The sequence below is a fragment of the Hevea brasiliensis genome, chromosome 8 (genome assembly GCF_030052815.1).
Source record: "Hevea brasiliensis isolate MT/VB/25A 57/8 chromosome 8, ASM3005281v1, whole genome shotgun sequence".
Classification (NCBI taxonomy): domain Eukaryota; kingdom Viridiplantae; phylum Streptophyta; class Magnoliopsida; order Malpighiales; family Euphorbiaceae; genus Hevea; species Hevea brasiliensis.
The window spans coordinates 7013644-7157822 of record NC_079500.1 but is presented as its reverse complement, the minus strand read 5'-3'; the positions used below and the strand labels follow the sequence as shown (position 1 = coordinate 7157822).

Genomic DNA, 144179 nt, shown 5'->3' with positions numbered 1-144179 from the left:
TATTGGTCTATGGTATGGAGGCGATGTGCCATTGAAGTTGAAATCCTTCCTAAGAATCTGAAGGAGTCGGAATTGATGAGTCGAATGGATTCACCAAGGTTGGATCGATTAAACTTGCTTGATGAGAAAAGGTTAGCGGCATGTCACGGGCAATTATATCGAGGAGAATAGCTAGGGCATTTGATAAAGCGTTCGCCCACGCGAATTCCAACCCGGGGACTTAGTTCTGAAGAAAGTGCTGTCGAACCAAAACGATCCACGGGGCAAATGGTCACCAACATACGAGGGACCCTATGTGGTTAAAAGGGCATTTTCCGGAGGAGCCTTGATCTTGACCCAAATGGACGGCGAAGAGTTTCAGAGACCTGTGAATGCCGACACTGTCAAGAGGTATTATGCATAAACGAGTGAAGGATGAAAACCCGAAAGGGCGTCCAAAAAAAAAAAAAAAAAAAAAAAAACTTGGGGTGAAAACCCGAAAGGGCATCCCAAGAACCAAAACGGAGAAATAAGGAAGGGGGTATGAAACCAAGGATGGAGACCGTTACGACAGGAGGCTTCAGAGAACTTGAAATAATGGCAGTTAAAAGACTTCAAAACCAACTATAAGGATTATGTGAAATCTATCCTTGTACCTTCCCTTTCAAAGTCTATCCATGTTTCTCTTGAAGCCATAATAAAGTCATACTTTATTCCTTCTGCTTTTGTTTTCCTGTTTACTCACCTTTTAATACTATCCTTTATCTTTGTTTAATGTGCTATTAATTAGTTAAATTTTTGCCATAAGATTTGAATTCGAAAATTGATAACCTCACGTACTTTATTATGAGATTTGCAGGGAATGGCCGTTAAAAAAAAAAAAAAAAAAAAAAAACTAGAGGTGAAAACCCGAAAGGGCGCTTCTGGTTAAATGGACGAAAAGAAAGTGAAAACCCGCGAGGGCGCTTTCCATAGAATAAGTAGAAAATCGGGTACAGAAGAGGGGCATTTGAAGAAATGGGGTTATAGGTCAAGTCTTGCAACTTCTTTTCCGTTAATCATCGGCCTTCGGTATCTTGTTAAGTACACTTCGTCAGGGAAAGAACTTCATGTGTCAGGGTTAGACTTGCTTTGTAAGTTGATTTTAATTTCCAGCAATTTAAATTTCCTGTCATCAACCTCTGGTTCCTTGATCTAAGTTGATTTTAATTTCATGCAATTTAAATTTTCTGCCATCAACCTCTGGTTCCTTGATCTAAGTTGATTTTAATTTCATGCAATTTAAATTTTCTGTCATCAACCTCTGGTTCCTTGATCTAAGTTGATTTTAATTTCCTGCAATTCACATTTCCACCATTAACCTCTGGTTCCTTGATCTAAGTTGATTTTAATTTCATGCAATTTAAATTTTCTGTCATCAACCTCTGGTTCCTTGATCTAAGTTGATTTTAATTTCTTGCAATTTACATTTCCACCATCAACCTCTGGTTCCTTGATCTAAGTTGATTTTAATTTCCTGCAATTCACATTTCCACCATCAACCTCTGGTTCCTTGATCTAAGTTGATTTTAATTTCATGCAATTTAAATTTTCTGTCATCAACCTCTGGTTCCTTGATCTAAGTTGATTTTAATTTCTTGCAATTTAAATTTCCACCATCAACCTCTGGTTCCTTGATCTAAGTTGATTTTAATTTCCTGCAATTTACATTTCTGCTATCAACCTCTGGTTCCTTGATCTAAGTTGATTTTAATTTCCTGCAATTCACATTTCCACCATCAACCTCTGGTTCCTTGATCTAAGTTGATTTTAATTTCATGCAATTTAAATTTTCTGTCATCAACCTCTGGTTCCTTGATCTAAGTTGATTTTAATTTCTTGCAATTTACATTTCCACCATCAACCTCTGGTTCCTTGATCTAAGTTGATTTTAATTTCCTGCAATTTACATTTCTGCTATCAACCTCTGGTTCCTTGATCTAAGTTGATTTTAATTTCCTGCAATTTACATTTCTGCTATCAACCTCTGGTTCCTTGATCTAAGTTGATTTTAATTTCCTGCAACTTACATTTCTGCTATCAACCTCTGGTTCCTTGATCTAAGTTGATTTTAATTTTCTGCAATTTACATTTCTGTCATCAACCTCTGGTTCCTTGATCTAAGTTGATTTTAATTTCCTGCAACTTACATTTCTGCTATCAACCTCTGGTTCATTGATCTAAGTTGATTTTAATTTTTTGCAATTTACATTTCTGTCATCAACCTCTGGTTCCTTGATCTAAGTTGATTTTAATTTTCTGAAATTTACATTTCCTGCTATCAACCTCTGGTTCCTTGATCTAAGTTGATTTTAATTTCATGCAATCTACATTATCTGGTTTTAATTTCATGCAATTTACATTTCCTGCTATCAACCTCTGGTTCCTTGATCTAAGTTGATTTTAATTTAAGTTTCCTGTTATCAACCTCTGGTTCCTTGATCTAAGTTGATTTTAATTTTCTGGTACGTCAACCTCTGTTAACAATTTCTAGGTCATTAGTTCCCTAATTTCAAACACTTAACCGTCCAAAATCTTTACATAATTCCTACACGGAAATTTCTTTCCTTTAATAGAAATTATGTAAAGAGGGGCAGCTGTCGACACCATATTTTGGCCGATCCCCAAAATCAACAAGACTTTGAAACCGATCCCCAGCACTAGGTCTCCTGGGCGACCAATGACATTTCCGACTTCTCTTCATTTTTCTTTACGGATGACCATATTTCGAACTCTCCTTAAAAGGAATTGAATCAATGCTAAGTCCTAACATTCGTTAAAGCCTGCCGATCTCTCAAATCATTTACCGATCTCTCGGTATATCCACGATCTCTGTTGATAAATGAAGTGAACTAGCATTAGATCTTTTCTTACGGTTTAGTGCCGATCTCCTTTTGGAAGATTAAGAGCTAAGGTTTTGGTCGGTTTAATAAGGGTTCCGATCTTAAGTTTTCAAGTTAAATTTTCAATTTTAATCAAGTCCCGTTCAGCATTTCTTCCCCCACCGATCTAATGTTTATTGTGCTTTCCGATCTCTTATACTTAGATTAATAATTGCATTTTTGTCTTGCTGTGCTCATACAATCAAATACTCAGACAAACAATGGTTTAAAATTTTCCGATCACAACCCTTCATTGAACAAAGAGGCATTCCATTTCATTTCATAATTTGTACAAGTTATTCGGCTGGGGGATCACCCCCAGCCTGATTTACATTCTGCTCACTCTCTCTCTCACCTTCGGCTTCCTCCCCACTGTCCTCATCGTCGCCCTCAGGAGCCAGGTCGGCCATCCAGGAGAAGTCCTCTTCAGGGTAGCGCTTAGGTTTGGCCAAGAGGTCCTTGTGAGCATTCACATAGGCTCGGCTATCCCTGTCACCATCTCTTCATCCTTCTCTTTAAGCTCCTCATCCTTCGCCTTAAGCTCCTCGTCTTTCTCCTTAAGCTCCTCGATGAGTTGGGCGACCTGAGCAGCTTCGTTGGCGTGAAGCGCCTGGACTTCCCCAAGAGCTCGGTCCCTCTCAGCCAAAATCTGATTCTGTTCGGCCAGCCTGTCTTCATGGAACTTCGCCCGTCCCTCGACTTGAGATATATAATCCCGAGCGGATGAGAGTTGGGATCGGAGGGAAGCCAATTCCTGATTTTTCTTCCCGATCTCCTTACCTGCACTGGACCTTTTCCCAAACCATGGTCCGATTCACGGGCACTCCACATTCAGACTCATGGAGTGAGTCAAGATGTCATCAAGGCTGCTCGAGGATAGCCTGTCCCGATCCTCCCGAAGAAAGATGGAAGACCCCAAGACTTGGGCAAAACCGGGGTTCTCCCGTACAGTCCGGTTATTCTTCAAAGACTCCATTAACTTCTGGGCGCCACGAGAGGAGGTCCTCCCAGAAGATTGAGAAGGCCCCCTTTTCGTGCTTGGGACAACTGAAAGAGTCGGAGGCTGCTCTTCCGTTCTAGGAGGAGATCGGACGACTCGAGGTCGGACCAGAAGGTTGAGGCGGGTCTCTTTGTATCTCCCGTGCTCATGACCGGTGTTTGAAGTCGTTCAACGCTTCATCTCCTTTATCTTCAGGAGATCTCTCTTTCCTTCTTGACTTCCTAGAACCCTCACCACCCGCCATACCGCACAAAGAAAAGGTTAGTGAGATCGCTAAGGTCGTGAGAACCGAGATATAGAAAATGCCAATGCCGAGGTCGAGAGCGGAAGTTCGCGGTCTTGGCGATGAGCAATTGAATAGTCCAATGGTGCGGCTCGGCGATCCACCGCATCCAAACAAGAATACTTTTGAGTGGCGGCGACTCTTCAGATCCATCACTATTAAACTTTCCTCGACTCGGGGTAATGTGCCTCGGGCGAGGGCCCCGGTACCACCACTCACGAGGAAGTCCTCAAAGCGGCTTCGGATCTTTGCTCCTCGAGAATGAAGAAAGCGGTTCTTCCAATTCTTAAGGGATGAGGGCAAATCGGAAAAGAGCTCGCAATTAGGCTTCGCTGAAAGAACCAGTGTTCGTCATCCTTTGGCGAGTTAGTGCATGCGGCTCGGCGAACACCTTAGCCGTAGGACTGATTCCCTTAGCACGGCATAGACCTCGGAAGGCTACCAAGATCCGCCACGAGTTGGGGTGAATTTGAACAATGCATGCTCGGTGAAGTTTTAAGACCTCCTTGTAGAAATCGTCTAGAGGGAACCTCAGACCGGCCTTTAACTGTTCCTCGTACACCATAACCATGTCATTCTCTTCAAAGGAGTGATCGACACGAAGATCGCCGTGGCACTTGATTAGCTCGTACGAATCAGGCCGAATATTATATTCTTGGCTGAACGATTGCAGATCGGATTCTCGAAGAACCGACGGTAGCTCGTCTATAGGGAGAGTCTCTCTCCCTGAAGAAGGTGCGAGCCTCGATGGTATGACCCGCCCCCGAGTTGGAGCGGAGGCCCTGGGAGGTTCTTGTTGAACGCTTGGCCCGACTGCCTCTTCTTCATCAGACGATGACCACGAGAACTGAATCGAAGGAGGGCTCGCCGCTCTCTGACCTTCGGCACCGTTCATTTTCAAAAGAAACAAAGAATTTAAATTAAAAAGAGGATCAAAGCCCTTACCGGAGTCTGATCGGCGTCGGAAGAACTTGAGAAAACGAGAGAACTTCGAAGTTGTGAGCGAGGATTGAAAATGGAATGAGAGAACAACTGGCTAACCCTCCCACCCCTATTTATACTAGTCCGAGCATTTAATGCTCGCGAGGTTCTAGGCAGCGCATCGATTGGTGGAACTCGACAGCTGTTCTGACACTTCTCTCAAATATCCGAATGTTCAGGGATGGGTTAATTGGAGATCGGCATAATAAGTTAAATATTTTGAATAAAGGATCAGTTAAGTATCATTCAGGTAAAGAACCAGATCGGATAACCACATTAGAGATCGGAAAAATAGTCAATAAGATGATAACCGATAAAATAAAGTCTTTATTTTCAAAAGATCGGATTACATCATTTGGGCGATCTCTAGGGATCAGATTACACTAACATTGGATCACATCATTTCTGTGATCTCTAGAGATCGGATTGCATTGAAAATAAAATACATCATTTGGGCGATCTCTAGGGATCGGACTACAATAAAGGTCTAACTACATCATTTGGGCGATCTCTAGAGATCTGATTACATTTTAGGATTACATCATTTGGGCGATCTCTAGAGACCGGTGGAACATCCTATCTAAAGGACCTATGTCAAAGCCCAGTCTTGTGGTGAATCAAAAGATGTGTTTGACCAGGAGGCCACTGTTGGCATCGGATAGATGTGCGGCTCGGATGGGGTGACTATGACTCCCATGAAGATGAGAGACATCGTCACCGATGTTACCACCGAAACCGACCTGCCGGAACACCCAATGTGGAGGAAAACCGCCGGAACACTCAATGTGATGAGAAACCGAATGAACTCGGTTGAGCGACTCGAGATCGCTACAACCAAGGTCCGCATAATCTGGTCGGTCAAATCCGGTCCTCTCACCATCGTCGATTAAGGTCATTCGATCAAGGATCGTAAATTTTGATCGGTGAGTAAAGAAGTTCATCGAAAAAGATCAAAGCCACGATTATAGCGAACTTCCACCGAGCGGCTAGAAACAGGGAAAGTAAGAAAGGAAGAGAGGAAAATCGGATGAAAGAAATGTCTCATCGACGGTATATATAGGGAAAATGAGCATTTATTGTCGAAGCGAAACGGCTTAACGCCGAATCGAGGACAATTAATACTTTGACCAGGACTGAAGAAGGAAAAGATCGGAATAATAGATCGGAAGGTGGGAGACCAGCATGAAAGGTCGGAAAGAACATGTGAAGGAGATCGAGAAAGAGGAGGATCGGTAGGCAAAAGAATAAGACAAATTCCAATAACGTCGTCGAGAATCGAGCCGAGGTAGTTAAGGCGTTGCAGCGAGATCTCCACCGCACGCCTAAGAATCGCCCGCAATGTTGACAGTGCGGGGTATGTCATGTGATCCTGTACATCCCAATCTCCACCGTTGATCCCACTTGTAAGGACAAACCGGAACCCTTAGATCAAGAGAGAAGACGACAATACGGCGTCTTTCGCTCTTAGCCCTCGGATCATTCGGACAAGGAAATTTGGGACCGTCGGATGGAAAGAAGAAAAGGACAAATATTATGAAGAGTGATCTCAACCATTCATTTTGATTCTCTTTAATTCTGAACCTCCGATCATGTCCTTCGGAATCTCGACCCTCCATCTCCCTCAAATAAATCCTGACCCTTCACGAAGAGCACCCGATTCCTATAAATACCTGCATAAAAACTGTTCAAGGGACGGGCAAGAAAAATAGACAAGAGGCTGTTATTATAGCAGAGGAACTCTGAAATTTCATTTAGTTTACTACTCTGCTACTTAGAAGTGTCAATCAAAAGACTTTTGAAACAAGTTTTCAAGTGTTTTTCTTGAAAAGATCGAATCTGGAACTCTACATTTCCGGTTTGTTCATTATCTGGTCACACTCTCACTTTCGCCTTTTATCATTTCTGTCCAAGCTCAACTTCATTCCATTCGGTTCTTTTCATCTTGATCTGATCGCATTTTAGCTAATCACCCTCCAGTTCACGAGGAACACCACCCCTCAGGCCAATCAATCCTTGCCTTATCACTATTTGGCACCCCATAGTTATTTTAGTAGCTTTGGCTCCTCACGGTAAGAGCTCATACTCTTGTTTTATTAAATGCTTACATTTACTTTACGCATTTTCTTTGTTCTTCTCACATCTGTGACTTTCTACGTTTGCACAAACGATCCCCAAAGAATGTTCTTGTAAGAGCTCATATCACTGTTTTATCAGTGTCTACATTTACTTTCTGCATTTTCTTTGTTCTTCTCACATCTGTGACTTTCTACGTTTGCACAAACGATCCCCAAAGAATGACACTCTCAAATCATCTATTTAGTGATCAGTTCATTTTTATTAATCTTCATCCTTTTTGAAAGTAAGTTTTCTAACTCCTAGTAGTATGTAAGTGGTTGGGTAAACGTAGGTAATCGCAACTTAGGGTCTCTTTTAAAGAGAGAACATGAATAACACGTCGGGAAGATAGCCAAACTATTAGGTGGCGTAAGCGACAATTCGGCAAGATGTCATAAAGCGAAATAGAACCAAAGTAAACATAACAGAATAGATCGGATGTTAATAGATATTGGTAAAATGACTACATGAAAAGGTCAGTGAATCAAGTCTAGTGTTCCCCGTTCAGCCACAGGGTATCCAGAAACCTTATCCCCAGCATTTTTGAATGCCAGAATTCTTAGTTTTAGGTTCTTAGGACCCGTAGCTGTGGTTAAATTTTTAAAGGTCGGAAAAGTCTTTGTCCGAGTCCCGTCAAAATAGAAGAGGTCGGAAGGGTCCTTATCCTATCCTTGCCTAAAAGTTTTAAATCAACTCTTAAAGGAGATCGGAGGAGGGTTCTTATCCGGTCTCCCTTCAAAATTTTGATAAACATTAAATAGGGATCGGAGGAGAGTTCTTATCCGGTCTCAACTCAAAACATTAATAAATAACTCTAAAAGAGATCGGAGGAGGGTTCTTATCCGGTCTCCCTTCAAAATTTTGATAAACATTAAATAGGGATCGGAGGAGAGTTCTTATCCGGTCTCAACTCAAAACATTAATAAATAACTCTAAAAGAGATCGGAGGATGGGTCTTATCCGGTCTCCATTCAAAATATTAATAAACATAAAATAGGGATCGGAGGAGAGTTCTTATCCGGTCTCAACTCAAAACATTAATAAATAACTCTAAAAGAGATCGGAGGAGGGTTCTTATCCGGTCTCCCCTCAAAATTTTAATAAATAACTTAAAAGAGATCGGAGGAGAGTTCTTATCCGATTCTCACACCCGTTCACTGAGGTTGTCTCATTTACTTATGTATCTGGGTAATCCAAATTTAGTGAAAAATCAAATATTCCTTCTACCAAAAGGATTAACATTGCCGCCTAAGCCCTCCTAACTAATTTATAAAGGGCGCAGAATTAAATCTACTTACCCTTATTAAGGGACGAGGTGGGGTGCCTAATACCTTCCCCACCCGTTTACGGACCCCAAACTTAGAATCTCTGTTTTGAAGTGGTTTCATTTTTAATTTAACTTCTCAAATGGTTTTCTTTAGTTTCCCTCAAAACTAAGGTGGCGACTCCTCACTTTTTCCCACTTCGGTGAGTGATCGTCCAGGCGACCGCAAAATCTATTGCGACAAGCAGTACTAATGTTCAACTGTGTGCCAAGTGCCTCATGTAACTTCCTCCAAAATCGAGAAGTGAACTGGGGCCCTTTGTCAGATATTATGGAAGCCGGAACTCCATGCAATCTGACGATTTCTCGAATATAGAGTTGGGCGTACTGTGCAACAGAATATGTAGTCTTCACAGGTAAGAAGTGAGCTGATTTGGTTAGGCGGTCTACAATTACCCATATCGAATCATATCCTCGCGTGGTACGAGGCAACCCAGTCACAAAATCTATAGTAATCATTTCCCACTTCCATTCTGGGATAGGGAGCTCTTGCAGCTTCCCTGACGGTCTCTGATGTTCAAACTTCACCTTTTGACAATTCAAGCACTTGGACACAAAGTCTGCTATGTCTCTCTTCATGCCATTCCACCAATAGCTATCCTTCACATCATGGTACATCTTGGTGGAGCCTGGGTGGACATTGTACAGTGTATAGTGTGCCTCTCGCATGATTTCATTCCTGAGATTGTCCACATCGGGCACACATATCCTAGAACCTTGCACTAGGGCGCTATCATTGGCAAATCCAAACTCACCACCTTCACCTTGCTGTACTCTTTCTATGATCTTCATTAATTATTGGTCTCTGTGCTGGAAAACTCTAACTCTGTCTTGCAAGTCTAGCCTCACTGAAAAATGAGCCAACAATACCCCCTCATCTGAAAGATCTAGGATTAAACCTTGATCCATCAACTCATGTATTTCCTGAATCAACGGTATTTTCTCTGCTGAAATGTGCGCCAAACTGCTAGAAGATTTTCTGCTCAAAGCATCTACTACTACATTGGCCTTCCCAGGGTGGTACTGAATGGTGAAATCATAGTCCTTTAGAAGTTCCATCCATCTCCTCTGTCTCAAGTTTAAATCCCTCTGGTGGAAGATGTACTTCAAACTCTTGTGGTCAGTGTATATCTCGCACACTTCACCATACAGGTAGTGTCTTCAGATTTTTAGTGCAAAGATTACAGCTGTCATTTCCAAATCATGGATGGGGTAGTTCTGCTCATGCCTCTTCAGCTGCCTTGAAGCATAAGCAACTACCTTTCCATTCTGCATCAAAATACACCCTAAGCCAACTTTGGAGGCGTCACAATACACGGTGTATCCTTCACCACTCATAGGTAGTGTCAACATAGGGGTGGTGGTTAGACACTCCTTAAGCTTCTGGAAACTCTTCTCACAGTCATCTGTCCAAATGAATGGAACATTTTTCCGAGTCAACTTAGTTAGGGGAGCTGCTATCCTAGAAAAGTCCTGCACAAAACGCCTATAGTAGCCAGCTAGGCCCAGAAAACTTCGCACCTCAGTGACTGTTGTAGGCCTAAGCCAATCAGTTACAGCTTTAATTTTCTTGGGATCTACTTGAATGCCTTCACTAGAAACCACGTGTCCCAAGAATGAGATGCTTTCTAGCCAAAATTCACATTTGGAAAATTTGGCATATAGCTGGTGCTCCCTCAAAGTCTGCAACACCATTCTCAAGTGCCACACGTGTTCCTCCTCGGTCCGAGAGTATATCAAAATGTCATCTATGAATATGATGATGAAACGGTCCAAAAATGGCATGAACACCCTGTTCATCAAGTCCATGAAGGCTGCTGGTGCATTAGTGAGTCCAAAAGACATCACCAAGAACTCATAATGATCATATCTTGTCCTGAATGCCGTTTTGGACATGTCCTCATTCTTGATTCTCAACTGATGGTAGCCTGATCGTAGGTCTATCTTGGAAAAGAATCTAGCCCCTTGAAGCTGATCAAACAGATCGTCGATCCGAGGAAGTGGATACTTGTTCTTCACAGTCACCTTGTTCAGCTGTCTGTAGTCGATACACAACCTCAATGACCCATCCTTCTTTCTCAGAAATAGAACAGGAGCACCCCAGGGTGAAGTGCTCGGACGTATAAAACCCTTGTCCAAAAGCTCCTGTAGTTGCTCCTTTAGCTCTTTCAATTCTGCTGGTGCCATCCTGTAAGGTGGCATGGATATGGGATTTGTACCTTGAACAACATCAATGCAGAACTCTATTTCCCTTTTTGGTGGCAACCCTAGAAGCTCCTCAGGGAAAACATCCATGAATTCTCTAACAACAGGAATATTTTCCATATTGACACCCTCTACAGATGTATCTCTTACCAATGCTAAATACCCTTGACATCCGCGCCTCAACATTTTTCTAGCACTAATTACTGACACCAAATTATATGGAGCCACGCTCCTGTCACCATCAAAACTAAACTCTTCCACACCAGGTATGTGAAAATACACCTTTTTGTTCCTGCAGTCTAAAGTGGCATAATGAGTTGCCAGCCAATCCATCCCCAAGATTACATCGAAATCCATCACTGGTAGAGGAACCAAGTCTGCTGGGAGGATTTTTCCATCCACTACTACTGGGCTACTCGGAAAAACCATGTTTACATCTATATTGTCACTAAGTGGGGTAGCTACAGACAAAGGGTATTCTAAAGTGGTAGGGTTTCTACCCAATCTCATGGCAAACACAGGGGAGAGAAATGAGTGCGTAGCACCCGGATCTATCAAAACACGAGCGTCATAGGAATAGACTAGAAGAATACCTGCCACAACTGCATTGGAAGCCTGAGCATCCTGGTGGGTCAGGGTGAAAACCCGAGCTTGACCCCTACTCTGAGTGGCAGAACCCTGATACTGACTTCTACCTCCTGATCCGCCTCCAAATCTAGGTCCCCCTTGTCCTCGACCTTGTTGGCCACTGAACTGACTGCCTGCCATGCTGGAAGCACTCGGATACAACTGACGAGGAACATTTGCAACAGAATCCTGTGACCCCATCTGTGGCTCACTGAACACGGGGCATTCCCTAGCAAAGTGACCTGGTTGGCCACACCTGAAGCATACTCCTGAACCCATCATACAAGGTCCTGAATGTCCTCTTCCACACTGTGCACAAGGTGCCAAGGAGGATCCTGAACCAGACCCAGAACTGCTGTACCTTGAACTGTGACCACTGCTGGATCTGTACCCTGGTCTGAACCCTCGGGATTTGTGTCTAAAACCACTCTTCTTGTTCCTACTTCTTCCTCTGTAATTACTCTGGCCACCATTATCCGGAGTACCCATGTGGGGCAACACCTGAAGAACCCTCTGCTCTGTTTTTCTTTGCTCTTCCGCTGTCATCCACAGCATAGCTAATCTTTATCTGTCTGGCTCGATCAACTACCACATCAAAAGACTGATCGGACATCATGGCCAGATTTGCATACCTCCTGTCCAGCCCCTTTAAGAACCTCTTCACCTTCATAGTTTCTGTAGCTACTGCTGTAGGGGCATACCTGCTCAATTCCAGAAATTCTGTAACATATTCATCTACAGACCTGCCATTCTGTCTTAAGACCTCAAAGGCCCACTGCTTTTAGTCTCTGAAACTTTCTGGCACAAACCGATTAATGAACAGTTCCACAAACTGAGTCCACGATAAACCCTCCATCCGAGGTGATATGTAGTCATTCAACCATTGTCTAGGCATAGGCCCCATGACATGCTGCATACACTCTATAAGTCTTCTATCAGTCAACTGCAATTCTGTTCCTGCCCGTCTACAGGAATCCAAAAACCGATATGCGTCGTCTGACACATCATAAGTACCAGGCACAAGCTTCTTAAAATTGATGATCTATTTGTAAGGTTCCCCTCTTGGTGCGGTGGACTGCTGCTGTTGTGGAGGGTGGACCATATACTGCCATCATGTCGATGGTTCTCTGCAACCCAGCTAGAGTAGCTGCCATGGGGTCCATGGGACCCTGTGCCATAAACGATCGATCTGACCGATGGCATTGCTCTTCTTGAGCGACTCTAGGCCTCCTACCCGCCTCCTCGGGCGGCGCCTCATCTGTCTCGACACCTCGTCAGCACATCCAGTTACAGTGCGATGGCAGCTCTCCCGCTTCTACGCATTTTCCTGAAATTCAGCAGCATTAGCCCACAAAATTCAAAACTGCACATTACATAGCTCTATAGACTCATGTTTACACACAATATATAAAGCAGAAACTAGAAGCAAAGATGACAATGCAAGACGAATGTGGACCCTATTTTCCACATGTGACTCCTAATAGACTCTTCCCAACACTTTAGACAATGAATCCCTAAGAATCTGGAGCCTAAGCTCTGATACCACATTTGTCACGACCCAACCTATGGGCCGGACCGGCACTAGGACCTGGGCCAGCTTAAAGCCCCCGAGGCCCGTAGTAAGCCTAACTAGTCATTAACCCAACTCTAAGGCCCATTTGGGCCCAATTTCAAGAATTCAACTTGACAGAGTCCGGCCATAAAATGGACCTTTCAATGGGGAGTTTTTGACTCACCCGACCTGTAAACACAATATATATCAATTGGGGAGCTCAGCTCACCCTCCACATACTCATAACAACATAAAATAAAATGAGAGCTCTGCTCCCTCATCCAGTCCATCAACATGCATAGAATAATAAGTTTACAGGTCCAAAATAGCAATTTATAGTACAGACCCAATTCACATTAATATTTCTCAGAGAGTAAAATATCAATTTTAATCATAATCTCTATAACTATCTAAAACTAATGCATCCTGTAGAGTGACATGCAACATCAGCAACAAATTCACATCATAACAGCAAAAAGGTAATTTGGAGCACTCACACACCCAGTAATATCAATCATAATATATGGGAGCTGATCCCCTATACAGCTCTCTTAAATCCAACCTGGTGCCAGCGAAGAACTCAAGCCGAACTTTCGCTTAATAAACCAAATCGGGGTCCCAGCGAAGAACTCAAGCCGTGACTACCCCCGAAGGATCGGGTCCCAGCGAAGATCTCAAGCCGTGACTACCCGTCTTATCCATAGTACACACCACATCACACGCACGCCAACGCACACACACTGCTCCAAATTACCACAACAACATCCATGGCACTTTAACAGTTATGAATGCAACATAAAACGTGCCTAGAGTTTAACTACATAGATACATACATATAAGTGATGCATGGGCATGCTTAACATATAATAATATCGAAATTACAATTAAAATTAATATTTTACTCACAGACTTGACAGCGATCACTGTAGCGGCTGGACAGAGGAAGAAGGCTGTCCCGACTCACCTGACAATTATATTATAATTATTTAATACAATTGACTCAATACAATTCAATAAAAGACTAAATTCGTCCTAAGTCGTGCCGAAAATCCGGCAGAGTCTCCCCTATACCTAGAACCTACCCAACCTACAAAAGGGCTCAAAACACACTTCTATATTCACAATCCATATATCCACAACTCAATCACATCACACAGCCCCTCCTAGGCCCATCAAATCAGTCATCCATCACAATATGTAAAATTTCAATTTAGTCCTTATAATTAATCTTTTTTGCAAAAACTGCCCAAACAAGCTCTAAAAATTCTAAAACTTTTCCCCGCGGTCCTTAGCAATATTACTAGGCTATTGCAAAAAGAATCATAATTTTCTGAACTACCACGAATATTTTATGGATTTTTAATCCTATTTAAGCACTAGAAAATTACGAAAAAGCAAGGTTCGGGTTTACCTTTGCCGATTCCGACTCCGGGACGCGCTCGGGATGTCTAACAATGGTGGGGTAGCCAAAACCTCGATTCAATTCGGAGACTTTTTCCAGAGTGGCCTGTTCGCCGGAAATTCCTGCACTTGGACAATCATAAATTTTTGCGAATTGAAAATACCTACACGAAGCCCACAACATGGGGGTTAGTACATAAATTTTACGGAATTTTCTAAGCTCATTAAATGCTCGGAAAAATACTGCGAAATTCCGTGGGACCCATCGAAAAACGGTGTCGGAAAAATTTGAAATTTATATCACCGCGAAGCTCTCGACGAGTGGAGCACTCTGGTACTCTCGGTTTTCTAGTGGGGTTCACGGTTTGCGAGAAATTTAGCTCAAAAATCAAAATGGGCTAAAACTTCCTGGGCAAAAATTGGACAAACCGCTCGATGGATTTCGATGTTCTTGGTGTCTATGGAAAGCTCTCGACGAGTAGATGGATTTAGACACAAGACCCGATCCGATTGGTGGCCGAATTTTGGCCTGGAAGACGAAAAGTCGCACGCGCGTAAGGGGCGTTCGCGCGCGTTTTCCGACCGCCTGGGGCGTCGGCCGGCCGTGGGGATGGGGCGGCGCGCTGGCGAGCTGGGGTGGCTAGGGAGGCGGCAGCATGGCAAGGGGAGGAGGGAGGAGAGAGAAAACGGGAGAGGAAGAGAAGAGGAGAAACGCGCGCGTGAGAGGAAGAAAAAGGAAGAAGAAGGCCTGTCCGATTCGACCGGTCAGATCAGTCCGGTTCGATTCGGCCGGTTCGATTCAGTATACAAAATTTTAAATTTTTACTCTGCCTTGGGACCGAAAACGAGGTCCAAAAATTCCGAAAAAATTTCAGAGAACTCAGAAAAATTCGTAGACTCCAAATATATTTTTAGTTTTACCACGTGGTCTTTAAATTAATTTTTAAAAATCATCAAAGTTTATATTTTCAGAAAATCGAACCCGATTTTTAAAATCCAAAAAATCTCAAATAATTTTCTTAAAATTTAAATAAAATTAAAATATCAATATCACTTATAAAATAATAAATTTAAAATTTTTGGGTGTTACAAAAGAGATGAAACATGGTAATTAAAATAGGCTTAGCTGGTATGATATTTTTAAATATTAGAGCAATTACGAGAATATTCACATATAAATTACAAAAATCATAAATTTCAAATTTTATTTCTAAAAGAATTATTATTGGATTGAATACGGAAATGAGAATCCAATTACAATAATATTTCCAAGAAATGTCAAACAGATCAAAGCAAAACCCTTAACATAGTAATTAAAATAGGCTTAGTCAGTACGACATTTCTGGATACTTGAGCAGCCACGAGAATATTCATTTACTGCTTCATGCATACTGTTATGGATCCCTGGAATTGGCTTTCCGTATCTTACGAAAGATTCATCAGTACTTTTGATTGTAAAAGAAGAATCATTAGCCTCTGCTAGAGTTATCGCTGCGTTGAAACTTATGAGAGCCAAACACAACAAGCACAACTTCATCTTGTATAGATCCATGGCTGTACTTGTTGTGTATGAATGTAATGATTTTGATGAGTAATTACTGATGATGATAGAATAATATTTTTGTGGTGTTTATATACTTATAAAAATGCTTCTAATTTTGGAATTTGCTTAAAATAGTTTTGGCTATTGTTTGAATGAATAACAGAAAATTCAAGTCAAAGCAACACTTCTTAGCATTATAGGGTTATGAGGAAATTATAATTGGGGAATGTTTCAATAAACACAAACTCACACTTACTGTTTTTAATTTTACTATTAATATGTGATTTATAGTTAGATATGAATTTATTGACATTAATTATGAATTCGCTCAAAAAAATCTTTAATGCAAGTAAATTAAATATTTTGTGATGTTAATATTGAGTTCAATTCTTGTTTGTGATATCAATAATTTATCAATTGCAGTTCCGTGTAAGCGTATTATTTGAAAACCTATTAAAATATTATACCAGACATATAAATTTAAGACTTATACACAATTTTATAATTACACAATATAAAAAAAAATATAAGATTTATGTGGTTCGACTGTAAGATCTACGTCCACGAGTAAGACGAGAAAACAAAGTTTTACTGTGATAAAAAAGAGTAAGATACAATTACTCAGAATTTTTAAATTTTAACCCAAGTGTGTTTTTCAAAAATATTATAATATTTATACTGATCTATACCGCGAAAGTGTTGTCCCATCACTCCCCAACGAGATAGTGGTAAGCTACGGGTCTGGGTCATCGATTTGTGCCCTCTACTGCTACCACATACTTCACTTTTTATTTTAATCAGGCTGCAGCGCGAAGCTTTCGAGTTGGATCACAATTCAGGTCTATGAAAATATATTCAAAATTCAAGATACATAAAAATATCATAAAATTAAAATTTAGAAATGAAATTATCTTAGTTTTCGTCGTAATGAAAATTTTTGCTTATATTTTATTCATAAATTAAATTTTACTGTTTATCCACATAACTCTTTTATATTCACATTTTTTTTATATTATGATAATATGCTCATTAAATTTGAAAATAGCAATATTTTAAAAAAATATATACGAATTATTACAACATAATTTATCACATCTACTGATAAGTTTTGACTATTTGACTAATAATACTGGAATTGTCTCCAAATTGCAAGATGTTAAATTTGAGCAGCAATCAAAGCCAATTGTATTAAAAAAAAAATGGTCATCTTCACTGTTATAAAGATAATGAAAATGCTAATGAAGTTTGAGCTGCAATCAAAGCCAATTGGGTGAACAATGCTGGTTTCCACATTTTGCTCTTTTATTTTGCTGAGATTTAAACTTTGATGTTAAAGTGGGTTCTTATGGCTGGTTTTGTAATCTTAAGGCTTCAATCAATTCTTGGAAATTGTCCACATGAATCAGAGTTTTGATCACTGCTTATTGTTGCTTTCTTGAGAGTTGATTGTGTTGCGGGTGTCCTATATTTTTGGTCCTGTTATTGCTATGTTCTTAGCACGAACGAGGATGCTCTATTTTGTAGCTTTCTAGTAAAGGGCTCTCTCTTATGTTTGTTGGCTTTAGTTGGCGTGGAAATTGCATGAGGGTGGGGTTTATTGATCATGCTAATCTTTTTTGTTCTCTTTTTTCTTTAATAAATTTTATTTTTGTCAATAATATATATATATATATATATATATATATATATATATATATATATATATATATATATATATATGATTTATCGCTTAGCTTAGTTTAATTTAATAGTTGAAGGCATAGTACTTACTTAGTAGATTAAAATTTAAATTTTCATTCCTTTAATTATTCTACTAAAAAAATAATTAATTTAATTTATCTCATAAAAAAGTTAAGTTTGTATAGGAAAATTCATTTAATTATGCATGATTATGCATGAAAAAAGGATTAAGTTAGAGATTAAATTTTCTTTTCAAATAGATCAAGTGAATAAAACTTTCAATAAAATTAGAATAATTAAAAGTTTATTACATATAAGAATTAAATTAGCTAGAAATAAACCTTACGGTTTCAATTAATGGTCTTCTTCTCATGGCATAGTAATTACATTTTTTTTTTAATAAAGGGAAACCTTAAATTATAGAGTCTGTTTAGGGCTATTACTTTAATTTTTATTTAAAACAAATTTTAATTTAATATATTTTAATTATAAAAAATTTTAAAAATCGTATTTTTATCATTATAATTATTATTATTTTTTAATTATACATAATTTTGAAGTTTTTTGTAACCTGTAATTAAAATTGGGGATGAGTAACAATTAAATACTGTCACATTAATTTATTTAATTCAATTTTAACATCGAAGTGGAACAAATAAAATCAGATTAAATTATTAAAAATAAAAATAGAAAGATATGAATTTTTAACCATTCACTATAATGTAAATGAATAGAGGGTCCAATTCAATGATTAATTTAATGGGGAAAATTACTATTTAATTTTTGGATCTTAACCAAAGTAATCACTTAATTTTTTTTATTTTTAAAAATACATTATTTAGCCATTCTACTTTTAGTTCGTATCTGTTTAGTCTCTCTTGTTAACTTTTTTATTAGTAAAAAAAGATAAAAATACTTATAGACCGTGATTAAATTTTAATAAATTTAAAATTAAATATACTAAATAATTATATCTTTCAAATTTAGGCATTAAAAAGTTGAGTTAAAAAAATAATTTTAAAATAACAGAAGGGGCTAAATAATGGATTAACAAATAGAGGGATTTAATATAATATTTTTTTTTTGCAAAATAGAAGACTATAAATAGTGACTATCAAACTAAGCAAGATTTTATGTTAAATATAAGTCAATTTCTTTATTTTTTAGCAAATTATAACCATAATACTTAAACTAATCACTCAATTTTATTATCATAAAAATTAATCTATTATAAAAATATTAAATTTTAATTAGATTTAATTAAAAATTACAATTAATCAATCAATGTAAATTTGTTATGAACATTTTATCTTATTTTCTTAAACTGATTTCAATCCACAATTTGAGATATACAAAAACAATTTATAGTATTTTAGTCTTATCTAATAAATTAAAAATCTAAAATAAAATCACTAAAAATTACTTTTATAAATCTCAAATGATTTAGATTTAAGAAATAATAATAAATATATATGTTAGCTTTTTGTACAATGACAAATTAAAATTTTTTAAACAATAAAATATTTTTTTTTACCATCAAAACTTTTAATTATTAATTTAAGGTACTAACTTTTTTAGTTTAATTAATCTAAAAATATTTAACACTTCATATATTAAAATATAAAAATAAAAAAAAATTAACAAAGATGAGGCAGGAAATGGTGAAATATAATAATTTTTTTTTAATTTTATAATTATATTTATTTTTTAAAATTTTAAATTAATTTTAAAGGTCTATAATAAAAATTATTTTTCAATCAGTTGACGTGATATATATTTGATTAATAGGTTAAGTGGGCTGATTTAAAATTAATTTTTGAAATTGTATTATTATTTTTCAAGATTTTAATTTATTTTAAAAATTTATTGTATTTGACAACGATTAATTAATTCTAAATTGGTTGACATATTATATGATTGAGAAGAATTAATGGTTAAAATTTTGTCACATAATTAATTAATATCGATGAATATAAATACAATAACCTTTAAAATTATGATAAAATTATTAAATAATTAATTAATTTTAAATGTTTGGTTGAAAGCACAAGGGGTAAATTCGTCATTTGAGTCACTAAAACAGACAGGAAAAGTGACCAGCAAAAGAAGAACAACTAACAAGAGGATGGATGTCATGTCATGGCTTTCTTGTCCCTTTAGATTATTATGGATTATTTACCATCTACTTTTTTCTCACTCTTAATAAATAAAGAAAAATTTAATTTTCTTGTTTAAAGGAGCATTATTTTTAAGTATTTTTATTATATATTATAATTTTTCTTAGCTTATGGGATTTATTGGAATATTAATTTCTAGTTATAATTTGAAATTTGTTAAGAAATTAGAATTAAATTAAAATTTTTATTTTTTATTATTTTAATTTTAATTTAATTTGATTTTCAATGATTTAATTTCAATTCAATTCATTATGATTTCATTTGAATTTTAATTTTTAAAATAATTTTATATAAATATTAGTGTAAAAGCCATATTCAAATTATCATTTAAATTTTAAAATTGATTGTTATATACAATATATTATATAATATATTTATAATTAAAAATTATAATATAAATTAATATATTTTTAATTTTATTATTAAAAAATAAAAAAATAACTATACATTAATTTAATTTTCATTTAATATGAATTTAATATAATTTTGATTTAATTTTTAATAAAAAATTAAAATTAATTAAAATAATAAATAAATTTAATTTAATACAATTTTAATACATTTGATTAGATCTTTGATTCAGACCAAGAATGGTGCACAACCCTGCTGTCCGGCCGCATGATAAATGATTTGCTGTCATGAAGGGCATTTTTGACATTTCGATTTTCATATATTTCTTTTGAATATCCTTTCAAAATTATCAGATACTGTCGTCTTCTTCGTCTTCTGTCTTCTTTTCTTTTCTTAAAGCGACCGATTCTATAGGAGCAGAGATTTTCTCTGTCTAGAAAGAAATGGCGAGGAGACCGGACGAGGAATACGATTACCTTTTCAAGGTCGTATTAATCGGCGATTCCGGAGTAGGAAAATCCAATCTTCTTTCCAGATTTACTCGCAACGAGTTCTGTTTGGAGTCTAAGTCCACCATTGGTGTCGAATTTGCTACTCGTACTCTTCCAGTACTTTCTCTATTCTCTCTCTATAACACTTTCTGTCTCTTGAATTTTCTGGGTATGAAAGCATGAGTATGATTTTATTAGTATTTTAGTTGATCTAGTTCGATTTGAGTCTGTGGCAGTAGTTTTCTGAGTAAATTTTTTTTTTATCTTTTGCTGTTGAATTTCAGTTTTTTTTATTCGATCTGACTTGTTTTTTGATGGGTAATGATTTATCATTTATAAGCATGTTGATTGTGATCTCGAATCTGAATTTTTTATTTTGTCAAGTTTTGAATTTTATCTTCTTCTATTTCTCTTATAGTACATGTAACAGATCTAGTTTTGTTTAATTATTATATTTTTTGAGTTTGTATTCATGATCTTTGCTGCCAATTGATTGGAATTTTATGATATGTGATTGCAAATGGAGCAACTTTTTTAATTAGTAAAGATAGAGAAATCAGAAAATGGGAACTTTTATTGGGATAACACAGTTGGTCTCAATGAAAGGCCTTCCAAAAAATGAACATTGGAAACCATTACTCCTGCCCCTGCTCAGATTTCTACTAGCATGGAAACTAATGTGGACAATGTCAAGATAATATTGAGAGAATCTCAGTAAAAGGAGTACCATCAAAAGATATTTGACGATAGCTAGAATTTAAAAACAATTATCTAAAATTGGTGAGAGGATTATTGTAATTTGCACACAGTTGGAATCATGGATATATTTCTATAAATATGCTAAATTAACATCGTAATCAGGGTGGAAGTATTAAAGCAGGATGGTTTGAATTGTGATTTTGTTTAATACTGTTTTGACTATAAATTATGAAAAATGTAGCAGAGTAGGAAAAAAATGATTTGATGATGTATATAGATCAGTTACTAGTTTGTGGTTATTAGGGATTGGCAAACAAAAGCTTATTTACAGTAAGTTTGAACCAGATCCATCATCAGCCTTTAGCCCTTAGGCCTGTTTCTTTAGTCATGCTCATACTTGTCCGGTGGGAGGGCATGACAGTATTATTATCAAAGAAATCAGTATTGCTTTGTTGTGATAGGGAAAGTTACAATAGAAGTTATTTTTCTTACTACTAAAAAAATGGAGGAGCAGTGATGGTGATTAATCTGAGGGGGATGACACTAACAAATCCCTCATTGGAATTGAATTGCACCAATGGTCAGTTTTAAGTCCTTAGTTTTCCCCCACTTATAAATGAATTTTATAGGTATATTCATTATTATTTTTCTTGGCATATTTTGAAGTTGATATGGTATTAATGGAAGACAGTTGAAATTAATTTTACTTTTGTCAGATGGTGGGATATTTTTATATTTGATCCTAAGCCGTTAAGTCAGCAGGCTGTTTAATGCTTGGGGCCCCAACTTCTGGAAGAGTTTTTAGCCATAAGGACTTAGGTGCATTATGCTTGAAGCTTTGAGGCACTGCCTTCTTGGCCTATATGTGTTTCTCAAAACTTCCCTCTGAAAAATTAAGCATTGATCAGAATTTATTGAATCAATGTAAATTTTATGGAATTCCTTATGCTTACATATTCTCAAAGCAATCAAGCCATGTTACTTATGGGGGAAGAGGGATTATTCTGTTTTGTCTACTGGTGCATTTGCTTTTCAGTTACCTAAGTACAAAATTTGGAAATTAACTTTTTCGCTCAATTTAGATAGTTTTATGCAAGGCAAGTATCCAAGATTTATCCCTCAGAGTTCATAAAAAAAATTCAGTGAGATTTATCACTTGTAAAAGCATCATCTTTTTGTATTGCTAAAAAGATGAAGTTATATACTCAGGTTGAAGGAAGGACTGTCAAAGCTCAAATATGGGACACGGCTGGGCAGGAACGATACAGAGCAATAACCAGTGCCTATTATAGAGGTGCTCTTGGAGCCCTTCTAGTGTATGATGTTACAAAACCAACAACATTTGAAAATGTCAGTCGCTGGCTGAAGGAGCTGAGGGACCATGCGGATGCCAATATTGTGATCATGCTAATTGGGAACAAGACTGATCTGAAACATCTCCGAGCGGTGGCTACGGAGGATGCTCAAAGTTATGCAGAGAGAGAAGGACTCTCTTTCATTGAAACATCTGCTCTTGAAGCAACAAACGTTGAGACGGCTTTCCAGACAATCCTATCTGAAATATACAGGATAATTAGTAAGAAATCACTTTCATCAGAAGAACCGGCACCTGCCAACATCAAAGAAGGGCAGACCATTGTGGTTGGAGGAGCTGAGGGTAATACTAAGAAACCTTGCTGCTCTTCATCCTAATGATTTGTATTTACATCAATATTACACTCCCTCCTTGGGTTTATTGTCTCGGCTTCGAACTATGTTATCGGATTGTTTATTATTTCGCAGGAGATGTCCTACAGGTTTTTATGCTTTTGATGTTATATCTTGATATTTTATTTTGCTTCAATACATTTTTGCCATGATTTCTTCGCTTTTCCCCAAATCACCCTTCTGCAAATTGGGGATATGATAATTTATCTGGAATTGTTGGAAATGAGCTCAAATCTAAGCTAGAATGTTCTGTTTTTATTTATTTATTTATTTTGTACGTTATGAGAACATTAACTGAACCCTTAAACATGAACAGATGTGTTGTCTTTTATTAATCAAAATGGTAGCCTGCCTTGCCGTACAAATACTCCAAATCACAGCACTATCAAACCAATTATTACATATACGGGCCCCTTTCATTGACAATATGCTGTTTGAAATTTGAATTCATGGCAAAGAGAATCACACCTTTGACAAAAAAAAAAAAAAAAAAACAACAATAATAATAATGCAGAAGAGGCGAATACAGCTCCAAGCCTACAAATGAATGCTTTGACCTTTAAACGTTACCGTCAGAATGATAGTGAAGCAGGTTTCTTTTTGACAATGGTAAAGATAACAAAGATCCAAGCCCTAATATGTAATGATTGCCATTGGACAATAATTTACGCAAGCATGGCAATATTTCATCCTTTTATATTCTAAATCCAAGGCAATAACCATGGAATGGGATGGTAGGTCCAATCTTCTATACAAATGTGGACTTTGGCAATAATTTTCACCAACAAAACCATCCTTTCATATTCTAAATCCCTCTGGGGCTCGCATGGGCACTCATGCATATGCTTGCTCAGGATATTTGCTCTTATGCACTCCAAGCTAAAACCTTGAGTGCCATATATTCAATTTGAACAATACCATATATATTGCTCTAGTCATCTTCAAAAGCAATTGAATAGCAATAGAACCCTAAGACCATTTGCATGATATTTCATTTCAGTTCCTTCCCATGCTTTCTGTATTACATAGCCTGGTAACATATAATCAAAATTTGGCATGCCGCATGGAAAAATGCATGCTGAGGAGATTGACTGATGCAACACTAACTATTGGATTTGAGGAGATTGACTGATGCAACACTAAGTATTGGATTGTACATACCCTAGTTTACAGGGGCAATAGCCATTTTTCTTTCAGGGAAACGTAAGAATTTTCATTTTTCAGACAACCACAATATTTGACAGCATCTGATTGATCCATATGATAACAACGTCCACAACATATTTATAACCATCTTACAACAGGAAATTAAAAACACACATGAATGGCTAACCACAACAGTTGTTCTTCTGCTGGATTGGCTGCCCCTTCATTTGAACAGTTGTTCCTGTTGACTTGCTTGCAGCTGGCTGGCTACCCATTCTGCAAAAAATTTTGAAATCAAGAGATAAGCATTTACAATATATTATTTCTCTCAACATCAATATAAATAGAGAGAGAGAAGAATTGAAAGTACAATGACTAGTATGAAAATGCTCCATTTCTACAATATGGGACGAGGAGCATATTCACCTTTCACAAGATGTTTTCCATGAATCATTTTTCTAATGTACATTTGCTAGAATAATTATGTTAAATAGAAAATCAATAAATCTGAAGCAGATAAAGATAGCAACATCAAAGTACTTGAATAATAAATAATAATTTCCAAAAACAATTAAGATTCACAATTTTTTTTAAAAAAAAAAAAAAAGCAAAGCACACGAAGAAGAGTAGCAGACAAAGTTCATCAATAGTTTTACTTTTTCTTAATTTCTCCAGCCATGGTTAAGAAAGCCTGCTCCACATTAATTGAATCTTTAGCACTTGTCTCTAGGAAAGGAATTCCTAGCTCATCTGCAAATGCCTGCATTTCACAGATATTCAATTCATCCTCAAGGCATAAGTTATCAAGATCACAATAATTTAGACTCAATTAATTAACCTCAAACATCACTACTTCATTGAAAGTTGAAACCAACAAAAAAAAAACTTGATTCAAATACATCCAAAGACCTTTTTTATTCTTTACACATCAAAATACACAAGCACAAATAGCCTTTTGATATGGATATGTGATGCCAAAATACACCCTTTAAGTGAAAATTTCCCACCATTTCAAGAAATGTGGTTCAATGCATTTTTACCTGTGTTACTAAGATTCACCATAGGGAACAGCTTTTCATTGCTGTAAACATTGAGCCGATTCCACAGGTGAAGGACTAAGTAATGGTAATATATTCCAACAACTCCAGCAACCATTTTTGTATTTAATTATCTACTAGCAAATAGGAGCATGAATTACTAACTAAGTTTAGTATGTAGGATCAACATAGATTTTCCCATTGTTGAGCACAGCTGGTCAAAAGAAACTGTAAACAAAAGAATGCATAAGGCAACAAATGTAACCAACTATACCTTTGCAGTTTGTGTGTCCACAACCTTGTTATCAACTAGATCACATTTATTTCCAACTAAAAGCTTGCACACACTATCATTTGCATATCTATCAATCTCATTCAACCACTGCTTGACATTGTTGAAGCTCTCCATCTCAGTAACATCATAGACTATCTGTGACAATTGCCATACAAATTACAAAACTCAGGCCCTTGAAATTTACTTAATATAGGATGTTAGGAATTGAAACAACATCAATAAAAAGCAGTACAAATGTAACATTCAGAAATCGTACCATAAGATTGACAATTATAATCAATATACTCCTTATTATCAACATAAAACACTGAGAAAAAGGGTACAGGAAAAAGCAATATAAAGCATGAAGCTGGAACCCAACAATGCAGTTACAAAAAAAAAAAAAAAAAAAAAAAGCTACAGCATAATCATATGCTGCTAATAAAAAATACAAGCATAAGCAGTAAGAAACCCAAGTTTATTTTCTGAAAGCAATGGAAGGATGATGTGCATTTAATCTAACACTAAGCCATATACCTGTGGGGAAAAATAGCATCGCAATTTTGTGTGATAAATAAACAACAATCATCAATGGGAGGTCACACAGAGAGGAGAATGGGAGGGGCAGGTTGGAGCACTCTGCTACAATCAATTGTACACAGTACTTATCAGTCAACTTTATGAGCGAAAGTGCAGCCAAATCCTATTGCTTCATGTTAGTAGCATTTAAATCACCCAAAACATTATACAAAATGTAATTTGAAAGGATGCTAGGATATGTTAAAACTCCAACATGATGATGATACAACGACCCAAAGATCAATCACATTACAACTTTTTTGATCCTATAAAATAGTAAGGCCAAAATTTCTTACAATTATCCCATGTGCACCTCGGTAATAACTACTTGTTATGGTCCGGAAACGCTCCTGTCCAGCAGTATCCCACTAAAAAAAAGAAAAAAAGAGAAAAGGTCAAATTTGATGTGGGATCAAGATGAAACATATTTGAAACAATAAATTAATGCAAATTTCTTTTCCTGTCAATTTTTAGAAACAAAAACCTAAAATCCATACAAACTTGATTGTTCAAGCATGTACTTAATAACCAATTCACAATCTCAATCATAGGACCCAGAACCAACATATAAATAAATAAACATCATATTTCAAAATAAAGCAATTATATGCTGAGTTACTCACAATCTGCAGCTTAATTGTCTTGCCATCCAGCTCCACAGTTCTGATTTTCTACAAAATCATCAACAAATTCATGCCGCTTGAACTTTTACACACAAGACATAACAAAAACACAAACATAAAAATACATGTATGGCGGAGAAATAAAGAGGAAAGGCTCACAAAATCAACACCAATGGTACTGATATAGCTGTCCACATAAGAATCATCCTGAGAATTTAAAAAACAGAAAATAAACTTCAATTTTAACAATTATATAAATCCTAAAAGCTCAAACTCAACTAATTTTCGCACTTATTTTCTTAAATAACCTCCAACCCACTAACACTAACAACATATACACGCAAACAATATGTACATTTAATTCATAAAAAATAAAATTTATAAAATAAAGGGAAAAAAAGTCAAGGGAAAGTCAAGCTCACGGCAAATCTCAGAAGCAGGCACGATTTTCCGACGGAGGAGTCTCCGATTAGCAGAAGCTTAAAGAGATAATCACTAGAAAAAGAGAAAAAAAGAAAAACGTGTATAAGCAATAATGCGAATCGAGAGAGAGAGAGAGAGGTAAAGAAAGGGCTTACTATTCGTTGCTCATGATTGGAGGTGTTTGGATCGAAGTGGAAAATCCTGTGGAGCAATTTTCTTGGGGTTTCTCTTCGAGAACGAAAGAAAAGGAGGAAAGTGTGAGAAAGAAAGGGCAAAGGTAGTCGCGTAGAGGCAACAGGCAAGAGGGAGAGAAAATGTTATTTTATTTAGTTTTTTTTTTTATTAAAAAGTATTATTTAACCACCTTATTTTGATAAAATTCACTATTTAACTTATATTATAAAAAAATATATTATTTAATCCATCTAAAAATTTTTATTAAATTAAATAATTATTTTATCAAAATTTTTATTATTTATATTATTCACAATATAATTTAGTATCTCTATTTTAAAAAAAATTAATTAATTAATTTTTTTATTTTTAAAAATATTATTATTTATTTTTTTATTTTAATAAAATTAATTAATTAATTTATATATTTTAAAAAATATATCCTTAAATAAAAATATAAATTTTACTATGTAAATACTAAATCTTAATTTATACTTTTTTAAATATCTAATTTTTTAGACATTACTTTTTATATTTTCTATCCGTAAAAGTAAATTTTCTTAATTATTTATATATTTAAATAAATTTATTAATTTTTTTATAAATAATTTATATTATTTTTATTGGTAAATAAATAAAAAAGAGAATAAAGAGGAGAAAAGTGTGAGAGTAAATGAAAAAGACATTGAAATAAAAAAAAAATGATAAAAAATAAATAACAGAGAGAGAATTAGGATAGTTATGTATAAAAAATAATTATAAAATTAAATAATTAACATAATCTAATTACAAAGACTAATTAATTTATTTTTTTAAAATATAAAAATTAACTAATTAATTTCACTAAAATAAAAAGATTAAATAGTAGATTAACTAAAATAAACTAATGAAAAATTTGATAGAAGGATAAAATAATTTAATGAAAGCTTTACCGAAACTAAATAATATATTTTTTTAAAATATATAAATTAAATAATTAATTTTATTAAAATATATGAACTAATAGTAATTTTTCCTTTTATTATACACTTTATTAAAAATTAAATTTTTTAAATATCCAAATTTTATTTTTTTAAAAAAATTATTTAAAATTTTTTTAAATAACTATTAAATTATATTAGTAAACTTTTGCAAATAGTTATTCATACTATAATTTAAATTCTCATTTATAATTTGACAATCATGTGCAATAACAATGTTAAACATTTCCATTATCTAAAACATGGAAACTTTGGTTTTACAAATTTTCTTTATTTATATTTATTTTATTTACCTTTATTTTTATAATGTAATATTTTATTATTAAAATAATTGAACATGGATTTCTTTTAAATTTAAAAATTAATAGATTGTATAATAAATAATAATAGATGATCTTGGCCATTTATTTTTAAAATCTCCTATCATAAAAATGATAAATTCGTAATTAATAAATAAAAAAAATAAATTTAAAATATTCATTCTTGCATTTTTAAAAGTGAACAAAGACTATTTCAATTTTTTTTCAACTAAATGAGTATATGTTTTAAATTCTTTTCATTAATTTTTATCTGTCTTGTTTGAATTAATTATTTTTTTAATTTTATTATTTATTTTAATTAAATATTATTTTATTATATTCTCAATTATTATATAAATTTTAAATATGATAAATAAAAATAAAAAAGGCAATAAATTCATATTTTAGTTAGGTAATCAAATATTTCTTGAAAGTGAAGAGATATTGAGTAAATAAAAACTAAATACATAATTTTGTTAAATTATAGGAAACTAAATACATAATTTTGCTAAATTATAGGACTAAAATATATATATATATATATATATATATATATATATATATATATATATATATTATTATCAATAACTAACATATGATATTTTTTTATAATATTATTACATAATTAATATGTGATATCTTCTTTATATTATTGTTACGTAATATTTTTTATTATATATAAGTTATAAATTATTTAATAATTATTTTATTAATATTATAATAAATAATTATTAATATATATTAATTACATATATTTATATTATATATAAATATATTTTAATTATTTATATTATGAAATATTTATTAAAAAATATAAGAGATAAAAAATAAAAAAATTTAAAATAATTAATAAAAATTTTAAAATATTTTATTATTTTTATATAATAAAAATAAAAAATATATAAATTAAAATTATCAATGAAATACTTACAATTCCCCAGTTTATCCAATATTTCCGAGAAACAAATAAATAAAAGCCCTCATATCCTAAGATACGTGGACCAATAAAAATTCAAAGTTTACATAAACCCTAGTTACTGTTTTCGGTATACTTCCACGAACCACAGCCTCTTCAACGAGTTTAAGAGCCGCAAAAAATACTCCTTCAAATCTCTCTTTCTTGCTCGCTGGCTCTTAATTTACTCAAGCACAAATTTCAAGTCTTTCCTCGAAATGCCCTTAGCCGATCGGTCTTGAACCTGAGGTAATTACTCTATGATCCAAACTTTGTGTATTTTTTCTTGTTATCAGTGAGGTGTTTTATTAGCGTTGGTAGTTGATTATTTAGTGTTTTTAATTGAAAAGTATTCTTCATTTTATGCTATTTAGCTTTATTTATGTGCAAATGTTTATTTAATTTGTTGTTGTGGTGTTAAATTGAGCAGATGGGAAGGAAAATGAATTATATTGGGGTTGTCAAAATTGTTGGTTAGGTTGAATTAGTTTGTTTGTACTGTTAATTCAATTGTTATGCAACTAATTGAAAGTTCGTAGTTATTTACTGTTAATTCTATTATATTAGTTACATCATTTTTATGTTCTATGAGATTCAATATTGGTTGATTCTGTTTGTTTGCAATTTTGGTTATGTAGTTTCCATAATCTGTGTTATTGGTTGATTTTCATTATATTTGCTAAGCTTGTGCATCTCTTTTTGAGTTATAAAATGAATTTTTTTGGTTACCAAGTTTGATTAGTTTGGTCTGCAACTTTGTGTTATCATGATTCAGGAGGAATCTAATATAATTTACTATATTTGATTATGAAAAGTTTCCTATAATTTAAATTACTATAATAACTTGCATATTTAATTTATTAAAAAAATTTATTAGTTACTGATGTAGACCAAAATTGACCATATGAATGTTTGTTTGATTAGTGGAGTTGCTATTGTTACTGTACTCTCTTGTGCCTCATACTGATTTTCACTTGGCTTTACCTTCTGTGTAAAATTTATTTGTTTTTAGCTTACATACTTATCTTAGTTTATTCCTTTTTATTTATTTATTTTTTTGCAGTGCCCATCAATTTTGTGAAATGGCAGCAGACGGTGCAAAGAGCTTTGCAAGGAGGGATCGTCTCTTGGAGATCGAGCAGAAGGTTCGAGGCTGGTGGGATGAGAAAGATGTTTTCAGGGCTGAACCTGGAAAAAAGCCTCCTGAACCAGATGAGAAGTTCTTTGGCAACTTTCCATTTCCTTACATGAATGGGATTTTGCATCTCGGACATGCATTCTCACTGTCCAAGCTTGAATTTGCTGCCTCCTATCATAGATTAAGGGGTGCTAATGTGCTCTTACCATTTGCTTTTCACTGCACTGGTATGCCTATCAAGGCCTCAGCAGATAAACTTCGCCGGGAGATTGAACAGTTTGGTGATCCGCCTGATTTTGCTAGAGAAATGGAGGAGCAGGTAGAATCACAACAAGAAACTGATGATGCCCATGGAAGTGCACCAGTAGATAAGTTCAAGGGCAAAAAGTCCAAGGCAGCATCGAAATCAGGGGGACAAATGTTCCAGTGGGAAATCATGCGCAGTTTTGGGCTTTCTGATAGTGAGATATCAAAGTTCCAGGATCCATACGAATGGCTGAGGTTCTTTCCTCCATTAGCTATGGAAGATCTTAAGGCTTTTGGCTTGGGCTGTGACTGGAGACGCACATTTGTTACCACAGATATAAACCCATACTTTGATTCTTTTGTACAGTGGCAGATGAGGAAACTAAAATCTATGGGTAAGATTGTCAAAGATTTGCGTTACACAATTTACTCTCCCTTGGATGGCCAGCCATGTGCAGATCATGACAGGGCAAGTGGTGAAGGAGTGCAGCCCCAAGAATATACCCTTATCAAGATGGAGGTGTTACCACCTTTACCTGCCAAACTGGGGCGTTTAGAAGGGAAAAAAGTGTTTCTAGCTGCAGCTACGTTGAGACCTGAGACGATGTATGGACAAACAAATGCTTGGGTCTTGCCTGATGGTAAATATGGAGCTTTTGAAATCAATGAAACAGATGTGTTCATCCTCACAGAGAGAGCAGCCCTCAACCTTGCCTATCAAAACTTCTCAAGGTTCCCTCAGAAACCTAGTTGCTTGGTTGAGCTAGCTGGTTATGATCTGATTGGTCTTGGCTTGAAGTCTCCACTTTCTTTCAATGAGGTCATATATGCTCTTCCCATGCTGACCATTTTGACTGACAAAGGCACTGGCATTGTGACCAGTGTACCTAGTGATGCCCCTGATGACTATATGGCATTGCATGATTTGAAAGTAAAACCAGCTTTCAGGGCAAAGTATGGTGTGAAAGATGAATGGGTAATGCCCTTTGATATTGTACCGATCATTGATATTCCAGAATATGGAGATAGGGCAGCTGAAAAAGTTTGCATGGATTTGAAAATTAAGAGCCAAAATGAGAAAGAGAAGCTTGCTGAAGCAAAGAGGTTAACCTACCTGAGAGGATTCACAGAGGGGACAATGCTTGTTGGTGAATTTGCAGGGAGAAAAGTCCAGGAAGCAAAGCCATTGATTAGGGCCAAGCTCATTGAGATTGGTGAGGCAGTTATGTATAGTGAACCTGAGAAGCGGGTTGTGTCAAGGTCTGGTGATGAATGTGTTGTGGCACTTACTGACCAATGGTACATTACATATGGGGAAGAAGAATGGAAGAAATTGGCTGAAGAATGCTTATCCGATATGAATCTCTACTGTGATGAGACACGACATGGTTTTGAGCACACATTGAGCTGGTTAAATCAGTGGGCTTGTTCACGATCTTTTGGGCTTGGGACTCGCATTCCCTGGGATAAAGATTTCCTTGTTGAATCCTTGTCTGATTCCACTATCTACATGGCTTATTACACTGTTGCTCACCTGCTTCATAATGATGACATGTATGGTACAAACAAGCCTCATCCTATTCAGTCTGAGCAAATGACTGATGAGGTCTGGGATTTTATCATCTGTGGTGGTCCATACCCCAAATCATCTACTATACCTTCATCTACACTAGATAAGATGAAGCAGGAATTTGAATATTGGTACCCATTTGATCTTCGAGTCTCTGGTAAGGACCTCATACAGAATCATTTGACATTCAGCATTTACAACCATACTGCAATCATGGCCAAGCACCATTGGCCTCGTGGATTCAGGTGTAATGGGCACATTATGCTCAATTCTGAAAAGATGAGCAAGTCTACTGGAAATTTTAGGACAATTCGGCAAGCTATTGAGGAATTCTCTGCTGATGCAACACGATTTTCTCTTGCTGATGCTGGGGATGGTGTTGATGATGCGAACTTTGTATTTGAAACTTCAAATGCTGCAATCCTCCGCCTCACTAAAGAGATTTCATGGATGGAGGAGGTTTTGGCTGCAGAATCATCTCTGAGAACAGGTCCCCCATCTACTTATGCTGATCAAGTGTTTGCAAATGAGATGAATATTGCAGTCCGAATGACTGAGAAAAATTACCGGGAATACATGTTTAGAGAAGCTTTGAAAACTGGATTTTATGATTTGCAAGCTGCCAGGGATGAGTACAGGTTCTCATGTGGCAGTGGGGGCATGAACCGTGACTTAATATGGCATTTTATGGATGTGCAGACGAGGCTTATTACTCCTATCTGTCCACACTATGCGGAATATGTTTGGAGGGAGCTTCTGAGGAAGGATGGCTTTGTGGTCAATGCAGGCTGGCCTACGGCTGGTTCTCCTGATCTAACTTTGAAGGCTGCCAACAAGTACTTGCAGGACTCGATTGTTCTGATGAGGAAGCTGCTTCAAAAACAACTCCTAGGTTCAAAGAAAGGGAATAAGAAGGGACCTCCAGTCGCAACACTAACTCAAGACAAGATAACAGGTTTGATATATGTGAATGAGGAATTTGAAGGATGGAAGGCAGAATGCTTGAGGATACTCCAAAGAAAATTTGACCATAAGACCTGTGCTTTTGCCCCTGATGGGGAGATAATGGAGGCACTAAAGAATAGTTCTGTTGGCCAGGCCACAAATTTTAAACAAACACAAAAACTTTGCATGCCTTTCTTGAGGTTCAAGAAGGATGAGGCCATTGCAATTGGGCCTCAGGCCTTGGATCTGAGGCTGCCATTTGGAGAGATTGAGGTCCTTCAAGAGAACTTGGATTTGATTAAGAGACAAATTGGTCTTGAAGCGGTGGAAGTACTATCTGTTGCTGACCCTAATGCTATTGCCAAAGCTGGTTCGTATGCATCACTGCTGAATCAGAATCCTCCTTCTCCTGGTAACCCAACTGCCATCTTCTTGACCGGGTGAGTGAACTCAATTCACTTGCAATTATTTGGAAAATCTCTACCTCTAAGTACAAAACTCAGATATTTGTTAGGCTCTGATGTGTCTTTTTCTTTTTTAATTATATATTATTAGTGTTGTTGTTATTATGTTTTTTACCTATATCTTCCTTCGATGCTCTGATATTTTGCTCCTCATTTTCTGTAGTAATAGTAGCTGACAACACCACACACAGAACATGTTGGAAGAGTTCTTGACTTGATTAGAGAGCTGATGATATTGTTATATGTGCTACCTTGTCGGAAAATTAATTATGATATGAATCAAGGTTCTTTGAGGAATTTGCTTCTGGGATGCCATCAGTTTGAAGGAAGCACGCTGTCTGCAATGGAATCATGTTATGCTAGCGAAAAACTTGCAGTGTTCTTTTGTTGAACTGGTTAAGATCTTAAATTTTTCTTGTTCCATCTTTTTAGAAGGCATGTAAAAGTTTTATATCTTGAAAACTACATTTCTGGTGGAAAAGCTGTAGGTGCAGTTACCCTATTTATTTGAAGGTGAAGTAAAAAATGTGAAGTTTGTGAATCTCCTTACTCCTATCATGGAAATTTGATTCACCAAATTTATTTGTTTCTGCTAGTTTTTAAGGTTTTGTGGTATAATTAATTGGAGATAAGCTTTTGATAGATTAAAGAATTAAATCACACCATGTAGGTGGGTGACTTGAACTAATGGCAAAATTAGTAGCTTCAAATTTCAAATGTTACAGCTAATTGTGCTTGTGACAGGCTTACCGGAGCAAGGCTTTATGGCAACTTGCAATGCATAAATTTGTTGAACTGAAAAATTCTTACAAAATTCAAGATTCATAAGAATCCAAAAATTAAAAATAAAGTATGAAATGCAAGGGATAGCGCTCTAGATCAATTTTAAAACTAGTTTCTGTGCTAACATTGTGGTCTTAATCCGTTTTGTTAAAAAAAATTATTATAAATGTTGAAAAAATAATTTAAAAAGGTTATTTGGCTGTTTTGAAATTTTTATGATTAAAAATATATCAAATTAATTTAAATTTAACATTTCAAATAATAACACCAAATGGGACCTAAGAGTGTTTCTCAATCTTCATATGAGTAGCTCATCTGTCAAATGAAACTTGAGAGAGGAAAGAGAATTGTCCATCTGGGGAGCCATGAGGGAATAGCTTTCATTTCCCCAAAGGACTACTCAACTGTTCTGATGGATTAATTATCAAAAAAAATTCATTGCATTATTGATTTTGACCTATTTTCTATTTAAAATATATATAATCAAAATTTCAGTTTTTTTTAGCACAGAAAATATAAATGAGTTATCTTTTCAACAAAATACCCCATCTAAGGATTATAATAAGAAAAATTCTTGCTAAATTGAGACACAAAAATTATATTTATATAACTAATAAAAAAAAATTGGCAAATCCGATAATAGGTTTTTTTTTTTTTTTTTAATATAATTTTTGGGTCGATACAACTTGGGAGCTCCAATTCTTTGTTTATCACGTTATAGTAACTCAATCGCATTGCCCATAGCACTCGCCAACAAGCCATATGTTGTGCCAAAATGAGACCAAGCACTCACCAACAGGCAATGACAAGGGAAAATGGATTAAAAAGAAAAAAGAGAAAAAATAGAAATCTACTCTGGGCGAAAGGGCCTGGCCAAGGCATCTCTGTGGCTAGGAATGGTAAAGTGCCTTAACCTCCCTTCCTGTTTCTTCATATACCCTTCACAAAGAAATACCTTAGAGAATGTATCCTCCGCTTCTCTATTCACATCATGCACAAACACTTCAGTCTTTTTCCTGTGGCCTGTTCCTAGTCATCATTCCTGCAGTATATATAGCAGTCATTCTTCCTATGGCCTCCTCATAGTATCCTGTAGGTGCATCAACCATGATCAAATCCCACTTTATGTTACAAACCTCACTTGGCAAGCCTTTCAAAGCTAGTAGGCACATAGAGTACTTAGGATCACTAATTGCTATGCACTCAGGTCCTCTCCCTACCTCCATGAGATTGTTTGCTTGGTTCACCTTAGTGTCATAGGTCACAAGATAGGATTCTAACGTGGGAAACCTTCTCCTAATTTGTGAAATCCAAGCCTCATCTTCTTCAAGGAAAATTATTCTTCCTCCATGATTAAGTGTACTCCGCATAAGATTGTCATGGCCAAGCCCAAAAACCAAGAAGTTGCATGGAGATTTCTTCTCTAAAATTTTTTCCATTACTGAGATTTCTTTGAGTGTTTGTTGTGGGTTAATGGTTGAGGTTGTGTAATGGATGAGAGCTTTAGCTAGGGAACGTGGGATCTTGGCGCACTTTGGGGAGCAGCTTGTTGCATTTGCTTCTTCATGGTTTGTAGTTTTGGGTTGAAAGGTCCTTCAAATGGGAGAGGTGTTTTCTATGGAAGAAGATGATATGTTTGATCTCAAGAAAAATAGCAGAAAGAAAGCAAGGAAAACACCTGAGAGGAGAATCTTTAGGTTGGCGATTTGTTGGCTTTTAGACCTTATGTTTTTCTGGGTCTTTTTAGGTTGTTATTTGGGAGAAATTAGAAGGTGCCTCAAGAAGTGGTCTTTTGCTCTTCTTGGGTTTGAAATTGAGGAAATGATGGAGATTGGAGTTTGGGGTTTTGAAGGTGTGTATAAGGTTATATTTTGGTGGTTTTGAGTTCATAGAAGAAAAGGGGAGAGTTGAGATGTAGAGAACAGAATGTAGTGTGATTACTTGTTGATGCTTAGACATGAAGGGAAGAAATATTGGTAAATTGGTTAATTGATGAAGACTAGATAGCTTCTAAGATTTTGGAGGAAGCAAAACTTTTGTAGATCTGCAAGTTTGGTGGAGTGTTGTAGACTATGTACATTTGTTTTGTTCATTTATGTTGAATTGCCATAATTAATTGTTGTTTCATGGCTGATGTTAAACGGATTTAGAGAAGTTGACAATAAGTTCACTTTTGTTTGTGGTTAAGGTGCTGAAAAGGATATGTATATAGCTGAATTTTCCCTTTTATCCAAAATGAAAAGAATTAACATATATTAAAATAAAAGATAGTTGTTTAGTTTTCCTTCTTTATTTTTAGTTGACTTGTAGTATCACATGTTGGATACTTTTATTGTCAATCAACTTCCATGCATTTATCAAAGTACTTCTTTATTATCTGTAAAAAGTCATGTCCTTTAACATATTAGAAGAAGAAGAAGCTGCATTGGTGTATTTGGAGTGAGCAGCTGCCTCAAGCAATAGTTTGAGTAAAGTGAGCAATTGGATTGTTGTCACCTTGTACATTGAATGAGAAAATTGATTGGAGGAACAAGACAAAATACAAATTTCAGCTGTACAAAGTATAATTTGGAAACTGAATAATGCCAAAAGCAAAAAGAGATTCTTTCTCTTTGCAGTTAATAATTTGCAGGCATCATATGAAACACCATCTTTACCCTAACACTTTGGTGATGGATTCAATTGGCTTTTCAACTAATCACATTCCTGAAATATGCACAGAATTTTTATGATTTGAACCTCATTGTGATGAAAGATAACTGTCTGATGTGGTGACCCCATAGAAGCTCAATAACTGTTGACTTCCATGTGTGGCGAGATTAGTCAGATTCCAAAAAGGATTACCTGATAATTATGTGTTGCTGCAAGTGCTCTGGTAATTCAACAAAGGATGCATCTTTCAATTCCAAGGGTCACCCGCCATTTCTTCCATGGCATTGGAGAGATTCTGTATGTCCAACTTCACTGTAGGCTTTATTGGTCTTAGTTTTGTCCGAACGTGCTTTGCAGACTTCTTCCTGGATTTGTTTCTCATGCTTTTTGAGCATGTCCTCAATGTTTCCTTTTGCAGTCATCAATGGTCCAGGGTAATGCATCCCACTTTCTTTTGAAAGTAACCCTGTGGTGACAAGCAAATGCAAATGATCAGTACATACTGTTAATGCTGTTCAAAATGTTTTTGAAGTGTAAAGTTCAAGGTATTTGGAATTTATATATTTGATCCAAAATTGAATTTGCAAATCCAGTTCCAGGAGCAAGTGTTATTACAAGTCAGGGCCATTGTGGCTTTTTTTTCAACTTCAACTGAATGGAACAGGAAACAGTGCTGACAGCAGGTGTATAATTAAGTACACAGATACTGTTTCAGACTTTCAACAATTCCCTTATCGTTGCAGACTGCAAACCAGATGGCCGACCCTCCTTATTTGAGAACATTGGCCGAATCCGTAAATGGTAGGAGGAATCACCCAGATGGTTATATCGAGGATCAAAACGATCATCAGGCCAGTGCGGATTCACTGTAGTTGCACTTCTGCTATCCAATTGTGAACTACCTCTGTGACACCCCTTACCCGACTACAGTGTAGCCGAGCAAGTTATGCCACTCAGTGTGCCGAGCACTCTATTTTTATCTTAATTAATTTTTTTATCATAATTTTGAATATAACTTGTGAAATATAATTCATTTTAAGCCATTTATCGAAATTATTATTTCTTTGAGATTCCGGAAATTTTAAAGAAAATCCGGCAGAATACCGGCTAAAAATGGAGAAAACAGTTCTTCGGAACCTGTGAAAAACACTTCCTATATTCATTTTCCATCATCTCAACTCCATTTATCAAATTCTCAACAATGTTCAATCTCAGTTCTCATTCATCCATCTCATATGATACCATGCATAATTCATATATAAACATTCACTTTTCCATTTACAACCACACTTTTCATTATTTACATGAATATCAAAATACATTACATAAGTTTCAAATACATATGAGAAAATAAAATCAATTACAAAATACCAAAATGACATCTAGCGTCCTACAAATGCATCACGACGGTGAGGTGACATGACACTATGCAGAATCGTGAACCGCCTTTACCGAACTGTGGTCTACTTGGTGCTCTGTCAATCTTGATACCTACGCGTTGCAAAGCGACGCGCTAAGCATAAAGCTTAGTGGTGCAAATAATAAAATAGAAAGAAATAATATGCAATATAAAAATCATAATTTCTTAGCCATTGTGTTCATAAGAACTGAATAATTACCAACTTAGTGTTTAGTCGAGGGCTAATTACGTTTTATGATATTAACTTCTTCATGCATTTTGTTAATTATTTTCTTCATGATCTTGAGTTTCTTTGTATTCTATCGTAATCATTCCTGATATTTAATTTTTGTATTTTCTTTAACAATCAGTTCATTTACAGTTATACTTTTCCATGCCCAAGTAACCTATACTGGACGACTGGACAACGGGTCGTTGGCACTGGATACCGCGGTGCCTCGGGCCGTCATACCATGGGACGCAGAACGTCAACCACGTATGCAGTCAGTATGGCTAAAAAGCCATGATATCACATAATTGGCATAAAAGCCATGAATACGGGCATAAAAGCCATGAATACGGGCATAAAGCTATGAATACAGGCATAAAGCCTTTCCTTTCGCAGTACTGCTAAAACAATACCCTATTGGCATGCCAAACTATCCAAACCAATCACATTAGGCCTACTAGGGCATTTTGCATATTTAAGTTTCACAATTTTTGGATTTCAAGTTTTCATGTCACTATTCATTTCATTAGTCAATTAAAATGTTGACTTTTGCATAAACAATAGGTACATTGGTTTTAATACTCCCAACATACCATATTTTGTATTCAAAACTTGTTAGTTTTGGTCACTTTCTCAAAGTTTAGGTCATTTTGGCAAAATTGCCAATTTTTTTGGTTTTGGTGTCACTATTCACCTCATTGGTCAACAAAAATGTTGACTTTTAGAATAAAAATGTGTACATTGACTTTGGCACTCCCAACATACCACATTTGGTGTTTAAAACTTGTTGGCATTAAGTGTTAATACCATTTCCAAGCATTAAACCAAAGGAGCAAATTTTTCAGTTTTGGTGAGTCAACTTCACTGTTCCATTGGACACTGTTACTGTTGGAATTTGAAGAAATGTAAAACATGAAAGTTGTTCCTTATTTTGTCTAGTTGAATTTCCTTTTTTGAATCACTCCATTTGGAGTTTTGTAGCTCCAGATATGGCTCAAAAACCCAAGCTGTCCGGATATGCATTCTGCAGAAATTTACCATATCTACAGTGCATGAACAGTAACTTGAGTCACTTGGTTGAATGGGTTCTGGCCATAATTTGGGGTAGGTTCTTTCATGAAAGTTGTTTGTCTATGTCTTAACTTGTTGCTGTAAAAATTTCAGGCCAATTGACCAAATCTACAGTGAGTTATGGCCAAATGAACAGTTACTGTTCATTTGGTCAATTCTGCAGAGGCAGTTTCAGGGTATCCGGATTGGGGCCAAGTTTTGGTCCTCTTGCTTTGGTCTTTTAGGCATGGTTTCTTCAGCAAAAATGTGCCATTATAAGCCTAGTTTCATGTCCAATTGGCCAAACACCAATTGGACTAGCACAGCCCAAGTTATGGCAGTGCAAAGGGACTGAATTTTCAGTCCCTATGCTGCTGTCCTAGGGCAGTTTGCAACCTCACTTTGCAATCTCATTTTTCAGTCCATTTGTTGGTCAATCTACCTAAAATGGTCACTAATTGACCATTAAAATGTTCTCTAATCAATTCATAATCCAAGTCCACACTTTACTCCCAAAACCCTAGCTCAAATTCAAAATTTTGTACAAGTTACCCTAGTTGACTAACTAATTCATTTCCTTATGTTTATATACTTTATTCATGATTTCTAATTCATTCCAAGTCCATTCAAAAACACTCAATCCTATTTCTCTCTAGGGCAGCCGAAATTTATGGAGTACATATACATAAATTTCATCCACTTAATTTACAAATTCTTGCTAAATTCAAGTTCCTATGCATGAAATTAAAGAGTTTTTAATATATAGTGCACTAACCTCTTGTAGCTTAAATCCAAGCCAACCCAAAACTTGAATTTCTTCTCCTCTTTTAGCTCCCAAAATATTAAGCAAGGTTCTAGGGTAAAATTTAATGTTGGGAACTCAAGGAAATATGGTGGGAGTTTAGGGTTTCATGAGCTTGCCAAGCTCATCAATGGAGGGAGATGGGAAGAGTCACGTTTTGGGGAAGAAGAAGAAGAAGAATGGCTGCTGGTTTTTGGTCCTCTTTAGTTTCATTTATCTCTTTAATTTGTTAGTCAAATGGGTGCTTAATTATGATTGGTCAAAATTTTTAAATGATGTCATTTTTTTGTATTATTTTACATTTTCTTTTCTTTTCTTTCACTACTCATTTCAAATTTCATTTCTAGTAATATTTCTTCATATTTTATGTCATATTAATTATTTACTCAACTGGGCAAGTCGGCCAAAAATCACCTCGGAAGGCAAAATGACCAAAATGCCCTCCGTTTGGCTTAACGGGTCAAAATTGTCTGTACCGATTGAAAAATTTTTCTAAATATTTTCTTGGCATTCTAATGCCATAGGAACCTCAATGACCCTTCTCTGGAGTCCCAAAAATTATTTTATAATTTTTCCCCCGGGTCTAGGGCTCCTCGTTGCGAGAACCGCAACTTACCTCTGGTTACCCATCGCTTGGGCACCGGCTCTTTTGACTTAACTGTATTTTATTTCTAAAATTTTTACTAAATTTTTCTCATTAATATTTGAGTTAATTATAGTCCCTCACTTTAGTTTAAATATCTTTCCGAACGTTCTAGTATCCGACCGACACCGGCCACCGAATGAAGAGATCTTGAATTGTTACGGAGGATGTTACAACCTCTGACTGCAACATAATTAGAAAATCTGGACAACTTGGTTGCTTCCTTTTTAACAAAAGATCTCTGAGTTGTCAATTCTTCAGTATTCTTAGGAGAGACAAAGGGTTGGCTAGGAGCCCTGAGAGCCTTGTTCTCATCAACATTCACACCACTTGATGATCTATAGCTTGTAGGATACTTTGACTGCCCTAAATGGGAGTAGACATTTTTTGCTGATCCCTCAGGAGGCTCAACAATTAAGTCAGAGCCACCATCTAGAGCTGGATTGTACTGTTCACTGATGCTTTTAGTGTTAAATTGCCCTTTTCGCTTCTGTATTGGCATGAAACATAGATAAATCACGACCTCTGAAAACAAATTCTTCATAAACATTAAGAATATCAAAAAATAGCCATTAACATACAAGGTCTCAATCACCTGTATGGAGGCTGGCAACTCTGCTTTAGCATTTGGTGCTGGAACAGCTTTAGATCCTTTGAAATTCTTTCTAGTTGCTTCATGTGCACGTCCTTTACCTCCAACTCTTCTATGCCTAACTTCAGATGATAAACTGGTATCAGAAACAAAAGTGTGGGAAAACAAAGCTCCCATAACAATGTTAATAAGGTTCTAATTGAGCATTCTCTCTTACTGAGTCCATTACAAGTTCTCATAGGACCCTTTTACCTTTTTCCATTTTGAGGCTTCTGTCCATGCATTTGCTTTTTTAAATTGGAATCTTATCAAAAGGAGAGGCCAAGCAAAAGAAAATCAATATTATTAAACCTGGCTTGGAGGTTAACCCAGTGCAGGGACCGGATGAATAGGTCAGTGGTTTAATTAGTGGGTCACTGGTTCAACCAGCGAGTCACTAAAAATTAATTAAATATACAAATTAATTAAAATTAATTAAATATAATACCATTAATATATATAAATATAATTAATTAAATTTTAATTATTTAAAATAAAACTATAACATTTACGAAATTATATTTAATAAATTTTAATAGTGTTTTTAAATTTTATATAAAAGTATTTAAGTAATATAATGCATAAAAATTTTTATAAATGCATAATTTTCTTTTAAAAATTTATGAAATATTAAGTATATATTAAAAAATAAATAAAATGAAATAAAAAATACATAGTTACTAAGTTAGCTCAATTGATTTTGATTTTAAAGACATGTTATGATATTTTGAGTTTAATTTTCTATATCAAAAGCAAAAAAAAATAATAAAAAAAGAAATATTTTATTGAATAATTAAACCAATCAGGTTAATCAGGTCATACCGGTTCAACCGTCAAGTCAACCGAGTCATGTCGGGTCACTTTCTTATCTAGTTCAATTATAAACCCAGACCGATTTAAGGGTTAGTTCACCAATTCAACTAGCTAGTTCGATTTGGGTTTAATAACTATGAAGAAAATGATTAAGTTGGGAAATTCCTTACCTTCTAACATCATCATCCAGAACTTTTATATCAAGCTCTTGGTTGGAGGGTACTTGGGCAAACTTGAAGGATCACAAGAAAAAGGGTTTGTTGTGAAGAACTGGAGAAGGAAAAACAATATCCAAATAACGTAACTTCAGAATTAGCAGAGTGGAATGCTAAATAGTAAAGTTAACTTAGATTACCTCACTACCAAGTGTTGAAAAAGCTATTCCATGGTCCTCAGGTTCTATCGCAAGGAGGACATCCAAAAGGGCCAAAGCAGTTGAAGGAAAGTCCTTGAATGTATCAGCAACACAACGTTTATAAGTTTGTTGAGGTTTGAAAATGGTTGCATCTGGTAGTTTTGATCTCTTCCAATAATTTTCAGATGGTGAGCCACAAAGTTTGAAGATTTTATGCAGTTGCTCCACCTATGAATGATAGGTAATTCAATAAGAACTTGATACCCTATCAATATAATGGCACCTAAAACACCCACTCACATCAATTTTGCCAAAACATCTGCAAAGGTATTACTTATGAAGAATTCAATTGGAAAATTGACAAGCTAAGTAACAGTTGTATAGGTAAAATTCATTACATTCCAAGGCAACATAAGCATATGGCTCAATCTATTGGAACAAGTTGGGTAAAAAACAGCCAATAGCAACAAGTTTTTCACCTGATTTGCATTACTCATCAAGTATATTTAATATATCTTCCACTGGCCATACGATCAATAGTTTTTTGCCAACCAATATGCTAGAAAAATAGATCAAGACAAGCTTTGGTATATTTGAAGATAGACCTAAGATAATTATTTCAGATTCTCCAAGCAAAGTTGACTCAATAAATTATCAGGAACATATTAATCTTTAACCACAGATGTGAGAGTATGCCATATCTTCCATCATTTTATGTTATGTATGTACATATGTCAAACCAAACCTCCAATAATAACATTTGTTTATTTAAGTGTTCCTACATCACTGCAGATAACCATTAGTGTTTTAATGCCGCAAAGCAAGATGTCCAGACAATTAACCATGGATGACACTTAAGGGCAAATCTCATGGCCTGCAGGTCTGCTGAAAAAGATTTAGCGAATGTAACAACATAGACAGCAAGACTGCTCTCTAAATGTTCAAATAATTTGATAATGCATACACAACACAGATATAAGATATGCACAATTATTAATTAATTTATTTCAACATAAGATCACTGCCATTTTTGGATCAGAAGATTGTCCATATTTGTCAGCATATTCAATATCATCTATTTCCTAAAACCCTAGTAAAATGAAAAAAGTACATATGTTCTTCCAGGCATGATAGCCTTCCCAGCAAACAATTCTGCAAGAAAGCAACCAGTGCTCCAAAGATCCACAGTAACTCCATAACTTGTGGCACCAAGCAATAGCTCAGGGGGCCTATACCACAATGTTACTACACGACTTGTTAGAGGCTAGTTCTAAAGGGGACGCAAAAAGGTTGCCAGCCCAAAATCACCAATCTTGAGATTGCCATTTTGGTCTATCAGAAGATTTGACCCCTTTAATGTCACGGTGCAAAACTCCATGAATGTAGCAATGTTCAAGTCCACAAAGTAGTTGTTGCATATAACATTTGATCTGCAGAATAAAAGCATCAAATCCAACCTAACAATATTTGAACAACAATAATCAAATGGAAACAACAATAGAGAATTCAAGGAAAACATTGAATGAGATGCTTCACAAAAGAAAAGCAAAACATTATGAAATCATCATTCCATTTTCATCCAGCTTATCTTGAAGTTGATCTCAAACTCGTAAAAGGCAAATCTAGAGGATCGACAAAAGAAAGTCATTTTAAAGCCTATTATAGACAAACATGTGTTAAAATCAAATGGATCCTACACTCTATTCTAATAATCTCACAATGAAAGTCAACTAAGAAAGAGAAAGGACCTGTGTTTCAGTGAACTTAAGCCTTGGTGTTGCCCAAAGCCCTGAAAGATCGTGCTCCATGTATTCAAATATAAGGTATAAACTACTAGATGTCTTTGAGGTAATTATTCCTTTAAGTTTCATGACATTTGGGTGATTAAGCCTGTGCAAAATTATGATTTCACTTGTCATAAAACGTACACTTTTTAGATCCTTGTTAGCAAATCGGACCTTCTTCAATGCAATAATTTTGTTTGTGTTAAAATCATGAGCTTTGTACATGCTGCTGTAAGTTCCTTGTCCAACCTGCATCATTTTCAAGTAAGTTAACTTCAAAAGATTGTCCAAAAATCAAGCCTTACCATCTAATGTAAAATTCACATCAAATTGCAAATAAATCTCTCAGTTTAAAACCAATTGAGAAAATGGATCAAGGAGAGGCTTGGCTGTCAACTAAAACCAGTTGAGTTTTCCCTTTCTTGTGTACCTTTCTTATTTTTAAATTTAAGAACTCAAACCCTTTTAAAGCTCACAAGTGTGAAATATTTTATGCACTACATAACCTTTTTTGCATTGAAGATAAAGCCATTTTCCAATGGACATAACTTAGAGAAGGAAATATAACTTTTCCACTCAAAAGAGTATTCAAGTACTTGAGGCGGAAAGGTGCATAAAGAAATTACATTTCCTAAAGAGACAAAATGTCCATACAAACATAGTTGCAACCATTAATTGAATTATTAATGCATTTTAAAAAATCAGTTCGACTTCAGTGATTTCAATCTCAGTGCACCCAAAACTACACCACTTGCTAGAAACCTATTGACATGCACATTCATGTGGGCATCAACAGAAACAGACAAATATTTTGTATGAACTAATAATGTGTTCCCAAAAAAAACATAAGATTAAAAAAAATACCATAAGATTAAAAAAAAAATAACACTTTAATGGTATACCTAAGAATTAAAGAAGTCTTTTGCATATTCCATTGTTATGATAACTAACAAAATATTTTTTCAAAGGATTAATATTCTAGTTTCAGCATTGAAAAGCAAATTAATACTCTTTAAGCAAACAACTACTAATGACTTTAGCTAAAAGGAAAACTATCAAAACCATTAACGATTAAAGATTTATGCAGCAAACTGACCTTATCCAACTTCTCAAATGATTTTGCCCTTCGAGGCACCCATCCATTGATGGCTTCTCCAGCCACAACAGTCAACCAAGAAGGCCAACCAGCAATAACCTGTGCCTCTTTTTCCCCATTGGTCAAACTCAATAGCCTACATACCTTCTAAGCAATGGCCTTTGTAGATTTTTTCTTATCCTCATCAGATGATGAAGAGACAAAGCCCCCATTGTCATTTGTGGGTTGGTTTGATATAAGACTTGCAGTGGCTTCATTGCCATTGCTATCCACCTCTACCGCATCTGCATCTCTTTTGGAAGAAGAGACTGAACGTTTGCTAGATTTAGTTGCTTTTTTTCTTGGGTCATTTTTATCTACATATTCATTTACTCGAGTTCCTTTAGAGCAAATGCAGCCCATAATTCTAATCCACAAAATGAATCTTTTATTGGCCTCAATTCTTTCAAGCATTAAACCCCAAAAAATCATCAATCAAAATGTCACTATTTTTCTCTCTTTATCTCTAATCCTTCAGTGCACTACCTGAAAGTTCCAATTCTTGAATGTGATATATAAGTTTACATTAAAAAAAATGCCTCCATCTCCAAATCAAAGTAAATCAATGACAAGCTAAAAAGACAGGTAAATATCTAGCAATTTAAGCCATCCTAAAAGCCTATTTTGAGAACTTAGACGATCCCAAATCCCCAAATTAAAAGAACACTAGCATTCTAACCGAACAACATATTCCAGTGGTAAAAAAAAAAGTAACAGTTTGCTAAATTACCAAGAACCCAGATCCCCAATTAGGAAGATACACCAAATGGAAAGACATATAAAATTGCTAATGTAACACCCTCATATTAAGTAGTCTGTACATTCTACTGTTCCGGTGACTAATGTCTGTCTGGACAGCTAGAATGTCTGGGACTATACTTAATTCACATAGAAGAGCCATAAATAAAATTGACAAAGAGTAAATGAAGTTGGATTAAAATAGGAGTAATGAAGTACAATTAGGTTAAATGAGCCTAGGTCCCATGGATGGGTGACCGACCCGGGAAGCGACTGCGAGCTCAGTTGCTACTCGAAATTCGTGTGGGACCCCATGACATCCTTAGTTGAGGGTCAATTGTGAAACTATGAGGAACTAGAAAATCATGAAAATAAAAATGGAACAAGTATAAATAAATAAATCAAAACTTAAAGACTCATAGGGCATTATTAAAAGATGGACTATAAACTGATGAGAGGCATTTTGGTCAATTCACTCCTAGATGTAACTTTTGACCTAAATGTTCATTAAAATGTATGAAATTAAAATATTGAAAAATGGATTAAAAATAAAGAAGTGTATGGAAAGAGAAAAAAAAGGAATTGAAAAATTAGAATTATGACATCACCATGATCTAAGCATGACACAATTAAAATTAAAATTTTAATTATTCAATTTTGAGGATAATTATCCAATTAAAAGATCAAAAATCAAATAAAAATAATTGTCTTCTTCTTGGGTAGCTGGCTCACCTATCTCCTCTCTCTCTCTCTCACCATTTCCACCATTGTTAAGCTATTTGACCTTGAAATACCCATGTTTTACCCCATAATTTTTATAGTCTATCACTTGAAAACTTTTAAGTAGACTTTGATAAGAATATTGGGAGCAAAAATTGGAAGAAAATTTGAAGAAAGTGAAGATTGGGAAAGCATCACAAGAGGTAAGTCATCTCTCTAGTTTAATTAAGTATGTAGGCATGGAATTAAGGGTGATTAAGTAGAAAATAACTTAAAAATGAAAGAAACCATGCTTGTATGGGGGGAAGAGAAATTCGGCCAGCATAAGGATTTGAGGGTTTGATGTGTTTTTAATTGAATTGATGAGGAATTCTAGCTTAAAGGATGTTATATGCAAGATTGGTATTGTGAGATTTCATGAATTGTATGAAAATAGAAGATGGAAGAATTAGGGTTTATGAAAATAGGGTTTTTATGGTAGGTTACTAAATTGATGGTAGTAATGGTAAATTAAGGTCATTGGATGTGCCATGAATGTGTATTGATGTTGAATTAAGGAATGAAATTGATGGATTGGTGGTGTGCCATATGCTAGAATTTTGGACAGTTTGAGTCCAGTCCACTTAGATGGTTATAAGTTGAGTAATATAGCTCTAATTGGTGTGAGGCCAATTGGAAATGAAATTTAAGACATAGGACTAGAATTTTTATGGAGAGAACTTGTTCAAAAACTGACCATAAGTTATCCTAAATTTGGCTTGAATCCGGATTACAATTATGGACTTGATAAAAAATGACAAAATGAACAGTGTTTAGTAATTTAGGCATAACTCACTCTAGAAAACTCCAAATTTGGTGATTCTTGAACCAATGGAAACCCGAAACCATAAGGTCAAATTATGACCCTAAGTTGATCAAATTGCTAGGTCAAGTTAGTCCCTCAAATCTGCCTGATGCTGGATTAACCTGGAAATTCTGGACAATTACCTATCCGACCAGTTTTGGCAAAATTATCATAACTTGGGCTACAAAACTGCAAATGCCGTGATTCCAAAACCAAAATACTCATAACACATAGAATTACAAGTTTTGTGTTTTGACCAGAACCCAAATCATAAAGCAACTTAGGAAAATTGTTAGAAGAAGTCAGGACTTCCCAATCTGGAATTCCTACACTGGAATTATTTTAGCTATTTAACCCCAGGAGAGTAATTAGACCATAACTTTCACTAAAAAATTCCAAATGGGGTGAATCAAAACAATCTGGAAACCTAAGAATGAGAGCTACAACTTTTGTTTAGGAACCTTAAATTCTGGATGTAAAATTCTTAAATGTTAAATGCAAATGCTGACCTAAACTTGAAATCCTGAATGTACAAGATTTATGAGTCCAGGTTGGTTAAATTGCCATAACTCACCCTATAAGGCTTCAAATTTAGAAATTCTTGAATTTGTGTAACCATGAGACACAGGAGAACAACTCATATGAAGAACATTAAGCTAAATTATGATTATAACTTGTCCAATTAGCTTGACAAAGTTGAGTTCCAGAATCTGTCCTGTTCTGGAACAATATTGGTCACTAGATTAATACTTGGTTAATTGATCATAACTAAAACTACAAAACTCTAAATTGAGTTATTCAAAAAGGAAAATAAAACTAATACATATAGGAATAAGTTTCATGAAGAACCCTTCATTAAATTATGACTAGAACTAAGTTGAAATTGTATTCAAAAGTCAGGGCATAAAACTATCCAGAACCGAAACTCCTTGAATTTGCATAAGTAACTTAGGCATTAATTAGAAATTCATTTTATTAGTTATTGGAGATAATTGAGATAAGTATTGAGACATTCCCATTGTATGTTTTCAGTAGAAAAGGAGACTCCTAAAAAGGGGAAAAGTTGAACTAATTAAGAGGAGTATAAAGAGGTTTGTACACAACTAAATCCTTTCTTTATTTTTGAATTATAAATGGTTTGAATGAGTACTTTAATTTTGTAAAATAAGTTTATGATTTTAGAAAGGCGGATGTTAGCCCTTTTGTACCATTGTAGCAGAGGGTGGGCCGGTTTTAAATGTATATTTGAAGTGTTTGAGAAATTTTTGTGTTGCCAACCCTTTTTAGGTTTTATGATGAATTGATTGTGATTGTTTGATTAGAAATTCTTTGAAATTATTTTTAAACCACAGTTAGCATGACAGTCCCTTTCGGCATTCCCTTTTAGTAACGACTAATCGGGATTTGACTATTGATTATATTACCTCCCTCATTAATAACGGTTAGTAAGGTTGAGTTTACATGAGTACTCATTAGCTAGCTAGCCCTTCCCTCATTAATAACTGTTAGTGAGGTTGATTTGCTTTGTCGTAGTGTACAACACAGTATTGATCGTGAAATTTTGTGTCATGGTCTAAACTGTGTTCTTAGCAACACTTATATTTTGTGAATTGTGATTCTTAAATGAAATGTGATTTTAAATAAATGATTATTACTAATTTAGAATTATAGAATGTTTATTTAGTTATGGAGATCCTACTTTGTTGTGTTTTGATATATTATACTTTATAATGAGTTTTAAATTTTTAGTTATGTACCACTGAGTGAATTACTCAGCGATGGCTGTTTCATGCTGTCGCAGATAAGGAGAAGGGCAAAGCAGCAGAGTAGCTGCTAGTAGCTGTGGTTAAAGCTATTTTTGAATCTTTTTCGGGTATATTATTTATACCCTTTGTAAATTCATTTTTTATGTAATTTAGTTTATATATATCTAAAAGACAAACGAGCAGTTGTACAAATGAACTTGTAATAATATTTTGTTATCTTTTGAGTTTGTAAATTTGTAAATAAATTTCCATTTTGATTTGTATATGTGATAATCACCATTGCTTAGTTTGGTTGAATGAAATGAGTTTGATTGAGTTGAATTATGGATGATATAACTTTATAAATTAGTTTTTAACAGATTTAGAAGAATTATTTTACTGTTTTTTTAGCCGTAACAACGCAAAATTTTCACAGAATTTTAAAAATGCTTAATTATTTTCAAATAAATTTTATGACATCAAATTGAATCAATTACATTTTAATATTGCTTTTCTCACCACGCTAAACTTAAATAGGAAATTGATACGTTAAAACCCCTTGTAGTATATTTAATAGATTATCGATAAGAGAAGTTTGGTAATTTATTAGGTATATTACGGGGTCATGTTATACCTTATAAAGAGATAATGTGTGACAGCTAAAAACTAAACCAAATCAATAACTCTAAAATGCTAGACAGACTAAAATGACTAACACATTAGGTTAGGGTTTTAGGTTAGTAGCAACGAATTTTCAGTTGGTAAATTTTGCTAAATAGCACAAAGAATGTAGTTGGTCACCAACTCATAAATCAATGCAAAGTTAACAAAAAAAAGACAAAGACGGTACCATTTTAGGATTGGAATAAGCAAATGTGAGACATGAGAAAGAAGAGACAGATACAAAGAGCGAAATCTGGAACTGGGTAGTTCTTAAAAACACAATGAGCCAAGAGATTTTTTGGGTCTATATTAAGACAAGTTGATCTTTTTTTGTTTTTTCCCTTTTAACTGGCCTTTTTCTGTTCTGTTTCTTTCTTTTCTTGGCCTCTATACAGAGAAAGAAAGAAACAAAAAAGGCAAGAAACGCAGTGACCTTCCCTTTTAAGGTCAGAGAAACAAAAGGAACATCAAGTGATGTATTAGTTACAAAAATGGAAGAAACAGAAGAAGCAGAATACAGTACTAGTAAGTAAAGTGGATGTAGACATAAGAGTCTTGTGAATGAATGAAGGAAATGAAGCAGATTTTTACTAAAAAAGAGCAAAGGAGAAGAAAGACACAGTACATGAATGGAGAGTGAAGGTGTGCCAAGTGGCAGCATGTGGCAATTGGAGGTCCCACAGAAGATACTTTCTGACAGTGACAAGAAAAGTTGTTGAGAGGACATGGGCTGGAAGTTGGTTGGTGATAGTTGGATTTATGGGCTCAACCAATCTAAGCTCTTGCTTTTGTACTCAACAACTCCAGATTCCATAACTCATTTTTTGGAATTCTATTGAGTAAATTAATTAAAAAAAAAAGCTTTTTGACCTACTTTTTTCAATTTTTCATATTATTAATAAAAATATAATATGTTATATTATTATAAGTTAAAATTAAAATATATCTAAAATATATATTTTAAAGACTAAAATATAACTAATTTAAAATGTTAAAAATTAAATTATATTTGAACAGTTCATAAATTTCTAATTAAATATTAATTTTTAATAAATCTCAAAATTAAAATTACTAATTTCAAAATAATTTTGATCAAATTGTATTTTGAGACTAATTTTTTTATAATTAATTCAAAACTTTTTTTTATAAATTATTAATGTGGATGAGGTATTTGAGTTATATATAAGACTTTTAAAAATTTATTATCTTCAAGTTAATTTTTGAGGTGAAATTAGATATACTGTATTTTCTCTAAATAGTATCAGAGTCTACTCTACTTTAATGTCGAGTCACTTTCAGATGTGTTTATTTACAAACCTCATGTTTCAGATATTTGCAAACTTTATGTTTCAGATATTTATGTATAAGCGTATATTGTCCCATATTGAGTTAAAATGAGGTATTTGAATTATATATAAGATTTGGATAAATTTCATTTCTTCAATTAGCTTTTGGATAGAATTAGACACGGTCCATTTTCTTTATAAAATTGTACAAAATTATTAAAATGATATTAGAAATTAATTTTCAAAATTTATAAAAAAAATCTTTTTTTTTAATGACACAGTTTTTTAACGTATTGTATGTATATTTAAAAATATTATTAATCAATTTCATACTTTTTATTTTGTTATTAAAAATAATAGCCATGCAACTTTGTAATGAAAAATACAATTAGACAAAATTAATAGGCAATTTTGAAAATATTTAAAAGAAAATACAATATTATTAAAAATAATCCATTTTAATTGTAATTTAATTTCATTTTATTTTATTATTATAATTCATTAAACAAACTCCACATGATCACCTAATTTTAAAATGTATTTTAAAGAAAAAAAAAATGACTAAATGACTAATGACTCAACATCAAAGAAGGTGATTCTTCAATACCCATCTTTTCTTGTTGAGATGACCCCAATTAAATTAATAATTTGCTAAAAATTAAAGATTTATAAAAAAATAATTAACAAATTATGATAAATAAAAAGCTAATTTATTCTAACAAAAAAAAAATCTCAATAAAAAAATAATTTTTAAAACTTTTATAAGAAGCTTTATAATAATAATAGAAAGCTGAAAGGAATTGTACAAGTACATTCTTACTACCTCTTCCATATAACAAAGATAACTTGCCTTGTAAACGAGTAAAAAAATTAATTTTTTTATATTTAAATAATTATTTTATAAATATTAATTTTTTAACAATTTAGAAACAAATTACTTTTTAAAAAGTTAATTGGTGAAGTAAACGCAAGTAAATTATCTTCAAATATATTTTACCATATATAAAATATTTTGAACCAAATAATAAAAAAATAATTAGATATGTTATAAAAATAAATGGAGCCTTGGCCTTCCTAATTTTTTTTTTAAATTACATATATTGTAACTATAATATATTGCTTCTAAAATAATAATGTTGATAATAAAAATAAAAATAAAAATAATTATAATAATGATAATACGTTTATAGAATTGAGATATTATTATTATGCTAAAAAAAATTTATAAGTGAATAAATTAAGAATAAAATTCGTAATAAGATTGCAAATAAATTTTTTTCATACTATTTATTGTTGAAAATTTATAAAAATTCATTTACAGATGATTTTTGTGATTTAAAAGAGCATTATTTTTTAAAAGAGTGTTTTTTTTTTTTTAATGTTATGCATGTAGTGAAGGTAGATTGATAGAAAATATTTAATGTCATATTATCTAACGCTGAAAAATAATTAAAATTTAATTGAGTTATTTAAATACTTAAATATTACAATTTAATAAAAAAATAATGTATACTATTAAGATTATATTTCAAACTTGTATTCAAAGGGAGGAAATTTTGGCTCCCTCCATATTTAGTATTGTATCTGCCCCTTTCACAACACACTCTCATGGGTAAAATATTCTTACAATGTACATTTATGAGTTGTCCCTAAATTCATAGTATCCAAAATTATTTAAGTTTTGAAGTGTGAATGGAATTGAACATTTTAGTCAAAGATGGGTGTGTCATAGGTAATATTAAAAAAAAATAATAAAAAGGAGAAAATAATGTACTATTTGTACATTCAAGTAACTAATTAAATGGCAAAATAATTAACTAAAAGAGGAAAATGTAAATTTGAAATTACTATTACCTACCCATTTAATTTTTCATTATATATGCAAGTAATTTCACTAATTTAATATATTAATGTTTATTAATATACTTATTAGAGCCTAGTCTGACTGATGTGGTGGTTGAAAATATATTTTTTACTTAATGGACTCGGATTCAAGTATTCACTAAGAGATAAAGCGCTCGTAATATGTATTATTTTCATTTACGAGAATCGAATACTCAACCTCACTTAAGTAATAAAAATGCTCAATTCCTCATGTGAAACACCCATTAATTTAATTAATTTACATTTTATTGTGACTATAAAATATTTAAAGTTGTATTTATGGAATGCATATATATTATAAATTTTGGAGCTCTTATCTTTACCAATTATGGCAATGAAGCACATATATCTTATCCTAACAATTGAATAAAAATGGTGTATCCAACTACTTGCTAATTTCACATTTCCATTCATGGAAAAAATAAAAAAACTCTATAAATCATCACATGCATCTTTGCATTTCTTGTGAAATCATCAATAGTCTATATCTCACTTCTTATACTTGCCAAAATACTCTTCACCCCATTAACTATGATACTACCACATTTTGCCCTAATCATTTGACATCTCTATATCAACAAACATCCATTAAATCATTCCATTTATTAATTTTTAAATAAAAAAATTAAAAAAGTGAAGATTTAAATCAAAATCTACTTATATGAATTATATATTTTCAGCCACTAAATTAAATCAGATTAGTTTTAAATTAATTTTATTATCATTATAATTTTATTTTATTAATCAAAATTAGAGTAAATACTTGAAAATAATAATCGAGTTGCGATTTTATAGTATAATTTTTTTAAATAATTTTATAGTGCAATTTAAAATTCAAAGATTTAAATATTTGCATATTCCTTTATTTTCTTTAATAAAAAAAATATTATAATTCTCTAAAAATAAACTAAAAAATATAGAGAAAAAATAATTTTAATTATATTTATTTATGTTTTAGAAAATTAAATAAATTAAGGTAAAATTATTTAACTTACCGTATCTAATTGAACGGAGGGTTTCCCTAACCGCACAACCAATCAAGTTCACTCTCTCTCTCTCTCTCTCTCTCTCTCTCTCTTTAAATTTATTTATTAATTTTCTGTCACAGAAAAAACAGAAAAAAGACGACTCGCTGTAAACGCCACCAAGAAGCGGCCACGTAGGCTCGGAGTAAACCCAAAGCGAAGTCTCATGGCCGAACCTACAGGTGCGGACGACACAGCTGGAGACAGCCTGTCACCAACAAAGTCCCACTCACCTATTCCCCTAACTACGTTCTCTCTCCATCTCCTTCTCTCTGTGTTTCTCTCACATTCTATCTCCCTTTCTTCTCTCTTGTTGAGGTTAGGGTTTTTCGATCTCCTTCTGCGATTCCTGGATTCTACGTCGACGTTCAGCGGATCAAGATTATCTGCTTTGTAAGCTCTCGTTTGATCTGCTTTTTGCTCATTTTCGTTCTTTTTTTGGGTCTATTAATTATTTGATTTTAGGGTTTTTGCATTTTTTATGCGATGTGAGTTTGCTTATAGCTTTTTCTCTTTTTATTTCGTTATGGAATTTTAGTGCATGTTTGTCTATTGGCGATTTGAAGTTTTTATATATTTTCTGGAGCTTTTTGTTAACCATTTATTTAATATTTCTTGTTTTTCGATGTTATATGTATAATTATTTTTTGGTGGATACTTATTTTTTCTCAATGTGTTAATTAGAATGCCTAGATTTGGAATGTTGAATAATGCGAGATAGTAATTTGTGCATTAGTTACCTTTTTGTGCGTGAGTGTGTGTGTGCGTGTGTGTGTGTGCGGTTGCTGAGAAATGGAGGGAAAGTAGAATGAACGAAATTGAAAGTTTCATCATGCAGCTTATGGCTTTTCCTCTAATTCATTGAAAATGGAAGAAAGTAGAGCACTTAAACCTTAAATGGTGCTTATCTAATTTATTTATTTTTATTTATTTTTTGAGTTTACAATATCCGTACCAAGTAGAACATGGAGATTTTTTTTTTTCCATTTTTTTTTGGATTGCTCAATTAGCAACTACTGTTCGGTAATTGGCAACTTGGCAGTTGTGATAATTATCCAGCTATAAATGATCTTATAGTAACTGACCTATATATTTGTTTATTTACTATTCTTTGTTCGTGGCCGTGTTTCCATGTGTACATTTGTTCCAAAGGTGATGTAACAAATAGGAGGGGTTTAGTAACTATACTTTGTGTGTACAGTTGTTCATTGTTATCTAGCAGCTTTGTTTTTCATTTGTAAGCATATCCTTTGCTTTTTTGGTAGTCTTCTAGTTTGAGTAAATATCCGTCGCAATCCACTTTGATTTAATTTTAGTTATTGTGGCGGATGCCGAATATCAAGGAATAGTGCCTCTCTTATGCTACTTGTCTAGAGCACATCAGGTGCTACTTTTTATAATGATCTTATGGTCATTTGCACTACTTATCCTGCATGCAAGGAATGTACATGTGTGTTAAAACTTGCGCGATATGCACCTAACTGACCTTATCATTTGGCAACCTGACCATTGACTGTGCATGCTTATGGAAATGATGTTATAGTTCCCTTTTCTTATCTGATAAGTACATAACAGTTTCCATTTCATTTCTTTACTTCCAAATATATTATATAATTTTTATTTAAAAAATCTTGTACTTTTTACCTTGTTAGGCTTTTTATTCCTTTGATAAATTTCTTTTAAGAGCTACTTGGGAATTTCAAATCAGCAGGCATGAAACTATACCTATAAATAGAGTTCCTTTTGTTCATTTCTTTATGGGTTTGTTTTTTATGGGTGAATGGTGGGTTTGTAGTTTTATAAATTAAAAGGAGAAAAGGGAAACGTTCTTGTGAATTTCATGTAACATTGTGGCTGCCAGGCGCGTACGTGTTGTTGGAATTTGGTTGCTTTGAAATATTATTAGGGTTGTAGTTACAGTTGGTGTATTTATGTGATATATTTCAATGGGATATATATATATATATATATATATATATATATATATATATATATTGAAAAGTTTTAGTTTCTGCCATGCTTGTCTAAGAGTGAATGTAAAGTTAAATTTGTACATTTGAAGATAACAAAGTGTTCTTGCTTCATTTCATGAAAAAGATTCTTACAAGCTACATCATCGTGTGTATATACTTAAATAAAGCTTGACATCTATGCATGCAGCGGTCCTTTTAAATTATTCTCCCAAAAAGTTTCTGTTAATTTTTTTTTTATCTTTTGTTTCTTTTCTTAAAATATTATTAATTAATGGCTCTTTGTTGAATACTTACGTTGTTTTTTGTGTGTTGGATGCTTACCCCTTTTTTTGTGTTATAGGTGTTTGGCTAGGATAACTTACCCAAGCTATATTGCAAATTTGCTTTGGAGTGAACATAGTGGTGTTGGTTTTGGACCATTTGATGTGTGACGACTCGTGTCTTTTCCATCATTGTTTGAGTAAAAGGAAAGGTGCTGTTACTCAGGGAGATTGTGCTTGGTTAGTTCAGTCTGGACAAGCTAAATTTTAGTTTTACTTTGGAAATTACTGTCATTCAAAATTAATCCTGGGAAGGAAGTGTACACACCATCAGAGGAGGATTCCTTGTATCCATGCTGGCAGAGAGCATGCGTGGAATTTGTGCTTCAGGTAATGCCCCTGTCGAGATCTGCTGCCGATGCATTCGGTGTGGTGACAATTTGCCTAGTTGCTCTCTTGATTCTTCTTGGTTTACTTTGCATTGCTTACTCATTTTACTTCCGCTCTCGTGTTCGTAGTCAAGACTTTACTCAACTCACTTATTTTAGCGGTCCTTGGATTATCCGAATCACATTCATTTTGTTTGTAATCTGGTGGGGTTTTGGTGAGATTACACGGTTAAGTTTCTTGAGGCGTGACGGGAGGGTGTTGAATGCCCTAGACTTGAAATGGCAGGAAACTGTTTGCAAAGGCTACATTGTCTCAAATATGGGTTTTGCAGAACCTTGTTTATTCCTTACCCTAGTGTTTCTCCTTCGTGCACCCCTACAGAGGATGGAAACAGGAATTCTAAGTCGAAAATGGAACGGGAGAACTGTAGGATATGTTCTCCTTTATTGCCTTCCCATTTTTGCTCTTCAGCTCTTCATTATTCTAATTGGACCAAAATTGCGTAATAATAAAGGCTCCTTACAAAAATTGCCCCATTATTTTACAAGCACAGCTAGTCCTATGTCAGAAAATGCTGATGCTGCCCTCTGCACTTACCCTTTACTAAATACCATCCTCCTAGGGCTTTTTGCCACCATACTAACTGTCTATCTGTTTTGGCTTGGAAGGCGGATTTTGAAATTGGTCATCAATAAGGGTTTACAGAAGAGAGTCTACACATTAATATTCTCTGTTTCTAGCTTTCTCCCATTAAGGGTTCTTCTACTTGGGCTATCTGTTTTATCTAAACCAGAGGATTTTCTGTTTGAAGCTCTTGCTTTTGCAGCTTTTCTTGCCCTTTTATCTTGTGCTGGGGTTTGTATTTTCATGATTGTGTACTTCCCAATTGCGGATTCTTTGGCCCTGGGGAATCTTCAGGACTTGGAGGCTAGGAGAAGAATCATTGACGAGCACAATGACATCATTTCTCTCATTGCTAACCAAAGTCATCTTGAAGAAAGCAGTTGTTTAAGCCCTGGGAGAAACTCTGATGCCTCAACCAAGCGTGGATCAATTTCCTTTCGAACTTATGAAAGGGATGGGACTTCAACGGGGCCATTTGTGGAACTAAGCCTCTTCTCTCCTAGTCAAGATGCAACCCCACCAGGATCACCTCCACTTCTTGGTTGGCCTATGCGTCCACCAAGGCAAGCACAGGGGTACTAAATGCGGGCAAGGAACTGAGTACTCATGGTGAATATCAATTTTGTGGTAAAGAAAAACTGATTGTAAAGGGTTAGTTTCAATAAGAATTTTTATTCTTGGTTTGTTTTCTAATTTTAGATATGTCGTGGTGGTTTTGGTTAATGAATTTCATGAACCTTTTCTGTTTTTCTTCCTCCTGTAACATTTTGTTCCCAATTTTTCTCTTGCATTTTTTGTTTTAATGAAAGCATATACATTATGATTAGGTGGAGTAAATATGGATGGTGAATGTGGTCCTGCATTTCAAATTTGTTTAGGAATTAATTTATGGTGGTTTGTATACTAATCTTTTGTTGCAATTTATAGGAGCAAGCCTTGGTGCTTGTTTAAGAAGGTTTAGTGTTTAGTGCATATTTGTGCATGCATCCATTTTGCTGGGCTATCTGTGCATATTTTTGCTTAGCTGCACTGCTAATATTATACAGAAGTGATTTTAACCGCTTGATTCTGTCAATATGTAAGATGTTTCACAAGCAACTTTGAAAAGTTTACTTTTCTAAGGATGACATGTTTTATTTTCTTTTTTTTTTAAGAAAAAAGATATTTTCCAAAATTGTGTGCACAGAAACTTTCTGAATGATATGGATGAGGTTTAACTTCTGCTTTATCTACTGAACAGGAACATTTATTGGGTATACTAATAGATAAATATTTAATTTATTATTAATATTTTCTGAATTATAATAATGTGAAATGATTGTATTAATTAATTTATAAATGATATTTAACCTAAATTTCGATGGTAGAACATAAAAGGTGCTAACTAAATAGTTTTTAAGGAGATGTTATTGGTATAAATTATATGAAATTTACACAGTAACATTGTAATCACCTGGATGTCAATGTCTAGCTACACTAAGAAAGCATCAATACGTAAGGTAAAAGACTGATGAGGAAATTTTTTTTTTAAATATATTAATTAGATATTAAAAAATAATTGATAAATTATTATTTAATTTTTATATTTTAATAAAATTAATTAATTAATTTTTATATTTTAAAAAATAAATTATTTAATTTTTATATTTTTTTATTTAATTATTTTTATTAACTAGTAATAATTAAATTACTATTTAATCTTTCCCTACTTTTATTTAACTCTCTTGCTTATTTTTTCTTCTCACATTTACACATTTTTCTTTTTATTTTCTATTTATTTTTATCTTGATAAAAATGATGAAAGCTATCTACACAAAAAAATTAATAAGTTTTCTTAAATTATTTTTAAAAAAATATAAATTTATTAAAAAATATAAATTTATTAAAAAATATAAATTTAGATTTAATATCTATATAGTATAATTTTTATTTTTATTTAAAAATTTATTTTTCAAAATATATTGATTAACTCATCAAATTCACTAAAATAAAAAGATTAAATATATTTTTTTTTAAAAATACGTGGATCAACTAACTAATTTACTTAAAATAAAAAAATTAAATAATAATTTAAATAATATTAATAATGAAAAAATTGATGGAGTGACAATAGTTTAACAACATCAAAATATAAATATTAAATAGTCTATTTTCAAAATAAATCAAGTAATTTATTTCACTAAAATACATAGATAAAATAATATTTTTTTAAAAAATAATTTAAAAATAAATTTAATAAATTTTAATTATAATAATATTAAAATAATAAAACAACTTTTCCCACCGTAAAAGTGATACCTTTTTTTTCCTAAAAAACAATTTTAACCATTTCACTAAAAAACAATTTTAACCATTTCACCTCAATGCCAAATAAATATTACGTTCACAAGAGTATTTGATAGTGAAGTGAGAATAAAATTTTATTTATAAATTTAGCTTTTATTGTTTTAATTATTGTTTGTCGTTTTAATATTTTTGTATTTTTTTTTTAACTTTTGTATATTTATATAAAATTTATTTATTTTTTACATTATTTAATTTTATCTACTAATATTTTTTTATTTTTATTTTAATCTATATATATTTATCAAGATTTCATTTAATTTTTTTGTAATATTTATTTTTGACCCTCCAAAAATAAATATCTAATTCTACCCTCATAGAGTATCCTTATAAAAATACATAGCTTAACTAATCAAGCTATTCAATAGCATACTAAAATCTAAAAAGATGTTAAATGAATGAAAAGATAAACTCTATAAGATTATAGTTAGAGCAGTTATGCTTTTAATGTGGTAGAAATATAAATGTTAATATAGATATGTGATAATACAATAATTTATAAATGAATCATATTTACATATATCATAAATTAAAAATAAAATAATAAATGATTGATTAAAATAATTTAATCATATTCAATGTAAAATATTAAATATTATAATAGAAAAAAATAGTTATATAATTAATTTAAAATCAAGATAAAATTAAAAATTTTAATATAGAAGACTTAATTTTTGGAATGAAAATCCATAGTTTCAAGAAAGAACAAATGAAATGCAATATGAACTAAAACGACGTGGTTTTGAAAGTGTGAGGGAAGGAAAGATGTGGTCTGGCCTGGTCTGGTCTGGTCAGTCTCGTGATAAAAAATTGGGGGAATGAATCTGACCAGCTTGCCTTTCTCTTTTTGCTGCTATTGCCAGCTAAGATTTTACCAGCTTACCTTTCTCCTTTTGCTGCTATTGCCAGCTAAGATTTTGCAACGCTCGTCTCGTCAACCTCAACGGCTGCTCGCTAAACAGGGAAGTGAAAACAAGAAAAGAACCAAATGCTATATATATATATATATATATATATTATTAGTATATGTTCGTACACAACTCAATGTTCCTTAAGTTTAGACAGAAAATCTGAAACTAAATTATGTTTTCACTTAATATGTTAAACCGTAAATTTTTACTTGAAAAATCTGTCCTTTAATCTCAAAAGTTATGATTCTGACAGAGATTTATTTTTGAAGTTTAAGATCTTTGGGAATAATGAGCTGTCCGTGATTACTGTAAAGTGGCTTTCTATGAGGTGAAACTAAAATTTTTTAATCCTGTTTTTGACAGTCAATATCTCTTTTTATATGAGTGGTAATATTTTCTGTGGCTCTGAAAACTCTTCACTAGCATATCATAAACTTTTCTCCTTGGATTTTTTCAATGAGGATAGCACCCCAGTGAGTGTCACTCGCATCAGTCTAGAGCCTTGACCGCTTCTGTTTATCCTTTCTTTTAAGGTGATGCATTTTTTCTGAGCATTCTTGACAATTGATTAGTGTGAGTGGAGAAATGGGAAATAAATCTCCTGATTTAATTGATAATGCCAAAAAATTGCTGTATCTGCTTTACTGATAAGTCATTGTCAGTAAAGTTTAGCAGCTTCTCTATAATGTGTAGTTCTGACTGGTATTTCTTATCTTTGAATTTCATTCTGAAAAAGTTAATGTCAATTTAGGCCAAAAAACTCTTCTTCTCTGATAGCATGATGCTATGGGAGCCCATTATAGTTTGAAAAGTGAATAGGAGAGTCTTGTGGGTCGTCGTAACATCTTTTGAGAATAAGAGTATATCATCAAATAATGTGAGATTTTAAAGAATTAACTTCTGAATAAGTTCAACATAAATTTTAAACACATGTGTATATATATATATAAAAGAGAGATCTTTATTGATATAAGAAAAAAAAGTATAAAGTTTCTCTATTAAGTTTGATTTATTATTATTATTATTATTATTATTATTATTATTTAACCGAGCCGATCAAGGGCAATTCTGCCATTTCAATAATGTACGCGAGCCGCCACCAGAGAGCTGCAGCCTTCGGTCTCTCTCTTAAATTCTAAATAAAAACAAATCGAAATCCTAGCGATAGTCGTTCATTGATCTTGAGTGTACAGAGAAAGGTTCAGAAGAAAGAAATGGCGACATTCGAGCAAGCTCCACCAGGCGATCAAAAGGCCGGAGAGAAGATCTTCAAGACTAAGTGCGCTCAGTGCCACACCGTCGAAAAAGGAGCCGGCCACAAACAAGGTATGTTATATCTATGATTATCTTTCTATTTTGATGGATTTTGTTTTATTCTGGATCAACTGGAGTTTTCATTGATTTTTCGCATATGTATCTGCTTAGAGATGAGGGTCATTTATTGAGTTTTTTTGGGGGATCTGCAGGACCCAATTTGAACGGGCTTTTCGGAAGGCAATCTGGGACAACTGCAGGGTATTCCTACTCTGCAGGTAACAAGAACATGGCTGTGATTTGGGGAGAGAATACTTTGTATGATTACTTGCTTAATCCTAAGAAGGTATATAACCATCATTTCTTTATTCTTTTGTATCCTTTATCCTTTATTAAGTTAATTTTTTGGAAATCAGTATGCTCTTCAACAAGCTAGATCAAATTGTTGGATTATAGGTGTAGTTAGAATCTGTGATGAGGAGAGAAATTTTTTTATTTCCATGGATGGCTAATGATGGAAGTGTTTCATGGTATCAAGCTTTATGTGGTGAAATTTGATTGTCTAGGATTTCCTTCCATATGAATTGTGACTTATGGGTGCAATAAAATTGTTTCCATATTAATGGGTGGGTTCAAGAAATTTTCTTTCACTTTAGTGTTTATTTCATTGGCTATTGTATTATGGTTTGTGCGTGGAACGATTTTATACGTGGATATGAGTTGAGGATAAATTTTTGTCTTATGGGATTTAATTACTAGCACTTAATATTTTAAGCGTAATTATTAAAATAGTTTAAACTTGTTTGCAATCACTCAACTTTCTTGATGTGGACCTGCTTGGCCATTCTGGTATTAAGCATGGCTGAAATGAAATATTGCATTGTTCTGCTATGCTCTGCCAATAATTCATTAAAGTGGTTCAAATCTTTGATTTATTTTTCTTGTTGCACATAAATACACATGGTTAAAAATTAAAATATAAGACTGCTGACTTGACTCATTTTTGTTATCCTTCTGAATCTACTTTTTTGATCACATTCTAATTTCTTCCTTTTGGATTTTGTTTTCTGCAGTACATTCCTGGAACTAAGATGGTCTTCCCTGGATTGAAGAAACCGCAGGAGCGTGCAGATCTCATTGCCTATCTGAAGGAAGCAACTGCTTGATCTTCTTGATTAGTATGGATATTTAACAAATGATGTGACATTATTTAATTGTTCCAAATAATTTATTTTTTCAGAGGAAGAGAAAGCTATCCTCTCCTTGAAATAAGATGGATTAAGGCAAAGAATCTCTTTGTTTTGAGAGTTGAGATGAGTAGGGGAGTTGTAAGACCTTTTTCGTAAGGAATTTCATGAGCTTCTGATGATTTCTTTATAGCCCTTACCATCTATTGAATCTATTCTAATGAAATTTTTATGTAGAATATACATCTATTGTTTTTAATAAAATTTTTATGAAATTCAGCCTTCAGGTTGTTGAAACCCATTCTTATGTTATTTGTCCGTTAATTAGGGAGGGCTAGGGCTATGTTAACTGAAAAAACGAACCAAACTGATCGAATTTGATTTTCAGCCCATTGGTTTGGTTTTGTTAGCGTTTTTAAATTTTTTCAGTTTGGTTTGATAAGGTCAGTAAAAAAAAAAGAATTAACTGAACTGATTAGTTCAGTAGAAAACCTGAATTAACTGAACTGGTTGAAGTTTTCTTACCTGATGAAGCCCTAATTTTTTTTTTTCCCACTCAGTCTGCTCTTTCCCATTTACACTTATGCGATCCCCCCTCTTCTTCTTCTTCTTCTTGCTATTCTTCTTCATTCTCAGAAAGTGATGTGCAGATAAACCTCTCTCTCATCTCTGTTCTCGTTCTCGACTCCACAGACCCATCTCTTGCTGCTTGTTTTCATGGTCCTTGGATCCGCCTCCTCCTTTCTCAGGCTCCTCCCTTGGGCAACTTTGGTGACGGTGCTCAATCTCTATCGAGGGCTGGGAAAACTGTAGTTTTTTTACAGATATTGGTCTGGAAAGCATCTATTTGTTGGGTCTTATGTTGAAGTTTTGAGTATTTGTTGGGTTATTTATTGATTGTTCATTCCCCCATTCTTTTAACCTGAAGTTTGATACTTCTATTATTGAAGTTTGAGTTTCTTTGAATGATGAATTTGATTCTTTTGCTTTGGATTCCTTACCTTTGGCTGTTTGTTTCTTGAGAAAATTTACCCAAATCCTCTTAACTGTTTATTTCTGCAGAAAATGCCCAAAATCAACAAATTCAATTGTATTGAATTTTTTCAGTTTGGTGGTTCATACATGGGCTCGTATTCCTGGAGTTCGGTTTGGAGCCAAACCAACCATCTGTACAGCTATAGGGAGAGCAATGCAATTGAGTATGAAGAGATGATACATCTTTTCTCACATGTGGAACATTAGAGAGTGTTTAGGGTCTGACATTTTGATGGAAACTGAGTGGGGGATGATGATGGCTTTAGGTTTATTTTCCAGGTGTAGGAGTGAAGGGCTTGGTGTAGGTAGATTTTTTTCTTTGGAATCAGGTAATATGAGTTAAATCCTATCAAGGGGATTCCAATATGTCCCCTTCTGTACCTTGTTTCATTTGTCAAATTTGAACCAGGTGAGTCCCATGAACATAATTTTTTTTTTTAATGATGATTTAACAGAGACCTATAGAAGACAATTTGTAAAATAAAGAAAATAATTAATCCATTTTTTTTGTTCTACCTTGTGGTTGAAGACAACCTTTATGACAAAACTCAAGGTTGATTCCTTTCTGTGTTTCTTCTAAGTTTTGAATATGAATTGGCCTTTTGATGCACAAATAATAAAATTTATATGTACCTAAAATTGTATGAGCTTCACTCATAAGCTCAAATGATTATGCAGCACATTGAATTTTGAATGAGTAGGTAATTGTTATTGTCTAATTCATTAATTATTATTCAAATCATTGAATTTCTTTTAAATAAATAAAAAAATATAATATATTTTACACTTATTAATCATAAGATACGAAAATTCTTTTTTTGAAGGGATTGTGCAATTATTTTAAATATTGTAAATAAATTATTTTTGATGAGTCAATAATTTAAGAGTAGCAATTTATTTTTCTAAAAAAAAATAAACAAATTGAGAATAATATCTATTTTTGAATTATTATTATTATTTGCTTCTCTTGTGCATGTGCTACCGTGGAAACACTGTATTCAAAAGGATACGTTATCCTAGTCAACTCCACAGGGGCCATTCCATTTCAATGTTACGGGAGAAGGATTTGAATATATTGTATGCTTTAAAATTATTTAAAAATTTAAATTATACACTATTAATTCAATAATTAAAATTTTTTTAAATAAATATAATTTACTCATTGAGAGACTTAAATAATTTACTTTTATTTCATTTTTATTAAAAAAAAAAATCTGAAATTTAATTGAATAAATTACAATTGATTTCAATTTTATATCTTTAAACATTTAAAATTTAAAATTTTAAACCATAATTTTTATATAGGTCACATGATTAATTAAGGCACAATAATGATGTGATTGTTTAATTAGGCTTAATAGCCTTTTTCAGGAAGTATATTTTTAAGGAAATTATTTTTCAAAAAATATAATTTTTATTATTTAATTGATATATTAAAATTTCAGAAAATAAAAAATTTAATAGAAAATGACATAAATATCCTTATTTTAAATATAAGTGCCATATTTGAAACATTCAATTTAAAAGAGTATATTCTATACTGCCTAAACACTCAACTTAAATAATAATCACATATAATATTTTTTTATGACATGATAATAAATAAAATATAACAAAAAATTTAGTAGAAAATATAATAAAAATTCATAGATTTAATTAATTTTTTCCCTTCATATGAGTACATATTTAATACAAAATAATACCATGAAATTTTTTAATACAATTATAAAGTAAATCAAGAGGGACAAAGTTGGAAGTTGAAGTTCTTTAGATTAGGCAAGAGAATTTATTTCTTCTACATGAAGGAAGAGCTATCCATCAACTTTCCGAAAAGTTAAACGTGTTTGTAACCAAGCAATCCCTAACACCATGTTTGGATAGAAGGAAAATAAGAGAGAAAAGAAAATTTGAAAGTAAAATAATTTTATTTTTCATCATTTTATATTTAAATAGAGAGAAAATAAGAGAGGAAAATAAAATTATTTTATCCACTTTTATTTTCTCTTTAAAATAGAGAGAAAGTGAGAGAAAAATATACAAAATTACAAATATACTCCTATATTATATAAATTTTTATTTCTTAATTTAAAAGTTAAATTATAATTTTAATATTTATAAAATAACTTTCCCTCTTATATTTTCCTTTCACTATTCAAACATAAAAGGAAAAATATATTTTTCCCTTGTTATTATTATATGTTTAATAATTGTTACATTAAATGGCAGCAAATTAATGTTTTATTTTACATTTTACTTTTTAATTATATTTCATATGTTTTTCAATATTTACATTTAAATAAATTTTAAAATTAATTGATAAATAATAAATTATATATATTTTTAGTGAGTAAAAGTAAATAAAATGACATTCATAAAATATAAAATTAAATAATATTTAAGAATTTAATTTTCTGAAATTGTGTTAATTTTTTTCAAAATTAAGAAAAAGGATCTAATGATTTTGAAAAAATTAAACGAGAAGTTGTATGTAGATTTAAATTTTTATGTTTTATATAATAATTAATAATTTATTTTATATATTTAATTTTATTTATATTAAAATTATATTTCCAAATTTATAAAGAAAATAAATGATATTAACAAAGATTATGTAAATGTAAAAAGATAATAAAATCATAATTAAAATTTTAATTTTCTTTTAAAAAGGAATGATTAAATTTTAAATTAATTTCATATTAATCATAGTATTTAATAATCCTGATGTATACATGAAATCAATTTTTTTTTTCCTGTTAATATAGGTAAGAAAAATAATTAAAAAAGATATTTTTTCATATAATCATATTTACATATAAAAATAATTAAAAAAATACATTCAATACTGGTGAAAATTAATTTATTATTTAAGGAATGAAATCGGCATTTCCTATTAAAATGGAAGAAAGTTAATTTAATAATTAAGAAAGAAAAGGAAATAATCTAAGAATTAGTAGAGGAATTTTCCATTAAAATGGATGAAAATTAATTTTTTAATTAAAAAGAAAAATTAATAAAAAAAATTGAAAAAAATAATAAATATAAAATCTCTAATTCATTTAAATGGTAATTAATTTGCTATTTTTAATAGATTAATTTATTTTTATAGTATATCATGTGATAATATTTTTAACTTTATTATAAATTTTATAAATTATATATTATATGCCATAAAAGTTTACAAAACGAATAAAAATTATTATAAATTTAAAAAAATGATCAGTTCAATTTCTTATTTTTATAAATAATTAAATTAAACTGAAAATTGATTTTTTTTTAAAAAAATTAATTAAACAAAATTAAATTTAACTAATTAAAACATTAAATTAAAATAATTTAATTTAATTTTTCAGCTATAATCGATTTTTATTCGCCCATAGACTCCAGAAATAAGGGGGTTTAGCAAAAAGCAAAAGAAACAAAGAGAAGGGACAAACAATGATTAGACAACAGTCACGCAATTACCCGGTCCAGCTTAGACACATAGGTGAGGTTAGTTTTAGGACCTGTACAAACTCTAACTCTTGCATTTTGCAGGCCAATCCAAGAAAAAACTGCCAACTGATTGGACTATTTCCAAAGATTCACATATTGAGATCTTCTGCCTAGTGCTCATACTTACCTTTCTTGGGTAATCTACATTTCTGTGCAAAACTCTCTGTTTGTGTACAAAGATCCTCTGTTTCAGGTCACTGTCCCTGTTCTGCTCTTCATTAATTTCTTTCTTGCATTTGATTTTTTGATGTTTCTTTAACTTTTTTGTTATTTGTGGATAATGTCCATATATATGTATATATATATTTTAATCCATGTTTGTATGCTTGTGTAGTGAATTTCAATATTATGACTCTGTCATGCAAGGGATTGCATGAATTTTCTGGTGGTTTTATGACGCAATTTTATCAATGCATTTTAGATTGATTCAATTCTACTTTTTGGTTAAGCAGAAAGTGAGTTTGATTTTGAATGTCAATTCCATGAAGCTAGGAATTCTTCTTGTTATTCTTTTTTCCTTCCTTCTTTCTTCGGTTAGTTTTGGGAGATTGGGTTCTATGAGAATTTCTACCCAGTTTATTATATAATGGTATTAATCTAAAGCAGTGAAATTTTGAAATTGGTATTCAACTAATAATTTTTTTTTTTTTTTGGGGTGGGGGTGTGTGCTATATGAAAGGAATCATAAATTACATTGACGGATGTTGCTGTAGGCCGTACTGTGATCGCTTCTGGTAACTTTTACTGATGATAAGAATGTTTGGTAGTCATTAATGTAGGTGGGGTGGCCTGTGCTAAATGGGCCTTGAGAAAATTGATTTCGTAGTTCGGTGGTCCTCTTGTAATTTGACCTAGTGAGCAAACTAATTAGTGCATAAAGGCAAATATAACTTAAATTGTCTAAATGCAATTGGATTGATTTGCTTATCATCTGTCTAGTGCAGGAAGGATGTTTGATGAAGAGTTACTGGAGAACGGGTTCAATCAAGAGGACAGAGAAGCTTCTAATTCTTTGGTGGATAAGGTATGATGTAGACACCTTTTCTGTTTTACTGTGAAATCAGACTCCCCTCTTTGGAAGGTTTTAGGTTGTTAACGTTAGGCTTTAAAAAGGTTTGTTTTTTGGCTATTTAATTGATCCTTTGGTACTCTATGTAAAGAGACTGGACAATTCTTTTATTTAATACAAGGTTTTCTTCAACTTCAGCTCAGTTCCTTTAAGTTTTAGACTGAAGTTGGCATGGGTATATAATAGGATTATCCTAGCTTGAAACTAAGCTAAAGCTGCCATTGGATTGGCCATAATTTTGCTGTCCCATTGATTGCTCCTGTTACCTCGTGTCCAAGGCCTTTTGTTCTTCTTGGCATCCGTTATTTTGGCACAAATCTTTTTGGTTCTTAAAAAGCAATGGAGGTTAATTCTTGTTGCTTTTTTTTAATTTTTTTTTTTATTTTATGGGATAAGTGTAGGGTTTATTGCAATGGTAGTATATCATTTTCTTTTTCCACAGTTTGGGCTCTATGTTTGCATCCTTGTATGTATGATAAATGAAACTTTGTTGAAAGCAGTTCATATTACTATAGCTTTTGTTATTGTGAACATAAGATTGGCTTCTGGTTGATTTATAGTGAGTGACTTCATTGGCATTTCTTTCTTTCCTAATATTTATTTACTAATTTGTTTTCTTCCTAAGCACATTTCTTTCAGAATCATGCTTCAAATGCTTGTCTTGTATCTGATTTCTTTTGTATGTTTTGATTAAGGTCGACCCTGGGAAACCTGCATCATTGACCTGGCAACGAAAGTTAAATAGTGAGGAAATTGCTCTTTCACTATTCACTTTAAGTTTTCAGGAGAAATTTCAAATGGTACGAATATACATTTTTTGTTCTATTTTAAATAATCAATTCTTATTCTTGTTATTTTATATGATGCATGAAGGAAGTTGAGGTTACCTAAACCACTTTCATGGAGAGAGGTCTAGCAGTTTAAGTTAAATAGTTTAAGTTAAATTTATACAAGACGTGTGAAATGCTGCAAATGAAGATAAACATAATTTTGACCTTTTCGGGGGAAGAGAAAAGTGTTAGATAAGCCACCTTATTACAGATTGCACTAGAGGTGATTGTTCTGTAGAATTGAATCAGCATGCCTGGTGGATTCACCTCTTTCTTTTGGTAGCACTGCATGATCCTCAGAACCCTTTGTTATCTATGTTATTAATGCCATGAATCTGTGGTGCATCTATGTCCTCCTCTTTATGTCATAAATCTTTGGCAAACCTGTGTTCTCTTTGTTATTTATGTCTACAAGTAGGTTTTCTTTATTTTTGGCAGGCTCCTGTAGGCATTCGGTTGTGGCGTTATCTTCGAGAAGAAGCTGCCAAAGGAAAGGTAACGTTCATTTATATTAGTTACTCATTCTAACTTGATTTATTATTTATGTTAACAAATTACAGACATCAGTCTGATCTTCATGTTCTGTTCTGGCAATTGCAGGTTGGTGTTATCAATCCATTTGTTAAGCGCTTTGTAACATCTTGTCAAGGCATTCCACTAGGTGGCATTGGGTAGGTCTTTATCTCTATGATTCATAAAAAATCTTGCATTTCATATTTATTGCATTGCATTCCTCAGAAAATCAATATTTGGATCTTTATTGGCTCACTGTTTATTTTCTTAGAAAATAGTTTCTAGCAATATGGATGCGTAATTTTTAGCTTATATTTAAAGTTACCAAGTCATAAATCAACTAAATTAATTAGTCAATCTAATATTTTTTTGTATTTATGATGCAAGTTTTGCATCATAGGCCGTGTATCATAGATTGCACATTTTCATATTAAAAAATGTGAAATTGACGTTAATTACTCAATTTGCATTGATATTATGTTGGCATATGGCTGGCTGGGCATTTCAAATATACACCACAATTTATGCATTATTTATTTGATTGCAGTTCTAAAATGATAGTGGTAATTTATAAGTTGCCCTCTAACTTCCCCTTTTTATTTGGCATCTAAAATTTTCATACTTAACAGCTCTGGAAGCATAGGAAGAAATTACAAAGGTGAATTTCAGCGCTGGCAACTGTTCCCTGGAATATGTGAAGAAAAACCTATTTTAGCAAATCAATTTTCTGTAAGTTTGGCGCACATTCCCCGCCAAAAGTTGTTTATGCATGAAATTTCTTGTTGCTACCCTTAAGGAGGAAAAATTATAATATGAGACTGATGTATGTACATTTTACAACAGTTTCATTATAACTGTTGATTGTGATTGGTCCTACGTAGATCCTACCATAATCAACAGTTAGAATAAAACCATTGTATGAACATTGGTTTCACCAAATTTTAAGGAGATGTTAAATTAATTTATTTACCGATGTTGTAAAAAAATTCATGTCAGGCAGTAGGCACTTTAAGACATGGCATGCTTACAGAAATGTGGTTATTGTCCTGTGTTTTGGAACCTATTGGAAGTAATGGCTCGTTCACTGTTCAGTACACATTCTCTTTATAAATAAATCTTGGTTTTGCATGTTTGAATCTATGTAGCTGTCTCATAAGACATCATTCCTCCTGTGTTTTGGGACCTATTTATATGTTGTTGGGTGCAAATACTCATATGCCTTTATATTTTTCCATCATTTACAAGCTGTTTTTACTAATGTATTAGCTGTTTGAGTAATTGCTGGCTTCTTATCTACATTTTATGTCTAAGAGCTCGATTCATGCTGAAGATGAGGGATGGGGTGGCATGTTAATCTCTGTCCTTGAACTTTGAAGGGCAAATGGCTTAAGATTGACGCGCCCAACTTTCCTTGCTTTCACTGTACATTGCTATTCTTTGACCTAATCCCTTTAATTTTTCTTCAATCATCACCTGGTTAATATTTCATTTATTAAGGTTGATCACTTATTGCTTTTTCTTGAACTTGACTTATTCCAATGGGCTGTGAGAATGGATTTTGAAAAGATTTGGATGGGAAAACTTGGTCTTTAGAAGTGTGAACTGATGACTGGTTGTATATGTCATTAGTTAAATTTTGGTTTCTTAAATGAACAAGGAACATGACAAGTGATGGAATTCCTAATTCTTCTAGGAGTGAAAATAATTAAATCATGCAGAATTATGCACATATATGGTTTATTATAGTTATAGTGATTGAAAGTTCTGGTACTGGAATAGTTACTGTGGAGTGATTTAAGTAGTTAGTCTCAACATTTTATGTGAGATTACAAAGAATTTGTTGGTGAAAAATGATTAGAACATTCAATAGACGAATTAATCAGAACTTATTAATGTTTGTTTGCAAAGAAATTTGCAATTTCTTAATATGAATGCTAATGATTCATGCAGGTTTTCATTTCACGCTCAAATGGTGTGAAGTACTCTAGTGTTCTGTGCCCAAAGAACCCAGAGGTTCTTAAGTAAGTTACTGTATTATTATCCAGTTAAATGTATGATTTTTCCCCTAATTTGATGAGAGTATTAGTTGAGGTGGATTTTTAAATTTGATAGGAAAATAAGTGAAGAAAGAAAACCGATTAATGACCAACTTAATGAATGTCATGTTCATACTCAGAGAATCTACAGTTTCCGGAATTGGATCTTGGGACTGGAATCTAAAGGGAGAAAATTCTACATATCATGCTTTATATCCAAGGTCATGGACTATATATGAAGGTAAGCTTGTATTATCTAGTGCTACACAAGTCAAATTGTTGTGACCATCATTGTGGAAAAATGTTTTCTCATATCTAGTTACTCAACTCACTAAATACAGGTGAACCTGATCCAGAACTTAGAATTGTTTGTCGTCAAATTTCACCTGTCATTCCTCATAATTATAAGGAGAGCAGCTTACCTGTCTCAGTTTTCACTTTTACGGTAGGAATGTGTCTCTAACAATGTTGATTGTTGGACATCTGAATGATACAGCTTACCATGGTATTAAGTGTCAGTTATTTTCTTCAGCTTTATAACTCTGGGAAGACTGTGGCAGATGTCTCCTTGCTTTTTACATGGGCAGTAAGTCAATTTGTACCTTGCATTCATCTCCTTCCATGAGTGTTTCTATGTTGCATCTCTTCCAGTTAGAACTTCTTTATTTGTTTATCTAAATCGTAAGTGCTCAGTATTAGAAGCCATCAAATCTTATGCACGTTCATTGTCGTCTATGCCAATTTAGAATTCTGTTGGAGGGGATTCCGAATTTTCTGGTCAGCACTTCAATTCTATTACAACGTGAGAAAAGCTTCATAACTCATTCTTTTTTGTTCCTGTAGTTTCATATTTTACTTATGAATATAACATATAATGATATTGACTTTTCATGTGTAAAAGTGCATTTGTGCTTGTAATATTATACTGACTGACAAGATTATTGGTCATGCTAGGATGGAGGATGGAGTGCATTGCGTCCTTCTACATCATAAGTAAGCTCGTATTTTGGCATAGGGATAAATCTGGACTTGGTTTGATTGCTGTATCATTTGTTATGTCTTCAAATATCCTAGATTTGAACTCTCTTATTAATCAATACAGGACAGCGCATGGTTTTCCCCCTGTATCTTTTGCCATCACAGCTCGGGAGATCAATGGTTTACACGTTTCAAAATGCCCTCGATTTGTGATACATGGAAACTCCCAAGGCATAACAGCAAAAGACATGTGGCATGAAATAAAAGAGGTTGCTATACTTGTTCTCATATTATAAATGTCCAGAAGTTTCTCTCTTTCCTCTTCTTCTTTTTCCCGCCTCCTAAAAACTACATTCTCCCTTTTTTTATCTCTAGCTATTCTTCCACAGGGAAATGCTACTCATGCCTTTTTGTCTTGTGTACATGGTTTATTTATTTATTTTTTTATCATTCTCTATAGAACTTAATATATGTACTTGTATCACAATAGCATGGATCCTTTGACAAACTTAAGTCTGCTGGAACGCCACTGCCGTCAGAGCTTGGATCATCTATTGGGGCAGCCATCGCAGCCTCTGTGACAATTCCACCAGATGCAGTACGCTCTGTTACATTTTCATTGGCATGGGACTGCCCTGAAGTATGCTTCAGTGGCGGAAGGACTTGTCACAGGTAGGTTGCCAAAAGACTAGCCTGAACAGTTTGTAGGTTGAAATATTATCCATGTGCTGAAAGTTTCAATCAACAGGCGTTACACAAAATTCTACGGTACCCATGGAGATGCAGCTGCAAGAATTGCACATGATGCTATTCTAGGTAGTGTCCCATGCTTTCTTGTTTAAGTTGAACTCTTCTCTCTCTCTCTCTCTCTCTCTCCCAACACCAACCACCACCACCCCCACCCAACCCCCACCCCCACCACCCCACCCACCCCAACCCCACCCTGCCCCCCGCCTCCCCCTCTTTTCCAAAGTCTATAAATGGGCCCAGCATGTTGTGCTGGACTGTGAATAACAACTGCAGACAGATTTTGCATTTAGCAACAATCTTGTATCTTATTTTTCATTTTCCTTGAAACATAGGGCATGACCATTGGGAGTCCCAGATAGAAGCCTGGCAAAGACCAATTCTCAAAGACAAGAGACTTCCTGAATGGTGAGCTTGGATTTATAATTTTCCCATTGCATTTAAAGTCAGATTGTGAAGTTATTTTGAAGGTTCTTTATATTTGCAGGTATCCTATCACACTCTTTAATGAGCTGTACTATCTTAATTCAGGGGGGACAGTTTGGACAAGTATGTGGATTTATAGCCTATTCTTATTCTTGCAGATTGACTCATTTTATTTAAAATGAATTCAGTTCTGTTAATTTTCAATTTTCATCACATGAAATTATATTAATTAATTACGTAGTCCCATATTTTTGCAGATGGATCACCTCCATTTCAGAGTTTAGTAAGTATTGGGGGAAGGAAGTTTTCCCTTGATAGTTCAGGGGCAGGTTTGAAGAGCATTATTGATGTAACCCATCAGAAAGACATTTCTGTTGACATTCTTGGAAGGATGACTTCAATGCTTGAGCAAATTCATGCTCCTGTTGCATCAAACTCTGCTTTTGGAACTAATTTGCTTCAAGAAGGAGAAGAAAACATTGGTCAATTCCTTTATCTTGAAGGGGTTGAATATCAGATGTGGAACACCTATGATGTTCATTTCTATTCTTCTTTTGCATTGGTTATGTTATTTCCCAAACTTGAACTGTCTGTTCAAAGAGACTTTTCAGCAGCAGTGATGATGCACGATCCCAGTAAGATGCAACTTCTACATGATGGCCGATGGGTCTGCAGAAAGGTCCTTGGAGCTGTTCCTCATGATATTGGAATGAATGATCCATGGTTTGAAGTGAATGCCTATAACCTTTATAATACTGATACATGGAAAGACTTGAATCCAAAATTTGTTCTCCAAGTTTATAGGGATGTGGTTGCCACTGGTGACAAAAAGTTTGCTGAAGCTGTATGGCCTTCAGTTTATGTTGCGATGGCTTTTATGGACCAATTTGACAGGGATGGTGATGGGATGATTGAGAATGATGGCTTTCCTGATCAGACATATGATACATGGTCTGCATCTGGTGTGAGTGCATATAGTGGTGGGTTATGGGTGGCAGCCTTGCAGGCCGCATCAGCCTTGGCAAGAGAAGTTGGCGACAAAGTTTCTGAGGATTATTTTTGGTCCAGGTTTCAGAAAGCAAAAGTTGTGTATGAGAAATTATGGAATGGCTCTTACTTCAATTACGACAATAGTGGTAGTAGTAACAGTTCATCTATACAAACTGATCAATTGGCTGGACAATGGTCTGTTTCATTTGATGTAACTTCATTAACCTGTTTTGAATATCAAATGGTTTTGGCTCATCTGGGATTTGTTTTTACTAAAATATAGATTTCTTGGTTAGCATTTGAAGTATGTTTCCTTTTTTAAAAGCAAATTAGACCTTAGGCTTGATAATTTTAGGCTGGTCTTATATTGTGCTGCACATTATTGATGTTTATGGTAGCATATGGTGATGGGTTAAATTTACGTAATGATCATGTTATAGGTATGCACGAGCATGTGGACTTCTGCCGATTGTTGACAAAGAAAAAGCAAGAAGCGCACTAGAAAAGGTTTATAATTACAATGTCTTAAAAGTGAAGGATGGGAAACTAGGGGCTGTAAATGGAATGCTACCTGATGGAAGAGTTGACCTGACATCAATGCAGTCAAGAGAGATATGGTCCGGAGTCACATATGCTGTTGCTGCAACAATGATTCAGGAAGATTTGACGGATATGGCATTTCATACTGCAAGTGGGATCTATGAAGCTGCTTGGTCTGAAAAGGGACTTGGGTAAAATACCTTTTCTTTTTTTGTTTTTCTTCTACAATTAATATGACTACCATGAAAACTTTGGCTCTCTGATAGAGTTAACTAAAACATGTAAATAAGAATCCATGATCTCTCATTTTCAGTTTTACCATATATTGGCTCATCTGTTTTCTGTAACACCATGAGTACTTTGATCATGCTTAAAAGAGACAGAAATGCACGGCACACATTCACATACGCTGATACGCAAAGCTAACTACCTAACATGCTGTTCTCTTCGTAGTTATGCGTTCCAAACACCAGAAGGTTGGAACACCGATGGCCAGTATAGATCTCTATGTTACATGCGCCCTCTGGCCATTTGGGCAATGCAGTGGGCTCTGTCAAGACCAAAACCTGGGAAGGAGGAAATGAAATTAGAAGTGAAGGAAGATTATCAACGTCCGCACCATGCCGGATTTATTAAAGTTGCTCGTTACCTAAGGTTGCCGGAAGAGGAATCATCTGTAAGTCTTATCCAGTCGTTGTTTGACTACACATGCAAGAAGTTGGGTTATAGTTGATTCTTGTAATTGATTTTTGTGTATGGGGACGGAAATCATTCAAACACATCAAATGCACACTTGCTTTTGTTGTTAGCTATTTTGATCTAAGATTATTATTTGAAGCTTTGTTATAGAGCAATGTTACGGAGCAATTATGCAGTGTATATGGTGTAACAAAACTTATTTCACCTTCACAAATATATGGGATCCACTTAAATTGTGGAGGGTGAATCTCATATAAATGTGAGAGACGATATATTATTTATATAAGTACATCTGATTTTAACTCAATTTTCATATATATATATGAGATTCACTTGAAATTATGTATCTCACCATCCGTTTTTCATCCAAATCCATTCTCATTCATTTTTCATCCTAGACCCAGCCATATCTCATCATCCATTTTTCATCCAAATCCATTCTCATTCATTTTTTATCCTAGACCCAGCCATAGCCGGTTTAGAATCTGTTATAAGTAGCTTGTATGTTAGACAGTATAGAGAGAAAAAATTCCTATATTGTTAAAATATAAGAAAATGAAGGAATGAGAAGAGTGAAATATGTATAAAATTATATATATATAATTCAATATATATTATTCTATTATGAGACTTGGCACGTATATGTGTGAAATAAAATAATTATCTTATTGTAATTTCCATAAATAAATTATGAACGGAAGTGTTTATTAACAAGTAGATATGTCTATTAATAAACAGACATGTCAATTCTATACAAACAGTCACAACTGTTTGTATAGGTGTCTGTTAATAAACAGATATGTCTTTTACACATGTCTTTTACACAAACAGTTATATCTATTGAAGATAGATAGATGTGTCTATCTAGAAAAGGCGCTATAACTTTTCATTCTTTATAAATATGGATAAGTTTTTCAATCCAGACATATATACTACTTCTACTTCTTTTTCTTTTCTTCTAGTCTCTCTAAATTTGGTTTGTATAAAGAGTTCTTAAGGGAAATCTTAAGGAGTTGCTGTCTGCAGATTTCAGGATTTGTTGTATTCTGGAGGTATATTGTCATAACTTTGCAACAATCTAGTGGAGGCAATTAATATCTTAAATATAGTGATTCATCATGCCTCAAAGCCTATTTTACACCCACTGCCTCAACAATTTTAAGGTATTAATCGCAATGGAGTCCAAGGCTATTTCCGTGATAAATCAAGAGTTCGTGAAACTTGATCGTTTTGATGGGACAAACTATGTTCACTGGAAAGACAAGATGCTATTCTTACTCACCACATTGAAGATTTCTTATATACTTGATCCAAGTCTGCCTGCCATTTCACCACTAACTCCAGAAGATTCTGAACAAGTGAAAGCAGATCGAGATAAACGTGAAGAAGATGAATTGCTATGTAGAGGTCATATTCTTAACAACTTGTCAGATAGACTATATGATCTATTTACTTCTGTCAAGTCTCCAATGGAAATCTAAAAATCACTGTAGTTCAAATACAACTCAGAAAAATAAGGTGTGGATAAATTTCTCATCATGAAATATTTTGAATTCCAAATGGTTGATAATATATCTGTTATGGATCAAGTCCATGAGTTACATGTCCTTGTTTCAAAACTTAAATACTTGAAAGTGATAGTTCCTGAATCATTGCAAGTAGGAGGAATAATAGCAAAACTTTCTCCTAGTTAGAATGATTATAGGAAGAAATTACTGCATACTACAGAAGATTTTTCTCTTGAACAGATTCAGAAACACTTATGCATGGAAGAAGAGACAAGAAATCGTGATAAGAAATTTGTTTCTGAATCTACTACAAAAGTTAATTTTGTGCAAGGAAGTCAGAATTTTCAAAAGAAAAATTCTGAAAGCAAGAGAAAGTTTTCAAGCAAAGAGAACAAGATTAGTTATGGCAAAGAATAAAGAAATCAAAGAAAGGAAGAACTTATTACAATTGTAGCAAGAAAGGGCATTACAAACGTGAATGCAAGTTTCTAAAAAAACATAAGAAAGAAGATATGAATAATAGTGCTCAGAATTCCAATAAAGCAAATATAGTTGAACAAACTACTGAATTGATTGCAATGATATCAGATTTGCATATTGGAATGGTAACAGAACTCAATATTGTTACAACAACTAAATCCAATGATTCGTGGTATGATTCTGGGGCTACTGTTCATGTTTGCAATGACAAGACTCAATTTAAAAATTATGAAGAAGTTGTAGATGGATAGAAAGTTTTAATGGGCAATCATGATTCTGCTAAAGTGGTGGGAAAAAGGAAGTGTTGAATTAAACTTTACTTATGGAAAGAAGCTATTATTAGTAAATATGTTGTATATGCAAGAAATAAGAAAAATCTTGTGTCTGGTAGTCTGTTGTGTAAGAAAGGTTATAAGGCTATTCTGGAGTCTGATAAAATAATTGTGTCCATAAATGGACTATTTGTGAGAAAATATTACTCATGTAATGGAATGTTTAAACTCAGTATTAATAATAATATGAATATTTCTATTTATACTGTTGAGTCATCTTTATCTTTATGGCATGATCGTTTAGCATAAATTAGTTTTAGATCTTTAAAATTTATGGCTAAACATGATTTAATTTCATATATAGATGACAATAAAAAATCTTGTGAAATCTGTATACAAGCAAAAATGATTAAGAAATCTTTTCCAAAAGTTGAAAGATCTTCTAAATTATTAGAACTTGTACATTCTGATATTTGTGAATTAAATGGAATATTGACTAAAGGAGAAAATATGTATTTTATAACTTTCATAGATGATTTCTCCAAATATACTTATGTTTGTTTAATAAAAAAATAAAGATCAAACATTCCAAATGTATCAGATTTATAAATTTGAAGTTGAGAATCAAAAAGGAAAAAAAATCAAAATTTTGAGAAGTGACAGAGGTGGTGATTATTTTTCTATTGAATTTTCTTCATTTTGTTAAGAAAATGGAATTATACATCAAATTAGTGCATCCTATACATCACAACAAAATGGGTTGGCAAAAAGAAAGAATAGAACCTTAGTGGATATGCTTAATTCTATGTTTGTGAAATCTAATTTGCCAACAAACTTATAGGGAGAAGCTTTACTTACTGCTTGTCACTTACATAATAGAATTCCCTCTAAAAAATTTAAGATTTCTCCATATGAATTATGGAAAAATAGAAAACCTAATTTGAACTATCTAAGATTATGGGGCTGTTTAGTATATTATAGAGTTCCAGATCCTAAAAGGACTAAATTAGGTCTTAAGAGCTTTGATAGGAGTTTTTGTTGGTTATGCCGAAAATTTCAAAGCTTATAGAATTTTAAATTTAAACTTAAATGTAATTGTAGAATCTAGAGATGTTGAATTTATTGAAAATAAATTTCATAATGACCCTATACATGAGCCCATAAATAGTTCAAGTCAAAGCATTGGTTTTAGTATTGATATTAATTTTGAATCGACTTCTAGCAACAAAAGAAAGTTAGATTCTTCTAATAAAATTAGAAAAAGTCAAAGTATTAGAAAAGAAAAGAATTTACATCCAGATTTTATATCTTCTTAGGCTATTGTTTTTCTATTAGAAGGCAATAGGTCAGTTGTACTTAATAAAATACCAATTTTGTTAAATGTATAAGATGATCCTAAAACGTTTAAAGAGGCAATGACTACAAGGGATGAGACTTTTTGGAAAAAGGCAATCAATGATGAAATGGATTCATTATTATTTAATAATACATGGGTTCTAGTTGATTTTCCACCTGGTTCCAAACCAATAGGATGTAAATGGATTTTCAGAAGAAAATATGACATAGATAAATCGATTCAAACTTTTAAAGCTAGATTGGTTGCAAAGGGTTTTAAACATAAAGAGGGAATTGACTACTTTGATACATATGCACTAGTGGCTAGAATAATATCTGTTAGAGTACTTTTATCTTTAGCATCAATATATAATTTATATGTACATCAAATGGATGTTAAGACAGCCTTTCTAAATGGTGACTTAGAATAGGAAGTATATATGGAGCAACCAGAAGGATTTGTTCTACCAGGGAATGAAAGAAAAGTTTGTAAATTAATTAAATCTTTATATGGTTTAAAACAAGCACTGAAACAATGGCATGAGAAATTTGATTCTGCAATTTTGGAATATGGCTTTAAACATAATAGTGCTGATAAATGTATTTATTCCAAGTTTACAGATGATTTTGGTGTGATAATTTGTCTTTATATTGATGACATGCTTATAATTGGAACAAATATGGAAGGTGTGAATGATACAAAAAAGTATCTAACCTCAAAATTTAAAATAAAAGATTTAAAAGAGGTAGATACAATCTTAGGTATCAAAGTAAAAAAAACATAGTGGGGTTTTGCTCTTTACCAATCTCATTATATTGAGAAAATATTAAATAAATTTAATCATTTAAAAGTCAAAGAAGTAAAAACTCCATATGATGTTTCTTCCAAATTAACTGAAAATTCTAGTAGGGCAATTGCTCAAATTGAGTATGCTAGTGCAATTGGTTGCTTAATGTATGCTATGCATTGCACTAGACCTGATATTGCTTTTGCAGTATGTAAATTATCAAGATACACTAGTAAGCCTAATATTGAACATTAGAAAGCAATTTCAAGAGTTCTTGGTTATTTAAAAAGAACTATAAACTTTGGTTTATTTTATAATAACTTTCCAATTGTGTTAGAAGGTTATACAGATGCTAGCTAGATAACTAGTATTAATGATAATCAATTAACTTCCGTTTGGGTTTTTACCTTAGGAGGATGTGCTATTTCTTGAGCATCAAAGAAACAAACTTGTATAACCTATTCTACAATGGAATCAGAATTTATAGCTCTAGCAGCAGCTGGTAAGGAGGCAGAATGGCTGAGAAATTTTTTACTAGATATCAAGTTGTGGCCAAAACTGATGCCTGCTGTTTCCTTACATTGTGATAGTCAAGCAACAATGTCTATAGCTTATAATAAAATTTATAATGGGAAGTCTAGACATATTAGCTTAAGACATGAGTATGTGAGACAATTAATCTCTGATTGAATTATTACTATTACTTATGTCAAGTCTTGTAATAATATGGTAGACTCGTTTACAAAAGGGCTCTCGAAAGATATGATAAAAAATACGTGTGCTGGATTAAAATTAAAAATATTCCATTAAATTTACTAATAATGGGAACCCTGCTTTATAGTATTATTACTAAATAAAGTTTAAAGGGTAACAATAAGTCATTAGTAAATATTGTAATTAAGTACTTAGTATACTAAGTTAATAGAATGAGGATGAGTATTTATACTCTTAATGAAGTTTAAAATTATGACAAAGGAAACTTCACTTATATGAACATAGGAAGTAGAGCCGCTTCAACAAAAGTGAGAATAACTTTTGTAAATGTTTATGAAAACAGGAGATAGCACAATGCCATATTTGTGCTAAAATTTTGGTAAACTTTTTAAGTCGAACTAATTGATTCGTGCGTGTAGTATTTCCGATTCTATTTAATAGGAATCTAGGTTTAAGCTAAGGCCACCATGATTTCTTTAGAACTTTGAAATACTTATACAAAGGAAAAGTTTAAATCGAAAGATACTTTTCATTATGCATGAAACAATGAGATCTAACAATACAAGTTAAGTGGGGGATTGTTATAAATAACTTGTATGTTATACAGTATAGAGAAAAATAATTCCTGTATTGTTAAAATATAAGAAAGTGAAGGAATGATAAGAGTGAAATATGTATAGAATTATATATATATATAATTCAATATATATTATTCTATTATGACACTTGGTACGTATATGTGTGAAATAAAATAATTATCTTATTGTAATTTTCGCAAATAAATTATGAACAGATGTATTTATTAACAAGTAGATATGTCTATTAATAAATAGACATGTCAATTCTATACAAACAGTCATAACTATTTATATAGGTGTCTGTTAATAAACAAACATGTCTATTCTATACAAAAAGTCACAACTATTTGTATAGGTGTCTGTTAATAAAAAAATATATATTTTACCCAAACAGTTATATCTATTGAAGATAGATATATGTGTCTATCTAGAAAAAGTGCTATAACTTTTCATTCTTTATAAATATGGATGAGTTTTTCAATCCAGACATATATACTATTTCTACTTCTTCTTTTTTTCTTCTAGTCTCTCTAAATTTGGTTTGTATAAAAAGTTCTTGAGGGAAATCTTAAGGAGCTACTGTCTACAGATTTCAGGCTTTGTTGTAACCTGGAGGTATATTACCATAACCTTGCAGTAATCTAGTGGGGGCAATAAATACCTTAAAGATAGTGATTCATCACGCCTTAAAGCCTATTCTACACTTACTGCCTCAATAGAATCCAAATCGGATTTAATTGTCAAACCTGTGTTTAACTCAAACTGTGAATATATATATATATATATATATATATATATATATATATATATATATATATATATATATATGAGATTCACTTGAAATTATGTATCTCACCATCCATTTTTCATCCAAATCCATTCTCATTCATTTTTCATCCTAGACCCAGCCATAGTCGGTTTAGAATCCAAATCGGATTTAATTGTCAAACCTGTGTTTAACTAAAACTGTGAATGAACTAGATCGGAATTGAATTGGAATTGTTTGGTTTGGTTTTGAGCCAAACTAATTTTTTTCATTTATTTTTTTTTTAAATTTAGTACACCTCATAGAAGCCTAATGTGCCATTTTGTGACATAGAGAGATTCATTTAGTTTGAGAGATCTTAGATTAACAATTTCTTAGTTTGGTGACATATTTATGTTCAATTAACTTATCTATGAAATTTCGTAGAGTCTATTTAGTATTGCTTGTTAAAACTCTTATTAAAAAAATTAATTTTTTAAATATATTAGTTAGAAAATATTTAAAAATAATTTAAAATTAAATTTGATAAATTTTAGTTATTATAAAACTAAAAAAGTAAAATAATTTTTTTAAATTATTTTTTTCAATAACATGTAAAATGGTGCTTTTTCTTTGAAAAATAATTTTTTACTTAAAACCTCAACGTCAAAACAAACATATAAGCTTTGGCCTCAATATAGGTGCATTAGGGTGCTTTCAAATGTACGTGAGTGTCAAAAGTACAATATTCCTTGTTGTGTGTGGTCAACCTATTTATACACCCTTTCTTTTCTAAAAAAAAAAAAAAAATTATAAGACCCATTCAAAACATACACTTTGATCTTGACTTTTTTTTTTTCTTATATCTCATAGTTATTAACTTATTTACCTGATTTATATTTTGCCTTTTTTAAAGGAAACAATTGATGAGATTTAATAAGGTTTCAAACTCAAAATTATTTAAAAAAAATTCAAAATTTCATATTTATTGAGATATTGTAAATCGCTGAGTCAAAACATAAGTAATTATATTTTATCTTTTTTAATATTTAATATGTAAACAAAAAGAATGTTATATTAGTGCATCTAAAACAAACATGGAAAGAGAGATCAATCCTAAAAAAATTTTCTTACCTGTCTATTATGAATTTTCATTTGGTACAATCATTATACATACAACAATTTAATCATAATTATTAATTATGATGGACCTACGTGAAATCCACCATGATCAATGGTTACAATAAAATTATTGTACATATATTAGTTTCATTGTATAATTTTTTATCTATTATGAACTCACGATATAAATATATAAGATTCATATATTTAATAAGTGAATTGTATCTTACAAGAATAAACAAAAACAAATATTGTTAGCCGACTTTCCTTGTTAATTTGCAGTTTTTTCTTGGGTTAGGGAAGACCATACTTGAAAAATTCTTCCACTTATAACCATAAAGATGAAATTTATTTCCTTAATTTCCTTTCTGGGTCAAAGAGATTTGGATCCATTAACAGACATGACTTCCACAAGATTAGGATAGCCAATCGTTCTATTTTGTTTTAAACATTCTTTCATGTGCGGACCATAGAATAGAAACTACCCTCGTATATATTCCATTATCTATCTCTCCAATTTCTTCTCCAACAAAAATTTGACAAAGAATTCAATTCAAGAATATCAAGGTTGCATTTCCAAAGTTTCATTTCAGTAAGGGCGGTTTCCAGTACTGGGAAACCGCTCTTCGCATTGAATAATAGGAAAGTTTCATTAACTTTTCTTCCATTTTCTTGATTTTGACTTTTTTCTTTCCTTTAATCATACGTTTTCTTTCTGCAACAAGTTTCTTTTTATGTCCATGTTCTTCTTTTTCTTTCTGGGTTTTTGATCTTAGGATTTTACCTGATCATTCCTCTTTGACTGTGTGTACTTGTAATTCCTTGCAATTTGTTTTGTTCAAACTGGAGAAGTTTGAGAACTGTATGCATATAAGAGGATTATCAGTTTCATACTTTGAGTTGGGTTTTTGTGCCCAATTCAATATTCAAAAAGCAGATTGTTGTTTCCATTTTGTTCCTAATCGAAAGAAGAAACGAAAATGGCTAGATTTCACCAATGCTCATCTCCTCAACCCCGCGAATGGGTGAAGGGCAAAGTTATTGGATCAGGATCACATGGTAATGTTCATTTGGCCATGAATAAAGTCACAGGAGAACTCTTTACTGTAAAGTTTGCACATTCCAGGATCGCTGTTCAATCTTTAGAGAACGAGGCTAACTTCCTGGAGAGTTTCGATTCGCCATACATTGTCCAGTATCTAGGAAAGAACATCTCAAAAGGATCATCAAATGATGAGACTAGTCTGAGTATTTTCATGGAGTATATGCCTGCAGGCAGTTTATCAGATGTTGCGGAGAAATTTGGCGGAGCATTAGACGAGGAAGTTATTCGTTTGTATACAAGAGAGATTCTTTGTGGTTTGAAGTGTATTCATGAGCAAGGGATTGTGCATTGTGATCTCAAGTGCAAGAATGTGCTTCTAGGCTCTTCTGGTAATGTAAAATTGGCAGATTTTGGATGCGCAAAGAGGGTAAAAGACGTGGGAAGGAATGTGAATTTATTGCATTCCTGGCAGGATATTGGAGGCACTCCACTGTGGATGGCTCCTGAAGTTCTGAGAAAAGAACGATTGGATTTCGCTTCGGATATATGGTCCTTGGGATGCACTGTCATTGAAATGGCTACAGGAAAAACTCCTTGGTCTGGTCTGCAGGTTTCGAATCCAATGGCTGCAGTGTTAAAGATCGCGTGCAGCGATGAGAAGCCTCGATCTCCAACTCACTTTTCTGAGGAGGGACTAGATTTCTTGACCAGATGCTTGGAAAGGAATCCTGAAATGAGGTGGAGCGCTGAAGAACTGCTTGACCATCCATTTATTTCTGCCAAATTGCAGAGGAAATTCGCGTGCTCACCTGTAAGTGTTTTCGAGGTTGGTATCTTTGATGAGGCTTATGAATCAGATGAATCAGTAAGTCCTAATGAAGACGAGTTCCGAGGCAGAAATCCTTTCTCAACAAGGCATTGCGAGGAAAGGAAGAGAATAGAAAGGAGGCAGCGGGCTGCAGATAATGACTTTGGCTCATCAGAAGACTGGATTACTGTTAGATCAGGTTGAAGAAAATGTATAGACTGTCAGTTTTCAATGTACAGATTATGAAATAAAATAAGCAGTATTTTTTTTTTCTTAGATTATTCTTTTTTTTTTTGGAAGGTGAAAAACAAGAAATGAATTATTTTGATTAAGGAACTAGCTTAGTTATCACTTAATCTGCATCTCCCAATTCATAAGAAAAGAAATAAAATTTTTGGAGCCAAATAAGCAAACAGAGAACGAAGAAAGTAGAAATAATATGAAGCAAAGAGAGTGCTAACTATACCAAGCAAAGAAGCAGCATTACAAACATATAATTGGTAGCCGAAATGACCACATGGCCAAAAAGGGTACATTTTGGAAAAATTAGAAAGTGAAAGCCATTATAAACTTATAATTAACATAAAATAGATGGAAAGATGTTATACATGCTTCATGGTAATCAACCAACATCTTCCATCCGAGTCATCAACCTTGTGCACCTGAGATAGAAAATAATAAGATTTCTAAACTATCTTGCTTCTATTTAAGAAATAAGTAATTGAATTGCAAAGAAAATTCAATTTCTTTTCATGTCTTACGCGCAACAGATAGAGATTTTGCTACTTGAATCTTTTATTTCAATAGGAGAATAGCATTATTTACCTGCCACTTGAAGTGTGCTCATAGTTTCTCTCTCCTTCGGTAGTCGAGTTCCCACAAATTTATTTTTAATAGGGGAGAGTTGAGAAACCACATCACCGATATTCATGAGCTCTTTTGGTGATTCCATAGAACAAAAGATTCCAATTTCAAATAGCGAAATCAAGCATTCAATGAATATATTGCTTCTTTTGTTCCTCAAATCTTAGTCATTGAGTTGCCTTTGAAGAATATTTGGATCTATTACTTGTGTCACTTGTTTAGGCAAAGCTTTCTTAAGAAAACTATGACGGCTTAAACCCTCTTTAAACATGTTATCGTTGGGAGTTTTTCCTATGAACATCTCCAACAATAGCATGCCAAAGCTAAATATATCACCATACGTCAATACTTCGCTTCCTACGCCATACTCTACAACACACATAACAAGATGTAGTTAATTGAATTGCTTAGAAAAATATCAACTACAACTAATTCTTTTAATTAATCCACTACTATGAGAAAACTAGGGATCATAGACTAACGTAGATTTGTTAATCATAATAAGTCCATACTAGTTATATCAAACTTTCATTAAAAAAAATGAAATTAAAAAGAAAATAAGATGAATGGAATGGTTAAAATATATTTAAGGATAATTACCTGGTGGACAATAACCAATAGTTCCTCTTACTTCAATAGAGAGTGACTCATTTGTAGAACAATCAAACATTCTATTAGAAAGGAACTCCACTAATCCAAAATCACTCAAGTGTCCTGTCATTTCTTCATTAAGAAGAACATTACTTGGTTTTAGATCACAATAAACGATCTGAGTTTCACAATGAAGATGAAGATACTCCAATGCAGAAGCAACATCAATGGCAACGTTCAATCTTTGGAGAAAATTAAAGCTCTTGGCACTCATCTAATCCAAGAGTTGGATGCAACCAACCATTTAAGCTCCCATTGACCATGAGCTCATAAACCAAAGCCTTGAAATCATTTCCATGATAGTCAATACCGGAACAAGCTGTGAGCACTTTGACAAGATTTTGATGTCTTATATTCCGTAAAGCCTCACATTCAACTATAAAACTCTTTGAAGCTCCACAACGCATAAGATTAAACACCTTTACTGCAATAACAATTCCCTCTTGTTCGAAGACCCCTTTGTATGCGGACTCAAAACTTCCCATACCAATCAAAATTTCCAGAAAGAATCCATTAGTGGCTTTAAGGAGACTTTGATAAGACAATTTCAGTAGTGGGTTCCCATAAGATCCTAATGTAGAATCTCTTTTCTTCTTTCTTGAAAAAAAAAAGAAATAAACCAGTAAGCACAAGTGCTATGGCTACAAGTGCAAAAACTATGGAGATTATTATCTTCCACTTTATGGTCAGTCTCTTTTTTAATTCTTTATCCTTGCATGAGGGAAGCCCAAAATCAGGTATGCCACCACAAAGATGCTTATTCCCTGTTATCGATATCACATTTGCATTTTTGAAAATGCCTTTTGTTGGCACTGTACCTTCAAAATTATTGTAAGATAGATCCAAAAGCTCTATTAATTCAAAGCTCTTTAAAAATTCTAGAAACTTGCCAGACAAATTGTTTTGAGAAAGATTCAATCGTCTAATGCCTCTTAATGAACTAAAAGATGAAGGAATGGACCTATGGAAGTTGTTACCAGCAATGTATAGAAATTCTAGACTTGTACACTCACCAAGATAACTGGGAATAACTCCTGATAACATGTTCTGAGAAAAGGATAGAAACCTTATATTATTCAACTTTCCTACTTCAAGGGGAATGGAGCCAGACAAACAATTGTGGAGGTATGGGACCACTGAGATTGTTTGTAGAAAAGATCTAATACAAGCAATTTTTTGCAGTTGCTAAGACTGGAAGGGATCATGCCTTGGAGATTATTGTTAAATAAATGAACTTTAAGTAATTTTGTCAAGTTTCCTAGGGAGTATGGAATACCTCCATAGAGATTATTACAGGGAAGAATAAGAAGTTGTAAATTTTGAAGCTTTCCAATGCCAAAAGGAATGTTACCTGAGAGTTGTTTGGTGATACATAAAAAAGATTCAAGTTAACGAGAAACTCTATCCCAGTTGGGATTTTTCCAGATATTCGATTGTATCACATGGAAATTATCTCGACCTTCTTCGAAAAGTTGCCAATATGTGCAGGTAGCTCTCCTCCAAAGTTATTGTTTTCTATGTCTATCCATATTAAAGTGGTGATATTAGTCAAATTGGAAAGAAACTTCAAGTCGTCACCTTTGCCACTTCCTAAATGGTTAAATGAAATGATTAATACTGAAAGCCTATGCAAATTTTCAAGAGAAGGCACTCTTCCGGTAAGATTATTTAAGGGTAGTTGTAGAATCTCCATATTTGAGACATTAGAAATTGAGATTGGAATGGATCTGGTGAGCAACGTAAAAGAAATGGAGGTTTGGAAGAGAAATGACTAAGCTCAATGGGAGATCCCCTTGTAAGTAATTATTTGTCAAGTCTAAACCATTGATCAAAGAGAGATTGAAGATTGAGGGAGATATAGGACTCGATAACTGATTATCAAACACAGATAAAAACCTTATATTCATCAATCTGCCTAAAGAATCAGGCATAACCCCATGCAAAATATTTCTATATACAAGGAGTACCACAAGAGATGATGCATTCCCTAGAGATGGAGGAATAGTGCCTGTTAGATTGTTGGCACCCAAATCGACTAATTTGAGCTTTAGCAAGGAGCCAAGCCACACAGGAGTAGTCCCACACAGGAGTAGTCCCTGTCAGCTTGTTGGTCATCAAACTAATGGCAACCAGATTTGAACAACCAGATATATTTGAAGGAATCTCCCCACCAAATGAATTATTTGATAGATCTAATACTTGCATTCTATCCAATTGGCTAATCTGAGGAGGGATTTCATGGCTAAAGCTATTGTTTTGAAGGTAAAACTTCCTTAAATACCTCAGATTGCCAACATGTGGTGATAAGGAACCTGAAACTCCGAGGGACTCTAGGTCTAAAATAGTGACCCTTTGGTGCCTTGGACCACATGTGACACTGATGAAGGCAGTTGATTGTTTTGCATGTAATGGCTGTGATACTAAGAGCAGTTACATTAGATTTTGTCTCTTGATATTTTGTTATATTCTAAAGATATGTCTTTTACTGCAATATTTATGAACTTGTCATTGTAAATGTACTTTGTGGTAGAGCTTAGTTTAAGTTGAAAAGATGGAGACAAACTTCCTTAATTTATGGGAAGCAAGTATTGACTATGTACTTAATGTATTTTTGTTTATAAAAGCAAATGATAAGCTAAAGGAAGTGTTCCCTTTTCATTCTTTTCTCTCTTATTTCATGTAAATATACTCTTATTTTCTCACAATTCGTATCGGAGCAAGAAATTGATCTTTTGAGGGATTGTGTTAGAGAAAACTAGTAAGTTTACCCACTAAATAGACCTTTAAACAATTGATCTATCCTTCTATGGCTTCTGTCAACCCAACAGGAACCTCTCTGCCTATGTTTAATGGCTAGAACTACCACATATGGGCTGTTAAAATGAAGACTTATCTCAGATCATTTGATCTCTAGAGTTTTGTAGGAACATAAAGAGAAGTCCGACCACTTCCTGATAACCCCACTCTCAATCAAGTTAAATACCACTCAGAAGAAGCTGCCAAGAGATATAGAGCTTTGTCTTGCATACATTCTACTGTTGATGAAGTGATTTTTACAAGAATAATGGCATGTGAATCTGCAAAAGAAGCTTGGGACAAGTTAAGACTAGAGTTCCAAGGAAGTCATAAAACAAAGCAAATGCAGATCTTCAACTTAAGGAAGGAGTTTGAGCTGCTCAGACTGAAGGAAACTGAGAAGGTGAAAGATTATATTGACAGGGTTATGAAGATTGTTAATCAAATCAGGTTGTTGGGGGAAGAATTTGAAGAAAAGAGAATTGTGCAGAAGGTGATGTTGACACTTCCAGAAAAGTTTGAAGCAAAAATCTCCTCCCTTGAAGATGCTTGAGATATGTCTCAGCTCACAATGACTGAACTAGCCAATGCTCTTCAAGCCGTGGAGCAAAGAAAAACTTTTAGAGAGGAGGAGAGTTCAAGTGAAAGTGCTCTTGGCATCTCAAAAGTCTAAGACTCAGTCTGATGGTGGATTTAAAAAGCAATCAGGTGGAAAAAGAGGTAAAGAGAAAAAGGATCAGCAGAACAGTAGAAGGAAATACAGAAAATACAAGTTTCCACTTTGTCCTCATTACAAGAAAACCAATCATACTGAAAATTATTATTGGTGCAGGCTAAGAGTTCATTGCAGGTCCTATAAGCAATTTGGTCATGTGGATAAGGTGTGTACAACAAATCAAAACCAACAACCTCAAGCTCAGCTTGCTCAAGTCACTGAAAATGTTGAAATTCAAGAAGAAAAAGTTATTTATTGCTGCTGTTGTTGAAGAGTGTTGTGTAGCAGCTCAAGATTCTGATGTGTGGCTCATTGATAGTGGATGCACACATCATGACTGCAAATTTGAAGAATTTTAAATGCTTGGATGGAGAATATTCTTCCAAAGTCAGACTTGGTGATGGCAGACTGTGGGAGTAAAAGTGTTTAAACGATTGGAATTTCTAGTTTTAGCAGTAGGCAAGAAAGTTTGCAATTTAAAAAGTTAAAAGATAGATAAAGCAACTGATCTGATTTTATTTCATTCAAAGTGCAGAATTTATACAAGAAAAAAATAACAATTACTCCTACTTTTATGGTCTGTTACAACTGAAATCATAACAAATGTAATCTAAAGTCTAGCAAAACCCAGCAAATCTTCATACTTGAAAGATTGCAGCAACAACCTTCAAAGACCAAGTCTTCAGTGATTGGAACCTGGAATGTCAACATCTGAACACTCCTCCTTGACATCTAGGTGACAAACACCTATCTTTTATTTAAGAACTTCAAATCTTTCTTTTGGCAATGGCTTGGTAAACATATCAGCAAATTGATCTTCAGAAGAACAATGAACAAGCAACACTTCATTGGATTGTTGAACTTCTCTAATAAAATGAAACTTGATCTTTATATGCTTTGTCCGACCATGAAACACTGGATTTTTTGAAATTGAAACTGTAGAAATGTTGTCAACCATAACTTGAGTTGCCTCAACTTGTTTTTGCCCCAAATCTTCCAATAATTTTCTTAACCAAATAGCCTGATTTATAGCAGCAGCAGTAATGTATTCTACTTCTGCTATGGATTGTGCTATAGTTTCTTGTTTTTTTGAGCTCCAAGAGAAAAAACTAGAACCTAGAGAAAATAAGTACCCTGAGGTGCTTCTAGAATCATCAACACAGCCTCCCCAATCACTGTCAGAATAGCCTAATAGCTTCAAGTCTCCTTCTGCAGATTTGGAAAATTGAACTCCATGGGAAATAGTTCCCTTGATGTACCTCAGTACCCTTTTAGCTGCTGAGAAATGTTTTACACTTGGAGAATGCATGAACTTGGAAAGCAGACTAACAACAAAAAGTATGTTAGGTCTAGTAGCTGTGAGATACAAAAGGCTACCAATTAAACTTCTATACAAGCTTTCATTTATTTTCTTGGAGTCATCATCCTTGCTTAGCTCTCACTTGTTATCATAGCAGTAGATACAGGCTTGCAGTCTTGCATTTTGAATTTTTTTATTACATCCATGGCATACTTCTTTTGACATATGAAGATACTTGAACATGATTGCATCACTTCCATCCCTAAAAAATAATTCATAACTCCAAGATCAGTCATTTCAAAGACTTTCTTCATCTCATCCTTGAACTCTATAATTAGCTCAAGATGGCTTCCAATGATGAGTATGTCATCTACATAAATGGAGACTATTAGAAGTTGACCTCCACTAGATTTCACATACAAAGTTGCTTCACTTTGGCTTTTGCAAAAACCTAGTTGATGCAAATGACTGTCCACTCTAACATACTAGGCCCTGGGAGCTTGTTTCAAGCCATACAAGGCCTTTTTTAGCAAATACACATGATCTTCTTTGCCTGGAGCTATATACCCATCTGGTTGCTCTACATATATTTCTTCATCAAGAAATCCATTCAAGAAGGCAGATTTGACATCTAATTGATGAATTTGCCAAGAATATTGAGCAGCAAGAGCAATAAGGAGCTTGATTGTATCATACCTTGCCACAGGTGTAACATACTCACTTTAGCTAGTCTGTACGTTATACTGTTCCGGTGACCAATGTTGGTCCGGACAGTTAGAATATCTGAAATTATAATTAGACTAGAGAGAGGAGTTATAAATAAACCAAATAATGATAAGAAAAAAATTAAGGAAAATTTTTAGAAATGAAATGCACTAAGGTTAAATGAGCCGTAGCCCCAGTGATGAGTGACCCTAACGGGAAGTGACAGCGAAGGCCGTTAGTAACCTTAGACCCGGGGAAGACTTCATGAAATAATTTTTGGGACCTCAGGGAAGAATTATTGGGGTCTCAATGACAATATATTACTAAGAAAATACAAGGAAAATTTAATCAATCGGTATACACAATTTTAACTGGTTAAGCCAAACGGAGGGCAATTTGGTAATTTCATCTTCAGAGATGATTTTTGACCAACTTGTCCAATTAAGTATATACATTATATAATATCAAATATGAATAAACATTGCTAAAAATGGAATTAAAAGTGAGTAGTAAAGAGAAAAAAAGAAATAAAAAAATAATATTACTTTATTAGGTAAGCATGAGGTCACTTAAAATTTTTGGGCCAATCAAAATGCAATAAAATCACTTATAATATATTAAAAGAAAGAAAAGAAGTCAAAAACTCTAGAAAAAGCTAGCAGCCACCTTCTTCCTCTTCATGCCGAAATTGTTTCCTCATCCCTCTCCTCCATTGCCAAGTTTTCCAAAGTTTAGTTCCTTGGTTTTTCTTCAACCAAACCCTATGTTCCCAACACAAAACTTTAATATTTTATCTTAGTGAAGCTTTTAGGAGCAAAAAGAAGTAAAAAGGAAGAGCTTTTACAAGCTTAGGATTGACTCCATTCAAGGTTAGTGCCCAATTTATTCTCTCTCTCACTCAATTCATGTTTAAGGACATGATATAAGTTGAAATTGTAAGTAAAACGCATAAAATGAACTTTGAGAACTTGGAGACTTGAACAAAATTAGGGTTTTCTCATGTAATGGTATATGAACATTGTAATGGTCAATTAGTGACCATTTAACTATATGTGATGAGGAATTGAAGTGATTTAGGACAATGGAATTGAGGTTAGGTATGCTGCCCTTGGTGACCTACAGGGCTGGGTGTGAGTCCAGCAGGTTTGGGTAGCTGTAACTTGAAAGGTGCAGGTGCAATTGGTGCAAGGCCAATTGGACATGAAACTAGATACATAATGGCACAACTTTGGTGAAGAAACCCTGCCCAGAAAACCAAACCAAGTTAACCTAAAAACTACCATAATCTAGGTGACTAACATGTTGTCCTTGGAAAATGATTAAATGAACAGTGTTTGTTCAAATGGTCATAACTCAGTGTAGAAAAGTTCAATCAACCTGAAATTTTACCAGTAGAAAGTTGAGAGATAGCCCTACAACTTTCATGAAGAAAAAAAACCCAAATTTTGACCATAACATATTCAAAAACTGGCCTACAGTCAGTGTATAAAAAATTGCAGAATTGATTCTACCCAGAAATTCTGGAAAAATTGCAATCCAGCCAGTTATGGTGTTTAGGCCATAACTTGAGCTACAAAACTCCAAATGGAGTGATTCAAAAAACGAAATGTAACTAATGACCTAATGGAACAATTTTGATGAAGAACATTTGGCCAAATTCTCACTGTAGAATGACCTAATGGAATAGTGAACTATAGCACTAAAAATTGAAATTTCTGAATTATTCTCCATTGATTCTAAGCATTGTTTGGTAACTAATGCCAACACTTTTGTGAACCAAAATGTTTTATCTTGGTGAACTTTGGTTCAACAAACTTATTATAAATTAAAAAGTCAACCTTTGAGTGAAATTAGTCAATTGAATAGTAACCTCTACATTATAAAAATAAATAATTAAATCATTAACTATGTAAAATGCCCTAGTATGCCTAGAATGATTGGTTTGGATAGGTTGGCATGCCAATAGGGTTCAGTTAGCAGTACTACACATGGCAAAATGCCATTCTAGGATTTTATGGCTTTTAGCCATTCTTATATCAGTGTGATACTTGGCCTTGTGCCCAATGTTTACTGCAGCTTATTAACTGTTCTGTTGCACCGGGAGACACAATGTGACCAATGGTGTGATGCCCGAGGTACTTGGTACCCAGTGTCAGTTTACCCATTTATCTAGTCCAGTTGACTATTATAGGTTATTCGGCCAATCAAAATAAATCTTACTAAATTTTAATCACATAATACTACAATAATTGCCAGGAACTTAGTCTTCATAAAATGTCAGTATACATTCTGCACATCCATTTTATATTAGCTATTTTATTTTATTGGCACCACTAAGCAGAATTGCTTAGCGCGTCGCTTTTGCCATGCGCAGGTACTGGAGACATAGGTGGGGAGTCCAGCAGACCTCAGACCGGGTGATTAGACAGATTTGCGCAGAGTCCAGAGTCACCTCATATCTGCAGTGCACTTGGTAGGATGTTAGGATTTTGGATTGTATTTTGTACTTTGCATTTTGTACTAGTTTATGATTGTAATTACAAACTCATGAAATCATATGATAATGTAAATATATGAAATTTCATGTTATTGTAATTATCAGTATATTTTGTTGAAAAATAAAATATTGAGGAGTTATTCATGGAATTAATTCAAATTGTGATGTGAACAAAGATTTTGAAAATTGTGATGAGAATTGGAGATTGAGTTGATATGTATGTATATTGGAGTTCTGGATTTGAAAAGCCATATTGGAAGTGTTTTTAATAGGTTCAAAAGAATTGTTTTTCCAATTTACAACCTGCCGGATTTTCTATAGAAATTTATGGAAAATTCAGACAAATCAAAGTTGTAAATAAATGATATAATTGGTAAAATTTAACACTTGGTGAATAATAAATAAATTAAGAAGGATAACTTGTTATGAAATAAGATATGGTGTTCCGGCACACTGTGTGACATATCTTGCTCGGCTACACTGTAGATGGGTAAGGGGTGTCACAAAAGAAGCAAAGGTCTCCTGAAAATCCACACCATACTGTTGGGCATAGCCTTTCACCACCAATCTGGCTTTGTGTTTGCAAATTATACCATTAGGATTGAGTTTTGTTTTGAAAACCCATTTGACTCCTATCACCTTGTGATTTTTAGGCGTTTGTACCAATCGGTAGGTTTCATTTTTATTGATCATCTCTAATTCTTCTCTCATTGGTCTCCTCCATTCTTGAAAATCCTTTGCTTCAAAATAACTTGAAGGTTCTGAGATTGCCAAGCTGTAACTTTGATAGATGTCCTTCATGAAGAAGAACAAGAGTTGTCTACTCATGAAGAAGTAGATCATGGAGATGATCCACTTACCTATGAAGAAGCTATATCAGATATAGACTCTTCAAAATGGATTGATGCTATGAAATCCAAGATTGATTCCATGTATAAGAATCAAGTTTGGGATCTTGTTGACCCACCTGAAGGTATTGTACCTATAGGGAACAAATGGGTTTTCAAGAAGAAAATTGGTTCTGATGGAAAGGTAGATACCTATAAAGCAAGGCTAGTAGCGAAAGGGTTTCGCCAAAGGTAAGGAATCGACTATGAGGAGACTTTCTCGCCTGTTGCCATGCTTAAATCAATTAGGATTCTATTAGCAATAGCTGCATACTATGATTATGAGATTTGGCAGATGGATGTCAAAATATCTTTTCTTAATGGATACATTAAAGAAAACATTTTCATGGAACAACCTAGGGGTTTTGAATCCCAAGATAGTTCCAAAGTATGCAAGCTAAAGCGATCCATTTATGGGTTGAAGCAAGCTTCGAGGAGTTGGAACATCCGTTTTGATGAAGCCATTAAGTCATTTGGTTTTATCAAAAATGAGGATGAGCCATGTGTATATAAGAAGGTTAGTAATAGTGCTGTCACTTTCCTTGTCTTATATATAGATAACATTTTATTGATGGGTAATGACATAGGTATGTTGACAATTGTAAAGGTATGATTGTCAAATGCATTCTCCATGAAAGACTTAGGGGAGGCAACCTATATTCTTGGGATTCGCATCTATAGAGATAGAGGGAAAAGAATAATTGGTTTATCCCAAAGTCTATACTTGGAAAAGGTATTAAAGAGGTTTAACATGCTTGATTCCAAGAGAGGATTGTTACCAGTGAGACATGGTATCCACCTTTCTAAAGAGATGTCTCCAAAGACACCTGAAGAAAGAGATAAAATGCTTAGAATTCCATATTTGGAACACTGGATAGCTGTCAAGAATATCCTTAAGTACTTGAGAAGAACTAAGGATTTATTCTTGATATATGGAGGTGGTGACTTGCAATTGGATGGTTATACTGATTCTGATTTCCAATCAGATATCGATGATAGAAAGTCTACCTCTGGGTATGTGTTCATTTGTAATGGAGGTGCAGTCAGTTGGAAGAGTTCCAAACAGTGCATTGCAGATTCCACTACCGAGATCGAGTATATTCTTTGCATCGAGATCTTGCAAAGGAAAATTTTGGATAAAAAAGTTCGTGACAGAACTTGCAGTAGTTCCTTCCATTGATTCAGCAGTTCCACTTCACTGTGACAACAATGGAGCAGTCATACAGGCTAAGGAACCCCAGTCTCACTAGAAATCCAAACACATAAAAAGGCGCTATCACATTATCAGAGAAATAGTTGGGCGAGGCGATGTAGCCATGCAGAAAATAGCATCAGCTGAAAATTCAGCTGATCCATTCACTAAGCCTATGTCAAAAACTTAGCTAGACCGACATCTTGAGAAGATGGGTCTAAGATATTATAATGAATGGCTCTAGTGCTAGTGGGAGATTATTAGTAGTATGCCGTAGAGCATATCATTTAGTATGTATCTTGTACATGTTTTATTAATAAAAGGCATTTTCACTTTTCCATTTACATAATATATTTATGTGTAATAGAAAAGGACCATTGATATTTTATTAGAAATTTTATTCTTAAGTTGTTAAGAATATGAGTGACATTATTTCTACCACAAAGTATTATAAATTGGTTCATAATCGAGGATACTTCACAATAAGGACATGAATTATCTAGAAAGATTGTAATCATGTTTGTTCCCAATGTATTTATATGAGATATAAATAAGATGGAATGGTGAGTCTCATGCCATATAACAAACATGATAGGCACTTATGCGTGATAAGTAGGCCGAACCAGTGACATTTATGACAAGCACATGGAGTTTAATCTTGTCAATGCATTGTCATAAATCATATCAGTGCATATAATCTTTAGACCTGAGATAGTATAGTTTTCTTGTATATAGGTGGTTTGAGTTTGATACTGCTTTTATACTTGTACTGTGTATTGGTATATGGGCATGTGTTGGCTCCTACTAGTTATATATGGAGGTAGGTGTTGATCAAGATGAAATCTGTTACCCTAAGTAAATAGGGATAAAATCCTATGTTAATTTAATTGTTCTTGATGTTTCAAGTTCTTGGCCAGGACAGATAGATTTAATTAAAAAAGAGTTTCTGATGAGAAAATCTTTTTAATCAAGAACTAGAATTAAAAGAGAACATAATATTTATAGCAAATGGGGTTTGACATAAACCAAGACTCCAGCTCGAATTGGGATTTTGTAACAGAGAGATTCTAGTGCATGGTAACATATGATTATAGGTTCATTTAAGGTAAACTTTATTACTAGTTGGGTGGCTATGACATGCTATGCTAGGTGTTAACCATAGTCTATGAGCTGCCTAAAATGATTTAGAGAAATTATTTATAGTGAGAAAGAGTTCTGATGATATTAAGAGTTGATATCATATCTCATTGCCAATTAGTGATGAGCCTAGTAAGTCACACACATACACAACTAATCACCAAGTTAAATGTGATTTAATTAATTAATTAAATAGTTTAATTGATTAATTAAATAGGTTTGGTTTGCAATTAGATTAAAAAGTTCATAGCATGGCTTGAAATCAAATCTAGGTTATTGGATGTATAGTTTAAGTTAAATTTATATTTAAAGTGTTTAAATATGAATTTAATTATGAGAAATTAATTAATAGAGATTAAATAATTAATTTATATTTGATATAAATTGATTAGAAGAAGAGAAATAATTATTTTAGGTTGAGAACTCAAAATTAAGACACAAGGGTATTTTGGTCATTTCACAGGGTGACATGTGGCACCATGAGATGGTGACACATAGCACTACACATAAGCTTACCAATTGTCTTTTAATCATGTAAGATGATCAAAGTCAAGATTAAATCTAGGTTTGACATTTGGCACGATGTGATTGGGTTAATTAAACCTAGAGCCAATCAGAAGGTGACATGTGGCAAGGGTTTTAAGTGGTGACCTAGCTATATAAGGGAAATGATAAAAAGAAAAATTATAAGTTGCTGTTTTTCTTTTGTGCCGCCACCTAAAGAACATCTCCCATCTCTTCTTCTTCATCTCTCACCAATTCAAAGAGAATTGCTAACCTTCTCTTGAATTAAAAATACTAGAAATTTTTTCTAGTGTCCTGTATGCATCTATAACATCTATAAAGGCAAAACCTGATTTTCTAATTAATTGAAAAGGCTTGAGAAGCTGTTCAAGGGGCTGCCATTGATAATCTTGGTGTGGACAAGCTAGAGGGACAACATCTGGTGTCCTAGGTGCATCCCAAATGTGCCAAACACAACTGCAGTGCATCAAAAGGTTAGTGCACTTGTTCTTGATCTAATCTAGGGTTCTAATGAATTAATCTATTAATTCTAAAATCTTAAATAGCAAATATAGATCCAAAAACATATTAAAAGAGTTTTAATATGCTGTTTAACATTGAAATCAAATAAATAAATAATGAATCTTGTATGATGCATGACACCCTAAAAGAAAAAACTTGAATTCAATGATCTAAACTTATGTTTTTCATGCTTCCGCTCCTTCACATTTCTTCAAGGGCAAGCATATTTATAGGGATGGGATTATTGCAGAATGGAAAAAACTTATATAAATATTTAATTTTCATCTTCAAAACAAATGTATACGTAAACAAAATGTGAAATTAGTAGCTTATCTTCAAAGCCAGATAGCATTAGTTGCTGGTTTTTCTTTTTTACATTAAAAAGATCCTTCCGTGCTTATTGGTTATTAATTTTTTCAATATTCCATAGTTCTTTTAATTTTTTTTAAAAAATTTTTGGTTACTTAAATAATGTTAAACTGAAAAATTAATAATAAATAAGAGAATAAACAGAAAAAAGAAAGAGAAAAGAGTAAGAATATTTTAAAGTAATTGTCAGATTTGGTTTAGTTTAATGTGTTGAACCATTAAATTAATGATTTCAGTATTGAATTGGACTGAAATTTTAATGGAATTAGAAAAAATTTGATTTATGTAAATATCTTGATTTAGTTAAATTTTTTATTAATCCATATGAATATTCAATGATGCAATTATTAAATTGATACATAAAGTGAAATTAATATTATTTAAAAATGTTAATATAAATCTAAATATTTAACTATTAAAATGAATATATTTATTATTAAATAACTTGAAATAATATGTTATCATGTTATATTTTTTCATTTTATTTATAATAGCAATAAATTTATAAAATATGATTCTTAGTTATTTATATTTTTTAATATGTACATTAATATTTTATAAATATTAAGACACATTAATTCTTATTTAAATATTTAAGAAAATAATATTATTTCATGTATTATATACTTATAATTATCAAACTACAAAATCTAATATTTAAAATTTGAGTTTTTGTACATAAACTTTAAAGTGGCATGAAAATTATTTCATGAGTTTTTGTAGATAAATTTGTGCAGATAATCTTATTTCATGAGTCAAAACAATTGAAATTTCTTAAAATTCCAATTAAATTAAAATAAGAGTGAAATTAGATTAAACTAAATTACTCTGATTGAATTTCTTCTTGATAACTTTAACTGTTGCTCCCTGATTACAGCTCATAATAAAACATTGAAAAAAAATTCATAATGAAAAAGTGATGAGAAAAAGAATCTCAAAGCATGAAAAAGTAATTGGAGGTTTGCTTGTGCTTCGGTTGTCCAAACCCAAAACCACTCTATTAATTGAATTATTGTAGAGAAAGTTCAACTTGGACCCCAAATTTTCCATGCATGGAAAATAAATGCTAATCAAAGTCTAAAGCAAAAATAGAACAACTTCATAAAGCGTTGGTTCTTGACGTGTATATCGATGAGTTTGTTCTTAAAGAATGGAAATGAAGAAATTTTTGCTAGTTGGAGAATTGGAAAAATTCATAAAGGAATGGTTGGAAAGAATTTCAAGTTGTGTAGGGAAAATTTTTCACATTGAAAAAAAAAAAAGGGATAAATGAAAAACATATAAGTAGAAATTAATCTTTAAACTCATTGGTTTAATGTTTTCCTGTTGAATATGGTTTTAAGTCATGAATGTGTTCTCTCATAAGACCCATAAAAAATATTTCTTTTTTAAATGTTTTAGACTCCCAAAATCTCAATAAATAGTATTCTTAATAGGTTGGTAGACTCATGACCCCTAATATAAGAAGCTTAATAGAATAATAAGGCACTCTTCTAAAGAGGAGTAAACTAACGGAATCGTGACTCCCAGTATACACAATGCTCTAGCTTGGCTCTTAGAGGTGCAACTGGGTGGAAGTGGGCTTGATGGGAGGCTTGTGATTGGCTTGGTGGAGTAAGTGTGATCTTGGTGAGTCCATAAATTCTCAAGTTAAGAAAGGAGAGCAAGTCTAATAAAGTTTAACATGAAAGAGACTCACACTTGAGGGGTGATTATTGAGAAAATTTAAGTAGGGATAGTAACAAGTAAGATACTCGTAAAATTAAGTGTACTACATTAATTTGATTTAAGACCTAGTTTATTGGATAATTAATTTAAACAAAATAAATAAATGAAACATCCCCGGTATTACCTTTTCAAGGATGGTGCTCTTGTCTCAAAAAGCACTTAATTATCACTTAATCTTCATTTCCCCATTCATAAGAAAAGAAAGAAAAGAAAACAGAGTAGAAATCATAAGAAGCAAACAGAGTACTAACAATACCAAGCAAGAAGCAGTATTACAAACATATAATTAGTAGCTGCATAGATCCAAAGCCGAAATGACCACATGGCCAAAAAGGTACATTTTGGAAAAATTAGATAGTAAAAGCCATTACAAACTTATTATTAAATTCATATAGATAGAAAGGTGTTATATATGCTCTATGGCAATCAACCGACATCTTCCATCCAAGTCATTAACCTTGTCCAACTGAGATAGAAAATATAATTAGATTTCTGAACTATCTTGCTTCTATTTCACCAATATATAATTGAAGTTACAAAGAAAATTCAAATTTTTAATAACAAGTTGCGTCTTTTTTTTGAACAGGAGAATAGCATTATTTACCTGCCACTTGAAGTGTACTCACAGTTTCTCTCTTCCTTGGTATTGGAGTTCCCACAAATTTATTTTTGATAGAAGATAGTTGAGTAATAACATCACCGATATTTATGCGCTCTTGTGGCGTTTCAATAGAACAATTGATTCCAATTCCAAATATTAAAATCAAGCATTCAATGAATATATTACTTCTCTTGTTCCTTAAATTGTGGTTATGGTTTGATGTTGCATTTATATTGAATTGCATTTGAAGAATATTAGAATCTACGACTTGTGTCACTTGATGAGGCAAAGCTCTCTTAACAAAATTGTGAAGGCTCAAACCCTCTTTAAACATATTATCAGTAGGTCTCTTCTCTGTAAATATCTCCAATAGTAATATGCCAAGACTAAAGATGCCACCAAATGTATATACTTCGTTTCCCATGCCATATTGTGCAATACACGCAGCATGAATATATATATATATATATATATATATATATATATATATATATATATATATATATATATATATATATATATATATATTGTAACACCCCTCACCCGACTACAGTGTAGCCGAGCAAGGTGTGCTACATTCGGTGCCGGAGTACCCTATCTTATCTTACTTTATTCCTTTAATCATTTTCAAGTTATTATCTTTTAATATCAATTATTTTTTGACAGAGAAACTAATGGAGTTTTCCCTATTTTATTAACGTTTGACGTGTTTTACTATTCACCTGTTTGAAAATTTTAATAATATTTTAAAATAAAAATCTCATCATTTCATGCATCATCTATATATTTCAATTCCGTATTCAAATCTATACAATTTCATTCATATCCATTTCCATACATTCCCATTCATGCTCAACTCATATATGAAAATTTTCAATCTTCATTAATTTACATGATATATAATTTAATCACATATGAATTAACCGATTTATTAATTTACATCACATACCTATTAATTACATTTTAATAATTTACATTACAATACTATAACTAAGCATTTTATACAACATACAAATTATGACCTATATGGGCCCTATCTACATGCATTGTTGAGGAGGTGATAACCTTGAATACTTTAGACACTTCTGCAGATCAGAACTCTGAAATCTCTGTTTAATATTCGCTGGGTTTTACCTTCAGTACCTGCGCGAGGAAATAAATCCATTGCGTTAAGCATTACTGCTTAGTGGTGCAATAATATAACAAGAAAATAATATACAATTAAAAAAAAAGGATCAAAATTTGGATACTCTGGAATTTAATCTAATTTCATATAATACTTCTAGCATTAACTATCCTTTGTTATAATTTATTCCTCCTCAAAAGTGCTCAATTTTTTCATAATAATTAAATATTCTTACTCATTTATTTAATTACTAATATTTTTAGTTGCTAATATTCTTAACTTATTTCAATAAATTTCATAGCTCAAGTAACCTATGACAGGCTGACCAAACTGGATAACGGATCGTTGGCACTGGATATCGTGGTGCCTCGGGCCGTCATACCATGGGGCGCAGAACGTCAACCACATATGCAGTCAGTATGGCTAAAAGGCCATGATAACACATAATCGGGTATAAAAGACATGAGTAAGGGCATAAAGCCATGAGTACATGTATAAAGCCATAAATACAGGCATAAAGCCTTTTGCAGTACTGCTAAAACAATACCCTATTGGCATGCCAATCTATCCAATCTGACACACGTGTCTGGGCAGTACATGGGCATATAGTACCATTAAATGTTCATAAGTTTCATTATTTCATTATAGGTTCTAATTATAATTTCTAGCATTTTAATTTTTTTCATAATAGAAACATAAATCTCTAAGTCTAATATTTACATAATTTATGCATTCATCGTAATTTATACATTCATTATGTTATCCATAATGATCACAATTCAAAACAATGGTTTTCATGCACCATTGTACTCAAAATACTTTTTCTTGTCCTTTCTCCCATAATGGGAACTAAAGTCCTATTTATACATTCATTTATTCATTGTCCTATTTATATAAATTATTATTCATATTCCAAGTAGTCCATACATATTTCATGGATTTCAAATTTAGCTAAATTTTCTTTAAATCCTAGTGTCACTCAAATTCAAAAATTTAAGTCAACTATTTACATTATCTATATCTTAACTATTACAATAGTTTTCTAATTTATTATACCCTTTCCTATATCATTGGGGTCACTCAACTTCACCATTCACTATTTTACCTACCACATCCTATATTAACAACTACAATGATTCTTATAGTTTGTTTTTCTACTTCACATAATTTAGTGGTTACTATTCATTTGACCATTTCCATTTAAAGGTTGACTTTTTGATTCATAATAGATTTGTTAAGCCTAAGTTCACCAATATACCACATTTTACATTTTATTTTTGTTGGTATTGATTTTCAATACCATTTCAAAGCTTATTTTATGTTATTCAAAATTTTCAAATTTCATATCTTAAACTTACTGTTCCATTGGTCTAAGCTACAGTGAGAATTTGGCAAACCTTTCTTCATCAAAGTTGTTCCTTTATGTGTCTTCTTTAATTTCCTTTTTGAATCACTCAATTTGGAGTTTTTTTAGCTCAAGTTATGGCTATTTTACCATAACTGGCCAGATTGACCTGTACCCAGAATTTCTGGGCAATCTTGGTTCTGCCAGATTTGGTATCTTGACTTTGGTGGAAAATTCCATTAAGTTCTGATCAAAATTTGGAGTGATGTTCTTCATGAAAGTTGTTCTAAATTGTCTAATATTTCCATTGATATAAAATTTAGGTTATTTGGACATTTCTACACTGAGTTATGACCATTTGATCAAATACTGTTCATTTGGTCAATTTTCAGGACTAGCAGGTTAGTTACCCGGATTTGATCAATTTTTAGGTTATCATAAGTTTGTTTTCTGGATAGGGTTCCTTCATTAAAGTTGTGCCATTATGTGTCTAATTTCATGTCCAATTGGCCTTGCACCAATTGAACCTACACAACTCAAGTTATAACTGCCCAAACTTACTGGACTCACATCCAGTCCTGCAAGTCACCCAAGGCAGCACACCCAACCTCAAATCCCAAGCTACAATTCACTTCAATTCCTCATTATACTTAGCCAAATGATCAATAATTGACCATTAAAACTTCCATTTACCATCAATATGGCCAAACCCTAATATAGCTCAAAACCCTAATTTTCAATACCTTAATTCACGCATAAGACCTTATAATTCAACTTCTACCATATACAACTCATCAAGAACATTACTAATCAAATTAATTCCATCAAAATCATAATTTTCTCAAGGTTCCTCGTGGCTACCGAAATTTATGGCTTTCAATTCCTCAACATATTCTTTCAATTTTTTTAAATTTCTAACTCATTTCATACTCCTAACATCAATTTTAAAGAGAAAAGGAAGAGATATGGCACTAACCTTACTTGAGTCCCAACTTGAGCTTGTAATTCTTCAATATTTTTCCTTCTAATGGCTGCCCCAAGCTTGATCTAGTGGTAAGGGTTAATTTTAATGAATGGAGGATGATGTTTTATAGTGTAAAATTCAAGTTAGCAAGGTGGTGTGAAGGTTAACAATGGTGAACATGGGGGAAGGGGGCTGCCGGCTAGGTTTAGAGAGGAAGATGACAGAATTTCTTTGTTAATTTTCTGCCCATTTTATGCTTTTAATTAAGTTTATAGATAAGTGTCACAATATAAGTGGGTGGGGGCATTTTAATGACATCATGTGATGTCATAATTCTAAATTTCCTTCATATTCTTTCCTTTTCTTTTCTAATTATTTTCAATTAAATTTTTAGCAATATTTGTTCACATTTTATGTCATAATAATTATTTACTTAACTGGACAAGTCAGCCAAAAATCATCTCTGAAGACGAAATGACCAAAATGCCCTCCGTTTGGCTTATTGAGCCAAAATCATCTGTACCGATCTAAAAATTTTTCTAAGCCTGTTCTTGACATTCTAATGCCATCGAAACCTCAATGACTCTTCTCTAGAGTCTCAAAAATTATTTCATGAATTTTCTCCTGGGTTTAGGGCTTCTAGCTGCGAAGACCGCAACTTCTCACTAGGTTACCCATCGCTAGGGCACCGGCTCGTTTAACTTTTGAAGAAAATTTAAAGCCCTTGGTAATGCAACCAACCATCTAAGCTCCCACTAACCATGAACTCACAAACTAAAGCTTTGAAATCATTACCATGATAATCAATACCTGAACAAACTATGGCACATTGACAATATTTCGATGTCTTATATTCCGTAAAGCTTCACATTCAACTAGAAAACTCTTTGAAGCTCGACGGCGCGTAAGATTAAATACCTTCACTGCAATGACAATTCCTTTTTGGTCAAGGATCCCATTATATACAGACCCAAAACTGCCTGTACCAATCAAATTTTCTAGAGAAAATCCATTAGTGGCTTTAAGGAGACTTTGATAAGACAATTTCGGGAATTCATTCCCATAAGATCCCGATGTAGACTCTCTTTTTCTCTTTCTTGAGAAGTAAAGAAATATACAAATAAGCATGAGTGCTATGGCTGTAAGTGCAGAAACTGTGGAGATGATCATCATTAATTTTATGGTCAGTCTCTTTTTTGGTCATTCAATCTTGCATGGAGGAAGCCTGAAATCAGGTATGCCATCACAATGATGCTTATTTCCTGTTATAGATATCACAATTGCATTTTTGAAAATGCCTTCTGTGTTAGAACAAAAATAAATACAGAAAATTAAAGAACATTTTTATTGAATAGGAAGAAACAATATGTACAACTCTCTTAATTCAAAAACTATTAATTGTACTATTTATATAGCAAAAGTCTAACTAAATACAATAAAATCCCATGTAAATCTCAAAACTTAGTTAATATTAGATCATTATTTTAAAAATTAAAATGCAACAACCTTAAAAGCTATTATTCCTAAAATCTTGAAGGATATTATGAAGACTAAGTCAATCCTATTTGAATTAGGCTCTAACATTCTCTCCCTTAATTCAAACATGGACTTAAAGTAATTTTTTTTTTTTGAATGGAGCACTTCTCCCCATATGGCAATTTGAGTCTTGGAGCACTTCTCTCCAGTCGACAAATTTGTGTGTTAGAGCACTTCTCTCCAACTGACAATTTTGGTGCACTTCTCACCAATTGTTGATGCACTTCTCACCAACCTTTGCTTTTGATCTTCTTGGAGCACTTCTCTCCAATCTCTTCATTATTGATGCACTTCAAATTTTCTTGGAGCACTTCTCTCCAATAACCCATGATAAATTTATGTTTAAAGATTTCTCTTATTTGCCCATAAGATCATTGAGGCTCTGATACCACTGTTTGAACAAAAATAAATGTAGAAAATTAAAGAATATTTTTATTGAATTGGAAGAAATAATCTATACAACTCTCTTAATTCAAAGATTATTAAGTGTGCTATTTATATAGTAAAAGTCTAACTAAATACAATAAAATCCCATGTAAATCTCAACACTTAGTCAAGATTAGATCATTATTTTAAAAATTAAAATACAACAACCTTAAAAGCTATTATTCCTAAAATCTTGAAAGATATTATGAAGACTAAATCAATCCTGTTTGAATTAGGCTCTAACATTCTCTCCCTTAATTCAAACATGGACTTAAAGTATTTTTTTTTTTTGAATGGAGCACTTCTCTCCATCTGGCAATTTGAGTCTTGGAGCACTTCTCTCTAGTCGACAAATTTGTGTGTTAGAGCACTTCTCTCCAACTGACAATTTTGGTGCACTTCTCACCAATTGTTGAAGCACTTCTCACCAACCTTTGCTTTTGATCTTCTTGGAGCACTTCTCTCCAATCTCTTCATTATTGATGCACTTCAAATTTTCTTGGAGCACTTCTTTCCAATAACCCATGATAAATTTGTGTTTAAAGATTTCTCTTATTTGCCCATAAGATCATTGAGGCTCTGATACCACTGTTAGAACAAAAATAAATGCAGAAAATTAAAGAACATTTTTATTGAATAGGAAGAAACAATCTGTACAACTCTCTTAATTCAAAGACTATTAATTGTGCTATTTATATAGCAAAAGTCTAACTAAATACAATAAAATCCCATGTAAATATTAACACTTAGTCAAGGTTAGATCATTATTTTAAAAATTGAAATGCATTATTCCTAAAATCTTGAAGGATATTATGAAGACTAAATCAATCCTATTTGAATTAGGTTCTAACATTCTCTCCCTTAATTCAAACATGGACTTAAAGTAATTTTTTTTTTTGAATGGAGCACTTCTCTCTATCTGGCAATTTGAGTCTTGGAGCACTTCTCTCCAGTCGACAAATTTGTGTGTTAGAGCACTTCTCTCCAACTGACAATTTTGGTGCCCTTCTCACCAATTATTGATGCACTTCTCACCAACCTTTGCTTTTGATCTTCTTGGAGCACTTCTCTCCAATCTCTTCATTATTGATGCACTTTAAATTTTCTTGGAGCACTTCTCTCCAATAACCCATGATAAATTTGTGTTTAAAGATATCTCTTATTTGCCCATAAGATCATTGAGGCTCTGATACCACTGTTAGAACAAAAATAAATGCAGAAAATTAAAGAAGATTTTTATTGAATAGGAAGAAATAATCTGTACAACTCTCTTAATTTAAAGACTATTAATTATGCTATTTATATAGCAAAAGTCTAACTAAATACAATAAAATCCTATGTAAATCTCAACACTTAGTCAAGATTATATCATTATTTTAAAAATTGAAATGCAATAACCTTAAAAGCTATTATTCCTAAAATCTTGAAGGATATTATGAAGACTAAATCAATCCTGTTTGAATTAGGTTCTAACATTCTCTCCCTTAATTCAAACATGGACTTAAAACAATTTTTTTTTTTTTGAATAGAGCACTTCTCTCCATCTGGCAATTTGAGTCTTGGAGCACTTCTCTTGAGTCGACAAATTTGTGTGTTAGAGCACTTCTCTTCAACTAATAATTTTGGTGCACTTCTCACCAATTGTTGATGCACTTCTCACCAACCTTTGCTTTTGTTCTTCTTGGAGCATTTCTCTCCAATCTCTTCATTATTGATGCATTTCAAATTTTCTTAGAGCACTTCTCTCTAATAACCAATGATAAATTTGTGTTTAAAGATTTCTCTTATTTGCCCATAAGATAATTGAGGCTCTGATACCACTATTAGAATAAAAATGAATGCAGAAAATTAAAGAACATTTTTATTGAATAGGAAGAAACAATCTGTAAAACTCTCTTAATTTAAAGACTATTAATTGTGCTATTTATATAGCAAAAGTCTAACTAAATACATTAAAATCCCATGTAAATCTCAACACTTAGTCAAGATTAGATCATTATTTTAAAAATTGAAATGCAACAACCTTAAAAGCTATTATTCCTAAAATCTTGAAGGATATTATGAAGACGAAATCAATCCTGTTTGAATTAGTTTCTAACATTCTGTGGGTAGTCTACCTTCAAAATTATTGTAAGATATATCCAAAAGCTCTATTGATTGAAAGCATTTTAGAAATTCTGGAATCTTGCCAGATAGATTGTTTTGAGAAAGATTCAATTGCTGAATGCCTCTCAACGAACTAAAAGATGAAGGAATTGGCCCCTGAAAGTAGTTGTTATCTAGGTATAATATTTCTAGACTTGTGCATTCACCAAGACTACTGGAAAACTCCTGATAACAGGTTTTGATAAAGGGCTCTAGATTTTTGAACTTTCCTATTTCATTGGGAATAGAACCAGACAAACGATTTTCAGATAAATCAAGGCCATTTGCAAGGGAAGGAAAGTCCGACAAATTGCAGAGGTATGGGACCAGTAAGATTGTTTCTAGAAAGATCTAAGTTAAGCAATTTTTTGCAGTTGCCAAGACTCGAAGGGATCATGCCATGAAGATTATTGTCAGATAATTCGACTTCAATTAAATCTGTCAAGTGTCCTGCAGAGGATGGAATATATCCCCAGAGACTATTTTTTTGAAGATAAAATTTCTTCAAATTTTGAAGCTTTCCAATGCTGAAAGGTATGATACCTAAGAGTTTGTTTGATACTGCATAGAAACATTCAAGTTGACAAGAAAATCTATCCCAGTTGGGATTTTCCAGATATTTGATTGCATGATATGAAGAACATCTCGAGCTGCCTTGAAAAGTTGCCGATATCTGCAGGCAGCTCCCCTCCAAAGTTATTGTCGCCCATGCCTGTTATTTCCAAAGTAGTTCAAATCGGAAAGAAACTTCAAGTCATCAGCTTTTCCACTTCCCAGATGGTTGATGGCAATGCTCCATACTCTAAGCCTGTGCAACTTTTCAGGAGAAGTCACACTTCCGGTAAGATCACTTGAGGGTAGTTGAAGAGAATTGACCTAGTGGAGCATTGACCTATTTGAATTAGGACGATTAACTCAAATTTTAATTAAAAATAAATAAATAAAACTTTAACGTTTTGTTTGAAAATTAAAATTTTACATTGATTTATTTTTAATTGATTCTCAAATTTGAAAAAAAAAAATTAAACTCCTCTCAATTTAAAAAAAATTATTTTCTAAAGAATATAATTCAAATATGATTATGTGATAATTTAATTAAAATTTTCTCTTGCAAATAATTTATTCTAAAAGGAAGTTCTTAGATTGATTAAGATGTTGATAGAAATTCATTCAGTCTTATTTCTCAGATTCAATTCGATCTCTTCACTGGCCTTTAGTTTGATGATGATATAACTACATCCAATTAACTCTATCCACTACAGATGTATCATAGCTTTAACTCCATATAAGTACAATGGAGTTGCTCTAAATATGTGTAACTGTCAAAGGCATAATATTTTTTGTTGGATGTATGATAATCTATGCGTACATTAAATTTTTTTGTAAAAAATTAATTAATTAGAATAATTTTTTTAAATATTTTAATAATTTAAACGATAAAAAAAAAGGGATTTTGCCTAAGAAAGTTGCTAGATAACTTGTCCGCAGGTTTGTCCGCTCCAATACTAACCAAACACAATACTCAAGGCTGGATCAAGACTTATACCTAACAGGGCTTCGCAATACAAGATGAGTTTGCAATGAAGAGATCACAAATTTAAGAGGGAGAGATCAGTTGGCATATAGAGGTTCATATACACAGCAAAGCTCAACTATTAAAATAATTTTAGATATTAATTTTAAGGGTGTTTGACTAAGCTTATAACCCGGTCAAACCGACCTATAAACTTTAAAATGACTTGTTTGTTTGAAAGAATTTCAGAGCTTATAAGCCAAAATAATAATAATAATAATAATAATAATAATAATAATAATAATAATAATAATAATAATAAGCTAGGGAAAAGAACTTATCATTTTTGTACTTATAAGCATCATGCTTATAAGTTAGAGGGTGTTTGCATGACTTATAAAATTTGTTGATGGTTACGCAATTGGTTAAAGTACGTATAAGTGACAAATAAATAATTAATATACTTGGTAAAAAAAATAGTATATAAGCACATTTATTATTAAAATGACTAAAAGGATATTAAATGCGATTTATGGTGAAATTTTAAAAATTAAATAATGACAATATAGTAAAATATTTAGTCAAATTAACTTATAAACACCAAAATAAAAAGGTAGTCCCTCAATTTATTATTATTATTATTATTATTATTATTATTATTATTAGTTTAGTTGAGAAATATAGGTTAAGTTTTTCTTGAATTTATTTTTATTCAATAAAATTTCTATATATATATAACAGACTTGTAAATTAAAAAAATGTTTTAAACAATAATTAAATTTATTTTTAGATGACTAGCTTATAAGCCAAAATAAACACCCTCTTAATTTGATCAAGTTATATTTTACCAAATACATTAATTATTTATTAAATAATTATAAATATTTTATAATTAAATATTTAACTATTTAAAATTTTAAATACTTATAAATCTAAAAAAAGGTGCTATTAGGAAGGAAATTCACTAACCCAAAAGCTCCATAAGCGTAGTTTAAGTTTATAATAATATTATGTTTATAATCTTATATTTATATCTTGAATTTATAATAAATTAAATTTAAATAAAATTTTCCTTGTCTTGCACATGTTGGATTGCGACATGCTGGATTCACAAATGCTTGGTGTATTTTTTAAATTAAGAAGTGAAGAATACGTTTGACTACTTTCGATATTTTTTTTTGAAAAAAAAAAAGGTAAGTGGAATCCACATTTAAATCGTCTGTATTTAAAAATATTTTATGCTGCTAACCTATAAAATTAGGGGGTGAAGACCAAAGTAAACATCATGTTAAAAACTTAAACCGTTAGTAAAGGCACAGCTTTAATTTCTTATAATGTAATAGTTTAAGCTTCATCATCATGGGATGAAGAGGTATAGGCAGGATGTTAGTCCATTGAGCTATCCTATTTAGTGTCAACATACCCTATAAGCCAATTTAGTATTAAAATGATTAAAAAAGATATCAAGTCAAATTTATGAAAAATAAAAGCTAAGTCTCTTGCTTTTTTTTTTTTAACTTATAAACTCAATTTATAAGTTTAAAAATTATTATAAACAAATAGGTCGACCAATGTTTAGAATTTATAAGCTGATTTGACCAACTTATAAATGAAGATAAATACTTAATTGTCAGATTACTCCAAGAATATATAATGTGAATTAATCAATTTTCGAAAAATTGGCAATTTTTTCCATTGTTCATTGCCAGTGAAACCACTTCAAAGAAAAGGAGTAAAAAAATTTTTCAAGTAATTATCAGATTCGGTTTGATCGGATGTGTTGAACCCTTAAACTTCCAGCACTGAATTGGACTTAATCTTTAATTGAACCAGGTAAAATTGGATTCATGAAAATCTTGACTTCAATGATTCAATCATGAAGCCCATACATAATTTAAAAATTAATATTCTTAAAAATTTCAATATAAATCTAAATTTTAAGTACTAAAATAAATATATTTATTATTAAATAACTCAAAATAAGATGTTATTTAATTATAACTTCTTAATTTATAATAACCATAAATTATATAAAATATGATTCTTATTTTATTTTTATTTTTTTTAATTTGTATACATTAGTATTTTATAACTTAAACTTTTAAAATTAATTTGATATAGATAAATTTTGTTAATGAAACTAATTGTTCACCCGTATGTTGTAGTGATTATGATTTAAATTTTATAAAAGTTTAAATATATTATTGTCTCTCTCTCGTGATGCTATGTAAGATAATTTATTATATTATTTTATCAAATGGTAATGATAAAATATGAATATGAAGGCTCCAAAATAAGTTGTACGTGGAAAAAATTTTTCATGAAAAAAACTTTTTTTCATAAAAATATTTTTTATTATTTAATTGTAATGTTAAATTAATAGTGTGTATATTTATTTCATATATATAAATATTTTCATATTTTAATATGATTATTAAAGTTTAAAAAATACAAAATGACTTCATTTTTTAAGAAAAAAATTGTTTTATTTAAAAATAATTTAATTTTTCTTTTAATTAGAAAAATTTCCTTGACCCATTTTTTCAGTGTTTCAAATACTAAAAAAATATAAAAATATATTTTTCAAGAAAATATTTTTCTTGAAATAAATGGAGCGGAGATGTGTAATTAGATTGTTTATTATTATTATTATTATATGTTTTTGGTTTTGGACGATTCTACAACTCATGATGAGGGAATTTTTTTTTAAAATTTTTTATTCAGTCAAGAAAATCATAATCGTTTATGTACCACTTCTAAAGTTAGTTATAAACTTGCCAATTAATGTTCCCATAGCATCATCATGATATGGAAAGGATTGGTGCTGCTTTTAATCATCCGATTTAACATTTCAATGGGACGTTTAATTTGGAAGCAATGGTTTAGATTATGTCTCTATGTTTAAACAATGTAATCCAGTAATATGATCATTTCTATAAATTTAAAGGATGATAAACAGAGAGAATAATAATAATAAATAGAATGAAAGAGATATATAATGATAAAAGGGGAGAGAAAGGGTATATAGAGAGAATAATATTACATTGACAGAAAGAGGTGAATAGTGATAAAAGAGTGTGTGTCTGTATGAGAAAGAAACAAGATAAAGAGAGTATTTGAAGATAACACATAAAGAGTAAGCATTGGATGAAAGACATATATAGTAATATGAGACAGAAATATCTAAAGTATGGAGATAGTGAAAGTATATGGAAAGAAAGAGATAAACAGTCAAGAGAGAGAAAAAGAATAACATATAAAGAGGGTAGTAATACATGAAGTGAAAGAGACACGTTGTGATAGGAGAGAGGGATGATATTATTGTACATGGAATGAAAGATTGAAAGATATTAAAAAGAGTAATAAATATGGATAAATGGAAAATTCTTATCTAGACTAGATCTATCATAAACTCAAGATACAAATGTGTAGGATTCATTTATTTAATAGGTAAATTCTACTATACATTTCGTGTTTTGAATCTATGATGTACTAAGTATAGACAAGAAAAATCCTAAATGGTAATATGAGAGACAAAAAGAGATATAGTAATACTATATGGAAAGAAAGAGATATTTATAGTAATATAAAGAAATATTGAGAGATATTTTACAGAAATGTGTTTTAAATTTTATAACTTATTTATAATTTTTTATTCATTTTAATTTATTAAAATTCAAATCATACTAAAAAAAACACTAATATGTAAAATTATAAAAAAAATAATTTATTTTATTTTTCAATATATATATATATATATATATATATATATATATATATATATATATATTATAATAATATCAAAAGTGAGTATTTAATGTAGTGGTAAACTTTGTGCTATAATTTTTTTGAAGGTTAAGGTTTAATTTAATAACTAAATGGGTTTAGGTAATGAATATCCGAGGTGTTAAGCTTGAACTAAACTGATTTGAGTATTGAAGATCCAAAGCGTTGAATTAAACTCATAATGGGTATAATACAAAATTAAGTAGGAGTGATGATATTACTCTAAAATATCTATATAAAATAAGTGTACCAAGTAAGACTATCAACATAATCTTTTTCTACATTATCATTAGACTATTAACGTGTTGATAACGTATCTATCTAAATATTACTAATTGTCGACACTTTAATTAATCACCGTATATATCTATATAAATTAAAATTTTAAAAGATATTAAAAAGAGTAATAAAATATGGATAAATGGAAAATTCTTATCTAGACTAGATCTATCATAAACTCAAGATACAAATGTGTAGGATTCATTTATTTAATAGGTAAATTCTACTATACATTTCGTGTTTTGAATCTATGATGTACTAAGTATAGACAAGAAAAATCCTAAATGGTAATATGAGAGACAAAAAGAGATATAGTAATACTATATGGAAAGAAAGAGATATTTATAGTAATATAAAGAAATATTGAGAGATATTTTACAGAAATGTGTTTTAAATTTTATAACTTATTTATAATTTTTTATTCATTTTAATTTATTAAAATTCAAATCATACTAAAAAAAACACTAATATGTAAAATTATAAAAAAAATAATTTATTTTATTTTTCAATATATATATATATATATATATATATATATATTATAATAATATCAAAAGTGAGTATTTAATGTAGTGGTAAACTTTGTGCTATAATTTTTTTGAAGGTTAAGGTTTAATTTAATAACTAAATGGGTTTAGGTAATGAATATCCGAGATGTTAAGCTTGAACTAAACTGATTTGAGTATTGAAGATCCAAAGCGTTGAATTAAACTCATAATGGGTATAATACAAAATTAAGTAGGAGTGATGATATTACTCTAAAATATCTATATAAAATAAGTGTACCAAGTAATGACTATCAACATAATCTTTTTCTACATTATCATTAGACTATTAACGTGTTGATAACGTATCTATCTAAATATTAATAATTGTCGACACTTTAATTAATCACCGTATATATCTATATAAATTAAAATTTTAATCTATAGTATATAACAAAGTAAGGTCGGTCATGTTGCAGACCTCATAATATAATTTGAGCATTGAATTGGACTAAATTTTTTATTGAACTAGGCAAAAGAAGTTTGATTGATGAAAATCTTGATTTAGTTGAATTTTTTTTTATTAATTCGTGTGGTTCATCAATAAAGCAATTATTAAATTGATACATAATTTAAATTGATAATTGTTAAAAATGTCAATATAAATCTGAATTTTCAATTATTAAAATAAATAAGTTTATTATTAATTAAATTAAAAACAGATGTTATTTAATTATGAATTTTAATTTATAATAGAAATAATTTTTATAAAATATAAATTTTAGTTATTTCATAAATATAATATTATTTTATGTATTAGTTATAATTATCAAAATACAAAAACTAATATTTAAAATTTATTATATAAAAATTTGGCTTCCTTCAGAGGAGTTGCAAGCTAATGCCCCCAGCCTTCTGGTGAGGTTTCTTGTTCAAGAATTGAATGGGACTCATGTCAAAAGTTATTCACTATTATTTTCTATTAATTCTATTTTTATAAATATTGATAACTAATTCTGTATTTAATTATTGATATAAAGAAATTAATTTAATAATTTACTTTTTGGGTGTAAAAAAATTATCTTTTATATTTTTTAGGGACATGTTTTACATAATTTATATTGTTTCAATTTATCTTGGTTTTTTATTATATAGAATATATGTAATAAATAAAGAATTAAGAGTAGATTCATAAATCATATATATTATTAAAATATATAGAGATTATATATATATATATATATATTTACATTCTCAATCTAAAATTGATAGCACATAAATAAATAGTTATATTTTATAACCTTCAATAATTTATAATTGATATCTTAATTTTTTATATAATATATATTCTTTAGAAAATAAGGAAATAAAATTTGAAAATATTTTTATCCCTTCTTAATTGTCTTTGTATATAATCTAAATAAAATTATAATTTCAATTTTTATGTTAATATTTAAAAAATTAAATAAATCCTTATTTATAAATCTTGTCATTTTTAATGAATTTAAAATAATCTAAGTGAATTTCATCATTAATTTTTAATTAGGAAGGGAAGATCACGAATAAATATTCTTTTGAAAGATTTGATGGTAACATTCCACTAAAGAAAAAGAAATATTAAAGCTACGCGTCATCTCGGCTTGTACATTATTTGAATTTATAATATATATATATTTTTTTTTCAAAAGAAACCAAAATAGTTTGTTGGCGAGTAGACCTAGCGACGGTCTGATTTCAAATTGAAATCGATGATTGGAGGCTATTGACATTTAACTTAGAATCGAAACCTCCTTTTTTTTTTCTTTTTTTTTTTCTGTTTGAGCAGATTTAAAAATAATTTTGATTTCAATTATGTATGGTTATGACTCCGGTCGGTCTCCAATTCAATATGGTTCAACCGGGTTTTGGTCCAATTTTAGTTCATACATCTATTTTTTTAAATGTAACACAATGTTAATGTTTAAGACATTATTAGAAAAAAAAAGGATAATTATTGAAACTTATAATATAAATACAAAATAATAAATTACAACACAAAAAAAAAATAAATTAGCAATGATTAAATATTAAAAATTGGTGGAAAAAAATAAGAGAAAATTATGATAATAATATCAATTATGCCATAATATTGTGTTTTTATTGTGCTAATAATCAAATCAATTAACAAAAAATTATTAAAATTTAAATTTTATTCTTTTATTTGAAAAAAATATTTTTTTTTTAGTTACATGAATGAAATAAATTATATGGCAAATTAGTCTTATATCATAAACTAATAAATGATTAAAACACTATTTATCAAAATAGAAAATATAATAAATAGGAAATCGTATTTATAAAAAATAATATATATAAAACTTAATAATTGAGTTTATTGAATTTATTAATACTTGTGGAATTTAAAAATAAAAAAAATAAAAATTGAGTTTTTTTTTATAATGAATAAATTTAGACATTATTTACTTAATTATAATATAAAAAAAAATAAAGAGACACAATATAAAATTAATAAGTCGTATTTTATTTGTTGGACTTGGATAAAGGTATGAAATGAATACATCATTTTGATGTAGTCCATACTAAATGGTCTTGTTTGGTCCATATCGTAAAGGACTGCAGCCCCAAAAGCTTCGTTAAATAAAATTTTTATTAATTGATATAAAGATTTCATTTTCTAATTTTGATTTAATCGCAAAAATATTATAAACGTTTGACTACATGTAGATTCATGGTAAGGGAAGAACAGAGACCAAAAGCTTCCTGAAATGTGTGCATATTGATTGCCATTGATGAACAGACACTTGGAATCTGAGTCCTGTTATTTATGCTTTGTAGATCAACAAACACTTCGCAATTGCATCCAAGTCATCAACTTTGTGCACCTGTGGCAAACAATAATCAGATTTCTGTATGATCATTGCCTGCCAATAGAAATTAAGTTGATATAGGGAAGTAAGTTGGTTTTGTTTACCTGTCAATAGAAATGCACTTGCTGCTTCCCTCTCCCGAGGTAATTCAGCCCCAAGAAGTGTGTTTTTGACATGAGAGAGTTGAGCAACAATATCACCGATATTCATGCGCTCTTGTGGTGATTCAGCAGAACATGAGATTCCAATTTCAAATATTGAAATCGAACACTCGATCAATAAATCATTTCTTCTGTTTCTGAAGTTGTGGTTATGGTTTGCATCGAGTTGTGCTTGAAAAAGGTTGGGATCTATAATCTCTATCACTTGTGCTGGCAATGCTTTCTTAACAAAATTGTGAAGGCTCAGATTCTCCTTGAACATGTTGTTAGTGGGCCTCTTTCCTGTGAACATCTCCAACAAGAGTATGCCAAAGCTAAATATATCACCAGATGTTGATATTTCGCTTCCCACTCCATACTCTAGAATACATATGTCATAGTTAATAGAATTTAAGGAAAAAAAATATGAAATATAATTAATTTTCTAGCTAGCTGCCAGTACTAGAAAAATATCAATGTAAAACCATTAGGTCATGATAGGTCCAATTACCTGGAGGACAGTAACCAATGGTTCCTCTTAGTCCAATTGAGCTAGATTGATTTGTAGAATTGCCAAGCAACTCATTAAAGAGGAACTTTACTAATCCAAAATCACTTATATGTCCAGTCATTTCTTCATCGAGAAGGACATTGCTCGGTTTCAGATCACAATGAACAATTGGTGTTTCACAATGGAGCTGAAGATACTCTAATGCACAAGCAACATCAATGGCTATGTTCAGCCTTTGTAGAATATTTAAAGTCCTTGATACTTCATTTGATCCAAGAGTTGGATGCAGCCAACCATCTAAGCTTCCGTTAATCATGAACTCATAAACCAAAGCTTTGAAATCATCACCTTGATAATTAACACCTGAGCATGCTGTGAGTATTTTGACAAGATTTCGATGTCGAATGTTTCTTAAGGCCTCACATTCAGCCATAAAGCTTTTTAAAGCTCCTCGATGCATAAGGTTAAGCACCTTCACCGCAATAACCATTCCCTCTTGTTCAAGAGTCCCCTTAAATACAGATCCAAAGTTACCTATACCAATCAAATTATCGGAAGAGAATCCATTTGTGGCTTTAAGGAGCTTTCGATAAGATAATTTCAATAGTGCATTCCCGAAAGTTATTGATGTAGATTCTCCTTTTCTCCTCCTTGAAAGATAAAGAAATAAACAAATAAGCGCAAGGATTGCACCTACAAGCACAGAAACAACGCTGATTATTTTTTTCAATCTTACAGTCAATCTGCCCTTTTGTTGTTCAATCTTGCAAGCAGGTAACCCAAAATCAGGAATGCCACCACAAAGATTTTTGTTTCCTGCCACTGACGTTGCATTTCCATCTTTGAAAATGCCTTCTATTGGTACCATACCTTCAAAATCATTATAGGACAGATCCAAATACTCCAATGAGTTAAATTCCTTTAAGAACTCTGGAATCTTGCCTGAAAAATTGTTCCGAGAAAGATTCAATTCTCGAATCCCTCTTAATGCGCTTAAAGAGGAAGGAATGGTCCCCTGGAAGTAATTCCCACCCATGTAGAGGAATTCTAGCCTTGTGCAACTGCCAAGACTACTAGGAATATTTCCTGATAACTTATTCTCATCAAGGGCTAGGATTCCCAGATTTTTCAAATTTCCTACTTCCATTGGAAGGGAACCTGACAAATGGTTTCTAGATAAGTTGAGAAAAGTTGATAAGGAGGAAAGTTGAGTAATTTCTGGAGGTATGGGACCAGTAAGGTTGTTTACAGAAAGATCTAATGTGAGCAAGTTTTTGCAATTTCCTAAACTCGAAGGGATCAGGCCTTGAAGATTATTTACAGCTAAATCAATTGAAAGGAGATTTGTCAAGTTCCCTAAAGAGGATGGAATAGATCCCAAGAAATTGTTATTGCCAAGAAAAAGTTCTACAAGATTTTCAAGCTTGCCTATGCTAGAAGGAATAGTGCCTGACAATCTATTATCTTCTGCATATAAACCTTTCAAGCCAACAAGAAACTCGATTCCAATTGGGATGTTTCCAAAAAACTGATTGTTATTTATATCAATCCTCTCAAGCTTCTTTGAAAAGTTGCCTATGTATTCTGGCAGCTTGCCTTCAAAGCTATTGTTGGCTATGTTGAGATATATTAAAGTGGTGGCATTAGTCAAACCGGAAAGAAAATTCAAGTCACCAACTTTCCCACTTCCAAAATGGTTGTCAGCAATGTTTAATCGCCAAAGCCTATGCAATTTCTCAAGAGAAGGCACTCTTCCGATAAGATTGTTTGACGCCAGTTGAAGGACTCGTAGAATTGTGGCGTTACAAATCGAAGTTGGAATGGTTCCATTGAATTGGTTGTAAGAAATTGAAAAGAAATTGAGATTTGGATGAGAGATGCCTAAATCCAAGGGAAGATTGCCTTGTAAGTGGTTGAACCCCAAGTCTATATTATCAAGCAAAGAGAGATTGAAGATTGAAGGAGGGAAGGTACCAGAAAGCTGGTTGTCAGATAAGGATAGAAACCTTAAATTCATCAATTGGCCTAGAGTACGAGGGACCAACCCATGAAAATTATTTCTATATGCATAGAGTCTCTCAAGAGATGACAGATTCCCAAAAGATGGAGGGATAGTTCCTGTCAGATTATTGATGGCTATTGAGAGGAAATAGAGCTTGGGTAAGGAACTTATCCCCGCAGGAATTGTCCCAACCAATTCATTGTCGTCTAAGAAAATTAAAATAAGATTAGAGCAACCACTTAAGTTGGCAGGAATTTGCCCACTAAGCGAATTGTTATGAATGACTAACCTTTGCAGCCTTCGCAAATTGCCAATCTGAGAAGGGATTTCATGGCTGAAGCTATTGTTTGGAAGGTAAAGCTTCCTTAAAAAGCTCAAATTGCCTACATGTGGTGATATGGAACCTGAAAGTTGGAGGGATGGTAAGTCTAACACTGTGACCCTCTGGTGTCTACGTCCACATGTGACACCATACCACTGGCAGAAGTGAAGAGTGTCATTCCATGATCTCATGATACCAAGAGGGTCACGGGTTATTTTAGCCTTGAATTCTAACAAAGCAATTCGATCTGTCTCATTATTCCTGAGGATGGCAAATGCTGGCAAGTTCAAGAAGAAGAAATGAATAATAGAAAAAAGGCAGAAGGATAAACTCCGGTATGAAAGCCCCATACATGCAGCGGTTTGAGAGAATAATTTCTGAGGGTAGTTTAGGACTACTGGATAATGGCTATTGGCTGTAAGGAGGGGAAAATTTTTTGAGAAGTTGGTAGTTCAGTTCATCAAGTGCAAGCATATTTATAGAGGCAATAACATGAATTCATCAATTAACCATTATAATTATCTAAAAGTTATATGGTACTTATTCTTTTTTTATGACTTTATCAATTAGCTATTATAATTGGATATTTAATTTGAATAACTAATGGGCTTATATTTAATGGTACTACTACTATTATTATTATTTAAAATTAAAAAGTATACACATAGTGAAAATATAGTTATTCTGTTTACACTAGACTTGACAGTTGGTTCGGTTCCAACTAGCTCCAATGCAAGGTTTAGGGTATTCCAAACCACATGGTCCCTTCGATTTCGATTTTGATTTAAGTTCCGATTCAACCCTAATTTTATTTAATGTAATGGTTAATTTTTTTTTTCTAAATGTTTTAAAAGAAATTGTTTTAACTCTAAATAGGACTAGATGGTTTTCCTACAATTCAAAAAATAAAGAAAATGGTAAATTTAAGTCGATTGCAATTTTAAATTAATTAAATCGATTCAATTTTAGTTTAATTCTAAGTTGGAACTAGGCCGTGGGGTTTGAAGCCATACCGAAATTGAAAAAAAACATTATTGTAAGAGTCAAACTATACTGAACCAAATAAAAATTTACTGTTTTGATTTGATTTTAGCTCTTTATCAAAAATCGAACCAAAATCAAATCGATAAATCTATTTCATACCTATTTTTTTATATATATCTTTAGGTATATTTTATAATTTCAATAAAATTTATATTTATATGTAATTAATATTTTATATATATATGAAATTTAATTTATCTTTAATAATTATAAGTTTATATAATTTTATATTATCTTTTATTTTTCTAACTTTTAAAAATAATTTTAGTCTTAAGTATATTAAAGCATCTTATAATCCTTATTATTATTTTCATATTAGAAATTTAAAATTGTGTTTTCTATTTTAAAATAAACATAAGAATGTTTTAGTTTTAAGCGTAAAAAGCGAGATTTGAAATGAAATTATAATCTAAATGAAATCAATATTAAAATTAGAATCGTACCAAAATTGTTTTGAATCGAAATGGAACCAAAACTGAAGTTTGATTCTAAGTTTGATTCCTAAAATCATAGAGTCAAAGGTTTGATTTCAATTTCAGTTCAATTTTAACTAGAATTGTACTTGAACCAGAATCGAACTGAAGACCCCTACTAAGTATAACAAGCGAGAAGCATATATATATATATATTTGCACTGTGAGTTAAAATTGCATCATTTTAAACTATAAATTGATTCAAATTACACATTAAATCACTATTAAAAAAATTTAAGTTAAATTTAAATTATTTGAAATATATTTTATGCTAACGTGTGTAAAACTACTAGTGGAATTTGTTCAACCAATGACCGAGAAAAATAAAAATAGAAAGCTAAGAATTAAAAATAATAAATCCGTCAAGGTCTTAGAGCAATTGGTCCAAGTAAATATTTCTTCTCGACTTGTATTTGGGTAAGAGTTCTTTGAAAACCAGGCAAAACGATGATCATTATGGTCGAATCTTCTCCATAGCAACAGTTGAAAATATTTTCTTTGAGTACTTTCGATATTTAAAAAAAAAAATAGAGACTTTCTTCGATGCTGCTAACCTATAAAATAAGGGATGAGGACCAAATTAAACCCCACGGTTGATCATAATTAATATTTAATTAGAAAGTGAAGATCACGTTTACATCTTTTTGATACTAATCTTCCATTAATTTCCTTTATTGATTAGGCTTTTGCAAGGAAACAAGATGGTGGGCCAGGGCTTGTGCTTCCTTTTTCTAAAGCTTTCCATTATAAAACTAAAAAAAAAAATAATATGTTGGACAAATGGCCTGGAAGGTGGAAATTTACGAAGTAGGATTTTAATCAAAGCAAGTATTGTCCTCACTCTGGAGAAATGACTCAACCTAACCTATTTGAATTAGGTCTATGAACTTAAATTTTATTTGAAAAAAATAAATAAAATAACCCTTTAAAGATTGATTTGGATAATAAGAGAGATCTATTAAGTATGAGAATCTTGAAGTTCGAATATCACAACTGGCCTCTTGAAGAAAGGTGTTAGTTTTATTAAATACCTTATCTCATAGTGGAGATGGGCCTTCGCCTGAAAGTGAAGTTGGGGAGCTTGCCCTTCTTCCTTACTCTAGCCCAATTCAATATCCCACAATCCAAGACAGTTTGGTCAACCTTACTAGCCCTATGACCAGCCCATTGCAATCAAACCCAGCTGCAAAGAGTTAAAATTCACCAGGATACTTGTGATTTGGGTTGTGCCTCAAGCATTGTTTTCAAGGTTGGGTTTGCTTTTGCGGAAATTTTGTCTTTATCTTGTGGGTGATAGTCTGCAGAGCCGATACTGTTTTTGTTTTGATCCAGATGCCGTTAGCTGGGCAAACCATTGCCGAGGTGGTCATTACGCCTGTTGCTTACCCGCATTTGTTCATTTTGATTCTTGTAGTCTGAATTTTGCGCAATGTTTCTTTGCTTTGCTGATCAAGAGCGCTTATTCTTTTTTCTTATCTTGCCCCTTTTGACATGCTGCTTCTACGCTTAGATCTACATCTACGAGGAAAGAGTTTCTTATTGCTGGAAATGAGCCGGAGGCCGGCGAACACTAGCAAACCACAATATTTAGGAATTTTTCAAAGATAGCTAAACCTTTATCAAATTTAATAAGTCAAGATGTGCCTTTTTATATTTGACCAAGAGTGTCTTGATGCTTTCTATAGGTTAAAGAAAGCATTGACTTTTACACCAATAATGCAATCAACTGATTAGAATATACCCTTTGAAATCATGTGCGATACTAGTGATTATGTTATTAGAGCAGTTTTAGGTCAGAGAAAAGATAAGAAGGCTTATACTATCTACTATACAAGTAGAACATTGGATAAAGCTCAAATTAATTATGCAACTACTAAAAAGGAGTTCTTAGCAGTTGTCTTTATACTTGAAATATTCAAATCATATGTGATTGATTTGTGTTTTCAGATCATGTAGCAATTAGATATTTTCTCCACAAAAAGGAAGCCAAACCTTGACTAATTAGATGGATTTTGCTATTGCAAGAATTTAATCTAGAAATTAGAGATAAAAAACGAGCAAAGAATGTGGTTATGGATAATTTGAGTAGATTGAAAGTTGACAATTAGAAGTTGGATGTAGTCCTCATTAATGAATTTTTCTTGGATGAAGTACTCTTCTCTATCATTGATAAGTTGCCATAGTATGTTGATCTGGTAAATTATCTGTCTTGTAGAGTATTGCCTCCTGAAATAAATTGGCAATAAAAGAAAAGATTTTTGCATGAGGTTGTTCTATACATGGGATGAACCCTTACTTTTTAGAAGGTGTAGTGATGGGCTAATAATAAAATGTATTCCTGATGAAGGGATTGAAAGTGTTATGCATCATTGGCATGCATCTAATTATAGGGGACATTTTGGAGTTTCAAAGACAGCTAGTAAGGTTTTACAAGCTGGTTTCTTTTGGCCCAATCTATTCAAGGATGTGAGAACATTCGAGCTAAAGTGTGATAAATGCCAAAGAAGTGGAAATTTGTCAAAGAGAGATGAAATGCCCCAACATAGTATCCTTGAGGTGGAATTATTTGATGTATGGGGAATTGATTTTATGGGACCATTTCCACCTTCCTATGGCAATAGGTACATATTAGTTGGAGTTGATTATGTATCAAAATAGGTAAAAACTATTGCAACTCCAACTAATGATGCAAAAGTTGTTGTCAAAATTTTAAAGAAATTTGTTTTGAGCATATTTGAAGTTCCTAGGGCTATCATTAGTGATGGGGGTACTCATTTTTGCAATAGGCAATTTGAGACCTTGATGAGGAAGTATGGTGTGGTACACAAAGTAGCTACACCATATTAACCCCAAACATCTAGATAGGTTGAGATGTCTAATAGGGAACTTAAGCACATCCCAGAGAAAGCAGTCAACAATTCTAGGAAGGATTGGTCCATTAAATTGGATGATACTTTATGGGTATATAAAATTACCTACAAGACTCCTATAGACACTACATCTTTTAGGTTGGTGTATGGTAAGTCTTGTTATTTACTTGTAGAGCTAGAGCACAAAGCTTACTGGGCCATTCATACCTTGAATTTTGATATCAAACAAGCTGGTGGGAAAAGGTTACTGCAACTTAATGAACTTGATGAGCTGAGAATGGATGCCTATGAAAATGTTCGTATTTACAAAAAAAGAACTAAAGCTTGGCATGATAGGCAACTTAAAAGCAAAGAATTCAAAGAAGGTGACTTAGTTTTACTATTTAATTTTAGGTTGAAATTGTTTCCTGGGAAACTCAAATCAAGATGGACTGGTCCTTATAGAGTTTTTAAAATTTTACCATACGGAGCAATTGCAATTTGGAGTAAAAATCTAGGAGTTTCAAAGTTAATGGGAATAGATTGAAGCATTATATTATAGGAGAACCAATTGAGGGAGCAAGCTTTTGCAAACTCTCTGATCCTACACCTTCTTCTCAATAAAAATGAATCAAAGGTTGAGCTAATGACTATAAACTGGCGCTTTCAGGAGGCACCCCAAGTCCTTTATCTTAGCTTTACTTCCATTCTTTTAATTTGGTTTATTTTATTTTGATCAGTTTTATTTTGTTTTAGTTTATCCCTAGCTCAAATTGTTGATATTGTTTAATTTTTTTTTTCTTTATCTTTTGTAAATACATTTTGAAAAAGAAAGAAGATGTTGCACTATTAGGGAGTGTTTCTTACTTGTTATTTTTATTATTCAATTTCCCAAGGCTGATTTGTCTTCATTTCTTTATATGTAGATTTTGTTGTTCTGATATCTTGTGCAATAGACTTTTCAGCTTTTGTGTAGCAAAAAAAAAAGGAAATTTACTGTCAGCATAGTTATCATCTAAGAAATAGTTGAGGTTTGGTATTCTAACTCCTAATTTGCCTTTCTAATGTGATTTTGTGCTCATCGTCCAATTTATGAGGTTTGGAGACTAATTTTGTCTAACAACAAGAATTTAAATTTGTTTTGTTGAGGTTGGTTTGAGAATTAATACAACAATCTGGTGTGCTTGGTTGTATTTTGGTGTAGTTTTGAGTTTTGGCATATTTAATTTTAAGTAATAGTGCATTAGGACAAGTTTTGCAGTCTTGAGGTGTTGAAATTAAAAATTTGCGGATTAATTGAAGTTTTTACTATTCACATGAGCTGATATGCATGAATTGCTGTTCATTATGTTCTTAATTCGGTGAATCTATGTTTTGGTGAATTTATATAACTTTGGGTGTTAATTTGGATGCAAATGAGTTTGTTCAATTGATCTTTTTCATGAAAATTTTAGTTTTGAAGTCAAAATTATTTTTTAGATTACATTCTAGGTGTTTCAACTCTGTTTTTGCATGTTTTTATAATTTTGAAAAAAAAATACATAGCTTGTTGCGTAGGCCATATGCAGCTTCACGTTGCTCCATCAATAATTTTATTTGCATTAGCCAAAATATGCATGGCCTGTTGCATAGCCTATGCACTTTCACGCTGGAATTTGAAAGCTTTGCATTTCTTCTTGCCAAAACATGCATAAACTACTGCATAACCTATGCATCTTCACACTAGGATTTCAAATGTTGCATTTTTCTTTGCCGAGATGTGTATAATATCTTGCATAGGCTATGCAGCTTCACGCCTCTATCTATGCACCTTCTCGCATGCCCTATGCACTTTTGCCAAAACTACCCTAACCCACTTTCTCTCTTTTTTTTAGGCTGACGCTCACCACTTGTCCATTTCTCCCTCTTTTCTTGCTATTTTCTTTTCTTCTCTTTATCTTTTTGCCGAGACACCATCTTTAAATCCCATTTCCTTTTCTTTTTTGCTTTTTTTTTCTTTTCTAAACAACCTTTTTTTTTCCATTTTCATGACTTCACCAGCTCCACCTTCACCCCAAGGGTCATCATTGTGCATTGAACCTCTCATAATCTAGTTTCCCGACCCTTAATTACCTCCACCACAAGCTTCACCTCCCTCTACCGATAAAAGGAGGAGTTTTAATAGCACCAAACCTGCTTCCTCTTCCCCACCACTTGTAAAACACAAACATCCATCTCAAGAAACCCCAATTTCTAGACCATCACCCAAAAATCCTAAAGTGGCATCCACTACAATATCAAAAGCTTTAGGCACTCCAGCAGTAGCACCTACATTTCAGTCCCTCACCTCAGGCAAGTGCAAAGCATCTATAACCTAACCTATCCCTAAATAGGTATCACCTAAATTGCCTTAGCCATTAGTTAATGATGAACATAAGGCTACTTTTAAGAGGTTGAAAGATAGGGAAATAATAGCCACTAAGCATATTTCAGAGGATGTTTTGAAATCTCTTGGGTTATTTGATGATGTGTTTACTTACTTAGAAGGCTTAGGTTGGGTAGAGTTTGTTAGGAAGTAAGAGATTGTTTATCTAGTGCTTATTTTAGAGTTTATATCTTCATTCTTTGCTGAGCTGAAAATACATGAAAAGTCATTTAAACTTGTAATGAAATTTAGATGCTTAGGGTAAGATAGGAAGCTATCTTTTGATGAATCTCATGAGCAGTTTGGATTTGATATGAATGGATTGTTTTAAATGCCCTATAAAAATACCACTGTATTGGATAACAATGTTTGGGATGAAAATCAATACTAGAAACTATTTCCAATGATTAACATAAATTCTTTGCTGGTAGACCTAAGGCCTCTTAGATTAAAGACCCAGCTCTTAGATTTGTTCATAGATTGTTAGCCACCATTATTCTTGGGAGGGTTCTAACACTAGTACTCTTGGTAATACTTATATTTTTATTCTTTAGTGTGCTATAAACAAGTTTAAGGCTGCTCTCAGATCTTTTATGAGCATGTTTTGCATACAGCTAGTAAATCTTCTGGTGATATAGTTCTAGGTGGGCTTATTAACACTATAATAAAACATTTTGGTTTCAACCTAGCAGTGTATAACATCCTTTCCATTCAGGATACACTCTCTTTTGATATAGTGTTTTTATCTAAAATTGGAATTGGAGCACCTATGTCTTTAGCATTTTCACCACCACAACCATTTGCCCAAACTGCCCAGACAGCAGCACTAGAACCTGCATAGCCAGAATCTACAGCTGGACCTTCTTCCTCTATTGATCTTCCACTGTTTAACACTACAGCTTTATTCACTTTACTTGGACAGATTGAGTGATGACATTTACACTATGGATAGGAAGTTAAAAGCAAGACTTTATAATCTGAAGGATCATAATGACCATCTCTTTGATCTCATCCTGGAAGCTAGAGAAAAGCAAGATAAATTAGAAGTGATGCTGAAGCAAATTATGACCTTCTTAGGTATGCCACCATCACCTCTATCATAACCAGTGCAGTAGCCACCAAAGCAATTGTAACACCCTAGGCAAATCCCACATCGACAAATCCCACTAGTGATATTGTCCGCTCTGGGCTGAAGCCCTCACGGTTTTAAAACGCGTCACTAGGGGTTAGGAACCTCCATCTTATGAACCCAGCATCTCTCCCGTGTTTTGTCGATGTGGGATTTGCCTAGGGTGTTACAATCCACCCCCCTTATGGGACTCAGCGTCCTCTCTGAGGTTTGCCCCACCATCATTCAAGGTTGCACGTGGAGCAGCTCTGATACCACAAATGTAATGGCCCGGCCCACTAGTGATATTGTCCGCTCTGGGCTGAAGCCCTCACGGTTTTAAAACGCGTCACTAGGGGTTAGGAACCTCCATCTTATGAACCCAGCATCTCTCCCGTGTTTTGTCGATGTGGGATTTGCCTAGGGTGTTACAGCAGGAGCAGAAGCCAGGATCCAGTTTAATGGCTAACCCTTCTGACAAGGGCAAAACCATAGACATAGACTGACTTATGTTTAGCTTTTGATAATCTCCAGTAGTTCTTCCTTTTTCTACAGCACTTTATATTTTTGCAATTCTTGGAAAAAAATTCAATTTTGTTTGTTTGAATTTCTACTTTTTGAGATACATTTTCATGGATATTGATTTTGGTTTTTGAATGCTTATATATATACTTTCAATCTCCAATTATGCCTAACTGTGTATATCTCTTCCTTATAAAGTTATTTTCAATTGTTTCCAGCAAAGAATTGTTGTAGGTTTTTGGTTACTACATAGGCTATGCAGTTGCCTATGCAACTAGTTTAGCAGAAAATAAATCTTGCATAGCTTATACAGACTGCTTATGCAACATCAATTCGTTTATCATACTATGTTGCTAAGTATATTATGCCCTGCTTTTTTTCTTCAGTTTGTCTATCTCTCCTATTCCAAGTAAATTTTCGCCATCTCATTTTCACTTTCATCTATTTTAAATTGTGCTTTGTTGTTTATCCGAAGCTTTTGAAATTCTTTGTGCACTACTTTAGACATTGAGGACAATGTACAATTTTGAGTTTGGGGATGTGTATAAATTTTGATTTTTGCAAAAACCTTTTCACATTTTAGTATAGATGCATTACATTTCATTTCATTTATGTACTTACATTGTAAGTATATTACACTCACATACATACATAATACATCATATAAAAATTATATCATATAGATACTACATATAGGTTTCTTTTATTACTTAATGCATCTCATTTTCAAAATCATGCATTCATGAAATAAATTTTTGCGAAGTCCTTTGAGTAATGAGAGTTGCTTAGTAAAGTGATTTAGCTTACCTATAATTGGATTTGATGATTAAAAGATCCTAAGAGGTGCAAAGTTTTGAAGTGTTTACCTTTGCTCATATCTTCTTAGCCAAAAAGTCACCCAACTATTTATTTAGAGATTGGAGTATTTAGTGAGAGCAATAGGATAAAAGGTAGTTAAGTAATGTCTCACCAATCCTAGAATAAACTTTCTAAACCTTTCAAAGTGAAATATCAGCTTATACTTGAAAAGAGAGATGATTAGGCATTCTTTCACTTAAACCTTCTCATTTAAAACCTTTGGCATTGTCTCCTCATTAAAATTAACCCTTGCAATCCCCTATGAGCCTACATTATTCCTAATTTTTCTTGAAACCTTTATTACTACCTAGCCAATGAACCAAACACTCCTACCCTTTTCATGAGAATAATTATTCATGAAATTTGGTATAAAAAAAGGATAAAAATAATAAAAAAAAATAAAAGGGAGAAGAAATGCTTATCATGTTGTGAAAGTGCAAGTATATATGTGCCTTTCATTATTGTCATTCAAAGTGAAAGAAATTCACTCAAAGTAATTGAAGAAAATAAGTTTAGGGGTGGTATTTTCAGGGATAATCATGAAGAAAAGATATAAGATACAAACTTAAAGTATCAAAGTAGCCCCTTCATTTTGTATATTTTGTAAAATATGATAGCACTTGAATATTTTCAGTGTGTGTTTCTTTCTCTTGTTATGTTAAAAAAAAGTGTACCTTATATCTTCAAGGTTAAAAAATATTCTGATGCTTTGAATCCCTTTTACCCCTTTTCTTTTTAGCTTCATTTTGAACCCTCCAGCCTCATTACATCCCCAAAAGTCCTTTGATCTCTTGATTATACTTACTACATTAGTGGAGATAGGGATGGGAAGTTTGCTTATGGGATTGAGAATTTATTCATCCATTCATCAAGTTTCATCATTTTATATAGAGGCACTTTGGTTATTGATTGTTCTAGAGTTCTTTTTGAGCATGACTTTCTCTTTTGATTGATTAGTTTGGAAATTTTTGAATAATTAATTGACTTGAGCTAAGCGATGAAAGCATGAGTAAGCATTAGATTCTTTGTATCTTGAAGGATGGGTATATGGATTGTTGGTATAGCTAGAGGTGAGTTAGATTGCTCTAATAGGTGATTATCATAACTCTATGCACAAGGCACACCAAAATTGCATTATATTTTAAGGTTTTCTTGAGGACAAGTAAAGATTCGAGTTTGGGATACATACATTTCATGTAGTTATTTAGGTTAAATTTCATAGTTATTTTATCAATTTATTAGTTATTTTTAGTTAATTTCATTAGTTATTTAGTTAATTTTTTATAATTGTTAATTTTGGATTAATTTGTAATTTTGTTTTTGTTTTGTAGATAAAATGGTGCTTTTGAGAGATTAAAAGGTAATTATGTAAGTGAAGAGTAAAATCCAAGTCCAAAAGTGCCAAAAATAAAGCCTAAAAATTGAAGATTTTGAAGGCTATCGAAAGTAGCATAAGAAGCTACATAGCTTATGCAACTTGTGTCCAGAAAATGAAAGAAATTCTCATGTCAAAAGTTGCATAGGCATAGGCTATGCACCATCTAATGCAAGAGACTAGAAAGATAGTGCAAACCTGCTGAAAGATGCATAGCCTCCTGCATAGCTTCTATACCTTCATGAAAGATGAAGTTAATTCTGCCAAAACATGCATAGTCTCATGCATAGGTTATGCATTCGGCTATGCAGCTAATTGGAAAATCTCCCAGGATTGCCAAAATGTGCATAACCTTCTACACAGCCTATGCATCTTCACGAAAATTCTCTGAAGCTTACCAAAGCATGCGTAAGGACTTGCATTGTCTTCACTTATTCTTTATAGCTTTGACTCTATATAAGATGCTGCATAGGCATAGTTTTAGCTATGCATGATGCATACATTTTTCATAGTCATTTAGGTCTAATTTCATAACCATTTTATTTGATTATTAGTCATTTTTAGCTAATTTCATTAGCTAATTAGTTAGTTTTTCATAATTGTCGATTTTGGATTAATTTGTAATTTTTACTTTGTTTTGTAGGAAAAATGGTGTTTTTGAAGGACTGAAGAGAAATTTTGCTATTGAGGAGTGACTTCTACAGCCAAAGATGTCAAAAACAAGTTTTCAAGCTGAAATATGCATTGACCAAATTGTGCATAACTTGCCGCATAAGCTATGCAGATCTGCATAAGGAGAAAAATTACTGTTCCAGAACCAACCGAAATGTGCATAAGGAGACTGCATAACTTATGCACATTCACGCCTCCCTTATGCACTCTCACGGAATTGTGCATAACCTATGCACCAAGTCATGCAGTTTCGCATAAGTGAACCAGAACCAGTGAAAATCGCATAAGGGATCGTGATAACTTATGCAGTCCACTTATGCAGTCCCATAAAGGTTTTATTAATGAGCTGGCAGAAGATTCCCTCAGATAATTCCTCCTAGAAAATACCATTTTAGGGCTCCATGTCAGAAAATGCTATAAATATTCCCATTTTCCCATTTTAGAAAGGGGGGAAAAAGGGAGACAAAGAAAGAAAGGAAAGGAGCAGGAGCAAGGGCAGCTGAAGAGTCACATTCGTTTTTCACACAATTCCCAACTAGATTTGGAGATTTCTTTCTCTTCCTACCTTTTCCTACATTTCTAGTGTTGAGCTTTTTGTTTCTTAGCTTAGATTAGAGCTTTATTTACATTTAAATTCAGAATATCTTGTAGACATTATGGGTAGTGAGTAGTTTTACTTTGATTCTGGAGTAAGGGTTGTAATATTTGAGATATTTTGTGGATTTTGATTGGGTAATCCATATTTTGTGGTCTTAATGAGTTTTATTCATTTCTTGTGTGCTTAATGACATGCTTAATGTAGGATCCCATTAAGTGATGTTCTTAATCCATGGTTGAGGCACCGAAAGGAGAAGGCCTTGTGATAGATAATCAAGGAATTGGACTTAATTAACTTAGATCTAGAAATAGACTAAGGATTAAGAGGATTCACAGATTAATTATAGAACTTAATGGGTCTTAATTAATTCTAACTCCACGAAAGTAGGATTAGTTTGATTAAGGCACTCTTTGTCTCACTCGAAAGGGTATTCAAAGGATTTAAGAATTAATCTCCTTAAAATTCGTAAGTTCCACGAGATTGGATAACCAATTTAAAAATCCCAAAATAGCTCGAATATGAAATCCCGAACTCCGGAATCGCCTTTTTACCATTGTTAATTTTCAATCAAATTTAATTGCTTGCCATTTTAAATATTGCCATATTTCAACTTGCTTATTCCAAATTGATGCAATTTTAGTTTAATTAGTACATTGTTGAATAGATTATTAATTTTGCACATATAGATTTCATACTCCAATACCTATTAATTTGTTACTCTAATTTCAAAAATAGCTCAATTTAGTCAACTTTTTATATCAAAAATTCAATCATTAACACAACTCCTCGTGGGAACGATATCTTTCTGTATTACTTGTACGATCCGTGCACTTGCGGTAGGGACACATCAAGTTTTTGGCGCCGTTGCCGGGGAGTTGTTTGTTTAAGATTGAATTCTTGATTATTTTAGTTATTTTTAGTTTTATTTTTGTTATATTTTCATTTTGTGTTTGTTTGTTCTTTTTCAGGTACTTTTAATTTTTTATGAGAAGAGCTAGAAGCACAAGTGACACATCCTTATTGTTCAACCCTGAAATTGAGAAATTTTGTAAAGCCAACAAGAAAGAAACCAGAAAAAGAAAAGAAGCTTTGAGAGAAACTGAATTAGAAGCAGACATGGCTGATGAGAGAATTAGAATTGGTGTTGGTAATGCTGGAAATGGTCAAAACAATGAAAATGAAGCCCAAGGGGAAGAAGTTGTTAATGCAAACGTGCCTAGGGGAAGTATGATGGATCATGCTTTTCCTCGTTTTGATGACTTGAGAGAAAGCATAGCAAGACCAAGAATTGATGCAAATAGTTACAAGATGGATTTTGGAGTTCTCCAAATGATTCAGAATTCTCAATTCGGAGGACATCCTTCTGAAAATCCACACACACATCTGAAGAAGTTTGCTATGATTTGTGACATGCAAAAACAACCTGGAGTGTCTGATGATGCAGCAAGATTGAAGCTATTCCCATTCTCTTTGAAAGATAGAGCATTGGATTGGCTTGACTCTTACCTCACAACTCCATTACAAATTGGGAGCAACTCACTGATGCATTTTTTGCACAATATTTTCCACCTGGAAAAACTCAAGAATTGAGGAATCAAATGACAGCTTTCAGACCAAGAGAAGATGAAACTCTTTATGAGTCATGGATGAGATGGAAAGAATTAGAGAGATTATGCCCACATCATGCCATTCCAAAATGGATGATAAACCAGAATTTTTATACAAATGTCACTCCTGCAATCAGAGGGATTATTGATGCTCAAACAGGAGGAGAATTTATTATGAAGCATGAAGATGAAGCTTATGAGCTATTGGAGAAAATTGCAAAGAATACTCATCTTTGGAGTAGTCCAAGAGGACTAGCTCCAACTCAAAAAAGGCAAGCTGCTGGAATGTATGATCTTGATCCGTTCAACATGATTAATGCAAAGTTTGATGCACTTACAAATGTTTTGGCTAAGAAGATGGAAGATTTGAGTATGTTGGTTAGTTCATCATCATCATCTGGAAGTTTACAACAAGTGGCTTATGCAGAGGGAACTACCAGCTGTGGAGTAGACTATGGAGAGCAAGCAGCATATGTTGGTAATTATGGAAACAAACAAATGGGGAATCCTTACTCTCAAACCTATAATCCAAATTGGAGGAATCATCCCAACTTTTCATGGGGAAATCAGCAAAGTCAAGTTCCAAATCAGAATTTTCAACCACAACAGCAACAAGGAATTCCATATCAGCAAAATAGGCAACCATTGCCTAATTTTCAGCAAAAAAATATGAATCCTCCACCAAAACAGCAAGAACAAAGTTCCACCACTGAAGCTTTATTACAACAGATTCTTGCTAACTAAAATAAGCATGATGAGGAGATGAGAGAGATGAAAGCAAGGTTAGAACAGATGCAAACACATAACAGAATGCTGGAAAATCAGATTGCACAACAAGCATCTTCCTCAAGTACCAAGTCTTTTGGTAAGCTTCCAAGTCAACCAGAAAACCCAAGAGAGCAGTGTCAAGCTATTACTTTAAGAAGTGGGAAAGTTGTAAATAATGAGAAGAGTGAAAATAATGAGAAGAGAGAAAATGAGAAAGAAACTGATGAGGGTGAAAAATAAGAAAGTGAAAAACAAGTGAGTGCAGAAAAATGTAAAGAGAAAATTGAAGAGAAGGAAGAGAAGTATATACCTCCTAAGCCCTACAAGCCACAGCTTCCCTTTCCACAAAGATTTCACAAAGCCAAGCTTGATAAGCAATTTGGAAAGTTTTTAGAGGTTTTGAAGAAGCTATACATAAATGTGCCTTTTGTTGATGCTCTTTCACAAATGCCCTCTTATGCAAAATTCTTGAAAGAAATTCTCTCAAACAAAAGGAAACTTGAAGACCATGAAACTGTAGCTTTGACAGAAGAATGTAGTGCTATCCTCCAAAGGAAACTTCCTCCAAAGCTTAAGGATCCAGGGAGTTTTTCAATTCCATGTCACATTGGGGAATCATGTTCTACAAAAGCTTTTTGTGATTTAGGGGCTAGTGTTAGCCTTATGCCCCTCTCTATTTATGAGAAGCTCAATATGGGAGATCTAAAACCAACCCACATTTCTCTTCAGTTAGCTGACAGATCAATTAAGTATCCTGAAGGGATTTTGGAGAATGTGCCTCTAAAGGTTGGGAAGTTCTATATACCTGTTGACTTTTTCATCTTGGACATGGAGGAGGATTCTAATATTCCAATTATCTTGGGAAGGCCTTTCCTAGTTACAGCTGGTGCTTTGATTGACGTGAAAGGAGAAAAATTGACTCTTAGAGTTGGTGAAGAGCAATTGGTTTTCAACATTAATAACACTATGAAAAAGCATCATTCTGAAGCTGATACTTGCTTGAGAATTGATATTATTGATGAGCTGGTTGGAGAACATTTCAGAAAGAAATATCCAGAAGATCCACTTGAAAATTGTTTGGTTCATGGAGGAGGCATAGACTATGACAACCCTCACGTGGCTGCATATGCTCAACACTTAGAGGGTAGTCCACCATTTATTTCTGCTCCAGTTTTTCAACTCACACAAAAGGAAAAAGTTGAATCTAAGCAACCATCATTCAAGGAAGAAGATGCACCTAAGGTAGAACTTAAGCAACTTCCTTCTCAGCTCAGGTATGAATTTCTTGGCACTAATAACACTTATCCAGTAATTGTAAATGCAAACTTGAGTACTTTAGAGGCTGATAAGTTGTTAAGAGTGTTGAGGCAATTTAGGAAAGTCTTAGGATATACCATAGATGACATTAAGGGAATAAGCCCACACTTTTGCATGCATAGAATCATTTTGGAAGAAAATTGTAAGCCATCTATTGAACATCAAAGGAGGTTGAACCCAAATATGAAAGAAGTTATTAAAAAGGAAATTTTAAAGTTGCTTGATGCAGGGATCATATACCCTATCTCAGACAGTACTTGGGTAAGCCTAGTACATGTTGTCCCAAAAAAGGGTGGAATGACAGTTGTCAAAAATGAAAATAATGAATTAATTCCCATCAGAACAGTGACTAGTTGGCGAATGTGCATAGATTACAGAAAATTAAATGTTGCCACTAGAAAAGATCATTTTCCACTTCCCTTCATTGATCAAATGTTAGAAAGACTGGCTAGGCATTCTTATTTTTGCTATTTAGATGGATACTCAGGTTTTTTTCAAATCCCTATCCATCCAAATGATCAAGAGAAAACCACATTCACTTGTCCATATGGAACCTTTGCTTATAGAAGGATGCCATTTGGGTTGTGTAATGCACCAGCCACTTTTCAAAGGTGCATGATGGCAATCTTCTCAGATTTCATTGAAGATATAATGGAGGTTTTTATGGATGACTTTTCTGTTTATGGATCTTCATTTGATATATGCTTGGCTAACCTTTCTAAAGTTTTGCAGCGATGTGCAGATACTGACCTTGTGTTAAACTGGGAAAAGTGTCATTTCATGGTTCAGGAAGGGATAGTGCTTGTACATTTGGTATCTAACAGAGGAATAGAGGTTGATAAACCCAAGGTTGAAGTGATAGAGAAGATGGCTCCTCCTACCAATGTCAAGGGAATTCGAAGTTTTCTAGGACATGCCGGGTTCTACAGACGCTTTATCAAGGATTTTTCTAAAATAGCTAAACCTTTGTCTAATTTGTTAAGTAATGACACACCATTTGTATTTGACCAAGAGTGTTTGGATGCCTTTTGCAGGTTGAAGCAAGCTCTTATCACTGCACCGATCATGCAACCACCTGATTGGAGCCTACCTTTTGAAATTATGTGTGATGCTAGCAACTATGCAATTGGAGCTGTTCTTGGTCAAAGAAAGGACAAAAAGGCTTATGCTATTTATTATGCTAGTAGAACACTGGATGAGGCTCAAACAAATTATGCAACAACTGAAAAAGAATTTTTAGCAATTGTCTTTGCATTGGAAAAGTTCAGACCTTACATTATTGACTCAAAGGTGGTTATATTTTCAGATCATGCAGCCATCAGGTATTTACTCCGTAAAAAGGAGGCTAAGCCTAGGCTCATTAGGTGGATTCTGATGCTACAAGAGTTTGACTTGGAGATTAGAGATAAGAAGGGAGCTGAAAATGTAGTTGCTGATAATCTTAGTAGGCTGAAATTGGATGATGAAGAATTGGATGAAATCCCTATTGATGAGTTTTTCTTGGATGAACAACTTTTCTCTCTTGTTGCTAAATTACCTTGGTATGCAGACTTTGTGAATTATCTATCTTGTGGAGTCTTACCTCTAGGAATGACATGGCAACAAAAGAAAAAGTTTTTGCATGAGGTGAAATTTTATAGATGGGATGATCCTTTACTCTTTAGGAGATGCTGTGATGGTCTAATTAGAAGATGTATTCCTGATGAGGAGACACAGAGTATTATGCATCATTGCCATGCTTCTGATTATGGAGGACATTTTGGAATCTCTAAAACAGCTAGTAAAATTTTGCAAGCTGGTTTCTTTTGGCCAAATCTTTTTAAGGATGTGAGGAAATTTGTGTTGGAATGTGATAAATGTCAAAGGAGTGGAAACTTGTCAAAAAGAGATCAAATGCCCCTAAATGGTATTCTTGAAGTAGAATTATTTGATGTCTGGGAAATAGATTTTATGGGGCCATTTCCTCCTTCATTTGGTAATAAATACATTCTAGTTGGAGTTGACTATGTGTCAAAGTGGGTGGAAGCTATTGCAACTCCAACTAATGATGCTAGAGTGGTAGTGAAATTCTTAAAGAAATTTGTCTTGAGTAGATTCGGAGCTCCTAGGGCCATAATTAGTGATGGGGGTTCACATTTTTGTAATAAACAATTTGAGAGCTTAATGAGGAAGTATGGTGTAGTGCACAAGATAGCTACCCCATACCACCCTCAAACTTCAGGACAAGTTGAAATTTCTAACAGAGAGCTCAAGCATATTTTGGAGAAAACAGTGAACAATCCTCGGAAAGATTGGTCTATCAAACTAGATGATGCTTTATGGGCATATAGAACTGCCTACAAAACCCCTATAGGAACTACTCCCTTTAGGTTGGTGTATGGTAAGTCTTGTCATTTACCTGTGGAGCTAGAACATAGAGCATATTGGGCCATTCAGACCTTGAATTTTAATCTTAAGCAAGCTGGTGAGAAAAGACTATTGCAATTTAATGAGCTTGAAGAACTCAGGATGGATGCTTATGAAAGTGCCCGTATTTACAAAGAAAGAACTAAAGTTTGGCATGATAAGCATCTTAGGAAAAAGGAATTCAAAGAAGGTGATTTAGTTTTATTGTTCAACTCAAGATTGAAATTGTTCCCTGGAAAACTTAAGTCAAGGTGGACTGGTCCATATAGAGTTTCTAAGGTTTTCCCTTATGGAGCAATTGAAATTTGGAGTGAAAAATCTGGGAATTTTAAGGTCAATGGGCATAGATTGAAACATTACATAACTGGAGACCCGATAAAGGGAGCAAGCTGTTACAAGCTCTCCAATCCCTCACCTCTTTTTCACTGAAATTCATGAAGAGTCCAGCTAAGGACTATAAATTAGCCCTCTTGGGAGGCATCCCAAGTCCTTTTATTTTGCTTTTGCTGATTTACCTTTATTTTCATTGCTTTAGTTTTTATCTTAAATCTCCCCAAATTCAATTTTTGACATTGTTAAATCTTGTCCCTTGTAGATGTATTTCAATGAAGAAAGGCTGGTGAACTGTTGGGGAAGTGATTCTTAACTTAAAAATTTTGTCCTTCAAATTCTCCCAAAAACTGATTGATTTTTGCTGCATAACCTGTGCAGGAGCTGCAATCTGGTTTATGCAGAGGAAAAATGAAATCTGCAGCAAAAAGGGTGTCTGCAGCAAATTACTTAAGTTCTTGGTGAGGTTGGATGTGTAACTTTTAAGTAAATGTGCTTTTAATGTTAATATGGTGGTAAGTGAGCCATTTTTGCAGTTATGAAATTATTTGGGTTGTGGAATTCAAGGTGGACAATATTGCATTTTTCTTGGCATAACTTGGAGAGTTCATTTCATCATTTGTGGATAGATGCAATCTTATGCAGGTTTTATTGAGTTTTTATTGTGCTAAATGTTGATTTGCAGAATTTGAGTTAAAATGGCATGGGTCACAAATGCCTTTTATGCAGGATCCATCTTCTACAAGCTTGTGTGATGTATTTTTGATGAACTTTGTATATATTGATGTGTTTTTGGTGAAAATTTCTCATGGTTTATGCTTCATGGAATTATATTTCTTCATTCTAGAGTATTTTTCACACTTGTAATTCATGTTCCATTGCAATCTTAATCTTGTTGAATTGTGCATAAGCAACTGCATAGCTTATGCAATCCTGCATAACCACAATTCTTGCCATTTTTCACCCTTATTGCGAGTGCATAAGCAGAGTGCATAGCTTATGCACACCTGCATGACCACCAACCCAAATTCCAAAAGTTGCCGAAGTCTGCATGAGCAGAGTGCATGACCTATGCACTTCTGCATGACCCGATTCTCTGAAAAACCAAATCTGCCGAGAGGTGCATAAGGGGAGTGCATGACTTATGCACTCCCGCATGACTTCACTCCTCAAATTTCAAAAGTTGCCGAGACCTGCATAAGCAGAGTGCATGACCTATGCACTTCTGCATGACATATTTTTCTGAACTTCAAAACAGGGCGAAACTTGCATAAGCTAGTGCATAAGCTATAAACATTCACTTTCCCCTTATGCAGCTTTTACAAAACCCGTTTAAATCAAACTTTTCTTTTCGGCAAATTTTTTCCCACCTTCACCCCGATATCCCTGTTCACTGTTTTTCTTCTCTCACGATCCTCATTCCCAAATAACCCTTCCTCTCCCCTTCTTCTCCACTCACATTTTCACCGTATAAACCCTAACTTCCCCCTGCATTTTCATTTCCGCCCTCATCTTCTCCATCCTCACTATCAGAAACCCATGGAATCACCTCCCCATTCCCCTCAAACTTCCCCTCTCCAGGTGTCGCCATTGTCAACGCTACCTCCACAAGAGACACCCCCACCACCTCCCACAACCACCTATAAGCGGAAAGTTGGGTCGAAATCTGTGCGACCCATGTCCTCTGCACCTCCTCTTTCCAAACGCAAAGAACCACCCACCCCATTGTCGGAACCACCACCCAAAAAGCCAAAAACTCCAGCCTCCACACCCTCTTCCAGCAAAAAGCCAATTTCAGTAGCTTCACAGGTATCAAAGCTACCTTGGCCTCTTCCTGATACAATTCACAAGGCAGCTTTTAAGAGACTCAAGGATAGGAGGGTACAACCCACGAGGTATATTTCTGCCGATTCTCTACAATCTCTTGGTTTATTTGACAATGTAGTTGCATATCTTGATCGTATGGGTTGGATGGAATTTGTGCATAAGCAGGAGATAGTTTACCCAGCCTTAGTATTGGAATTTATTTCCTCATTCTCTGCCAACCTGAAATTGCATGATGTAGATTTTAAGCCAACTATGAAATTTCGATGTTTGGGGCAAAATAGAGAGTTATCATTGGATCAATTTCATAGCATTCTTGGTTTTGCAATGGATGGGCTATTTAGAGTGCCATATACTGGGGTAGAAGTAGCAAATAAGGGTATTTGGAATGCTGCACAATTCTGGAGAATCATCACAAACCAACCTCAGACTTTTTCTGCTGGCAGATCAAAAACCTCTCAAATACTTGACCCTGCACGTAGGTTTATTCATAGGCTGATTGCTAGCACTATATTGGGCAGAGGGACTAGTTCTGGTGCTGTGGGGAAATCTGAATTATTTATGTTATGGTGTGCATTTCACAAGGTCAAGGTTTCTCCTGGTTATTTCTTTTGTGAGCATGTGTTGCATATTGCCACCAAATCCATAGGTGACATTGTCTTGGGTGGGCTCCTAACTGTCATAGCCAAGCATTTTGGTTTTAGTCCTGAAGAGCACCCAATACCAGCACTTGTGGACACCTTATATTTTGATACTGCACACCTATCCAAAACAGGGTTCAGTTTGCCACATTCTGACATTGCACAACCTGCAGCAGAAACTGAGCCCATTGCACAACCAGAAGCCCAACCTTTCCCATCAGTTCCACAGCACTCTACTGAACCTACCCCACCCTCGATCGAACAGAGACCCCAGCCTTCTCGGCCACCACACCTCCTCTGACTCAACCTTCCTCATCCACAGCCCCTCCTGCATTCAACACTAAAGCCTTATTCACCTATCTTGAAAGGCTTAGTGATGATATATACTTTGTGGATAGGAAACTTGACACTGGTCTTGATACACTCAAGGATCGTCATGATCAACTATTTGACCTTGTCATGGAAACCAGGGACAAGCAGAAAGAATTGAAGGAGATGGTGAAGCAACTCATGATCTTTCTGGGAATGCCACCTCCACCTCCATCACCTCCTCCAGCACCATCATTTCGACAGCAACCAGCAGCTACCAGCCCCTTAGCAACATCCTTGGACAAGGGCAAAACAATAGAACTAGATTAGTTTTTGTTTTACTTTTGTTCCAGCTTGTAGAACTTTTCCTTTGTAAATATGTTCAAACATTTATAGT

The 144179-nt window shown here is 32.9% G+C and overlaps 9 protein-coding genes, 1 non-coding gene and 3 pseudogenes across 19 annotated transcripts; 7 read left to right on the top strand and 6 right to left on the bottom strand.

Moving 5' to 3' along the window:
* Window positions 1-20421: 20421 nt before the first annotated feature.
* On the top strand, window positions 20422-23185 carry LOC110672293 (ras-related protein RABA2a). The gene is made up of 2 exons (XM_058151153.1): window positions 20422-20747; window positions 22539-23185. Exons 1-2 carry the CDS (start codon window positions 20583-20585, stop codon window positions 23019-23021), a joined length of 648 nt encoding a protein of 215 aa, XP_058007136.1. The 5' UTR covers window positions 20422-20582; the 3' UTR covers window positions 23022-23185.
* A 1036-nt stretch (window positions 23186-24221) lies between these two features.
* LOC110672292 (ras-related protein RABD1) lies at window positions 24222-27451 on the bottom strand. The gene is made up of 8 exons (XM_058151154.1): window positions 27274-27451; window positions 27118-27190; window positions 26855-26902; window positions 26696-26743; window positions 26369-26440; window positions 25494-25649; window positions 24839-24942; window positions 24222-24458 (listed from the first exon to the last, which is right to left on the bottom strand). Exons 1-8 carry the CDS (start codon window positions 27285-27287, stop codon window positions 24365-24367), a joined length of 609 nt encoding a protein of 202 aa, XP_058007137.1. The 5' UTR covers window positions 27288-27451; the 3' UTR covers window positions 24222-24364.
* Window positions 27452-29661: 2210 nt separating this feature from the next.
* LOC110672290 (leucine--tRNA ligase, cytoplasmic) lies at window positions 29662-34430 on the top strand. Its single transcript, XM_021835015.2, has 3 exons — window positions 29662-29775; window positions 30590-33865; window positions 34053-34430. Exons 2-3 carry the CDS (start codon window positions 30609-30611, stop codon window positions 34063-34065), a joined length of 3270 nt encoding a protein of 1089 aa, XP_021690707.2. The 5' UTR covers window positions 29662-29775; window positions 30590-30608; the 3' UTR covers window positions 34066-34430.
* Window positions 34431-34450: 20 nt separating this feature from the next.
* On the bottom strand, window positions 34451-36267 carry LOC110672287 (glucuronoxylan 4-O-methyltransferase 1-like; annotated as a pseudogene).
* A 457-nt stretch (window positions 36268-36724) lies between these two features.
* On the bottom strand, window positions 36725-46927 carry LOC110672285 (probable serine/threonine-protein kinase At1g09600; annotated as a pseudogene).
* An 8379-nt stretch (window positions 46928-55306) lies between these two features.
* LOC110672273 (uncharacterized) lies at window positions 55307-59143 on the top strand. The gene is made up of 2 exons (XM_021835006.2): window positions 55307-55463; window positions 57384-59143. Exon 2 carries the CDS (start codon window positions 57697-57699, stop codon window positions 58897-58899), a length of 1203 nt encoding a protein of 400 aa, XP_021690698.1. The 5' UTR covers window positions 55307-55463; window positions 57384-57696; the 3' UTR covers window positions 58900-59143.
* A 3528-nt stretch (window positions 59144-62671) lies between these two features.
* LOC110672272 (cytochrome c) lies at window positions 62672-65562 on the top strand. Of its 3 annotated transcripts, none has more exons than XM_021835004.2 (4): window positions 62672-62897; window positions 63038-63171; window positions 63899-64003; window positions 65120-65562. In XM_021835004.2, the coding sequence occupies exons 1-3, from the start codon at window positions 62786-62788 to the stop codon at window positions 63989-63991; spliced, it is 339 nt and encodes a 112-aa protein (XP_021690696.1). In that variant the 5' UTR covers window positions 62672-62785; the 3' UTR covers window positions 63992-64003; window positions 65120-65562. The 3 variants fall into 3 exon arrangements, with proteins under 3 accessions (XP_021690696.1, XP_021690695.1, XP_021690694.1); XM_021835003.2 differs by having other exon boundaries at window positions 65075-65562; XM_021835002.2 differs by lacking the exon at window positions 65120-65562 and having other exon boundaries at window positions 62675-62897; window positions 63899-64204.
* A 2933-nt stretch (window positions 65563-68495) lies between these two features.
* LOC110672298 (uncharacterized) lies at window positions 68496-77674 on the top strand. Of its 8 annotated transcripts, none has more exons than XM_058151148.1 (20): window positions 68499-68675; window positions 69484-69563; window positions 70304-70408; window positions 70877-70933; window positions 71039-71109; window positions 71581-71680; window positions 72902-72972; window positions 73128-73228; window positions 73329-73432; window positions 73520-73573; window positions 73734-73789; window positions 73942-73980; window positions 74090-74234; window positions 74456-74637; window positions 74714-74781; window positions 75048-75120; window positions 75200-75261; window positions 75396-76323; window positions 76569-76859; window positions 77122-77674. In XM_058151148.1, exons 2-20 carry the CDS (start codon window positions 69489-69491, stop codon window positions 77399-77401), a joined length of 2862 nt encoding a protein of 953 aa, XP_058007131.1. In that variant the 5' UTR covers window positions 68499-68675; window positions 69484-69488; the 3' UTR covers window positions 77402-77674. The 8 variants fall into 8 exon arrangements, with proteins under 8 accessions (XP_058007134.1, XP_058007131.1, XP_058007132.1 ...); XM_058151149.1 differs by having other exon boundaries at window positions 69479-69563; XM_058151146.1 differs by having other exon boundaries at window positions 68499-68732.
* Window positions 77675-85456: 7782 nt separating this feature from the next.
* Window positions 85457-87032, top strand: LOC110672299 (mitogen-activated protein kinase kinase kinase 18-like). The gene has a single exon (XM_021835031.2). The coding sequence runs from the start codon at window positions 85890-85892 to the stop codon at window positions 86964-86966; it is 1077 nt and encodes a 358-aa protein (XP_021690723.2). The 5' UTR covers window positions 85457-85889; the 3' UTR covers window positions 86967-87032.
* Window positions 87033-87789: 757 nt separating this feature from the next.
* LOC110672284 (probable LRR receptor-like serine/threonine-protein kinase At3g47570) lies at window positions 87790-88762 on the bottom strand (annotated as a pseudogene).
* A 2579-nt stretch (window positions 88763-91341) lies between these two features.
* On the top strand, window positions 91342-92208 carry LOC110672283 (uncharacterized). The gene is made up of 3 exons (XM_058150620.1): window positions 91342-91566; window positions 91658-91954; window positions 92074-92208. Exons 1-3 carry the CDS (start codon window positions 91342-91344, stop codon window positions 92206-92208), a joined length of 657 nt encoding a protein of 218 aa, XP_058006603.1.
* A 27449-nt stretch (window positions 92209-119657) lies between these two features.
* On the bottom strand, window positions 119658-142734 carry LOC110672280 (probable LRR receptor-like serine/threonine-protein kinase At3g47570). The gene is made up of 3 exons (XM_058150619.1): window positions 142491-142734; window positions 120354-122954; window positions 119658-120223 (listed from the first exon to the last, which is right to left on the bottom strand). The coding sequence occupies exons 1-3, from the start codon at window positions 142732-142734 to the stop codon at window positions 119658-119660; spliced, it is 3411 nt and encodes a 1136-aa protein (XP_058006602.1).
* Window positions 136164-136270, bottom strand: LOC131182715 (small nucleolar RNA R71). The gene has a single exon (XR_009150976.1). It is a non-coding gene; the product is annotated as a small nucleolar RNA R71 (small nucleolar RNA).
* Window positions 142735-144179: the final 1445 nt, after the last annotated feature.

Excerpts from the sequence above, each read along its gene's own strand:
- LOC110672293 (XM_058151153.1), top strand. The coding sequence starts at position 20,583 with ATGGCGAGGAGACCGGACGAGGAATACGATTACCTTTTCAAGGTCGTA. Across the intron at positions 20,748-22,538 it reads TTGCTACTCGTACTCTTCCA|GTTGAAGGAAGGACTGTCAA; the intron begins GTACTTTCTCTA and ends TTATATACTCAG.
- LOC110672292 (XM_058151154.1), bottom strand. Across the intron at positions 26,744-26,854 it reads GTACCATTGGTGTTGATTTT|AAAATCAGAACTGTGGAGCT; the intron begins GTGAGCCTTTCC and ends ATGATTTTGTAG. Across the intron at positions 26,441-26,695 it reads AGACAATTAAGCTGCAGATT|TGGGATACTGCTGGACAGGA; the intron begins GTGAGTAACTCA and ends TCTTTTTTTTAG.
- LOC110672290 (XM_021835015.2), top strand. The coding sequence starts at position 30,609 with ATGGCAGCAGACGGTGCAAAGAGCTTTGCAAGGAGGGATCGTCTCTTG.
- LOC110672273 (XM_021835006.2), top strand. The coding sequence starts at position 57,697 with ATGCCCCTGTCGAGATCTGCTGCCGATGCATTCGGTGTGGTGACAATT.
- LOC110672272 (XM_021835004.2), top strand. The coding sequence starts at position 62,786 with ATGGCGACATTCGAGCAAGCTCCACCAGGCGATCAAAAGGCCGGAGAG. Across the intron at positions 62,898-63,037 it reads AGGAGCCGGCCACAAACAAG|GACCCAATTTGAACGGGCTT; the intron begins GTATGTTATATC and ends GGGGATCTGCAG. Across the intron at positions 63,172-63,898 it reads ACTTGCTTAATCCTAAGAAG|TACATTCCTGGAACTAAGAT; the intron begins GTATATAACCAT and ends TGTTTTCTGCAG.
- LOC110672298 (XM_058151148.1), top strand. The coding sequence starts at position 69,489 with ATGTTTGATGAAGAGTTACTGGAGAACGGGTTCAATCAAGAGGACAGA. Across the intron at positions 69,564-70,303 it reads CTAATTCTTTGGTGGATAAG|GTCGACCCTGGGAAACCTGC; the intron begins GTATGATGTAGA and ends GTTTTGATTAAG. Across the intron at positions 73,981-74,089 it reads TGCGTCCTTCTACATCATAA|GACAGCGCATGGTTTTCCCC; the intron begins GTAAGCTCGTAT and ends TAATCAATACAG.
- LOC110672299 (XM_021835031.2), top strand. The coding sequence starts at position 85,890 with ATGGCTAGATTTCACCAATGCTCATCTCCTCAACCCCGCGAATGGGTG.
- LOC110672283 (XM_058150620.1), top strand. The coding sequence starts at position 91,342 with ATGGCATGTGAATCTGCAAAAGAAGCTTGGGACAAGTTAAGACTAGAG. Across the intron at positions 91,567-91,657 it reads AAAAGAGAATTGTGCAGAAG|CCAATGCTCTTCAAGCCGTG; the intron begins GTGATGTTGACA and ends TGACTGAACTAG. Across the intron at positions 91,955-92,073 it reads AATTTGGTCATGTGGATAAG|CAGCTCAAGATTCTGATGTG; the intron begins GTGTGTACAACA and ends AGTGTTGTGTAG.
- LOC110672280 (XM_058150619.1), bottom strand. The coding sequence starts at position 142,734 with ATGGGGTGGGTGGTTCTTTGCGTTTGGAAAGAGGAGGTGCAGAGGACA. Across the intron at positions 122,955-142,490 it reads AAATGAAAATGCAGGGGGAA|CATTTGCCATCCTCAGGAAT; the intron begins GTTAGGGTTTAT and ends TGAACTTGCCAG. Across the intron at positions 120,224-120,353 it reads CATTGGTTACTGTCCTCCAG|AGTATGGAGTGGGAAGCGAA; the intron begins GTAATTGGACCT and ends TATGTATTCTAG.